Genomic DNA, 144,179 nt, shown 5'->3' with positions numbered 1-144,179 from the left:
GTTTTCATTACGCACTGCCACGGTAATCCGAAACGTCAGTCATAAAGATCCACAATTCACTGTCTCGGCAAGTTTTTGCATATCAAATCAACATTGTCCGTCTCGCCACATTGTCGCACGCAAACTCACTAACACTCAGTGTATATCGCCGCTTAACTGTCACTCTCGATATCGATCTGAATGCTTTCGTGCCTACGATTTACACAGCAGTTTTTCACCCCAAAATCAGTGTTACAAGTGCAGATAAATGAAACGAAAGAATTCAGAGGGCTTCCATATCCAGGTAACTACAGGAAAACAGACATATCTATTAGAGAAAAATAAATAAGTGGGAATTATGTTTTGACAATATCACCAAACACATAATGCTACACCATCAAAAATACGAATACTTAATCTAAGGAAGCGAAAGAAGTGACAGGGAAAAGAGAAAAACGTTTACCTATCACTAACGGCTATAACTTCACAACATTCATGATGGGGATGGAATATTCTGTTTGCCATGCAAGTTCCATAAAGCCTAATTCTCTCATGATAGGTGTAGAACACAAGGAAAACATTGGGATGCGTAGGTCAATAAATTATGGAAGATTTTCGTCACATTTTCATAACAAATCAATTGCATTTCTTTTGTGTGTACAAGCGATCTGCCACAATTTTCATACTACATCCATAACTAGTGTCTCACGTTTTGATTTTCGTAATGAATCCGTAAGATGCAGCTTACAATTTCAGCTACTGATACTGTTAACATCTTTTTTATATACAGGTGATGATATAATTATGACATGTAGGTTACGATTTTACTTCATATCTTTTATACATATGCCACACACAGATCGCAATTTCAGTACAAAACATTCAAAACCAATATTTTTCCGCTAAACCAATTTTAAAACCCGTGCTATTTTACACACAGCTGTTTACTAGCCATGTCATATAAGAAATAACTCCACGGTATAGTTCATGCCACTCCGCCCGGTGCCACTATCTCTAACAGTGACTTTGTTCGTCCCACAAATAGTGTGCGTTGACATCACAGGAACTCCCGTCAAGTCGCAAGTGATTTTGTACCAGTGTCAGTTCACGCTGCACGAGACAGTCGCTCTTGTCAGCAGGGCAATAAACTTTTTGTGGACTTGGACATTAACGGCAAAGTGATACCATTCCAGCTCAATACCGGGGCTGCAGTTTCATTGATCAATCAAGACACGTACATACTGCAGGGCACACCTCCATTGTGTGCTGCAACTGTTAACTACCTATTCAGGTCACAAGATCCCTGTGTTAGGACAGCGCAGCCTTCTTGCAACATACAAGGGACAAACAAAACTTGTGTCGTTTTACGTCCTTCGTTCTTCTTTTGCAGTGAACTTGTTTGGTTTCGATTTATTTTAGTTGTTTAACTTGTCTATAGTAAAGCAGGTGCTATCAGTGAACCAGACTGTGCTTTCAGACAGTGTTTCTCGTCTATGTGAAGAATTTGCAGACATTTTTGCACCGGGCCTCGGTTGCGCTAAGAACTATAAAGCACATTTGGAACTGAAAGTAAACGCGCAAGCGAAATTTTTCAGAGCACGCAATGTTCCCCAAGCATTGCGTGATGAGGTCGCAAAAACATTACACGATTTGGAATTGAATGTGTGCAGGCTTCTCTCTGGGCATCACCCTTAGTAATTTTGCCAAAACCTTCCGGAAAATTGAGACTTTGTGTGGACTTCAAGGCAACAGTGAATGCACAACTAGTGACTGCAACTTTTCCTTTACCCTGCCCGGAAGATCTTTTTGACAAACTGTGCCCGGGTAAATATTTTTCGAAGTTGGACCTAGCAGATGCGTACTTGCAAATACCGGTGGACGAAGAATCCCAGCGCGTTTTGGTGGTTGACACGCATCTTGGTTTGTATCGATTCAAACGACTGCCATTCGGGTGTGCATCCGCCCCTGCATTGTTTCAGCAATATCTACAAACTGTTTGTGCGTCGGTCCCTACTGCAGCAAACTATCTAGACGATATTGTGATCTCCGGAAAGACGGAAGAAGAACATTTAGCCAATCTCAGGACATTATTTCGGGTCTTGCAACAAAATGGTCTTCGCTTGCGGAAGGACAAATGGGTGTTCTTTTGCTCGTGACTTACCCTGCCTGGGACATGTACTCAATGCTCAAGGCATACATCACAGTCCCGAGCACCTCCGTGCTATACAAGCCTTCGCTGCAGAATTTGAAGCAGCTGCAGAGTGTGCTGGGAAAAATTCACTATTATCATCGCTATGTTCCACATGCCTCTTCCATTTCAGCTCCGCTTCATCGCTTACACCGTAAAGGTGTTCCGTTCGTCTGGACGACGGAATGCGAACGCGCCTTTCGCCAGTTGAAATCGGCGTTGCTTTCCAACACTTGCCTTACGCCATTCGATCCCCAGAAGCCCCTTTTGTTGATGGTGGATGCATCGGATTTCGGGATCGGTGCTGTGCTTGCGCACAAAGATGGTTCGCACAATCGCCCTATTGCCTTTGCGTCCAAATTGCTCTCGTCTGCGCAAAGAAATTATTCACAGATCGAGAAAGAAGCATTGGCTCTCGTATTTGGTGTTACAAAGTTTCATATACAAGACTTGCCTTCGCTGCAGAATTTGAAGCAGCTGCAGAGTGTGCTGGGAAAAATTCACTATTATCATCTCTATGTTCCCCATGCCTCCTCCATTTCAGCTCCGCTTCATCGCTTACACCGAAAAGGTGTTCCGTTCGTCTGGACGACGGAATGCGAACGTGCCTTTCGCCAGTTGAAATCGGCGTTGCTTTCCAACACTTGCCTTACGCCATTCGATCCCCAGAAGCCCCTTTTGTTGATGGTGGATGCATCGGATTTCGGGATCGGTGCTGTGCTTGCGCACAAAGATGGTTCGCACAATCGCCCTATTGCCTTTGCGTCCAAATTGCTCTCGTCTGCGCAAAGAAATTATTCACAGATCGAGAAAGAAGCATAGGCTCTCGAATTTGGTGTTACAAAAATTTAATGATTTCTTGTATGGTCGTCACTTTACCATCATCACAGACCACAAACCTTTGACATCGCTTTTTCATCCGACCAAGCCTGTACCTCCACGTACAGCGCAGAAATTCATTCGCTGGTCTATTTTCCTCTCGCAGTACCGCTATGATATCTTGTATCGGTCCACTGCTAAGCACGGAAACGCCGATGCGTTGTCCCATTTGCCTGTTGCTGAGGATTGAGCATTCGATTCCTCCGAACTTGCTTGCATGTTCATTGATTCGGAAACCGATGACGTGGTCGAATCGTTTCCGATTGATTTTCGTCGTGTAGCTACAGCCACAGCTGCCGACCCTGTCCTTGCTACCGTTCTGCGTTTCGTTGATACTCAATGGCCCTTGTCAAAGTCACGGATCAGGGATCCGTTGGTTCGGCGATTTTTTGCTCACAAGGAGAGACTTTTTGTACGACGTAGTGTTTTGCTGTTGCGCTCTGATAATGATCAGTCCAGGGTCGTGGTACCACGTTCGTTACAGTCTGTCTTACGGCTTCTCCACCAAGGACATTGGGGTATAGTGAGAACGAAACAACTTGCTCGTTTAAATGGTTCAAATGGCTCTGAGCACTATGGGACTCAACTGATGTGGTCATCAGTACCCTAGAACTTAGAACTACGTAAACCTAACTAACCTAAGGACATCACACACATCCATGCCCGAGGCAGGATTCGAACCTGCGACCGTAGCAGTCGCACGGTTCCGGACTGCGCGCCTAGAACCGCGAGACCACCACGGCCGGCAACTTGCTCGTCAGCACTGTACTTGGTTCGGAATCGATTCCGCGATTACGAATATGTGCTCTTCTTGCAGGGTGGGTGCCGAACAACAATCAGCACCACCGCGGAAATTCTTTGCATAGCCACAAGCCACTTCCCCTTGGCAACGCTTACACATCGATTTTGCTGGTCCATTCTGGAATGCTCGATGGTTGGTTGTGGTCGATTCATTCAGTAATTTTCCTTTTGTTGTCCGGATGTCATCCACGACATCATCTGCTACCGTCCAAGCGTTATCTGCTATCTTTTGCATTGAAGGTCTTCCACAGACTATTGTTTCCGACAGTGGCCCACAATTCATGTCCGCAGAATTTCAGTCATTCTGCAAGGCCAATGGTATTCAACATCTGACGTCCGCGCCGTTTTCTCCACAGTCAAACGGTGCCGCTGAACGATTGGTCAGGACTTTCAAGTCACAGATGTTGAAGTTGAAAGAGTTGCATTCTCGGGTGGACGCGTTATTGCTCTTTTTGTCCTCGTATCGCTCTCAGCCCCGAGATGATCGCTCGCCGGCTGAGTTACTTCACGGTCGCCCTCATCGAACCTTGATGTCTTTGCTACATCCGCTGCATCAGGTTCCTGTGCAGCGGCAGACACCTGCTTTTGCCCCAGGCGACGTTGTCTACTACTACCACTATCGAGGTTCACGGCGTTGGCTCGAAGGGCGCATTCTTCGCTGCCTCGGCCGCGCTATGTATCTGGTTTTGGGGGCCTCTGGTGAGGTGCGTCGGCATCTCAATCAGCTGCACCTCTGTCGTCGCACGGGTTCTGCCGCTCCCCGTCTGCTTTCAGCGACGGTGCCGTCCAGTCAGCGCCATGGGGACCCATCTACTGGCTCGCCTCAGACCCAGATGTTACCGACGCTGCCTTCCATTTTGCCCCATGGCGACGCGCCGCCGCCGCCGCCGCCGCCTACTCTCCCGCCGGCGACGCCCGCTGCAACCGCCGGGCACCTCCCTGGGTCAAGCGCCGCCGATCGCTTCCCGTGACCAGTTGTCCTCCGACATGGAACTCTTGCCCGCTCCGGGTCCTATGTCGTCTTCGCCCGTCGGGTGCCACGGCCCCATGGAGGTCGACCCTTCGACCCCTCCTGTCTCTCAGCGGGCGCATACACCGCATGTTGGCGTGCACCCTGGAGCAGGTTTTCAGGCGTTCCCTAGCTCACCGCGGTCCGAATGGCAGGTTGCGGGTGGCACAGCCTCGCCTGTTGTTAGGGTCCCCACCTCATCGCATACGTCAACATGGGGTCCTGCCCACGGCGGGCGGAAGCCTTATGCCACAACCGCACGCCGATTTGCGGGGGAGGAATGTGGTGTCACCGCCAGACACCACACTTGCTAGGTGGTAGCCCTTAAATCGGCCGCGGTCCGTTAGTATACGTCGGACCCGCGTGTCGCCACTATCAGTGATTGAAGACCGAGCGCCGCCACACGGCAGGTCTAGAGAGACTTCCTAGCACTCGCCCAGTTGTACAACCGACTTTGCGAGCGATGGTTCACTGACAAAATACGCTCTCATTTGCCGAGACGGTAGTTAGCATAGCCTTCAGCTACATCAATTGCTACGACCTAGCAAGGCGCCATTACCATACTGAATCATGTACAGCCAGAGCGACGTTCACCATTAATGGATTAAAGTTAAGTATTCCACCAGCTACGTCCGTTTTTCTAAATTCTAATTTCCTTGTCCTGTTCCAGACCTCACGCCAGCCTGCGTGAGCTAAGACGTGTGCCTTTCGGCTTCCTCTAATAACCCAGTGTTGGCTCTCCTGCCAACCCACAACACTTTCACTTCATCCACATGAATTATATTTACATATGGAGCACTATAAATGTTAATTTTGGGAAAACTTGAACCGTCAAACCACCTATACACACATTATGTCTATCAACATAATAAATATTTGGGGTTTATGCATAGTGCATTAAGCTATCCATGTCTATGTAACACATTTTAACATTTTTTGCCTCAGTTTTGTTCAACATGTATCCCTACTGGAAATCTACAAGAAATATCTGAAGTACCTATTCCTCCCTCAATGGCTTTGTGGTAAACACTGTTAAATCTACTTACTTCAAGAGCAAACAGTACCACACTTGCTTAAAATTATTTCTTGCAGTCAGAGCAGCAGTTCCATATCTGCCTTTGAAATGAGCCACTATTTCGCATCACAAATTTTCCGAATATTTTGGATAGTTTTTCCAAAAAAAGCATTATTCGTTAGTTTGAAAGAAAAAACTCTTTTCGAATTTTTTTTGTGTTTGTACGTTTCTTAGCATTGGTAATAACATACGTTTTCGCCTAGGGAGCTTGATGGGATGGTGATATCTGGTGAATTTTACCTAGAACAAGATTATTGTTCAGAGATCGCTATAAATTTCTTTAATGAATCATATAATTTTTTAAATATGATGTGGAATTCTGCTTCTTTAGAACTCCTTGATTGTTGATGCTAGGTGGTAGTACCATTTCCTCTAGACATAATGTCAGACAGGAGTGAAAATGGAATGGTGGTGTTCTATTACTATCCAGAATAATAGATCTTGGTTTGTTTGGCCACCTGAGCAAATGTCTCCATTTGACTCCACCTCATAAACTTGTGGATGAGATGAAAAGAATATAAAAAACACAAATTCTTAACCCCAAGTGAAGTAAGTCTCTGACCCAGTTAGGAATCGAATCTAGTGCACTATGATCTAGGGCAGTCACTCTAACCAGCAGACAATGTGGAATTGGGAATCAAGTTCATAAGTTTTTTCAGAATACTCAAAGTCTGCTTCCAAAATGTAACTTATCTAAGGATCATTTAGTATGCTCATTACATCAAAACATCCACAGACAGCTATGAAAAATCAGAGAGTGGTTGGTGTTGGTCGCATCATTGGTCAGCTGTAGAGACTGTTAACATGTGGTACACAATATAGATCCTTTTTTGTTTTCATTATTATCAGACATCCTCCTATTGTTTGCAGTAGAACATCTATGTGAGGTGTGATCACCCCATCTCTGGTGCACGAATAGCAAAACATCACCTTTTCGGATGAAACCAGGTTCTGTCTACAGCATCATGATGATCGCATCTGGGTTTGGCGACATCGCGGTGAACGCACATTGGAAGCGTGTATTCGTCATCGCCATACTGGCGTATCACCCGGCGTCTTAGCATGGGGTGCCACTAGTAATACGTCTCGGTCACCTCTTGTTCGCATTGGCGGTACTTTGAAGAGTGGACGTTACATTTCAGACGTGTTACGACCCGTGGCTCTACCCTTCATTTGATCCCTGCAAAACCCTATATTTCAGCAGGATAATGCACGACCGCATGTTGCAGTTCCTGTACAGGCCTTTCTGGATACAGAAAATGTTCGACTGCTGCCCTGGCCAGCACATTCTCCAGATCCCTCACTAACTGAAAACGTCTGGTCAATGGTGGCCGAGCAATTGGCCCGTCACAATACGCCAGTCACTACTCTTGATGAACTGTGGTATCGTGTTGAAGCCGCATGGGCAGCTGTACCTGCACACGCCATCCAAGCTCTGTTTGACTCAATACCCAGGCGTCTCATGGCCGCTATTACGGCCTGAGGTAGTTGTTCTGGGTACTGATTTCTCAGGATCTATGCACCCAAACTGCGTGAAAATGTAATCACATGTCAGTTCTAGTATAATATATTTGTCCAATGAATACCCTTTTATCATCTGCATTTCTTCTTGGTATAGCAATTTTAAAGGCCAGTAGTGTATAAAAATTGTTTCCCAGCTCACTTAAAATATATTGTTGTCAATTGATGCTGTGGATGTATATTTATGGCTACTTTGGGAGGCCCATTTTCTTGCCTTCAGTGGAATTTGTAAGTTATCTTTATTGTTGGAAAAAGAGTGCCCATGTTGATACATGTGAGAGGTGATTGCAGATTTTCTTAAATTATTTAGTCTATGGCATCCATGCGTTCACAATTGCTTAAAATATCTGCAAGTTTGGCCCAGATAAATGATGGGGCAGTTGTCACAGTTTGTGTAATCCTGATATTTCTAGACGTGTGGTGGTGGTTTTGGCGGTGTGTACTATATCTCTTACACAGTGTTGATTGTACAGAATGGATCTGCAACTTTGTATGAGATTGTGCTTGGGAAGGTAATGTGCGCTGACAATTTCTTTCCTGGTGATGATTGTGGACTGACAGAATGTAATTTTATTGTAAATGTGGTCAGTTTTTTAGGAATATGTCCACAATTTTAGCTACTGGTTGGATAATAATGATTTCTTGTTCATAGAAAAGGAGAGTTTTATGTATATGATTTTAATGTGGATCTGAAATGAACTTTTTTGTGCTGTGTATGTTGGCATGAAGAACTGGCTATGATTGTGTCTGTGGTAATGGGATTTTCATGAACTTCGAAATACGCTTTTGTTTAACTATTTTATACTAAGCTCAAGAAACCTGATGCCTTCATCCATCAGATGCCCAGTAATGAATTTGGTACTGAGGTGCATGTTACCCATAGCAACTGCAAATGATTGTGCGTTTAACCTACTTTACCACTGAACAGGATGATTCAATCATTAATATAACTTTTGTAATAAATTTTATTTTCTATTAAATGAGCATTAGCACTGAAAATTTATTTTCCAAATAATCAACGTAAATATCAGCTACCAGACTTGAAGAACTGCTTCCCATTACTAGATTATCTGACTGTACACAGTTTCTTCATGAGTGAGAAGTAGTTGTTTAAGTGCTACAATTAATTCTAACTTCTCTGTGAGTTTGCAGGTCTCTGTCTTTTAAAGTTGTTTGTTCTTTTATAAATTACACCTCATTACTTCAGTGTTATGATTGTAATGCCCATTTGTGTACGAATATGCTATGTCCATGGATGTAGATCTGCCACTGTCTAGTATATGCAGATCAGTAATGCAATTAATATGTTCATGGGTGTTCCTGATGGAAAAGCGTTTTTACATATATTATACACTCCTGGAAAAGGAAAAAAGAACACATTGACACCGGTGTGTCAGACCCACCATACTTGCTCCGGACACTGCGAGAGGGCTGTACAAGCAATGATCACACGCACGGCACAGCGGACACACCAGGAACCGCGGTGTTGGCCGTCGAATGGCGCTAGCTGCGCAGCATTTGTGCACCGCCGCCGTCAGTGTCAGCCAGTTTGCCGTGGCATACGGAGCTCCATCGCAGTCTTTAACACTGATAGCATGCCGCGACAGCGTGGACGTGAACCGTATGTGCAGTTGACGGACTTTGAGCGAGAGCGTATAGTGGGCATGCGGGAGGCCGGGTGGACGTACCGCCGAATTGCTCAACACGTGGGGCGTGAGGTCTCCACAGTACATCGATGTTGTCGCCAGTGGTCGGCGGAAGGTGCACGTGCCCGTCGACCTGGGACCGGACCGCAGCGACACACGGATGCACGCCAAGACCATAGGATCCTACGCAGTGCCGTAGGGGACCGCACCGCCACTTCCCAGCAAATTAGGGACACTGTTGCTCCTGGGGTATCGGCGAGGACCATTCGCAACCGTCTCCATGAAGCTGGGCTACGGTCCCGCACACCGTTAGGCCGTCTTCCGCTCACGCCCCAACATCGTGCAGCCCGCCTCCAGTGGTGTCGCGACAGGCGTGAATGGAGGGACGAATGGAGACGTGTCGTCTTCAGCGATGAGAGTCGCTTCTGCCTTGGTGCCAATGATGGTCGTATGCGTGTTTGGCCCCGTGCAGGTGAGCGCCACAATCAGGATTGCATACGACCGAGGCACACAGGGCCAACACCCGGCATCGTGGTGTGGGGAGCGATCTCCTACACTGGCCATACACCACTGGTGATCGTCGAGGGGACACTGAATAGTGCACGGTACATCCAAACCGTCATCGAACCCATCGTTCTACCATTCCTAGACCGGCAAGGGAACTTGCTGTTCCAACAGGACAATGCACGTCCGCATGTATCCCGTGCCACCCAACGTGCTCTAGAAAGTGTAAGTCAACTACCCTGGCCAGCAAGATCTCCGGATCTGTCCCCCATTGAGCATGTTTGGGACTGGATGAAGCGTCGTCTCACGCTGGTCCAACTGAGGCGCCAGGTGGAAATGGCATGGCAAGCCGTTCCACAGGACTACATCCAGCATCTCTACGATCGTCTCCATGGGAGAATAGCAGCCTGCATTGCTGCGAAAGGTGGTTATACACTGTACTAGTGCCGACATTGTGCATGCTCTGTTGCCTGTGTCTATGTGCCTGTGGTTCTGTCAGTGTGATCATGTGATGTATCTGACCCCAGGAATGTGTCAATAAAGTTTCCCCTTCCTTGGACAATGAATTCCAGGAGTGTATATTTCAAAGTTGTGCCAAATGTATAAGAGTCACTGACAATATCTTTGAGCTTCTGTGAAATGTAATGTACGAACCTGTTCTGTAAGTTAATAATGGGATATATGTTGACGTTTATGAAATTTTAGCTTAATAGTAATGAATTTACAAGCAAGCTATGTCATACATGATTATTTAATGAAAGATAGCATTCCTAATTAACCTCCCATGCTCAGCTTGTTATTTAAAAGAAAGGATACTAGGGTTTTGCTGATGTGTTTATACATGAATAGTGCAGTTCGGCCTTTATCCCCATTTACAAGAAAGTATTTATCCTTACTTAGTCCTTTTTTATTAATGCCTATGAGTAATTTTGAATCATTTTCCGATGAGTTCTATGTTGACTGTGAACTTTTTAACCCTTTGAATTTAGAATATCTTGTTCACTTCAGGATAGACTTGTTGTATCACATCCAGTTTTTGTGCTGACAACTAATTTTTCAATATTCTTGTCACTGCGTTTAGGTACAACATTATATTTTGCATCTTTAAGGAGTAAATCAAGTTCAGATTCATCAAATAAAATGCGGGAAAAATTTATTACTCCATCACAGGGTTCAAGCTTGGATGTGTTGGGAGCAACATTGTGGTAATATGTTTACTTTATTTTTATGCCATGAGGAGACGATTAGTTCTCTTTGCTTACCTGTCTGTTAATGTTATCTACAATGTGCAAGAAATATTTAGGATGTCTCTTAATGTTATCTACAATGTGCAAGAAATATTTAGGATGTATTGAATAACTGACTTAAGAGGCACTTTATATATCTGCTTCTTTAGAATGCCATCTATGCTTGTAGAGGGATTTGATTGAAGATTTCAACCATATTATTGCGCAGTTAGACTTGGTAATCAGGCAGACTTATTCATTCTCATGGTGTTGACATAGATATAGTTAGGGATTACGTTTAAAGCTAGCCAGTCTCGTTAAATTTTACAGTTTCAGTTATCTTCGTAATATTCAGTTTGCAGTTTTTGAATATATACACAATTCGGAATGCCTGGCTATGCAATTTCACCGTTATTATCCTGCATGAATTAAATACGATTGAAATTGCAAACTGAATTTCCCAGCTATGCGAAGCATGTAGGAGTATTTGAGAAAAACGGCGAAGAGGTATCTATAATATATATGGTATTCGGTATGCTGAGCGTCAGTGGATGGTTGTAATAACGAAGAAAAAATGCCAAAGAAAAGGTTTTAAGATGAGTCTATTGTATGCCTTGGAACATCATAAAAGTGAGAAATATGGGACCCTGTTTATGCTATAAGTTGAAAACATGGAAATTTATCATTTCTGTTATGTAAAAAACCTTTAGTGTTTGTCGCATATTGACTAGTGTTTCTATGTACACTGAGGATTTTGTGAATTTCTGCTATACTGAGTAGCAAAATGTGTGATTTGATTTAACAGTTATATCAGATTGCTGAGCTCATGACATATTGCTTACTGAAAAATAAGCAAGTAAGTATTATCACCGAAGAGAAAGTAGCTTTTTGAGCAGCAGGAAGTTGTCACGTCTGTAAGGAACACCTCAGGCAAACCGATTTTTAATCACAGAGGTCGTTGTCATTTTAGTATCAGATATCGTAGAGCTGCACATGAGAGCTGTAATTTAAATTGCAATCCTAATTTTCCACACACAGTCGAGTTTTGCAATATGTCGAACTACAATGCTTATTTTATAATAATGAACCTAATGCAAAACTGAGCATAATCAAGTAGTGAAAGTAGAATCACATCACGTTCCAGTAACACATAGGAAAAAATGTAACATTTACTAAATGTATCGCAGTCGAACACCATTGTGACATAAAATTTGGGTTTACACATTTTTTCAGCCTTTCGTGCTCTCTAGAAAGAATGTGTCATGCTTGAAACCTGATGGGGTTAAAATAATGATAAAGTATTTACTTGACAATGAAAAGTTCAGTTTGATTAATAGATACTGTGTGTCCCCATAGGTGTATGCAGCTGACGAATCCATTTTGTTGGATGAAATGTTTCCATAAATTGAAGAATTCACAACCATGCCCACCAGTGCAACAATTATCAAAAATGTGGATATCTAAATAGCATAGAAGGTGCGGTGTTTACCTCTCTGCAACACATCAGGAAATTACTCTGATCTTATTTAAAAACTGATGCTCTGCTCTAGGATGGTGTCTACAAGAACTTCCTAGCACACTGTCTCAAAGCATAGGATCCAGTCCATTATGACACTTTAGCTGTTTTTAATGTGGGACACTTTACTATAAGCTACTAATGTAACAAAATCTTCATTATGGATACAGAACACTTACTGTTTGTTGAGTGTGGCGTCAGAGGTGGTACCGTTCACTGTTTGCGTATAGATGACATTGCAAACAACCCGTTCAGATGACAGTAATGAAAAATTACGATCAATCTCATAATATATACGTCGATGTTAACAGTCTCTGCAGCAACTACACTACTGGCCATTAAAATTGCTACACCACGAAGATGACGTGCTACAGACGTGAAATTTAACCGACGGGAAGAAGATGCTGTGATATACAAATGATTAGCTTTTCAGAGCATTCACACAAAGTTGTCGCCGGTGGCGACACCTACATCGTGCTGACATGAGGAAAGTTCCAACCGATTTCTCATACACAAACAGCAGTTGACCGGCGTTGCCTGGTGAAACGTTGTTGTGATGCCTCGTACTATCACGTTTCCGACTTTGATAAAGGTCGGATTGTAGCCTATCGCGATTGCGGTTTATCGTATCGCGACATTGCTGCTCGCGTTGGTTGAGATCCAATGACTGTTAGCAGAATATGGAATCGGTGGGTTCAGGAGGGTAATTCGGAGCGCCGTGCTGGATCCCAACGGCCTCGTATCTCTAGCGGTCGAGATGACAGGCATCTTATCCGCATGGCTGTAACGGATCGTGCAGCCACGTCTCGATCCCTGAGTCAACAGATGGGGACGTTTGCAAGACAACAACCATCTGCACGAACAGTTCGACGACGTTTGCAGCAGCATGGACTATCAGCTCGGAGACCAAGGCTTCGGTTACCCTTGACGCTGCTTCACAGACAGGAGCGCCTGCGATGGTGTACTCAACGACGAACCTGGGTGCACGAATGGCAAAATGTCATTTTTTTGGATCAGTCCAGGTATTCTTTACAGCATCATGATGGTCGCATCCGTGTTTGGCGACATCTCCGTGAACGCACATTGGAAGCGTATATTCGTCATCGCCATACTGGCTTATCACCCGGCGTGATGGTATGGGGGGCGATTGGTTACACGTCTCGTTCACCTCTTGTTCGCACTGACGGCACTTTGAACAGTGAACGTTACATTTCAGATGTGTTATGACTCGTGGCTCTCTCCTTCATTCGATCCTGCGAAACCGTACATTCAACTGATTGTCATGAAATTTGGTGTTGAGATAGCAAGAACATAGACTACTTTAGAAAGTTTTTAGTACAACATATTTATTCCTTTGAAGAATATAACGAGAAATGTACAATAATAATTACTCTTTGAAAATGACTGTTTACTCTCTGGCTTTTGAGGTCTACCATATTCGTGAAAATGCTTTTAGTGTTTGATGTGGTCTACATAATACGATACAAAATAATGAAGAAAATGCTTATGTAGTTCTCTAAGTGTTTAATCCATACTTCTATACTAATATCAATCACAAGCCCGTCGCATTTTTGCTGCTGCGCATTGTGGATTCCTTGTAACTTCTAAGTCGCGCTGTAAGTTGCGGTAACATATCAGTGTTATGCTGTTAGCGTTACAAAGTCTCGGACTTGAGATCCAAGATGGTTCGGGGTTTTCCCGCTCGCAACTGGATGGGTGTTTTGTCCTCATCATCATCGACGCGCAAGCCGCCGAATTGGGGTCAAATAAAAAGACATCCATCAAATTCTCGAACATTCCGACTGGGGTCTTCCAGCCAATAAAACAATGCGCACACATCATTTCATGTTACTGATAGGTGTACGCAGCCGCGAGTAAGAGCTAGTTACAGTATAAAGCAACGTAAAGTGTCGGCAAAAGATAATAGTATGCTCCATACCTGATGATGAAGCGAGCACCGTAGTGTGGAGTTACTTTCGATATGACATGGCTAGTCAGCAGCTGTGCAGCTATGAAATACTGATTTTGAAGGTAATGTACTGAAATTGTAACCCAAATGTTTTAATCAAATAATACACTGAAGTTTGAACCCGTATACATAGTATGTTATATGAAGGATATAGTATCATTAACTTAAAGTGTAACCTAAATGTTATAGATGTGTTACAATACTTAGAACGTAACACATTGGTTACAAATGTAAAGGAGTTGTAACTGACGTGAAGTACTTCTACAATAGGCTGAAGCGCCAAAGGAACTGGCACAGGCATGCGTGTTCAAATACAACGATATGTAAACAGGAAAAAACGGAGCTGCTGTCGGCAACGACTATGTAAGACATCATCTTTCTGGCGTAGTTGTTAGATCGGTTACTGCTGCTACAACGGCGGGTTATCAAGATTTGAGTGAGTTTGAAAGTGGTGTTATAGTCGGCGCACGGGCGATGGGACACAGCAACTCCGAGGTAACGATGAAGTGCATACATTCCCTTACGGACATTTCACGAATGCACTGTGAATATCAGGAATCCTTCAAAACATCAAATTTCCAACATCGCTGCGCGTGAAAAAAATTCTGCAAGAACGGGACCAATGACGACTGCAGAGAATCGTTCAACGTGACAGAAGTGCAACCCATCCGCAAATTGTTGCGAATTTCAATGTTAGGCCGTCAAGAAGTGTCATCGCGCGAACCATTCAACGAAACATCGGCGATATGAGCTTTCGGAGGTGAAGGCCCACTCGTGTACCCTAGATGACTGCACGACCCAAGGCTTTACGCCTCACCTGGACCCGTCAACACAAACATTGGACTGTTGGTGACTGGAAACATGTAGCCTGGTCGGAAGAGTCAGTTTCAAATTGTATCAAGCGGATGGACGGGTACGGCTGTGGAGACAACCTCATGATTCCATAGACCCTGCATGTCAGCAGGTGAGTGTTCAAGGTGGTGGAGGCACTGTAATGGTGTGGGACGTGTCCTGTTCGAGTGATATGGGACCCCTGATACGTATAGATACAACTCTGACGGTTGATATGTACGTAAGCATCCTGTATGATTACCTGCATTCATTTACGGCCATTGTGCTTTCCGACGGACTTGGGCAATTCCAACAGGAAAACGCGACACCCCACACGTCTATAATTGTTGCAGAGTGCCTCCAGAAACGCCCTTTTGTGTTGAAACACTTTCGCTGCCACCAAACCCCCCAGACATGAACATTACTTAGCATATCTGGGATGCCTTGCAACGTGCTGTTCAGAAATCTCCACCCGCTCTCACTCTTACGGATTTACGGACAGCCCTGCAGGGTTAATGGTGTCAGTTCCCTCCAGCACTACTTCAGATATCAATCGGGTCCATGTCACGTCGTGTTGCCGCACTTTTGTGTGCTCGTGGGGACCCTACACGATATTAGGCAGGTGTACCAATTTCTTTGGCTGTTCAGTCTATGTTGACCTACAGGTCTCAGTATTTTCTTGCTCCCAACTTGGTATATGGGCAGTTCAATCACAGACACTACGCAATTGCCAGACATTGCGCACCGTGCCTTCTTGCTTGATGTACTTCCCGGCGCCGAAGGCACCTTCCAATGGGATAACAGTCAATAATTTATGGGAACTGTGTGATCTGTGCATTGAAAATTTATGATTTGCTGTGCTGGTAAACCCCTTACGTTATTTGATTTTCAAACAACTGAGCAAAACTGAATGTACTGAGACATTTCTCTCTTTACTTATTCTGATCATCTCTAAACTGACACACAATATTTTTAGCGCAACGCAGTCTGACTTTCAATAATCCGTACAAAAGAATGGCCATGACTAACAATAACCTATACCTTTCATGGATCACTTTTTACCTCACAAAAATCTCCGTTACTTGAACTACTGCAATACAGCGAGCGCCAATACTGCCAGCTAAATAAAGGATGCTAACTACTGAAGGAACTAACTACTGATAGGCATAGTTAGCATATGCAAGATTTGGAGAGAGAACAAACAATGTATTTACCTTAATAATATTCAAAAGTCTTCATATACATATCAGTTCATGATATACAGTAATACAAAGTTCTGCCATCTCTCTCCCCACATCCACCACTGCTGGCGGCTCACTTCCAACTGCGCAACGCTATGCGCTGTTCACATCCAACTGCCCAACATTACAAAAGCGAATATTCCAACAATGCCAACCAGCCACAGACTGCACACAGCACAGCCAGTGATTTTCATACAGAGCGCTACGTGACGTTACCAACATAAAAATCTAAACAGCCTACTTACATAGCCTCCATGCTCCTCACAAAAATTTTATAAATTGTTTTGGGCAGTGGACAATACCGAATTGAATTTTTTTTTATAATTACAATAACAAAGATATCAGATGCACACACTTATTGATGCAATGTTGGTCAAAATCAAAAACTATTCTCATAAAGACAGTCCTGATCATTCATCACAATAGTAATTACAGTTTTCCTTTTTTTTTCTCAAAGCCGGAGCAGTAAAAGAAAATGCACACGGAAGTCGTGTATTTCCATGCAGCCTTGAAGAAGTATTGTTGTCCTTCCAACGGTAAGACGATACTCTCTCTTGACATGCAGACAGGTAATGGGCCACAACAGAGCAAACCCACAACAGAGTCAGCCGAAGTTTTGAAGAATATTGGTAGATAGGTCATCGCAGAGCAGACCCACTGTAGTCCTGGTAGAGAGTATGGTATCGGTGGGCCATCAAAGGTGCAGACCCACTGTAGTCCTTGTAGAGACAGCCAGCAGCCATCTGTTGCGAATGTGCAGGTGCACAATCACCATCGAAGCGTCTTGCAGACAATATAGCAAGTCCATAAACCACCACTTCTGCACTCACAAAGTTTTTGGAATTGTCCTTAGAATCAGCAGTGCTGTTAACAAGTCACTTGCTGAATTATTGACACACGTGCAAACACTAACAGTCCCAACTTCTGACATATTGTGCATATACTATGACCAACAGAAACGTGTGCAGTGAAATGAAACTTAATTTGAAGAACTGGTGTCTATACAATTATAAATTTACAACATAAGAATACAATTACAAAGGTACAAAATGCATCAATAAAGAATGTAACAATACAGATAACATTTGTAGTAGTACAGGCTTTACAGAAGAATACAAATAAACATATACATCAGTGTTACAGGAATTATGACATAAGTAAATAATGAAAATAATGATAATAGTTTTCGAAACATTAATTTTACACATGAGCATTAAAACAGAACAGAATAAATAATGTCTAAACATCTTTAAAAAGAAAATAACACATTATTAGAAAAATTCTACAACATAACTCTTATCAGATAAACACATAAAGACAGGAAGAACACAAATACACAAGGGTACACAAACCCATAGCGGAATAACACAAAGGGAAAGGACAGGGTTTTTTTTTTTTTTTACTGCAGTATTTTGCAAACAAAACTTTCTTTTGCTTATTGGAGATCTCCCTTCGTTCATCATTATTCCCAAAAAGTCCTATCTATACCTACTTTCTGTATTCTATTCACATCCTCTATCAAAATAATGATTCTTCATTGTACAGTACAATTTTTTTACAAACTTTTTTCATATAACTTCTCAATGCATTTCTTCCAGTTCATCTCAACTCATTCTCTTATATAGCCTAAACCCTCTTAAGCTACCTTAAATCTACTGAGCTCAGATGCATAAACTAAGGGACGAGGCAATGCAGCAGCACAAAACAACTAACACAAACAGCAATGACAAAAAAATGCAAATTTGCAATGCTAGCAGCAATAAATATAAATTAGCAAAGCAAATGCAACGATACAACTAATATGAGGCAATGTGCAGCAAATAAAAAAATAAATCAGTAGTAAAACTGGCTTAACAGAGTAATACGAAGTGAAATTCAGTGGCACTATGCCTGGCAAACAGCAGCAGCAAATGCAATAACTTATATCTAAATATGACAAACCCACAAGCAGAAAAAATAGTACACTAAAGACAACAATGCAGATAAGGGAAACGTCTATTCACATCTTAATGTCTATGTCATTAAAGTGGTGCACTGCAACAACTTATTCTACAAAAAAATTACCAAGTACTTGAAAAGAAAATTATGTATGCAGTTACAGTTATTAGTCCCTTCTTATTGTTCTTTCCTTTCGAAGTGCTCCTTTTTCGAAGAATGTGGATCATAAAATTATTATTTAATACATCTGTTGATGCAAAGTGCTAACATTAGCAAATGCAATTTATTTTATTTTATAAAACCAATGCTGCAACACAGGTGGAAACCAGATATCAAATGAAATAAGCAACTATGTACAAAGCAAAGCATAAAAACATCATTCAATAGCCATGTGGCATTTCATAAGTCAGCAGAAATTCTCTCAACTCTCATGGAAAGACACTTGTCATAATCAGGTGTGCACATGTAAGAATATTTCCCATCAATTAATAAGCATTTCAGTAAGTAGCACAAAATATGATCTCCAAAGGGTAATCATATGTTGCCAAGTAATGAGCGTATTTGCGATGCTTTCTACAAAGGAATGTCAATAGCGAAGTTAATGGCCTCTTTTTTCTCCACCTAATGGCTTTTTCTCTAGGCGACTGGCGCAGCTGGGCGCCCACAACGCATTACATCAAGGTCACTTAGCTTTCTTACCAAAATATTTACGCAGCAGTTTGCGCTAGTTATCGTCCTCCGTAAGCGAAGTTCTACAGAAGTCAATGTACTTACCTCATCATAAACAAAAGTGAAATGCTTTGCTCTAGATATCATAGTTATTACGCTTATTGCCGTGATGAAGTAAGTACTTTACTGTAATGTATTGTTGTGCTATGGAAAAGGCTATCTCATTGTAGCTACACCACAAAGTTACTACTAAAACATGTTTTACTTTCCAGAATAACACAGAAAAACTGTGCAGATATAAAACAGATACACCACAAAAGCAACAACGTAAATTGTGTCACACATTAGTAGCGTCATGATATTATCGTGTAGCTGTCAAAGAAACTAAATGTTAAGTGATCTTTAATCTCACAGAAAGTACTTCAAATAAAGAATGTCTTTTCAAGTAAACCAAAACGTTGCATTAAAATCTCATTAGCAGTATATGTTCTATGTATGAAAGCCATATATTAGTTACATAATTGCGTTACTAACAAGCAAGAATGTACAAATAACAACACTGAGTTGTCTGTTCATTATAACAATGCATTCGTCATTACTGTTTAAATAAGTTCTCTTGGTTTTTGACTGGATAGTTAACTTCAAATATTGTTGAATGTTAACAGTTTAAAAGTCTGACAAAGCATACTAGTAATGTGAAGTGAAAAGTTTTATGGCAAAGACTAAGTTAAAAGGCATATTATCTTTCAATAAACCGTTTTACATGTGAAATGTGGTGTAAACCTTTATTCTTCCTAGTACGCAGAGTTTCAACTTCAACGCAATTATCATGTGGTATACGTCGGATTCTGTAAGTTCCATTGTAAACCAGAAAGAATTTGTGACTCAGGTGTTTCTTCTTCTGTGACAATGAATGACATTTAACGAGAACTTTCTGACCAATATATAGTTTCTTTGCATTTGCTTTACGGTGTAGTTTTCTCCTTTTGTCTGCTGCAGAATTTATATTTTTAGTAGCCAACTCAATTATTTCTTTGTGTCAAAGTTTACGTGTATTCGGAAAAGGTACAAGCTCTCTGATTCTGTTTGGTGGTTCTTCATTCTTCAGTACAAGAATACGTGGTAAAGCAGTGGAGTCATGGAGCATTTCATTCAGCACATTTTGAAATAAATGTAAATATCTGCCCCAATGCTGATGCTTTCTGTGATAATAAAGTCTGCAAAACTTATTGATTTCTTTCATAATCCATTCATAAGGGTTACAATGTGGTGAGTCCAATGAAATAAAAGCAGGTGTGATTTTATGATTCTGAAGCGTGCTTGACCAAACAGCAGATCTGAATTGTGGTCCGTTATCTGAAATGACTTTACTAACGTGTCCAACTTCATGTAAGAAATTTTTAACAAAGGCGTTGGATACATAATGGTGTGAAAGAAACAAATTTTGTAGTAAGTTCAATAGCTACTAGAACGTACGAAAATCCATTCGATGTTCTGATAAGGGGTCCCAAGGATCAACAGCAGCAAATTGTTGTAATTTAGAAGGAATGATAGGAAGCAGCAGAGCACTATGTGAGATGGTAGATGTTCAGCTTTTTTGACAAAGTTTGCAAATAGACAAGACTCTTCGAATTCTCTTTTCCATAGTGTTAAAATAACAAGTCGTCCGAAGAATTTGATAACATTTTCTTGGACCAAAATGTCTGTAGCTGAAATGTATGTACCAAATGAGCTTATTAACAAAATCGTCTGGAATGCAAAGTAACCATAGCTTGTGCGGCGTTTGAAGGGTATGTTGTTTCTAACCAGATAATAATGCCGAATCTAGGTGTGTGTCTTTTCATGCCATTTACTTTTCATGTCTTTCCAAACCAGATCTTTATCTTCTTCATGAGCAATGACCTTTAAAGATGTGATGATGAAGTTTTCTAAGGCGACTTTCTTAATGTAAGGAATACTGGAATTTTTCTCGAGGTTGCCTTCTGCGTTACTTTTCTTAAGCCCAGCCAGTGCGCGTCACAGTGCGTCCGCAACAATGTTCTCTTTGCCGGGAATGTAGACTATTGTGAAGTGGAATTCTTGCAGAAACAATGCCCAATGTTTTAACCTGTCATGATTTAATTTTGAAGACATAAGAAATTGTAATGCATGATGATTACTGTATACTTTTACGTGCTTACTAGAAAGAAAGAAACGGAACTTGTTAAATGCCCAAACGATAGCTAAAGCTTCTAATTCAGTAACGGAATAATTTTTTTCACATTTTGTTAGCACTCGGCTAGCAAAAGCAATGTTTTTCTGGACAGTAGTGTCATTTTCTATGGCCTCTTGAAATAAATAGGCACCAAGACCGACTTTAGAAGAATCCGTGCTAAGGCAGAAATCTTGTGACAGATCTGGGTTAGCTATAACTGCCGTGTTAAGTAGCGCTTCTTTCAAAGAATTGAATTCCAACTGTGCCTGTTCGTTCGAGTTCGAAATAGTATTTTTTCCAGTAAGAGAACAAACTTTTGGTGTAACTAGAATTTGCATATTCAGAAAACGACGGTAAAAATTTACGAGACGTAGAAAATTGAGGACTTGTTTTTTTGTGGATGGAACTGAAATGGCTCTGATGGCTTCTAACTTTTCAGGATCCGGGTGAATGCCTTCAGAAGAGATAATGTGTCCCAAAAACTTCACCTTTGTCCTACCGAATTCAGACTTTTCCAAGTTAACTGTAATTACAGATTCTGCAAAAATACTTAACAAACTGTTGAGGATGCGATTATGTTGTTCCCATGAGGCTTTTGCTATTAGAATATCATCAACATATAAGGTGATGTGACGTTTTAAGAACTCAGGTAATATGGAATTTAGCCCACGAATGAATGCTGCCAAAGAAATGTTTAAACCAAAAGGAAGTTTCCGAAATTGATAACAAACGCCGAAACAAAGAAAAGCTGTGTATTTTCTACATTCTGGATGAAGTTCGATCTGATAAAAGCTGGATATGAGATCAATAGAAGACAACACTTTTACACCATTAAAATTTTGAAGAAGTTCTTCCAATGTTTGCTGCCTGTCTGTTTCAGGAATGATGATAGTGTTTATTTGTCTCGAATCTAAGACAAGCCTGATCGATTCTTTTTTCTTCTCAACAACATGTAATGGATTGTTGTATGAGCTTACTGCAGGCTCAATAATTCCCTCGTCAAGCATAGATTGTATTTCTGTTCTAACAAGGTCCCTATAATGTGACGGAATTATGTATGGTCTAATACAAAATTTAGTATGCTCACGAACACGAAATTGATATTAAAATCCCTTGATTGTTCCTATTTTGTGAGTAAAAACTGTGAAATGTGCTTGTAAAATCTCAATAGGGTCCTGCCTATCAGTGTCATTTCAATTCTCAATTGTTTGAATTATATTCTGAATTAACTCATTAGTACCAAATACGCCGTCGATATCATCGCTGTCAATACTTGCAGAGTGATTGTTAGTGTCAAGTTCCGTCGAAAGTTCCGAACTGTTATCTAACAGGAGGTAAAGTCGATTAATTTCCTCGTCATGGTTTGAGAGCCAATCTTCAAATTTCAGAGCTATTGACTTACCTTCTTTCTCTAAACTTATTTCAGCATCGTGAAAGTTTAACATTGCCTTGTATTCATTCAAAAAGTCTACTCCCAATATAATTTCCGTTGACAGTAATGGAACGATAAGGAAGTTCATAGAGAAACTGTGGCTTTGACAAAAGAATTCTAACTTTGTTGGAGTACATCTATAATTTTTCCAAAGATTGCACCTTGTAATGTAATCATACGTAACCGAAGTGTGGGGAAATCGTTCGATTTGTTGCATTTGCTAAAGGCTGTTTCACTAATTACTGAAATGGGACTGCCAGAATCAAGTACTGCCGTAAATATTACGTCATTTACTGTAATGTGAATTACGTGATATGCAATGTTGTTATGTTTTACGTCGTGTTCCTGGAGTAAGATGTCCCTAACGTCTTTCATTTTTACGTAATTACTAGCCACGGCAGCTACGTCGTCAGCTTCGTAAGTTCATTTTGTGGCTGCCACCAATGTGAGTCATTGCCTATTGTCTCTTTGATGGCGCGCGTCGTTATTGGGATTAGGAGACCTAACTTCTATAAATTGACCTTTTCTAGACAGCCCTGCCCTGTTTGAAACCCGTCAGTTCTGATTAAATTCTGGTCTGTTGTTAAGATTATATCGTCTGTCATCATGTCGGTAGTTTTTGTAATTTTCTTCTTGTCAGTCACGTGGTGGAGAATTTCTCCATGAGTCGTAACTGCGCGGTGGACCGTTGCGTCTGAAGTTATTCTGTCTTCCTTGATAGTAATTATTTTGGTTCCCATATTGTCTGTTTCTCTTATTGTCTCTGTCATAGTCATTACCGCTGAGAGGTGATCTTTCCCTGTAATTATTACTACTCTGTCAACGGTTGTCATACGGGAGGTATCCGTTTTGGTGACGATTTGCGTTGTAAGAATAGCCTTGTCGTGTCTAGTTGTTATTTCATTCATCACGGAATTGTGACAGATGTGACCTGTAATTTTTGTGGTCCTGTTTTCGCGTCCCGCAATTGTCAGTGTAAATTTCCAATTCTTGTAACAGTCCCTGAAAGGATTCAATGTCGCCTTTGCAACGTCCTGCCAAAATAATATGTCGTAAATGTTCAGGCAATTTGATTAAGCAAATGCGGATGAGTTCTGAGGGGCTGTATGGGTTTCACAGATACTGATTCTTATGCAACATGTCTTCAAAATATTTCACAAGACTGGAAAATTCAGATTGTTCGAAATGTTTCATCGTTATGATGCTATGTTTTACTCGGTCTTGTGTAGCTTGAGACCAGTATGCTGAGAGGAAGGTATGATAAAATTCTCCTTCACTGTGACAATCGTTAATGACCGATCGCATTCTGACAGCTAGTTCATTTTCTAAATAGCCACACATAAATTCTAATCTGTGCCCTAATGACCAGTTGGGAGGAAAACAATGAGAGAATTGCTTGTGGATGAATGTCGTTGCCAGAATTCTTAAATTTTTTGAATTTACGTGTAATAATGAACAGCTTATAGTCAAAGTCATGGTGTCGGCGAGTCGCATATCGGTCATTGTTACGTCGTGTCGGCGGTTCCAACTCAAAATTCGGTGCACCTTGCCAATTTCTTTCACAATTTCCGAAGTGCCCTGTATTATTATTTTGTGGCTTTTCCGTATTTCTAAGTCCCTCTTCCCGTGTTGGAGCGCGAGTCTACTCTGAAATATGTAATTCTTGTATTACTTGTGCCAACTGATCTTGTACTTCCTGGATTTATCTTTTGTGTTGCGTATTAATTTGATTCTGGTTTTGTTTGAATTTCCTAATTTGTCTGTACTCTTCTGTGTCATTAAATTCTACCGGTCTTGTGTCATTCAGATTATCATATACCTTCGTAGATAAATTATTTAATTGATCCGAAAGTTCGAATACTTTCTCTGATAATGAACTAATTTCCTCCATGTGTCTTTCTGAACCAGTTCTAAGAATATCTACTGTGTCCTTTAAGCTTTCCTGAGGTTTTGCAAGTTGCGTAACCGAATCGGTAGATGCGTAGATGCAACTGAGTCAAATTTAGCCCGCAAGGTCTCGTGATTTTCATGAACAATAGTTTGCAGTTCTTTTATGGCTGCTTCGTGATTCTGGAATGCATTTTCATGCCGCGAAAAAATAGGTTGAAAATGCTCACAAATTTGTGTTTTTACGTCATTACAGATTTCTGACATTTCGATTCAATGTTATGTAACTCAGTAGTTAAATATTCACTTGTTTGTTGAAGTGTTTCTTTAATTTGTTTATGATTTTGTTCAGTTTGTTGCTGTGACTGTTTTTGATTTTGTTCCATTGAGTCTAACTGTTGCTGTGTTTGTCTCTGATTTTGTTTCATTTGTTGCATTAATTGCAATAATAATGTATTAGTGTCTGGAATCTGTTCCTTTATGCTTTTCGGCAGTGTATTTGCACCGGCAACATTCGCATTTTGAAAGTCAGAAAATGTGTCTTTACTTAAATGAGAAAAAGGTGAGGATGTAAAATCTGAATCTACAGTATTTGCAAAATTCTGTCCTGTCATTTCGAGTTCCTGGGGCGAGCTGTTGCCGACCGATCGATCGACAGTACTACCCTGTTCACTAGCTGTTTCACTGTCTACACGCCTATTTATTTCGTGGTCCATTTCCCTGTGGACAATTACCAAATTACTATGTTGAACATTCGTTAATTCATTACACAGTGGCGCTAACACAATACTCTCGTCTTCACTGTCATTTCTCCGTTTGCTTCAGAGCCTAGTATTACGTTTTTCACACGACATAATTGTCACAGTATTACACACGATAACACAGGAAAGCACAATTTGAAGAGCAAAAAGAGAAAACACATTATAATAGCACTGAAAATAATATCCAATTAATTGGAAGCGAGGCTGCGAAATACTTGGTGCAAATTTACATGTATGCCACAGCTGTTTTACACTACAACAATGAAAAACTACAACTACAAAAGACAATTCTCTCAACAATTACGCGCTAGCAATAAACAATAACTACAGTAATTACTCAAACTACAAGAAAATATCAGAAGATTCCAGTGATGTATCCTCGGCTAAGGGTCGACATATGAAACGTCCCCTTTGGAAAATTTATGAATTGCTGTGCTGGTAAACCCCTTACGTTATTTGATTTTCAAACAGCTGAGCAAAACTGAACATACTCAGACATTTATCTCTTTAGTTATTCTGATCATAACTAAACTGACACACAATATTTTTAGCGCAACGCAATCTGACTTTCAATAATCCGTACAAACGAATGGCCGTGACTAACAATAACCTATACCTTTCATGGATCACTTACCTCACAAAAGTCTCCGTTACTTGAACTACTGCATTACAGCGAGCGCCAATACTGCCAGCTAAATAAAGGATGCTAACTACTGAAGGCACTAACTACTGATAGGCATAGTTACCAAATGAAAGATTTGGATAGAGAACAAACAATGTATTTACCTTAATAATATTCAAAAGTCTTCATATATATATATATATATATATATATATATATATATATATATATATATATATACAGGGCCCTAGCCGAGACTCAGGTACAGGGCGGGTCGCAGGTGGCGGATAGCGAACGATCCATCAGATATGGTGGACAGCTGCGAATAAGGGGAAACCCAAATAAGAAGTCCCGGACCGAGGCGGCAGTATCACGAGGGTGTGGGAGGGTGACTTTTGGCAAGGGTCACACTCATTCAAAAACCACAGAACCCGAAGACGTTGCTGTGTCATGGTGAGTAAGTGCCACCATTACAATAAGCACTGTCAACACCCAAATCCAGGACGCGTCTGAAGTGGGAACCATCGGCATCCTGGTCAGCGTCTGTTCACGCAATGTGCGGCTGGTCATAATGTGCCAGGAACTAACAATCCCTGGTTCTAAACACCCAGTGGAAACACTGGACCAACTTGATTACAAGCAAGTATGACTCGTGCAAGTAATAACAACATTACCCCAGGTGGTAACCAATCCACCCATCAACATATGGCAACCAGGAATTCGGATTCTGGGGAACCTGGACTTACACGATTACATCAGAGAAAGTCGGAGCTCTCTGGCAAACTTCCACTTAAAACACCTACATACACTGGAACCTTTAACATAAATACATTAATCCAACCAGGAAAACTTCTAAACCTTACAACAGAACTTGAAAAGCAAAAGATAGTAATACTAGCTTTACAGGAGACACGTTTTACAGATGACGAAACATCAGATTATGGCAACTATCGCATCTTTAAGAGCAAGACGGATAAACGAATCGGAAGAGGAGCCCCCCATCTCGGGATGGCGTTTATCATACACAAGAGCGTGCTCAGCTCCATCAAGGAAGTTACTCCCGTAAATAATAGGATAATGACGATGCGCTTACAATGTGCCAACAAAACATACACAATGGTTAATGTTCATGCTCCCACAAACGGAGACAACGAGAAAAACCCCATAGAAACAGAAAAGTTCTGGGAAAATTTGGAGAATATAATGGCCAAGATTCCAAAAGATGATACAAAAGTTCTACTCGGCGGTTTTAATGCCCAAATTGGTAGAGAGAAAATCCACCAAAAAATCGTAGGCAACTATCCTGCACATAAATTTACCAATAAAAATGGTACAAGGCTCGTCGAACTATGTCAGCAGAATAACCTGAAGATAATGTCAACATCTCTAAGAAAAAGTCCAAGAAAACAAAAGACATGGAGATCTCCTATACAACAAATTGGCGAGTTTCAAATAGATCATGTGGCGATTTCATACCCAGTACAAAAAGAAATTTACGACGTCCAAGTACGCAGAGGAGCAAACATTGATTCAGACCATTACCTAACTAGAATTAAAATCAAGTTTACAGCACGAAGAAGTCATCAGAAGAAAGCAGAAATACAGAAATATGACACCAAGAAGATTAAAGAATCTAAAGTAAAAGAAGAATGGGAAAAGGAAAAGGCAAACACATGGGAAGAATTTCATTCTAAAATCACGCGAATAGCTAAGGAAACTATTCCCTTGAAAAAGATATTCAAACACCCTTGGTGGGATTCAGACTGTGAAAATGCATTGGAAAGGAGAAAAAAGGCATTTCAAGAATATAACAGTAAAAAATCACAAGAAAGTCTACATTTATTTAACGAGGTTAGAAAACAGGTTTCAAAATCTATTAGGCAAGCAAAAAGGAAGTACACAAAGGCACAACTGGATGCCATAGAAGAAAATTTCCAAAACTATAATACAAGAGACTTCTACAGAACTTTCGCAGATAAAATACAAGGATATATCCCTCAAAATTTATGTTTCAGAAAACCAGATGGTAAATTAGCCCTAACAAACCAGGAAAACTGTCAAGTATTGGCTCAATATTTTTCTAACCTACTAAATTGCCCAGAACCCAGTTTAAGGTTTCCCAAAGAAATCAGTGCCAACGCTCAACCGGATTCATTACCACCAACACAGGAAGAAATCAAATGTCACATTAAAAACTTAAAAAATAATAGAACATCTGGCGAAGATGGCATTGTTGCAGAGCTATTAAAAAACCTAGGACCAAAGACGTTGCAAGAGCTCACAAAAATAATAACAAAAATATGGGAAACAGAAAAATTACCAGAGGATTGGAAATGTGCCCTTATTCACCCGTTACATAAAAAAGGAGACAGAACAAATGTCAATAACTACAGGGGAATCTCACTTTTACAAATCACCTACAAAATTCTCTCAACATGCCTGCTGAAAAGAACACAAGAGCAGCTGGAACGTCAAATTGGTGATTATCAAGCAGGCTTCCGCCCCGGTCGCTCATGCATAGAACAAATATTTAATTTAAAGACAATATTAAAACACAAAGCAATTAGAAATGCCCCCATAATTTGTACATTTGTAGATTTTAAGAAAGCCTATGACTCAATTGACCGGCAATCTTTGTTTAACATTTTAGAGGAACTTGGACTTGACTCCAAAACACTAAGGCTTATCAAAGAATCACTGACAGACACTGTATCTAAAGTTAAATTCAGAGGAGAAATCTCTGAACCTTTTCTCATAAAAACTGGAGTACGTCAAGGTGACGGGCTATCTCCACTTCTGTTTAATATAGTCCTGGATAAAGTCATTAAGGAATGGGAAAAAGAATTAAAAAATCAATCCTACTGGAAACCAATCCATCTTGGTAGAACCAAAGACAACGTGGAGATATCTTGTTTAGCATTCGCGGACGACTTGGCCATACTTGCAGATGATGAAGAAATCGCCACCAAACAAATAGAGATCCTTAAGGAATGCGCGGATAAAGTAGGTTTACAAATTTCGTTTCAAAAGACAGAATTTTTCTGTACGAAATTCCATATACACAGTTTGAACACAAAATATGGAAAAATAAATAGAGTAAAACATTTTAAATACCTAGGTGAAATTTTGGAGCCAACCGGAGGAGAGAAAGTTGCACAGAAGATCAGACAACAGAAAATGAAGAGAGCATATGGTATGACACATGAAATATACAATAAAAAATGCATCTCCTCGAACACAAAAATCAGACACTACTGCGCAGTAATTAAAGCCAGCAGCACTAGATGCTAGTGAAACGCTCACACTCCACATAAAATGTGATTTAGAAAAAATACTAAAAGAAGAACGCAAAATTATGAGAAAGATTTTAGGTCCAAAAGAAGAAGGATACCGGATACAGTCAAGAAGAACCACAGATACTATATCAAACCTGGCAGCAGACATAAGAAGGCGAAGATTAAAATTTTATGAACATGTCACTAGACTTCCCCCCACACGACTCACCAGCAGAATTCTCACTTACATAGAAAAAGTCAAATCAACAACACCATGGATTAGCCAAGTAAAATTAGATTTACAAAAAGCAAATATTGAACTTAAAGATGTCAAAGATAGAAAAACTTTTAGAAATAAGGTGGAAAAGTGGATTGTATTGTCGGAGAAGGAAGCACTAAAGAGACCAGGAACAAAATGGACAGAAGAAAGAAAAAGAAAACATGGAGAACGAATGAAAGAAGTATGGAAGAAACGACGTCAGAAAGCTTTGCGTGATCCTTCTGGGTCCATTCGCGATAAATAAGTAAGTAAGTATATATACAGGGTGAGTCACCTAACATTACCGTTGGATATATTTCGTAAACCACATCAAATACTGACGAATGATTCCACAGACCGAACGTGAGGAGAGGGGCTAGTGTAATTGGTTAATACAAACTATAAAACCATACCAAACCATAAAAAAACATAGAAAAATTAACACAAACCTAGGTTTTTTTAAATGGAACTCCGTTAGTTTTGTTAGCACATCTGAACATATAAACAAATACGTAATCAGTGCCGTTTGTTGCATTGTAAAATGTTAATTACATCCGGCGATATTGTAACCTAAAGTTGACGCTTGAGTGCCACTCCTCCACTGTTCGATCGTGTGTATCGGAGAGCACCGAATTACGTAGGGATCCAAAGGGAACGGTGATGGACCTTAGGTACAGAAGAGACTGGAACAGCACATTACGTCCACATGCTAACACCTTTTTATTGGTCTTTTTCACTGACACACATGTACATTACCATGAGGGGTGAGGTACACGTACACCCGTGGTTTCCGTTTTCAATTACGGAGTGGAATAGAGTGTGTCCCGACATGTCAGGCCAATAGATGTTCAATGTGGTGGCCATCATTTGCTGTACACAATTGCAATCTCTGGCGAAATGAAGGTCCAGCACGCCGCAGTACATCTGGTGTAATGTCGCCGCAGGCTGTTACAATACGTTGTTTCATATCCTCTGGGGTTGTATGCAAATCACGGTACACATTCTCCTTTAACGTACCCCACAGAAAGAAGTCCAGAGGTGTAAGATCAGGAGAACGGACTGGCCAATTTATGCGTCCTCCACGTCCTATGAAACGCCCGTCGAACATCCTGTCCAGGGTCAGCCTAGTGTTAATTGCGGAATGTGCAGGTGCATCATCATGCTGATACCACATACGTCGACGCGTTTCCAGTGGGACATGTTGGAGCAACGTTGGCAGATCATACTGTAGAAACGCGATGTATGTTGCAGCTTTTTAGGCCCCACAGAAAGAAGTCCAGAGGTGTAAGATCAGGAGAACGGGCTGGCCAATTTATGCGTCCTCCACGTCCTATGAAACGCCCATCGAACATCCTGTCCAGGGTCAGCCTAGTGTTAATTGCGGAATGTGCAGGTGCACCATCATGCTGATACCACATACGTCGACGCGTTTCCAGTGGGACATTTTCGAGCAACGTTGGCAGATCATTCTGTAGAAACGCGATGTATGTTGCAGCTGTTTAGGCCCCTGCAATGAAGTGAGGACCAATGAGGTGGTCGCCAATGATTCCGCACCATACATTTATAGTCCACGGTCGCTGTCGCTATACCCGTCTGAGCTAGCGAGGATTGTCCACGGACCAGTAATGCATGTTCCGTAGATTCACTGCCCCGTGGTTTGTGAAACCCGCTGCATCGGTAGACAGGTAGAACTGCAACGCATTCTCTGTTAATGCCCATTGACAGAATTGCACTCGATGATTAAAGTCATCACCATGTAATTGCTGATGTAACGACACATGAAACGGGTGAAAGCGGTGACGATGCAGTATGCACATGACACTACTTTGACTTAGTCCACAAGCTCTCGCAATGTCCCGTGTACTAATGTATGGGTTCATGGCAACAGCAGCTAACACACCAGCTGCACCCGCTTCTCCTGTGACGGGCCTGTTACGGACCCGTTTGCGTGCTACGACCATACCTGTTGCATACAGTTGGCGGTAGATGTTTTGCAATGTGCGGCACGTTGGATGCTCTCTGTCCGGGTACCGTTCTGCATACACCCTGCAGGCTTCAGCTGCATTTCGTCGACACTCGCCATAGATGAGTATCATCTCCGCCTTTTCAGAGTTCGAATACACCATGGTCACAGTTCCTACAATACTACGCTATCACAGACGTCTGGTAACACGGTGTACTACAGTTGGTCTGCGGAGACGAATGCAGAATAACAATAGCAGCAAGCGCTATATGCGGACACTGCGACAGCTAGACCAAACCAGAACAGTGCACTACAGCCACACTCGTAAGCACGGTCGTCATCGTAAACATGTCCCTGCAGATGCTGCTCGCCGACCGTGGCCCGTGTTTGTTACAACACGCAACTGAACGTCGGAGGTTTCAAGCGTCAACTTTAGGTTACAATATCTCCGGATGTAGTTAACATTTTACAATGCAACAAACGGCACTGATTACGTAGTTGCTTATATGTTCAGATGTGCTAACAAAACTAACGTGGTTCCATTTAAACAAAACGTAGGTTTGTGTTAAAAAACATACCTCCGTGCATTTTTGTATGGTTTGTATTAAACAATTACACTAGCCCCTCTCCTCACGTTCGGTCTGTGGAATCGGGTCGTCAGTATTTGATGTGGTTTACGAAATATATCCAGCGGTAACGTTAGGTGACTCACACTGTATATGTAAGTTCATGATATACAGTATTACATATTTACTCTTTCTGATGGACACACATCCAGATCGTCCGCCCTCAAAATTCCGCCATCTCTCTCCCCACATCCACCATTGCCGGCGGCTCACCTCCAACTGCACAACGCTACACGCTGTTCACATCCAACTGCCCAACACTACAATAGCGAATATTCCAACAATGCCAACCGGCCACAGACTGCACACAGCACCACCAGCGATTTTCATACAGAGTGCTACGTGACGTTGCCAACATAAAAACCTAAACAGCCTACTTACAGCATAGACACCCAGAAACCTGTCAGTGGGATTAAGAACTCCCGGCACGCTGAATTGCTTTTGTCTGTGTGCCAAATACGCAAGATTTTGCCCTGTAAGTCTATTTAGTGCTGTTACCATTATTTCCTGCATTTACCCTATTTGTCGATTGATTTCCTCTGGGCTATAATGTCTCTTTTGAAGTATTTGTCTGTTTTGCTCGCTTCTGCAATTTCAATTATCGTAATATTGTTGATTTCCTGCAGCATTCTTGATAAGAAGCAATTGATCCGCTCTTCCAGATTTTAAAACATGATTTTCTTTTTATGTGCGTATTAAATCGAAGCAAAATGTAGCACATGTGTTTTTACCTGTGTTGCTACGTCTAACCTGTAGCAATCATGTCAACTCTGTGGCACAAAGTGTTCAACTACATTTGCAACCGCGGACACAGTTGTCACTTTACAGCACTCTTATGAATAATAAATTCCACGCTCTCCATTGCAACTGTAGATGGGTGCGTTACATGCGTCACAAAGGAATATTACTGTTCGTGGCCGGCGGCGTGTGCAGGGTAAAAAGAGGTCAGTGTCGCCCGCTCTTTATTACCTGCTGTCTGCCGCGTAGAGAGAGCCACTTTGAAGGCTTGTCTGTTATTGTTCTTTTCCCGAGCGTCCGTAGCGTTAACGCCGGTCTCACACATCGCGCAGAGTAGAATTTGCACATATGCTGGATTCCGTTGATTATCTCACTTCACTATTGTCAAATAAAAGCCTGGAAAATGTAAGCACGATGTACTGTCACACAGATGTCTGAAAAACCTGTAAACTGCAAAACGCTAAATCCAACTGACTGATACTGATACACAGTACAGTTATATAATTGTTGAACACGGACATCCAGGGGAACTGTTACATGCAAAAGCCAGCTTTTGCTGCGACTGACTGTCTTCACAGAGGTGTGGAGCTATGGTCCAACTATTGCACAGTCCATAGTGCCTAGTGCAATATCCATACAGGATACTGTAACACTTTCAGTGCTACATTATTTTTAAAAATAAAAAAATATTCTTGCTTTTTTTTTGTAGCTGTATGAATCTATTTATTGCAATTTAAATAAAAATAAAATTTGACACACTTGGTTTAAAAGATTAAAAAAATTGTGCAATAAATCCAGACATTTTGTCTGGAAGGTAGTCGAGGATGCGAAGTTCGAAGTCAACAGTTAAACATTTGAAAGGGTACAGTACCGCCCGACATTGAAAATGCGTACAACATTCTTCGTGATTCTTGTCAGAACAACATATTTTTTGTAATAATAACTCAATTTCACTTAATACACTGAAGCTGGATACCAGTGTAGGAAAGAATGACAATTTATTTATTTAATTGATCACATGTGCACTCCGTCAAAATGAATCCCTACATCCAATTTGGTGAGATCTGTGAAATGAATGAATGTATGGTCGTCTGCTAACCGCAGATAGTGAATGTGCAATATATGATCATCTTTGAGACGGTCCTTTGGTCACATTTGGTGGAACCAAAGAAATGAAATTTACCTGAGCTTTGAGCGCCTGAAATGTGGCTGACCAATACAGTAGCATGGTGTTCCCCCACCTCGGCCGAGGTGCGAGATGACCTGAAGAACGGCCATGTTTCATAACTCTGGAGCTGGATCTTGTGTTGGTAAGACCTGTATTAGGTGTGCTCCGTAAAGACAAAAGAGTGGAGACAATGGTATGCATGTGAAATACTTAAGAGTAGTTTGGAATAATTATTTCTCTATTTCAGGAAATTTTATGGGGAGAATTAATTGACAGGCAGGTAATATTAAGGAGACAGTAGTAATCTATGGAAGTGACCAACGGTCACAATGAAACCACGTGTAGCACTAAGTTGAAATACTTCCGAGTGCTAGAGTTAAGCTGAATTACTGGCGTGTGTGTTATAAGATGGTAATATTTAAGAAATGGCGTGTGCAGGACTTGAAATTCCACGTGGTGAGTACTGTGTGAGTTTCAATCTGTGTATGAGACAAAGGATAAAGAGAAGTGCTCGTCCATGGTATCAGTTGAGGACTCGCGTGTGTGACGAATATGTTCATAATATTACTTTGCGTGTTAAGTTTCCGTGTGACGCTAGAATCAAACTCTAATACTCTGAGAGACAAGCAAGGTGAGTCAGCCGTCTATCCAGCAACGCCACTTGGCTTGCATTGCACAGGAAGACGTGCATATATCCTCCAGAGTTCGTAGTAGGAAAGAAAAGTTACGAAGTGGGGCAGCGTCGTATGAAACTGGGATGAATACTAATTGAAGTGGGAAAGCTGAAAGTGATGTGATTCTAACGTTGTGACTATTGTTTGTGTTGTGTTGTATGTTGCCAGTGTCATGTATTTCATGTAATTTAAGTATGTGTGGTTTGCATGGGAGAGTAGCAAGATAGGTTCATGTTCCTTTTTGCACCGCTCGGTCTGGAGGAAATTTTCGTGATGATGGGTGTGAGAGTCGAAGTGTGAGACATAGCAAAAGATCCACCATCCTATCCAGAAAGTGCACTGTAGCGTTAGATAATTACGAGACCATAAGATAGAGAACCACCAATGTAAAGCCATGCCCACTGGGCGGAGTTTGTCATGTGTAATTGTAGTATAAAATATAATGGTGTATTTAGGTTATCTATGAATCATAATACAATTTATCTGAACAAAAAAGACAGTGAAAAGAAAAAGATTGGTGGCCTTGTTCTTCGAACAGTGTGAAGTCATGATATCCAGGATTTATAATGTGTGCGCCATTCATATTCAGTGCGAGGGCCACGTGTTGATCAAAGCCGTTGGGTGAGAAAGAAAATGTGGTACTGCCAGAGCGTAGTGAACAATCAGAGCTGTGTAAATTTCTAATAGTCAGATGTGCGTTTTCCGTTTCCGTTGCGTAATATTCAAACAGGAGGATAATTTGTAGCTTAATTGTGGGTACTAAAGCTCATAATCAGTCATTGATGTTAATGAATCCACCCACTTGGCAGACCACTCATCTTGCAAGCCTGACTGCTTGATGCCACAGTATGAGCAAGGCATGTGGATACCTCTCACATTTTACAGCGTTATTTATTGTGGAAAATCTATCCCTAAGTGAAATTTTCGCAAAGTGCAAAAATCAATAGATAATATTAAGTAGTAATTTCAACTCCTGTTTTATCATAAGTGAGTTGAGCATGTACAAAGAAAGTTTTTTATATTCGTTCTGTATGAAAAGGCACAAAGCAATTTGCATCGTTTTTAGGCAAAGGTGAACGTCACATTTTTAACATATTTTTGATTTTCGATGAGAGGGGATGTTTTTACATCTACCTCCATCTTTGCATTGATCTACCATTAGGAGATGGTTTGTACCATCACAAATTATATTTGATGTAAGTTGCTCTGTTCAACGATTTTTTCAGCTTATTCACTGCTAGGCCTACTCCAGTTTGTCTTTGTACTAGTGCCTGTTCTCACAAGACTTTCAGCTACACTCATTAAAAAACGCAGTACGTCGAGTGCTTTGTTGTCTTGAATTTTATATATTAAACAGTATTCTCGATAATGCAACCAGCTGTTAACTAAAGAAAAATCAATAGCAGGCGTCAGTATTCTTAGAGTAAATTTTCTGTATCTAATAGAGATTTTATATAGCCCAATAAGCTCATCAAACAAATTTACTCGACCCATTGCCGGGGTGTATAGCTTAACGACTACTGTTCCATAAGGTCACGATGATTTATTCCATCGCTGAACAGGGTCTTCTTCACCTGACCAAACAAGATTTGAGCCCAATACTACATTTATCAAGCTGCTTTATGAGCACTACATTATTATCTCTAGAGACAACCTGATCATAAAATCGTCTATCCTTCGTTGTGATATCAGTATCATTTATAAAAGTATCAGAAAAAAACCTGTTTACACGAACTGTGCCAACAACAAAATTTTTTCTGTATTTTAGTACTTGTAGAAGATGGTAAGAGGAGGAATAGCTGTCACAATATAGCTTGTGTCCTTCACTTTTTATTCTGTCACACAAATGGAGTACAACAGGAGCACCTGAATCAAATAACCCCTTGTTCGGTTCATCAGGCTCTGTGGTACTACCATTGTAAAACAGGAAATCATAAGCAGTACCGCTTCTACTAGCCAGGACAAATACTTTTATTCCCCAAGGACAAGGCTTGCCTTTCACATACTTCTTGATTGAAAACTGAACTTCGAATGGAATCACATATTTGTCAGTATGTAGTGATCCTTCAAGAGAGAGTTCTGTACATCTTCTTCTGATGGGATTGCACACTGGATGAACTTTATATAATTTGTCACTTGAGCCTGCTGGGCGTTTTAAATTGTTGACTATAGACATAGTATTGTGCAGCTTGGGCAACCTGTCTCATTGTATATGAGAACAAACTCATTCCAAAGTAGTTGTCCCAGTACATTCTAACTCGAGGAAATTTTAAGGTGCTTATCGCTATATGCAGACCAAAGAGTGTTTCAACTTCATCTCTATTGTTGTTTTGAAATTCGCATTACCTGACTGCAATGCATATTTGTTCGTGTATCTCGGAAACAGTCCCATTCTTGTTCAGTTATGTACTACATAAAGTAACTGATAGGGTCGTCTAGAAGTCCATGACGATCACAGCTCTGTCTCTCGAAATGAATAGGAGGAAGAGACCAAAGACGATCTTTAAACTTTATTTCTTCTTTCCTAGTGAGATAGTCATATTGTGGTTCATTATTGTCTACAGTCCCTGTAGGTATGGGTAGCTCATTTGACTTTTGTTGTGGATTGGCAAGACAGCCAACCCACTATGAGAGGAAGCCGAAAGGCACGCGTTTTAGCTCACGCAGGCTGGCGTGAGGTCTGGAACAGGTCAAGGAAATAAGACTAACAAAAACGTACGTAGCTGCTGGAATACTTAACTTTAATCCATAATTGGTGAACATCGCTCTTGACGGTACATGTTTTACAGCATCAATAGTAACTGGTAATGGCGCCTTTCTAGGTCGTAGCAGATGACGTAGCTGAAGGCTATGTTAACTATCGTCTCGGCAAATGAGAGCGTATTTTGTCAGTGAACCATCGCTAGCAAAGTCGGCTGTACATCTGGGGCGAGTGCTAGGAAGTGTCTCTAGACCTGCCGTGTGGCGGCGCTCGTACTTCTGTGCCACCAGCACATGCCCTTTCGCTGTTATTTTTCACATCCTATCTTTGTACCTTGGCAAACAGCGGCTGGAATGTATTCGATATTGTCTTCATCATCTAACATATCAGTGTCAGAAATATCTAGTTCTATCAAGTCCAGGATCTCCTTGACGTGTTCTGGATTTGTTGCGTCGTACAGCTTTCTGTGATGTGTAAATAAAACTTTATTTTAGAAAACTTGCACATGTGTTTCTGATGAAAACGTAAAATACAACATAAATTACAGGACACTGTATCTAGAATAATTTATAAACTCATACTGTATATTACATTGCAAAATAGAATTGAGACATTTCTTGAATTAATGTAATAAGAGAATTATAAGTTGAAAACACTCTTCTCTCATAGCCTTTATTACACCTTACTAGATAAAAGATACTGCCACCTAGTCCTGACGTCCAGAATTTTCGATGGCGACATTTATTATCGCTACAGCTGAAACATATTAGTAGTCTCATGTCTCTTACCATGATGTTGGTGATAAGTGACAGACTCTAGACAAGCAACTGAGAGACATAATTTGCAGGATAACTGCGACAACCGCCATCGCTCGTGAATCGGACTATAAAAGCGACAGATGTCCAATGAACATGCCACTGGCTCTCTTAGGTGAACGAAATCATTCACTGTTGCAAAATGTATAAAACGTTTGGGCGCTAAGTCTGAAAGAGTTAACACTTAAGTAACTGAACTCTTGGTGTTTTTATTAAAGCTTAGAAGCCAAGACCCAGAGAAGCATTTGAATATCTTTGTGCGATTTATTAACTTCTCCCATCTTGCTCTTTGTCATAGTACTGAACGTATTGCTGTGGTCATCGTGGTCATCAGAGTGAAATTGGAGGATTTTTATCTGTACCTGAATGACTAATTTCAAGTCTGCCAAATCAGCATTAAAAATGATTGGGCTTAAAAGTGCGCTAAAGTAGTAAATACTGCCTCTGAGAGATCCAGAGACGTTTGGACACGAATTCCTCGCAACAAGAACAAGGTATCATTGTGCACCTCAGAAATGTCGTTCATTGGATCCTACAGGAGCTGAAGATTATCCTGTAGCGAGGTGCAAAGAACTGTAGTTCCTAGTGGTATTAAACAGAATTTTTCATAATTAGCACTGCATCAGATATTACGTCGCAAGTATTACTTACACAGTGTGCAAGCTTATAGAATACAAAAACGTCTAAAGCAGAAGGATCCGCTGTTCACAACATGCATTTCATTTACAAATAAGAGTCATATGAAGTGGAACAACACAGCAATGCAATAACGTGTATGGCGAATCATGTCTGTTTCATAACGACATGCTGATAGAAATTTAGGGTACATTTAAAGGAATGGGTATGAAGTCTTTCACGATACAGTCCTGGGATAAAATGATCTCAGGAAATTTGCTGTTTCAAATAGGATAAAATCCCATGCTTACGATGATTGCCTCAATTATCGTCAGACTTAGAACCTGAAACTACAAGGGCGTGATGAAATGTAATGATTCCGAATATTTTGTGTGAAAACTTTTAAAGCTTTTTAAGTAAAACAAACATCACAAGCTTTCTACACTATTGGCCATTAAAATTGCTACACCACAAGGTGACGTGCTACAAACGCGAAAATTAACCGACAGGAAGAAGATGCTGTGATATGCAAGTGATTAGCTTTTCAGAGCATTCACACAAGGTTGGCGCCGGTGGCGACACCTACAACGTGCTGACATGAGGAAAGTTTCCAACCGATTTCCCATACAAAAACAGCAGTTGACCGGTGTTGCCTGGTGAAACGTTGTTGTGATGCTCTTGTAAGGAGGAGAAATGCGTACCATCACGTTTCCGACTTTGATAAAGGTCGGATTGTCGCCTGTTGCGGTTTACCGTGTCGCGGCATTGCTGTTCGCGTTGGTAGAGATCCAATGACTGTTAGCAGAATATGGAATCGGTGGGTTCAGGAGGGTAATACGGAACGCCGTGCTGGATCCCAACGACCTCGTATCACTAGCAGTCGAGATGACAGGCATCTTATTCGCATGGCTGTAACGGATTGTGCAGCCACGTCTCGATCCCTGAGTCAGCAAATGGGGACGTTAGCTAGACAACAACCATCTGCACGAACAGTTCGACGACGTTTGCAGCAGTATGGATTATCAGCTCGGTGACCATGGATGCGGTTACCCTTGACGCTGCATGACAGACAGGAGTGCCTGCGATGGTGTACTCAACGACGAACCTGGGTGCACGAATGGCAAAACATCATTTTTTCGGATGAATGCGGGTTCTGTTTACAGCACCATGGTGGCCGCATCCGTGTTTGGCGACATCGCGGTGAATGCACATGGGAAGCGTGTATTCATCATCGCCATACTGGCGTATCACCCGGCGTCTTGGCATGGGGTGCCACTGGTTACACGTCTCGGTCACCTCATGTTCGCATTGACGGCACTTTGAACAGCTGACGTTACATTTCAAATGTGTTGCGACCCGTGACTCTACCCTTCATTCGATCCCTGCAAAACCCTACATTTCAGCAGCATAATGTACGACCGTATGTTGCAGGTCCTGTACGGGCCTTTCTGGATACAGATAATGTGCGACTGCTGCCCTGGTCAGCACATTCTCCAGATCTCTCACCAATTGAAAATGTCTGGTCAATGGTGGCCGAGCAACTGGCTCGTCACAATTCGCCAGTCACTACTCTCGTTGAAATGTGGTATCATGTTGAAGCTGCATGGGCAGCTGTACCCGTACACGCCATCCAAGCTCTGTTTGACTCAATGCCCAGGCCTATCAAGGCCGTTATTACGGCGAGAGGTGGTTATTCTGGGTACTGATTTCTCAGAATCTATGCACCCAAATTGCGTGAAAATGTAATCACATGTCAGTTCTAGTATAATATATTTTTCCAATGAATACTCGTTTATCATCTGCATTTCTGCTCGGTGCAGCAATTTTAATGGCCAGTAGTGTAGCTAGTGTATTCCATCTTAGATTATTACTCAGGGGTGCGTGAGCTGTTCTAGATAGGACTAACATGAGATATCGAACATGTACCTACAAGGATAACACAAATGGTTACAGGTTTGTTTGAGTCGCGAAACAGCACACAGAAGCATGAAACATCCGGCCTGGCAGAATCTTGATGGTAGACGCCAACTGCCTCAAGAAAGCCTACTTACGAAGTGGGAATGGGCGAAACCGACCGGCTAAAACTGACACAGTTCAGGCGAACGGTCTACCCGACGGGAGGCCCTAGCCACACGGCATTTTAAATATGAATAACCGGTATTTTTCGGCATTTGTTTGGTATTGGTTTTAATAAGTGTTTTTTTAAATATTTTTTTAAAAATAACCGTTTAGAAACCGTAATATCAATTTACCATATCAGCAATAATTGTATTCGTAAAATTTGCATTAGTTTGAAATATTGCGTTATTATAGATAATGGGAAAAGAGATCAGTGCTATGTAAATAACAATGCTAACAGAAACAAGCAACAAACACTTGGGATAAGAATTGTTACGGCATTGCTGAGACAATAAAGTCCGAGTTGCCATGTGTCGTGGCTTAAGGTGCCCGGGAACGTCCAGCATCCAAGACTTGACCCCCCTCCCCCCCTGGTCAGCAAGGTTGTTCCTCCCTGTCGTCGCCAAACATCCGTTGTCTCGCAGAGTGGTACCAACTGTAGTCTGGAAATATTTTTACGACGTGAAGCCGTCATGAAGTACAATTCCTCATTTGCTTTAAAAGACTAAAGATTTGTCTTCCATTTCTGTGAAATAATAAATCAGGTAGGAAATTAATGTAACAGTAATAAATTGAAAACTTAATAAAATTTCATTGATAGTATACTCGTGCAATAAAAATAAAAAGTAGCTGTGCTGCTGCCCATGTTTCCACAATATGCCTTTATCTGCTCGTAGTACTTAAAAACGGGTAAACTGAGAAGAAAAACCGGGTTCTTCAACCTCAATTTCCAACGGTTAGCACCAATTATTCGTAATGCCCAGATAGTTGTATGATCCCCTGATTATAATACAATTCTTGAGCAGAGTTTCAAAAGACTAAAATCACTAAAATCACTAGGGGAATAGTGGTGATTTCTTGTAGTATTGCTCTTATCAATTTTCGAGAAAAGCAGCGAACGGTGGACGGACTAAGTTTTCTTTTATTTGTCTATTTAATATAATAGTTCGTTCTATTTATCTTAAAAAGGAGTGAGTCGAAATTTTTAGATCGTTGTTCAATTTCCGCTTTTATTACAGGAAACAGTACGAGTAAAACACCGGAATTCAGTTAGTTCAGAAACGAGTTACACTACTGGCCATTAAAATTGCTACGCCAAGAACAAATGCAGATGATAAACGGGTATTCATTGGACAAAAATATTATACTAGAACTAACATGTGATTACATTTTCACGCAATTTGGGTACCACTTCTAGCCGTAATAACGGCCTTCATACGCCTGAGCATTGAGTCAAACAGGCTTGGATGGCGTGTACAGGTACAACTGCCCATGCAGCTTCAACACGATACCACAGTTCATCAAGAGTAGTAACTGGCGTATTGTGACGAGCCAGTTGCTCGGCCACCATTGACCAGACGTTTTCAATTGGTGAGAGATCTGGAGCATGTGCTGGCCAGGCCAGCAGTCGAACATTTTCTGCATCCAGAAAGGCTTATACAGGACCTGCAACATGCTGTCGTGCATTATCCCACTGAAATGTACGGTTTAGTAGGATCGAATGAAGGATAGAGCCACGGGTCATAACACATCTGAAATGTAATGTTGACTTTTCAAAGTGCCGTCAATGCGAACAAGAGGTGAACGAGACGTGTGACCAATGGGACCCCATACCATCACGCCGGGTGATAAGCCAGTATGGCGGTGACGAATACATGCTTCCAATGTGCATGCACCGCGATGTCGCCAAACACGGATGCGACCATCATGATTCTGTAAAGAATACCTAGATTCAACCGAAAAAATGACATTTTGCCATTCGTGCACCCAGGTTCGTCGTTGAGTACACCATCGCAGGCGCTCCTGTCTGTGATGCAGCGTCAAAGGTAACCGCAGCCGTGGTCTCCGAGCTGATAGTCCATCCTGCTGCAAACGTCGTCGAAGTGTTCGTGCAGATGGTTGTTGTCTTGCAAACGTCCCCATCTGTTGACTGAGGGATAGAGACGTGGCTGCACGATCCGTTACAGCCATGAGGATAAGATGCCTGACATCTCGACTGCTAGTGATACGAGGACACTGGGATCCAGCACGGCGCTCCGTATTACCCTCCTGAACCCACCGATTCCATATTCTGCTAACAGTCATTGGATCTCTACGAACGCGAGCAGCAATGTCGCGATACGATAAACCGCAATTGCGATAGGCTGCAATCCGACCTTTATCAAAGTCGTAACTGTGATGGTACGTATTTCTCCTCCTTACAAGGGCATCACAACAACGTTTCACCAGGCAATGCCGGTCAACTGCTGTTTGTGTATGAGAAATCGGTTGGAAACATCCTTCATGTCAGCACGTTGTAGGTGTCGTCACCGGCGCCAACCTTGTGTGAATGCTCTGAAAAGCTAATCATTTGCATATCACAGCATCTTCTTTCTGTCGGTTAAATTTCGTCTCTGTTGCACGTCATCTTCGTGGTGTAGCACTTTTAAAGGCCAGTAGTGTATTTTGACAGGTTTTAAAAATCATATTAAACTAGTGTGAAAAAAAACCGATATAACCGAAAACCGACTATTTCAGCGATAACCGCCATCCCTATTACAAATATTCAAGAACCGGTATTAACGGAAGAAGTTAGTGATATTCTTCTGTCCTTTAGGTATCACTCCCATAGGGATCACCAACACAAGGCTACATCCTAACATGTGGTACAGTGCTAACCAGCCTCTCCCACATAACTGGTAGCAATTCACATGATATATAATCAAAAGTATCTGAACTCCTATTAATGAACGTTTTTATGGGTTGTGTCTACCCTTTATGGCAGCTTGCTCTCTGCTGGGGCCACCTTCATGCAGGTGTCTGTGTCGGAATGGTAGCCCATTCTTGCCTAAGAGCCGAAGGTTGGTCACGTTGGGCGATGGGCTCTGGAGAAGTCTCTCGACAGGCCAGCCCATTTCAGGACAGTTATTGACCTCAAACCGTGGCGTCACGGACTGTGCTCTAGGACAATGTTTGACCACTATCGTCTCCAAACTCTTCCTTTAATGCAGGCAGTATGCAACCAGTAAATCTTTTAATACTTCCGCATTTAGCATTTCCTTAAGTGCAACAATAGAACCAACCGGCTTCCACGAAAAACACTCATATGTTGTAACACCGCCTCTTCCACAGTTGCTTGTTGGCACTGCCCACGATGGCAGGTGCCGTTCTGTAGGTAAACTCGGACCTCTCCATCTGATAGCTACAGGGTACAGCGCCATTCATCACACGAAATCACTCGTTCCCAGTCACCCACTGTCCAGTGACGTCACTTAGCACTGAGTACAGAAACGTGTGGCTTATGGAGAGCTGTTCTACCGTTGTACCCCATCCTTATGAAGTCCCTATGCTCTGTTATTGTGCAGTCTGGAACTCAGCAGAGATTATTTCCACTAATTTCGTGCGATTTCTTACTACCACCTCCTGTAATGCTGGACGGTCCATCAGTTCATTAAGTCTACCTTGCTTCGATGTAGCGGTTTCCATGGAATCACCAACAGTCAACTTGAAGAGCTTTAGAAAAAGCTGATGGATTTGTTACTGACGTGACGTACCATGAGCAGGCCACGTCCGAAGTCACTGAAGTATTCTGACCGACACATTCATCAGTTCCCGCCTCTCTATTGACAAAGCAATGCTCCTCGACTTCTTTTGCACTGGCGGGTCTGCCTCTCGTAATATCTGGTGGTCACTCGCACATAATACAGCGGTCTCTGGATACGTTTGATCAGTTATTGTGCTTACATATGTAGGTGTACATCTTTTGCGTTTGTCGTCTTTTGTTTGTAGTTGGTAAACTATTTGTTGTTGTTGTGTTCTTCAGTCCACAGACTGGTTTAATGTAGCTACTCAATCCTGTGCAAGCTTCATCTCCGAGTAACTACTGCAAACCTACATCCTTCTGAACCTCCTTAGTGTATTCATCTCTTGGTCTCCCTCTAAACTTTTTACCCTCCACGCTTCCCTACACTACTAAATTGGTGATCTATTGATGCCTCAGAACCTATCAAACGATCCCTCCTTCTGGTTAGCTTGTGCCACAAATTCCTCTTCTCCCCAATTCTGTTTGTAGTTGGTAAACTATTTGTTGTTGTTGTGTTCTTCAGTCCACAGACTGGTTTAATGTAGCTACTCAATCCTGTGCAAGCTTCATCTCCGAGTAACTACTGCAAACCTACATCCTTCTGAACCTCCTTAGTGTATTCATCTCTTGGTCTCCCTCTAAACTTTTTACCCTCCACGCTTCCCTCCACTACTAAATTGGTGATCTATTGATGCCTCAGAACCTATCAAACGATCCCTCCTTCTGGTTAGCTTGTGCCACAAATTCCTCTTCTCCCCAATTCTGTTGAGTACCTCCTCATTAGTTACGTTGTCTACCCATCTAATCTTCAGCATTCTTCTATAGCATCACATTTCTAAAGCTTCTATTCTCTGTTTGTATAAACTATTTATCGTCAATGTTTCACTTGCATACATGGTTACAATCCATTCAAATACTTTCAGAAAGGACTTTCTGGCACTTAAATCTACACTCGAAGTTAACAAATTTCTCTTATTCAAAAACACTTTCGTTGCCATAGCCAATTTTATAACCTCTCTACTTCGACCATCATCAGTTATTTTGCTCCCCAAATAGCAATACTCATCTACTACATTAAGTGTCTCTCTTTCTAATGTAATTCCCTCATCATCACCTGATTTAATTCGACTGCATTACACTATCCTCTTTTTACTCTTGTTGGTGTTCATCTTATATCCTCCTTTCAAGACACTGTCGATTCCATTGAACTACTGTTCCAAGTCCTTTGCTGTCTCAGATAGAATTACAATGTCATCGGCAAACTTCAAAGTTTTTATTTCTTCTCCATGAGTTTTAATTACTACTACAAATTTTTCTTTGTTTCCTATACTGCTTGCTCAATATAAAGATTGAATAACATCGCGAATAGACTACAATACTGTCTCACTCCCTTCTCAACCGCTTTCATGCCCCTCGGCTCTTGTACTGCTATCTGGTTTCTGTACAAATTGTAAATAGCCTTTATCTTCCTTTATTTTACCCGTGCCACCTTCAGAATTTGAAAGAGAGTATTCCAGTCAACATTGTCAAAAGCTTTCTCTATGTCTACAAATGCTAGAAACGTAGGTTTTCCTTTCCTTAATGTATCTTTTGAGGTAGTTCGGAGGGTCAGTATTGCCTCGTGAGTTTCAACAATTCTATGGAATTCGAACTGATCTTCCCCGAGGTCGGCTTCTACCACTTTTTCCATTCGTGTGTAAAGAATTCGTGTTAGTATTTTGCAGCCGTGACTTATTAAACTGATAGTTCGATATACCTGCCAACACTCGGTTTCTTTGTATAATAAAAAGTATAATAAAAAGTGTAGAAGAGCACAAATATAAATAGTCAAATGTTTCATGTTTCGTGCAGAATGCACCAATCCATTCGGATTGTCCTGTGAAGCGAGTAAATTACACGGATAGCTGCGGATAGAGAGTACCCCGGCTATCCACCAGCGCTGTAACGAAGTTTCATCCGAATTCAGTTAGCGACTTTCCCCCGGCGCCGCTACGCCTCTTCAGACTTGTTCGCGCAATCTTCTCAGTTCCGTTTTAAGTCACAATACAACTTTCAAATGGCGCGCCGCCGCTCCGGGCTATACAGGAAATTTCACGAACGAGATTTGTGGAAGAAAAGATATTGAGTTGGCTCGCGTTGAAGTTGGCGCCCCCTTCGGATCGCAATTTCCTTATAACTGTCTAGGGGCGGAGCGATTTGCATAATTGTCAATGTAACCAGTGGCGCAAGAAATATCAGGCGCTCTACGGGGCGTGCCAGGGAAAGCATTAAGATTCGCCTTGGTGTCAAACGAATGCCTCTGTTCCACTGGGAAATTAAGTGAAATAAGGAATACTTATTTCGTCAGTTGCGGTAAGATACCTCTGATACGTTCTTAAATAGTGTGAAGTACGACACTGGCAGGACGGAGGATGTGATATCTCGTGGGGCACTAGTGAGCAACAACTCTACGTTCAAAGCAGTTGTTACGTCGCAATAATTCTTCAGAAATGGCGAAGGAAGCAGAAATTATCGTTCTCTATTTCAAGCAATGTTTCTGTTCCCCATCGAATATGTCAGTAGTTACATAGCAGTCCTGACATTAACTAGGACGCCATGACAATGTAGCTTGTTTGTTGTCAAATCGAGGACAAAACTGAAATAGCTTCGTTTTGGTTGTAGTAAGATAAAGATAAGAGTTTTACGTTTCACTGACGGACGGCACACTAATTAACTTGGAAAGGTTTGGTTCAAGGGCTGTTTAAATGATAAAAACTATGAAAAACTAAATTCTGATGATCGGGTGCCGGCCGGGGTAGCCGAGAGGTTCTAGGCGCTACAGTCTGGAACCGCGAGACCGCTACGGTCCCAGGTTCGAATCCACCTCGGGCATGGATGTGTCTGATGTCCCTAGGTTAGTTAGGTTTAAGTAGTTCTAAGTTCTAGGGGACTGATGACTTTAGAAGTTAAGTTACATAGTGCTCAGAGCCATTTGAACCTTTCTTATTTTTTTTTTTTTTTTTTGTTGATTATCAGGTGAGTATTTGGACTTTGGTCCTACCGAATCAGACCAGAAAGTCCAGTGCATAATCCAGTGCCAATTTTTATTTATAACAAAGACAACTCTTTGCCTTTTTAGAAGCAGATTTCGACCCACATTCATTTTTAAAACCATCGAAGGAAGTACGTTAACATACAACATTAAAATTTTAATTTTTAAGTGGCTCCAGTCAAATGCTAGAATAGTTACTCAAGAGATTTCACACAGAACACCATCACTATAATAATGAACCTTTGGATATCTATTAGCAGTGTCATAATGGCGCAAATCGCGACTGTTTAGTTAAGTCATGAAACAGTTGGACAACTCAACTAGCCATGGGGTAATACTGGTTCAAATGGTTCAAATGGCTCTGAGCACTATGGGACTTAACTTCTAAGGTCATCAGTCCCCTAGAACTTAGAACTACTTAAACCTAACTAACCTATGGACATCACACACATCCATGCCCGAGGCAGGATTGGAACCTGCGACCGTAGCGGTCACGCGGTTCCAAAGGTAACACTGCAATGTTGAGTTATCAGAATATCTTTATTACCCGGTTTCATTAATCCTGATAAAATACGAGGACTAAAAGGGAATAAACGTAAAATTTTCTAACAAATTTTCTGTTTTCATTTCTTCACTTACCTTTATTGCTCAGTTGGTGAGGCAAGGAACCACAATAAATTCCTGGTGTTGCTCACAATTTTAATCGGTCAGGTAGGTTCTTCTGCATTATACTTGCATAAAAGCACACCCGTATATCGAATGAAACTACAAGTTAATTGTTTCCATCCGTTACGGCGCAATAATAGTGTGTAGTGATGTATATATCTTCTACTCTCGTTAATTTAGGATGCAGTTGCATTCTCTATTGTGTGTGCTGTGCTCTTGTAGGAAAATTGATGTTGGAATCTTGTCAAACGAATTCTCAAATCAGTTGAGGACTGGACAGCGCTATGAAACAGTACAACAGCTATACACGAAGAATGCCCCCAGACGACTTTTTTAAGTTCCTAATGAAAGATTTGATGGCCTTGATACAGGGGAAAAATTCATGCACTGAATAGCTCAATAGAAAGTTTCAGTGAGGATACTTTGACCAGTTTGACAATTGGAGTAATGAGTTTAACACATGATATTGAAAAAAAATCATTATCCATGTCAGCTATAACAGAACGCTAACATTTTTACAAGATTGCAAGAAATGCAACGTATTCTGAGGGAACGAAACCTACGGCGACTTTCAGATGATGTATTTTAACTTAAAACATAAACGGCAGAAGAAACTTTTCCCCTCAACATATCCGTAGATACGTCTGTGTATATGTATGTTCCTTCTGCGCAAGTGTCCGATATGTTTGACACGCCATGGTTGTTTCAATACTTTTAATTTTTCATTTAAAGTGATAGTCCTTTCATTACCATTATATCTTTGTCAGTACCGTTGCTTACATACGACTAGCATTTCGAAAATGAAAAGGTGACAATTCATTTGGAATTTTGCATTTGTGGCCATTTCTTCGAACGAGTGTGTATCCTCTCGAAACTTGCAACTGATATACAATAACGATTTAAAACACTGTAGTTTTTGCTCCTTAATTAATGTAACAGGAGTTGAAAAGCACCGAAAGATTCCCTTTTTTAGTTAATAGCATTAATCCAACGGATTCTCTGAAGCTGTTACCGATAAGGAAAGCCCAAAATAAGTGGCTGCTTGAGGACCATCTTCGCTGAATGCTAGGAAACAATTTTTTCGACTAGAAAGTGGCCGTGTGGAACAGAAGCCAACAGCTGTTATTCAGCTGACGCTGTCGGCTACCGACCTGCGACAGTGCATGGAACGGAGATAGATTTTGATGTATTTCTAATATTAAAATTTGAACAATGATAACAATAGGTGGCCGTTGCGAGGTTAAGTTGTTATCGCTCATCACGGGGAAAAAATGCAGATATTTTAGATAATACTTCTTTCAAAATCGAGTGAGAAACCTGAAGGTGCTAAAATTCACGCAAAGTCAAATGTAGAAGGTTTCTGTTTTTCATATCAAATGTAAAACGTTTTTTAATAATCACCCTCACCGGATTTGGTATGCGTTTATTTACATAAAAATATTTCTACTGCAACGAAAATGGAAAAACCGATTTCTAGCTGCTGGATGGAGCTCTTAGCTACAACTTGTGATTAGTCAACAGTCGATACAGCATTGAGCGGTTCACTGTACAGCGAAACTCGTAGTGTGTAGAACAGCCCTATCGAGCGAGGGGGAGCAGTGGTTATAGTACAACTGGTGTAGCGTTTGGAGAATGGCGTTTCATATTCACGTCCGACCACCCTGGTTTATATCTCCCTTGAGTTCCATAAATCGCTCCAGGCAGTTGCCAGGATAGTTCCTTTGAAAGGGCACTGCCGATTTCCTTCCCCATCCTTGATAAATCCCGACGTTTTACTCCGTCTCTAATGACCTCGATGTCGTCCGGACGTTAATCCCTAATCTTCCTTCAGACATCTTCGGAACGTCCCTGCACATTCTCAATGCGAGTGAGTGAATGTCACACATTGTTAAATGATTGTAACAACAATACACGTTAACAGAAATCATTGCGATAGAATTATGCTCCCACTGCATGAAAATTTCAGAGTGAATAATACCCTTCTCCTCACAACTGTTTTATGTCAATCAGTGTATGTCGTGGTGAATTCTGAACAAAAGAAATTAATTAACTGCTATAGCATCAGTACAGTGGAAATACGTTCAAACTGTACTACACAACGCCACGCACATTTCTAAATAGAATATTTTTGCAGCTAATTGTACCTGACGTAATAATTTATTGCTTATTCCACCACCAAGATTATAAAGGACACCCAGTGTCAGACAGCAATACCATTCAAAGCAGAATTTCATACTTATCGTGGTTTAAGGTGTTATAAAGATGAACATCAGTTCCGTAAAATACTCCTTATGAAGGGGCTGAAACCGCAACTGTGCCGTGATTATCAAGGCATAAGAAAGACACTAAAAATTGGATGGACTGACACGATGAGATACGAGGTTCTCTGCAGAATCGTCCACAGCTCGTGGTCTAGTGGCTAGCGTTGGTGCCTCTGGATCACCGGTTCGATTCCCGGCCGGTTTGGGGACTTTCTCTGCCCGTGGACTGGGTGTTTGTGTTGTCATCATTTCATCATCATCATCATCATTCGTGACAGTGGCTAAATTGGACAGAGTAAAGAAATTGGACTGTGTGAAAAATTGGGACTTTGTATAAGCACTGAAGACCGCGCAGTTGAGCGCCCAACAAAACCAAACATCATCATCATCATCTGCAGAATCGACGAGGAAAGGAACATTTAAGAAACTTCGACAAGAAGAAGCGACAGGGAGATGGGACCTGTTTTTATCCACCAAGAAATAACTTCCACGGTGTTTGAGGAGGGTGTTGAAGGTAGAACTGTGTGGGAAGGCAGAGACTGGACTACATCCAACCAATAAGAGACGATGAAAGGTGCAAGTACTGTTCTGAGAAGAAAAGGTTGGTACAGTAGAGGAATTGGGGCCCAGCCACACTAAATCAGACAGAAGACTAGTGACTCAACAGAAGAATGGTTCAAATGGCTCTGAGCACTATAGGACGTAACATCTGAGGTCATCAGTACTCTAGAACTACTTATACCTAACTAACCTAAGGACGTCACACACATCCATACCCGAGGAAGGATTCGAACCTGCAACCGTAGCGGTCGTGCGGTGCCAGACTGAAGCACCTAGAATCGCTCGGCCACTCCGGCCGGCCAACAAAAGACGGCAGCACTTTTTCATATGAGATTCCAGCAAATCTTTGGACAGGAGGGTAGCTGTACGAATTTCTTTCGACATTTCCGTCTTTATGTAGTTCTTCATGCCGATATAAAAGTCTAAAAGTGTTCCAATAATGATAGGGATAGTAACTGTAAATTACACATGGAATAATCCATTCTTTTTATTTTAACAATCAGGTTAGTTGCAGATGACAAGGAAAAAATTGTCGGTGGAAGAGATTTTTAGGATACATTACTGTCAAGATGAAAGTGATGCTGAACAGAGGGACGAATATGGAAATAAACGAAGATAGATGTGATGTAATTATATCGTTGGAGGGGAAACTGACATGAAGGTACACCTCTAAAAACCATCCCAAAAGAGAGTACTGCTAGATTGAGAAGCTGTTGTTTTTATTGTAGCTAGAACAATACAAAGACAATGGTTAAGAGTAAAAAAATGTAACAGATTTGTGAGCTAAGCTTGCCTCCTTGTATGTAACTTATTCTGTGAAGATAGGTTTTACTATTCATTGGATCGGTAATAATAATCTCATAGCGATCAAACATGAATTTCAGTCATTGTAAAAGTGCTTTTATTTATTTTTATGGTTGGGGCACACAGTTCCACCCCAGTGTAGTACTCGCAGGTAATGTGCATAGCTATACACTGAAGAGCCAACGAAACGAAACCCTGGGAGCACGCAGAAGTGCCACAGCGCGACGTGGCATGGACTCGACTAATATCTAAATTAGTGCTGGAGGGAACAGGGCTGTCCTAAATCTATAAGAGTACGAGGGGTTGCAGAGCTCTTCTAAACAGCACGTTGCAAGGCACCTCAGATATGCCCAATAATGTTCTTGTCTGGTGAGTTTGGTGGCCAGTGGATGTGTTTAAACTCAGATGAGTGTTCCTGGAGCCATTCTGTAGCAATTCTGGATGTGTGGTGTTTCGCATTATCCTGCTGAAACTGCCCAAATCCATGGAATGCACAATGCACATGAAAGGATGCAGGTGATGAGACAGGATGCTCACGTATGTGTCACTTGTCACAGTTGTATCTAGACATATCAAGGGTCCCATATCCTACTGCACACGCCGCACGCCATTACAGAGGCTCCACTAGCTTGAATAGTCCCCTGCTGACATGCAGGGTCCATGGAGTCATGAGGTTGTCTCCATACCACTACACGACCATCCGCTCGATACAATTTGAAGCGAGACTCGTCCGACCAGGCAACATGTTTCCAGTCATCAACAGTCCAATGTCGGTGTTGACGAAACCAGGCGAGGCGTAAAGCTGTGTCCCGTGCAATCATCAAGGGTACACGAGTGGGCCTACGGCTCCGAAAGCCCCTATCGATGACGTTTCGTTGTATGGTTCGTACGCTCACACTTCTTGGTTGGCCAACACTGAAATCTGCAACAATTTACATAAGGGCTACATTCCTATCACGTTGAAAGATTCTCTTCAGCCGTCGTTGTTCCGTTCTTACAGGATCTTTCTACGGCCACAGCGTTGTCCAAGATTTGATGTTTTTCCAGATTCCTGATATTCACGCTACACTCGAGAAATTGTCGTACGGAAAAATTCCCACTTCATCGCTTCCTCGGAGATGTTGTGTCCCATCGCTCGTGCGCCGACTATAACACCATGTTGAAACTGACTTAAATCTTGATAAGCTGCCATTGTAGCAGCAGTAGCCGATCTAACAAGTGCGCCAAACACTTGTTGTCTTATATAGGAGTTGCCGACAGCAGTGCCGTATTCCTCCTGTTTGCATACCTCTGTATTTGAATACGCATGTCTATACCAGTTTCTTTGGCTCTTCAGTGTAGTATTGCATGGTCAGAGGCTATACATTTCCTTCCTCCAACCTCTGAGTTGACTTAGTCAGTTACAGGGGGACTAGGAGGATCTACAATCTGAGGTGCACTTCATACCACCTTATGCAGTTTTAAACTGTTCTGTTTACGATGCTTTCATATTGGTTATTAAGCTGAAAGAAATAATTGGTTACAAATCAAAATTATGGAGTAGGCCATAGACACACGAGTTTATGACTAACCAACAATGCGTTGCATTTCAAGTATATTTATGTACTATTGTGTATATGACAGGGCCAGGCACTGTGAAAGGAAGAGTAGACGGTAAGTACACAGGTTTACAGTTGTGTTTTGTGTTGTATATACATCATTTTTATGTACTGAACCGAATATAAAAAGGGGGTGGGGAACCAAGAGGGATAAAGTGCGTTCCTAGTAGGGATGGTGTGCGTTAAGAACACGTGTCTACAACTGGTCGAAGTGTTTCTTGTAGAGGATGTGATCAGCTGTAACTGCAAGGAATGGGATCAGGTGGAAGGGGCGGAGAGATGTTGAAGTTGGCGCTAAGTACATGAGTTTACAATTGATCAATGTGTCTTAAGTAAAAAATATTTACTTAGGTACATCACAAAGGAGAAGTGTCAGCTGGTAAGAAATGTATGGTAGCTACATGAGTTTGCGATTAGTTAATATGTTGCGTGTAAAAAATATTTATTTTATAAGCTGTGTAGGAAAGCAAAATAAGCCGTGTGCGGCTCGCGGTCGTCCCATTTATTGCTCGTCATCTTGTATTGTGGTTCTGTGGCCTCGTTTTTTCTTTTAATTCGCTGGTTTGCTTGCCCGTGAGTGGCAGCAGCAGCGCTTATCGATAAGTGCACTGTTGTACCATCTCTGGAGCGACCGATAGTGTTTCCGGGTTATCGTCTGTCGGGAGTTCAGTCGGGACGCAGTTCAGTCGGGGACGGAGCGCCAGTAAAGTGCGGACAGCCAGTGCTCGGCGACCGCTGGTGACACACATGAACTGTCCGACGGAAGGAGACTGGAGAAGGACGACCGCTGGTTGGTCGTTTGGTTGGTCGTCTCATCGGGCGACGTGTATTGGGTCTTTTGACCGTTTCTGGGCTTCGTCAGTTGGTCATCTTGCCGGACGTGGGTCTGTTCCTTCCTTGTGCAGAGGTGTCGTGGCCAATGGGCAGGAGTTACCTCTGCATGGTTGGGTCCGAGCCAGTGTGCTCGGGGTCGCTGTGTCTCCGAATTCCGAACGGACATCGAGTTGATCCGGGTTGGAACTGCAGTCAGCCTCGGACAGCCTAGACTCGCCCAACCGTTGCCGACACACGTAACTTCAGTGGGAACGACCTGGGTTGGTCTTTCGGTCGGTCGTCTCATCGGACGACATGTATTTGGTCGCCGACTTCTTGTGGAAACTCTCTGTGTGCCGAATTGATTCGTCCTTGTTGTTCCACAGTGATTGCTTTTACGATTGTTCGAGTTCTTGTGCAAGTGTGTTTACGTGGAAACTTGTGTAGCTTCTGTGATTTCCCCTGAGCACATGAATGCTGTCTGCGTACTGGAATAGTCTGTTGGTTGAAATAGAGCAGCGAGTGTGTCGGGTGGAAAGGAATTGATTAGGCTGTTGGTTGCTTCTTCAACCGTCCCTATGTCGTGATGCTACCCGATTGTTTAGTTTTACGCTTGGCTGCCTGTCTCACTATGGGACTTAACATCTGAGGTCATCAGTCGCATAGAACTTAGAACTACTTAAACCTAACCAAAGGACGTCACACACAGCCATGCCCGAGGTAGGATTCGAACCTGCGACCATAGCGGTCGCGCGGTTCCAGACTGAAGCGCCTAGAACAGTTCGGCCACCACGGCCGGCTTGGCCTTCAGCCGTGTGTTAATATTGTCTGTTTTATATTTAGTATATGGCCTTCAGCCGAACTTCATAACAACTTTAAGATTAGGCCTTCAGACGTGTTTAATTGGAAATTCTTGTTGCTCTTTATATAGGCATTCTGCTCGTTTGTTTCAGAATTAATGGCTTTAATATGTAACTCCTTATCTGTAAGGTTTCTCTTTAATTACCTTGAATTCTTGAAACGGCCTTCATCCGTGGTCTGTAAATGTTTATCTTAAGGTTATCCTTTAATTATTCTTGAGTAATTGTTTGTGCCTTCAGCCGACAAGATACTTCATATTTTCTTAAGATGTTTTTCTGTTGTACTGTGTAAAACCTTATCTTTAAAGCAGTTCTTATTTGTTAAAAAAAAGGGGGGGCGGGGCTTTCAGCCGAAGAATTAATTTGAATTTTCCTTAATATAGCCTTTAGCCGAAATTCCTTAGCTGATCTGAAAATATTATTTCGGCCAGTCGAGAAGATATTGTAATTTCACTTACCGAAGTAAAGCCTTCAGCCGTTACTCTAAATCCTGGTGTTTTGAAAGCACTCATTTAAACTTATTCTGGAGAAATTACTTGGGCCTTCAACCGTGAATTGATCTTTGTTGTTTTAAAGAGAAAACTGTGCATTGGTTCGAGGAATAAAGTTGTGTGTTTTTGTATAACTAACAGTGTTTGACCTTGGCCCCTTTCCACAACCTGATCCGCCCTGTCCTGCGAAACCAGATTTTACAAAAGAATCCAGAAATTGTAACGGCGACATCACACAAACTGATCAAGGTATGGGATCGACTAGCACGCGGACGTGATTTGTGTCAAATGATGGAAAATGGTGCTCATAGCTAACTCTGATAGGACAGACCGCATCACTCACTTTTCCATTTCATGTAGGAGTTATCTGTGTGTCTCGAAGTTAATAATTACAACATTGGTTTGAAGCTCAAACCATTCTAGAGCACCTAAGGCAAAGTTAAGAATAACTGAAAGGTTAGATGTCTACGGGCTACAGCTGAAAATGGAGGACAGATTAGAGCTTAACATCTCGTGGACTAAGAGAATATCTGGGCACTACCATCTTGGTCTCACCGAGTGAGCTACTTAGTCAATCACTTTGGAGAAACGTAGGAAAACCGAGAATGACATTTACTTCCCTTTTCTCCAGAATGATGTATCAGTATCATAGTTACTGTACCTTCGTTCTCAGTACCAGTTTACTGCTGTTACGTCCTTGCACAACTGTTAAGGCGGAGCGATTTAGATGTCGAAGGAATGCAATGGAATTCCACTACTAACAGAATTATAGTCAGTACTCAGATGCTGAAATCTGCCCTGACACTGATGATGTTCTGCTTATTTTAAACGGAACTTTTGTTTGTTTGATAGCCTCTCGTTGGGACCCGTATTTGCTGCCGGTCAGTGGTTCTTTAACATTGCAATTGTCACAAGATGGCTTAGTATTTCGTTGCACTGCTGTATCGTTATTTTTTTTATACATGTGGACAACGTTGGTGGTGCGAGATGGCCTCGTGTTCTGCAGTAATCTGGGCAGCTGCAGATAGCCGGTCCGCTCCTGCAAATTTACAGAGAACAAATATGAAATTTTATATCGAACATTGTTCAGTCGCCTGTGGTCGCGAGATAATATTGGAATGCTCCAAGCAAACAACAGACGGGCGCAGGCTATATGAATCTATGCGAATAAATATGAAATATTTCTTTAACATGCAACTAATTTTTGGATTTCCTTTTATATGACTCGGGAAGATGGGATATTACTGGAATGAGTAAAACTACAGTACAATGTAACCTTATGAACATATTCGAAGTATTGTATTTTCTCGTTGTTACTTCGTCAATGTAGCGCACTTTACTGGCATTCATGCGTTTCATGAAATGAAGTATTTAAATGGGATCGCCAAATGATAACATATTTGTGATATTAAGCGCTGTAATATGGAGAGGCAGTCCTTGCTATAGTGCCATTGGCGCAAGTGCAGATTACAGGGTACATGTGTTTTAAATCTTTCTAGTGTAGCGCATTATTGACTGGTGACGCTGAAAACTCTCATCATATTTCAATGGATTTTGAATGTCTACTACGGACAGCTGCGAAATTAAGCTTAGAAAATAACTACATAGGTAAAGGATTTCACCAATTATCACGAAGTGTGCGACAACATATCAGTTCTTTTATCTGGCTTTGTTAGCGTCGTCAGTCTCACGTTTTTTTAATAATTAGTAGGAAATTGATCACGTCCACATTTGCATATACAAGGTGAATACCTAAAACTAGCAACCCAAATATTGCGGAAATGGAAACTTCTATTGATGTACGGTTTTCAGAGAATGGATTTTAGTCAGTGGCTCGTATTGTTAGCCAGTGAACAGACTGTAATACTTAGAAAATGTGTTTTTGTGCAAATATGCACTTTTAATAACAGAACAATGCCTAAAGACATTTACAAATTAAAAGTAGGGTCAACTAGAATGTCAGTGGTGTCTGTTCCAGGACTCCAATGCGAGTCGCTCACGACATTTTGTATTTTCAAAAGTTTCCACACCGACACTGCTTTGCGGCATTCAACTTGCGTTGTTGCTAAGTACGATGATGTTATGTTTGCTTACAGTGTTCCTATGTGTTCCTTAAATGCATTGTGACTTGCTAGTCAGTTAGTGTGTGACAGTCCAAGCAGTGGGTCGTGAGTGGACGACAGGATTTACCAGTGCACAAAACGCCGACTTGCTCATGGTGTATGGAGAGTGTAGGAAGAATGCAATTCATTCTTATACAGTGTATGCGGTGAGATATCCAAATAGAGGTCACTTCGGCAATTATTTATCACCAATTCAATCAGTTTTGTGAAGAGGCTAGTCCAACACTGGAGACACTTGTTTCCTTGGAAGTATTGTGGGTGATCAAACACTTCCCAATGAAAACGCTGCACAAACAACTTCATTGCCCCTGCAGAGTGCGTCCAGGACTTGTCGGGAAGAAGTAAACGTATGACAGTTAAGTTATGTGTGTTGCATGATATCAGGCGAAATTTGCTAGGAGATCGACGGGCATACTAGAGACACTCCCCAACAAGTCCGTGCAATTTTCATCGGATTTTCACCGTAGTTTCCTTTTCGCGACCTGTTGGTCCTTACTTTCCAAACAGCCCTCGTAATTTAGTGCGCTAATACGAAGGAGTCCACAACTACCAGTATTAGACCCATTACTCTTCTCATTATGTGTTAATCATTCGTCAACTATTCTCTCTCACTACAGATATCACCTATACGCTCACAACATTTAGTCATACATAAGAGCAAGAACAACAAGCCTGTGTATAGCCGTCCAACATGTAAATGACGATTTATCTCCCCTGTCAGTGTAAGTAGTTTCAAACTTAACTCATCTAAACCGCAAGCAACCTTACTCGCTCGCAAAAGACTTGTTACACTTCATTTCAGAGAATCAGTTCTACCGTATATCCTAAACTACACAGAAATAACTTTTTCTACTTCTAAAAAAAACTTCGGAAAATTCTGGGCCATCATTTAGGCTGCAGTGTACACACCACTGCAGACTGTAAGAAAGTGACAGCATCGCCTCATTCACTACAGAAATATAAGAAAGTACTCCCTTTAGAGTTTAAAAAGGAGCTCATAGAGACATTAATTCTCCCCATACTTGACTATGGTGATATCATTCTCCAAGGAATCTTTCGAACGAACTGGAACTGGCGATGAATGCTTGTGTATGATTTGTTCGCATCGAAAGTTTTTCCTACCATAACAAACCAGCCTATGAACAATTACAAGGGCTATTCGAATAGTAAGGGAGATTGGTCGTGAAATGGAAACCACAGTAAATGTCCGATGAATCTTTGTACAGATGTGTTGGCAGTGTATCTAGTAAGCCATAGATAACGTCACGTCGCTCTTGTCAGTTCTAAGCGCATAACGAGCGCGTAAAGATGCCCGGAAAATAGTGTCTCCGCCCAAGTATGGACACCTGCCATGGTATTTCGCCTGATTTCATGCAACCCCACATAACGTATCTGTCATGAATTTCCTTCAACGTAACAGTCCCCTCTGATTTACATCTCAGCTCAGACTGACCGCCCGCTATGAAGACAGCATTCTGGCACAGACAACGAGCTGCAGTCGAGAGTAGAAAATTGTGGGAAAGTACTGAAGGCTTCCTTCTATGACGAACGTTTTGTAAACTTGGTACAAAGCTACGGCAGCGGCGACTATGTGGAGAAGTTGCGGAAAGGTGTAGCTAAGTGTTGCAAGTAAACAGTTTTCTTTCTGACTGTGGTCTCCATTTCGCGACCAATCGTTCCTTGCTTTCCAAATAGCCGTCGTCATGGCTACGCGTCGAGAAGCGTAGAGACTATCATACTCTATAGTTGTATTTGCTCTATCCTCTTCTCAATCAATGCACTCCCTCTTGTTAATCTTCAACTATTACTCTACTATCTGGACAGCATATCAGAAATACTCGTTCTCAACAAGGTAAAATTTTCTCTGTACCATTATTTGCCACTTTCATGTTTTCTAAGTCTTTTCTGTATCAGGAACCCAACTTTGGAACAAACTTCCTCAAAATACCAAATAAATTAAATACTTTCCGAACTTCGAAAGACAGCTAATAAGCCACCTTCTATCACAATAACCATATCTCTGATGCTCTGTGCAGCTGATTCTCGTTAGTTCTCCTCCTACAGAACTCTCCCCTTTCCCTTGTCGGCAGAGTTCCCTATTTATTTCTTTACTAACAATCACTGTCGCTGCCATTTCAATCTTTTCCTCTTCCTTTCTCAGTTCCACTTCTCATAATAAAAAATGTTGTGATCAGACGAAACTAAATACGTGTTTTTTGATTGCTCACTGAACCGTGGTACTACTCACTTCTTTAGAAAATCAAAAATTACAGTCTCACCTCTGTTATTTCAAGGAAGTAGGAAGCCCGGGATCACTAGTCATGGACATGCTTGTGATTGTTTTACAATTCTGATTTGACTCAAAACAGACTTTATTATAAACTTCAATTCGGTCATTTGCCCTCTTACTGATGCAGTATACAAATCTTCACTTTAATTGAATTACATAAACACGAATAAGAACCATATTTTGCGTCCGCATCCAAAATCATAGATAGTACGCACGGTGAAATAATCAATCACAAAGAATCGCTCTTGTTTAACCATATCTCAAAAGACTAGTAACACTATACACTTCAAACCAAAAGTTACACAGCCACATAGTACCACAACTTTTTAAAAAAACAACGATCTTAATGCTTAATATAACTAAGCTGCCCACGTAAAGGTTCACAGTGAAACATGCTTATACTAAAAATGCAAAGTGGGCCAACCAAGGTCGCAAAACTGGCACACAGGAAAAATGACAATTTGCACATTCATTAAAGATACAGAAATGATTAACGTAAGTGTTAAATAAGAATGGCTAGTAATAAGCAGTAAAATGACTTACAGAAACACTAATGCTAACCAAGTGATCTGACTTAACTAACGGACAAAATGACTCAGAATGATTCCCAAATTGCAGTTAACTTTACAGAAAAGCGTTAAGGCCCACAGCAGTATTTGGAAGCAATGACGCTACGGCCGCCAGGCAGTACGAGCGTTCACTCCCCACGGCTTGCGCACAGGCTCACAAGCAGGCGGTATATATTTATGTATAGTCCGACCGGCCTCACAATGAGCGGTCCTGACAAGAATCAATAACCGCACCGACGTGAGGAAACGAGCAGACTTAACAAATGGCCTGCAGCACAATTAGATTGCAGTGAAAACAATGTCAAATCACAGCCACACTGGAATATATAATAAGCGTGCCCCCAAATTCTTATGGAGCAATGTTCTAGCTTTACACGTCTTCCAGCAAATTAGCAGGAAACTTAGAGATGACTTCCAGTTGCCTTAAGGCACTTTCAACATTAAATAAACATACCAAATCCTGCCGTGACAAATGATTAAACCATTAACTCTACGGCTGTCGTGTGCGTACACAACCGCAACCAGTCCCAAAGGATCAATAGGTCCAAAAACAAGTTAAAATTTGCATGAAAACTACTTAAAACACACTCTCCACAGATGATGAGAAACTAAATGAGGAACATCAACCTCCTTAAAATAGCCTCTGCGTAACCAATTCAGAACCATCTCTGGCAGCTACCCATGCCACAATAAGTTTCAACAATCTTCTTAGTTAAACACAGAATATAACTCATACGTAGCTTGGAGCTTGCAAATTACGAGCTGGGAAGCTGTTCAGCGTGAGACGACGAACCCCCACCACAGTTTTGCACGTCAAGGAGCCCAGTGATTGGCACCGTACATCCGGCGCGCCAAAAGACAAGGGCGGCGAGCACGGCGAGGCCCATGCACCACGCTAAGTGACGTGGGCTTGTTTTCAACACAAGCTGGCTCGTTGAACGCCGACCAGAGACTCCCCCGTCACACGTTCACCCGGAAAACCCGCCGGGGGGAGCAGTCAAAGGTAGCAGGACAGGCGAATATCGTTATCAGCGATGCAAGTAGAACACCCCATCGACAGTCGCCACGGCTTACTCACTTTATTGCATAAATGAAGTGCTCTCTGGCTCTGAGCACTATGGGACTTAACATCTATGGTCATCAGTCCCCTAGAACTTAGAACTACTTAAACCTAACTAACCTAAGGACATCACACAACACCCAGTCATCACGAGGCAGAGAAAATCCCTGACCCAAATGAAGTGCAATTGCGCAATCATTCTGAGTCATTATATCCGTTAGTTAAGTGAGGTCACTTTGCAGCATTACCGTTTCTGTAAGTCATTTTACCGGTTATTACTAGCCATTCTTATTTAACACTTACGTTGAACATTTCTGTATCTTTAATGAATATGCAACTTGTCATTTTCCTGTGTGCCAGGTTTGCGAGCTTGGTTGGCCCACTTAGCATTTTTAGTATAAGCATGTTTCACTGTGGACCTTTATGTGGGCAGCTGAGTTATATTAAAGCTTTAAGATCGTTGTTTTTTAATGAAGTTGTGGTATTATGTGGCTGGATTCGAACCTCCGACCGTAGTGGTCGCGCGGTTCCAGACTGTAGCGCCTATAACCGCTCGGCCACTCCGGCCGATGGTAAAGATGCCTACATAAATAATGTCTTCCGCCAATTATGAGGGCCTGCTAGCAGATTTTGAATGATCTCATGCAGCACACATAACGTAACATGATTCTACATCCCTCCATGCTGACCTTTTCTTTCCGTCATTACACGTTACTGGCGAGACATAAGGCATGAGTGTGAATCAATGCCGACAGCGTCTAAAGTTTTGCCGAAATTCAGAAAGGCACAAAACAGTAGGCTGTCGTTTATTCATAGCTCATTTCACTTCGTGAGTCACTTTTATAAGAGCAGTCACCGTGCTTCTATTTTGCCGGAAACTGACCTCGAAAATATTTCATGCACCGAGCGCTGTTGGCAATTCCAGTGTACTCAGCCCTTCTGAGACAAATTGAGGAACTACTTGATTGAGAAGCGGCAGCTCCAGTCTCGTAAACTGACATACGGCCGGGAGAGTGGGGTGCTGACCACATGCCCCTCTATGAACATCCAGTGACGCCTGTGGGCTGAGGATTACACGGCGGCCGATCGGTACCATTGAGACTTCATGGCCTGTTAGGTCAAAGTTTAGTTTTATGCAACCACGTTTACATTATCCACACCCCAGTGGCAGATGATGTAAGTTGGGTTGCCTATATTAAGATGCACAAAATGTTTTCTGGGTCAGTTCTATTACACCTCTCTGTACATCTCAGAACAACTGATGTGGGCTGATACCGTTACTTTCTGTGGAAGTTTGGTGTGACTTTTCCTGTGAGTACGTTATTAGAAACTTATCAGTGACAAACTGCTCACCATTAGACATACATGACATTTCCACAATACGGTGTCCTGTAAATTACCATATGAAATTTTTCTTAAGATGTGTATGATGCATAACTCACAAGTGTTGTGGCGTCTGGAAAACATTTAATTACCTTCACTATCATCCTGCTTGTAACACTATGAAATGGGTGCACGGTTATCCATGACTATCATTTTGGATTTAGAAGACAAGTGTGCAAAACCACAGGATTTAGAGAGAACTGACTCATATCAGTGGATATAGCAGCTGTCCACGTTTCGATTCATATTACGCCACTCGGCGTAGTTACAGAGGACACTACTACGAGGATGCATGTCAAGACATGTAGATAAATCATCCATTTCGTATTAGCACACTAAATTACGAGGTCCGTTCGGAAAGTAAGGGCCGACCGGTCGCAAAAAGAAAACCACGGTGAAAATCTAATGAAACTTTGCAAGGATATGTTGGGCTGTGTCTGTAGTATGCCTGTCGATCGCATCATGTCGCTCTTTTCAGTCCTGGGCGCACAGTGAATGTCTGAGGACCTGGTAGCAAATTTCGCCTGATGTTATGCAACACACATAACGTAACTATCATGCATTTACTTCTTCATGACAAGTCCCGGCTGCACTTTGCAGGTGCAATGAAGATGTTTGCGCAGCGTTTTCATTGGGAAGTGTCTGATTACCCACAGAATACAGCCAGCAGTCGCCTCCCCCTGAATTTCATCTCTGCTCACACAAACCGCTGGGTATGAAGACAACATTTTGGCACAGACAACGAGGTGTAGACCAGCGTAGAGAATTGGCAGAAAGTACAGACGGCTGTCTTCTGTGACAACGGTATTGAAAAGTTGGTACAACACTACGACAACTATCCAAGTCAGAGAGGTGACTATGCAGAGAAGTAGCTGGAAGGTGTAGGTGACTCTTGCAAATAAAATATTATTGACATTCACAGTGGTTTCCCTTTCGTGACCAGTGGGACCTTACTTTCCGAATAGCCCTCATATTTCGTTGCCACAGGTAGGCAAACCAATGATCAGGTTTCCAAACATGTCTTCCGGGCAGTGACCTTAGAGAAATGCCCACTCGTACTGACATCTGCAGTATCAGAAATTGTAGCCATATGAGCATCTATGATGTGAGTTAGAAATTGGAGAGATGGTCCGTACACTGAAACTTATCAATTTTCTCTATGTCTTGTAGTTTTCGTGCAGTCACCTTCTGAAACCCTGGATGTACTTACAAGTAACCCAGTATATCTCCAGCAAAGTGAGTGCGTACAGGACTTATAGAGGAGACCTGACGGTACTAACAATTTTCTGCATTTGCTGGGAATTTCTCCCACCCCATCTGTACCGTGCCCCACGGTGAACTCGGTACACAGCCGCCTTTGCAAAGACTGGGCGGTTGCTCGAGGAACAGACCGCAGCCGTTGTGCATCCATCCACTCACATGCGACTGAGGGCAGAACTGACCCGTGGCCATATAGCCATTTTTATAAAACAAAATATATTCGTGTCGGTTGCATGCGAGCCGCGGCAATGATTTATTCATAAGGTGGCGCTCTGCGGCATGGCACGGCACGTGAGGCTGGTATTTCCATTTGCAGCAGTAGCCGAGCATCCCACTGCGGCGGAGCCAGTCAGGCCAGGCCTGGGAAGGGAAAAGAGCGGGCTAGGGGGTGAAGGGGTGGGGGTGGGGGACGGGGGGGGAGGGACGCGTTGGCACCTTGGGCGCCGCGCCAGGCCAACTGAACCGTTCCAGTCCCCCCATCCTCTCCTCAGGCAGGACTGCGGATTTACATTGCGCAGACAGCTGCGGCGGAACGCTCGTGACAAAGAGGTCGAAGCGTTTCCCTGGAAACGTAAAGGCGGATTACTCTTGGCAGCTACTGAAGAAATAGAGATGAAAACTACTTTTTAATGACACGCCTGCGGCCATCCCATTATAGACAGGGCACCAAATGAAGGGTGGAAGAACGAGCAGTCCTGAAGTGTTTGCTGGATCACCACTGTCACCCACTCCTCCACATTCCATGGTAGACACTGTGAGGTACCCTACGTTCACAAATCGTCATTGGTATTTCACTACCAACTATTGTGCAGTTATGAATCATTTATGTGGGTAGTTAGTAGCTCCTCCAGGTCCTCTGCCTTCACGTACTACCTCGTAGGTAGTATCTGCTAAAGAAGTAGATATGAAAACTACTTTTTAATGATTCATTGATGAACTTTCTGTTGCAGACAAGTCACTAACTGAACTGTAGAAGAATGAAAGAGCACAGGCACGTTTAAGCACCAACCCTGAAGTTCTTCTGCAATGATATGGCTGATTTAGTCTTACCCACCCCTCCAGATCTCATGGAAGCCACTGTGAAGTACAGTATGTTCAGCAGTCACGATCAAGATTTCAGTGCCTACTGATGCGCGCTTATGAAGACTTTACGAGAGTTCTTTGTTGTGGGTTCCCTGACGCTCACCAAGAAGCGTTACTATTTAATCCAGGTGCTTTTTTTCCATGATTTTGTTCATGTTTCATTCGTAAATATTGTGTAGATCCGCCAGTTTGTTTCTTCCACTTAACGCAAAAGAGTGAGCCTTAAGCAGTTTTCTGAAACAGAAACATGTTAACTCTCGGTAAAATCTAAATAGTCGCCACCAGACTCGGTCTGTACATAAAATGATCTGGTGATTTTCTTTTTGGTAGCCATATAGCAACATTATGCGTGATTTTGTTGACTAAGATTAGAGTATAGGAAATACCAAATTCAGACGTGCACAAACACTAGAAACGAGTGCTTAAGTGCTAGTTTTCTACTAGTCATATGGTATGCGAGTACTATTCTTTTTTGTGGTAGCAGATTGGCTGATCTTTCTGTTCCGTCAGATTACTGAAATTTGTGTTACTCGGTAGTTTCTATTTTCCTTCGTGGCATTCTCTGTTTCAATTGCGAATGTAAATTGATAAACCGTTGATAGAATAATCACCTGTTCGTTGAACTGAAACGGAGGAGTCAGCATAATGGCCATGGGTTGTTGCTACATTATTAAAAGATTTTTGATTAGTTCATGATGATTCTGTCAAATGATGTTTGTTGTACTTTTATTTGATTCTTATGAAGAAATTCGTTGGTCCATTACAGCAGTGTACAGTGGTGTTTCACTTTCTCCGTGTTTGTTTCTGAGTTTTAATTTGTTTACGAGCGTATTTGTGCTGGATTTTATTTTCTTCAGTGAAAAATAAGGTTAACGTTATGCCTGGGTAAGCTAAGCTCAAACGTTTTCTCCATCTAGTTTTACAGATATTAGTTCGGTCACACCTTGAGTAGTTCGGAGTAAGGAGTGCAAACCTTGCGCTGCCAAGGCCCCTTTCTCAAGACTAGAGGGAGGCGCCGGCTGCTGCACCCACGGACTCAACTCCTTTGTTTGCCTATGTGACTCGACGATGGAATCTTAAACTTTATAATTACAGATAGGTCGTGACAAACTGGAGGTATGAAGGCTATCAAACATCTCTCCCTCTCTCTTTTCTGTCATGGGAACTTTGAACGGGACATTTTCAAAAATTTCTTAGGAGTCGGTTTCCAAGAGCCAGTCTCCTCTCGTCTCATTTGCTGATCAGTAGTTACGCATTTTGACTGGCTGAGGACGTTCAGGTCGTACTTTTGTTGCTGAAAGCGCAGGGGAGGAGTGAAGCCAAAGTTATTCGAATTCTGCATTCAGATTTCGACTGGGACAGACGCCACCTTCAGACTCCGATGCTGGCTTTTGGGTTGGCCAGATTTCGGAGGCATTCCTACTCCTGAAGAAATTTTATACAGAAACATTATTTATTCAGTTCCTTGGCAGTAATTCCATAAGCTCCTTCCCCGACTTGCTAGTTGACGTCACCTTAGTGAACCGTGTCCACAATGTTCCAAAAGATTGCTCATGCACTGCCAAGTGCGCCCCGTTGACTTTTTGCATGTCTAATTGACACGGCATTTATGTAAGATCCTCAGAGCCGATAACTTTCATTCCTTCATTTTTGTCGTATCACTTCCCTGACGCTCACCAACAAGCGTTAGTATGTAACCCATGTGCTTTTTTCCCATGATTTTGTTCCTGTTTCATTCGTAAATATCGTGTAGATTCCTTTCCTCATTTGTGTGGTCATGAGAGATATTAAACTGGGCAAATTTGAACTTACTGAATCTAATCTATAGCTAGATGCTTTCTGACGCTTTCTGTGGTGGTGACCTCCAACGATGGCACATAACACAAGAGCCAATAGACAACAGAGGTTACGTTCTCCCTCTACCGCAATAACCTATTAAAATGAAGTTCCTTCTCCTTCTTCCTTAAGTAACCAATGAAACTAATTACCTTTTTAAAATTGTGACGTAATGGCATGCACAGTGAACAGTAACAACAAAATATAAAGGACACTGCATAGCTAGAAGGCACCATTAGACCCAGAAGAAGACCGCTGCAACCGTGGGCGAAACGTTGGTTTTTCTCCAGCAGCAGTAATTTTATACATTATGACACGGTACAATAGCCAGAAAACTTTTATGTCGAATCACCATGGACTTAATAACCACCCACATAACGAAGGGGTAAGGATGGGAGTCAAAAAGCAGTGTAACCCACGACGCGACGATACGCATACTTTAGTCATCCAGTATTTGAGAATTATAGCACTTAGAGACTTGCAATAAACTCTACGCGTAAATTTAAACCTTTAAGAAACTTTTTATCGCTGACGACCCGCACTTACTGATGAAAGGAAAATAAAGTTTTTGCAGTTCATGCAGTAAAAGCACCATAAGGCGCATGACGAATTAGTTTATTACTTCCTTACTACTGACTGTATGCGTGACACACTTTGCAGGCAGAATTCACACATGTCTCTGAGTGTACCAAAAAAATAATATCACTGTAGGACACTTACTTGAGGAGATACGACGTCATAAATACTGAATGAGTGAAAAACTACAACGTCATACAATAACTTTAAATTTATTACTTGGTTGCAACCAATTCTGGTTGCAACACTTTTTGCAGATGGTATCCTCATTTGCCACCGAATATACGTAAAAAAAAGCATCATACGGCACATAGTTAAGGGGATATGGAGTCATGTATTGAGATACGAGAAATAAATTGCCGCATCATGCATGACATTTTAATTAACTACTTCTTTCCCACTAACCCTATTCACAACACATCTTGCAGACAGTGTGCACGTATGCTGCTGTACTGCTGAATGTACCTACAAAAGTATAACATTGTACGACAAATAGTACACGAGATTTGACATCAAATACTGAAATGCATGAAAAACGTCAGCATAATGTATGCCATTTTAGTCTATTGCATGCCATTTTAGTCTATTGGTTCGTTACCAACAACAAGTAAGTCTACTCACGACAAATTTCGCAGACAATAGCCATACACACCACTGGATGTACCTGCAAAATTATGGCGTTCTCCCTACAGCACATAGTTCAGGAGATTTGACGTCACAAGCACTGAGGTGCGACAAAATGAAACAGCAGGACGGAATTCGCCAGGGATACAGGTAATACATGTGCACAAATACATGAATGATATGTTAAATATATGTGAAATGTATTTGGCATGTGCGAAGTCACGTGTAAAATGCTCAACCTAAGCTCCTGGATCAATTTCAACCAAATTTGGTAGAAGCATTAGTTACGATCTGGAAAAAAATCCGAGGGGCCGGGGGGGGGGGGGGGTAGAACCATCAGTCTCTTACAGCGATGAGCGTGATAAAGTGGGGAGAGAGTGGACACAGATAGTGGGACATAGGAGGTGGATACATTGATGGGGAGAGGGAATGGACAGAGAGGGAAGTTGGGGAGAGAAATGAAAGTGTAGGAGATGTAGAGAGAGAGAGATGTAGGAAGAGATAGTCATAGAAAGGGGGGACGAGAGCATGGAGAGGGAAGGAGTAAATGGACACAGAAGGGGAATAGGGGGAGATGGGCAGAGAGAGAGGCGAAGAGGATATGGATAGAGAAGTGAAAGAGGAGAAGATAGACAGGGAGAGTGGGGAGGGAGAGGCAGATAGAGAGAGGGAGTGTCACAGATGGACAGAGAGTGGGAAGAGAAGTGCATGGAAAAAGAGACAGGGGGCAGAGGGGATGGATTTAGAGGGGCAAGAAAGAGATGGACAGAAGGAAAGAGCGGATGAATGAAATGGGAAGAGCAAATGGATAGAGACAGTGTGAGAAGCTGATGGACAGAAGGAAGCTGCGGAGATGGACAGAGCGGGTTGAAGGAGGAGATGGAAAGAGAGAAGGAGAATGAGAAGATGGACTAATAGAAGACTGGAATGGGCACAAACCTGGACAATACCAGCTACTCGGCTAGTTAGGAAATAGAGAATGACCCAGGAAAGTAAAGGTTTTTGATTCCACTCTCGCCACGATACTGGAGGACCCATCCCACAGCTTTCTGCGTATGCAACTCTGCAGCCAGAATCGGCTAGCCAGTAGCACAGCAAAGGCACGGTCGATTGTCTTCTGCCATTCTTTTCCAACTGAGCTAGCGCTCCATTTATTTGGTCACTCATGCTTCCAAGATTAACTTCCCTTCTTCCTATACCTACATGAAATAGGGTACGATTTCCCTTACAATCTAAAAGCATGACACTTTCAAACGGTAAGCTACACTTTAAGTAATGTCACTGGATTGCTCACAGCTGCTAAAAAGATCTGTACTAAACTAAACTACAGAATCGTAGACTACACGCTGTACATAGGTAAGATATACGATGTTCACAGTGTCTGCCATAACGAGTGTAAAATTATCAACTGATTTGAAAGAGTAAGAGGTTAATTATGTAACACTCTCTTGCTGTTGACAACACTCCATTCTCTGCCATAGAAGCTAATTATTGTGTATGGTGTTGTATTGAACATAGCTACTACGATAGAAAACACAGGTATCAATGACACAAAACCCAACTCTGTAGCCGAGGATACATCCATCTAATTCTAGACCAGGTTGTGTAATATACTTTCACCACCTGTGTAGGAATGGCAAGGATAACTGGCTGCACTTTCATAAATGAATTCCCCTTTAGAATTGTGATACATTTTCTTACGTTCGATCGTTTGGGCGGGGGCGTTCGTAATCGTCCAGTGATATTTTGGACACAGTGTGTAACGTTGACAAGTTTCACGCACCAGACCTCCCTTAATGACATTATGCAGCTTTACCATCTTTCTGGCAAGAAAATTCCATTAAAATGGATGTGGGCCACTTGGGCTATTTAAAGTAATAATAATGTACATGAGCCTTTCGTTCTACATAAGATTCCAAGATGGCATGTATAAGACCCTGGCACTATTAGTGCTGTACAAATATTTTTCTCCTACAGAACTACTTCAGATACTTTACCTCATTTCATTTATATTAATGATACATTTAGACTCTCACCTCCCATGGGGTGACATGATTACATTATGAAAATTATTGCTGTGTAGATTAATATCGTTTTCAAAATTATAGCAAGACAGTTACATAGAACATGGGAACGAAGAAGCATACTACATTTTGATGCCTGGGTTGCTCGCAACACTACGAGAGGAAAAGAGATGGTGCTCTTGTGAAGGATCGTATTGCCAACACTAAATAGGACACAGCTTTAAGTAGTAAACAGTCTAAGTTTAGAAAGTTGGTAATTTAGTATATACGAGGGTTGGAACTTTAATAGTGGCAACAATTTTTTTACAGCTCGTACAAAATAGATGCGTGTTTCAAAATTTTACTGACCTTCAAAGTAGTCACCAGCATTGTGTATAGCCCGTTGCCAGCGATGTGGAAGTCGTAGGATAATCCTAGCAGCGCCAGTTGTGTTGATAGTTCGAGAGGCGCGGTCTATTGTCCGACGCATTTATAGCAGTTCTGAAGCGAATGTCGTAAAGTGTTTCCTTCAGTTTAGAAATCGCGTTGAACTAATGAGGGCTTAAGTCAGGGGAGTGCAGTAGGTGGTATAGCACTTAGCAGCCCCATCAGTCGAACAAATCTGTAACAGCTTGCACTATACATGCTTGAGCACTGTTCTGCAAAATGATGGTCAGGTCCTGCAGAAAGTGTCATCACTTCTGTCTCTATGCTGTTCATTTTTGGAACACAACCTACGACCAGCTTAATGTTATGGATGATGCGGCAGTTTATCATGCATCTCACTACTTCACATCGTATCTCCAGAACTGTGTAGTGTCCTTGAAATGTGTTGCGAACAGACAAAGTAACAAAGAAGTAATAAATTTAAAAGTGTCATGATGCAGAAGTTTATCATGCTGTCAGTGTTTATGGTGTCATATCTCCTGAACTAAGTGTCATACAACCATACCGTCTGAAAAATGTTTCACAAATATAGTTAGTAATAACAAAGTAATAAATTAAAACGTCATGCTTCAAATGACAGTTCTACTGCATGAATAGCAAAAAAAAATAACAAAACATAACCTTTTTTCCTTTCAAACAGTGGAAAATCCAAGATGGAATGTATCAATATTTTGAAAACGAAAGTTGCCACTCACCATATGCCGGAGATACTGAGTTGCAGATACGCGCAACAAAAAAGACTGTCACAAATAAGCTTTCAGCCAGCAAGACCTTGGTCAAAAATAGACGGCAGATGCACACAAGCTAACGCAGCTCTCACACACACATGTCTCCAGTCTCTGGCAACTGAAGCCATACTGTGAGCAGCAGCTCCAGTGCATGATGGGAGTGGCACCTTGATGGGGGTAAGGAGGAGGCTGGGGCAGGGAGGGTGAGGGGTACTAGGGTACAGGTGGGGGACGGTGAAGTGTTGCTGGGGAGCATGCAGCGATGGGTGGAGGATAGGGTAGCTGTGTGCAGTCAGGAGGTTAGGTGGAGGGCAGGTCGGAGGTGGGCTTGTGGGTAGTGGAAAAGGAGAGAGGTAAAAAGACTAGGTGCGATGGTGGAATGAGGGCTGTGTAGTGCTGGAATGGGAACAGGGGACAGGCTGGATGGGTGAGGACAATGATTAATGGAGGGTGAGCCCAGGAGGGTTACAGGAATGTAGGGTATACTGCATGGAAAGTTTTCACCTACACGAGTGATGCGTTCTTTAATTGTACTCATCTCTAGCTAGTCCGCACCTCATGGTCTAATGGCTAGCGTTGCTGCCTCTGGATCACTGGGCCCTGAGTTCGATTGCCAGCTGCGTTGGGGATTATCTCTGCCCGGGGCTGGGTTGTTGTATTGTCCTCATCATTTCATCAACATCATCATTCATGATAGTGTCAATATTGGACTGAGTAAAGATTGGGAATTCGTACAGGCGCTGATAACCACGCAATTGGGCGCCCAACAAACCAAACATCATCATCATTATCGCTAGCTGCACCATTTACCCATCTAATCCTCATCACGCTTCTGTAGCATCACATTTGGCAAGCTTCTATTCTCTTCTTGTCTGAACTGCGAATCGTCAACAGTACACTTTTACACAAGGTTATATTCCATAAAAATATGCCCAGAGGAGACTTACAAACATTCAAATTTATATCCGTTTTTAACAAATTTCTATTTTACAGAAATGCTTTCCTTGCTATAGCTATCTGTGTTTTATGCCCCCCCCCCCCGCCCTAATTCAGCAATCATGAAATATTCTTCTGTCGAAATAACAAAACTCCTTCCATAATTTTAGTGTTTTGTATCCTGATATACACTACTGGCCATTAAAATTGCTACACCACGAAGATGACGTGCTACTGACGCGAAATTTAACCGACAGGAAGAAAATGCTGTGATTTGCAAAAGGTTAGCTTTTCAGAGCATTCACACAAGGTTGGCGCCGGTGGCGACACCTACAACGTGCTGACATGAGGGAAGTTTCCAACCGATTTCTCATACACAAACAGCAGTTGACCAGCGCTGCCTGGTGAAACGTTGTTGGGATGCCTCGCACAAGGAGGAGAAATGTGTACCATCACGTTTCCGACTTTGATAAAGGTCAGATTGTAGCCTATAGCGATTGCGGTTTATCGTATCGCGACATTGCTGCTCGCGTTGGTCGAGTTCCAATGACTGTTAGCAGAATATGGAATCGGTGGGTTCAGGAGGGTAATACGGAACGCCGTGCTGGATCCCAACGGCCTCGTATCACTAGCAGTCGAGAGGACACTCATCTTATCCGCATGACTGTAACGGATCGTGCAGCCACGTCTCGATCCCTGAGTCAACAGATGGGGACGTTTGCAAGACAACAACCATCTGCACGAACAGTTCGACGACGTTTGTAACAGCATGGACTATCACCTCGGAGACCATGGCTGCGGTTACCCTTGACGCCGCATCACAGACAGGAGCACCTGCGATGGTGAACTCAACGACGAAGCTGGGTGCACGAGTGGCAAAACGTCATTTTTTCGAATGAATCCAGATTCTGTTTACAGCATCATGATGGTCGCATCCGTGTTTGGCGACATTGCGGTCAACGCACATTGGAACCGTGTATTCGACATCGCCATACTGGCTTATCACCCAGCGTGATGGTATATGGTGCCATTGGATACACGTCTCGGTCACCTCTTGTTCGCATTAACGGCACTTTGAACAGTGGATGTTACATTTCAGATGTGTTACGATCCCTGGCTCTACGCTTCATTCAATCCCTGCGAAACCCTACATTTCAGCAGGATAATGCACGAGCGCATTTAGCAGGTCCTGTACGGGCCTTTCTAGTTACAGAAAATGTTCGACTGCTGCCCTGGCCAGCACATTCTCCAGATCTCTCAGCAACTGAAAACGTCTGGTGAATGGTGGCCAAGTAACTGGCTCGTCTCAATACGCCAGTCACTACTCTGTGTTATCTTGTTGAAGCTGCATGGACAGCTGTACCTGTACACGCCATCCAAGCTGTGTTTGACTCAATGCCCAGGCGTATCAAGACCGTTATTACGGCCAAAGGTGGTTGTTCTGGGCAGTGATTTCTCAGGATCTAGGCACCCAAATTACGTGAAAATGTGATCTCATGTCAGTTCTAGTATAATATATTTGGCCAATGAATACCCGCTTATCACCTGCACTTCATCTTGGTGTAGCAATTTTAATGGCCAGTAGTGTAATTCACTAAGCTTCGCCATATTAAACTTGTTTAATTTTCTTGATGTTTAACTTATAACCTCTTTTCAAGCATCTTACATTACATTCAACTGGTCACCCAAGTCCTTTGATACCTCTGATAGATTTACGGTGTCGTTAGCTAACTGGACAATTCTTATTTCTTCTCAGTGAACTTTCATTTCCTTCGCTAATTTCTCTTTTTTTCATTTAATGCTTGTTCAGTGGACTGACTGAATAACACCAGGTAAGGACTATAGCTGGGTAGCACTCACTTATCAACAATGAACTGCTTTTCAAATTCTTCAACTGTTATATATGCAGTCTTGTTTCTGTTCGAGTTGTAAATGACCTTACATTCCCTGTATTTTATCCCTTTCAACTTCAAAAGTTGACACAGTGTAGTTCAATTATAGGTCAAAAGCTTTTTCTAATTCTATAAAACTATAAATGTAGTTCTTCGGTCTATATTCTAAGAAAAGTCGTAGGGTCAATGTAGCCACACACGCACTTTAGTGTATATTCTAAGAAAAGTCGTAGGGTCAGTATAACCTCGCACTTCCCTATATTTCTGCCAATCCCTAATTGAAACACAATGATGTTGGCTTCTACTAGGTTTTCCATTATTCTTTAAATAATTTGTAGCAGTATTTGGATTATTGAAGTTAACGGTTCGGTAGTATTCAAGTCACTCCTATTGCAGTTTGAGGATATCTCTCTTATCTAATACATCTTGCAAACCGGGAGGATTAGTTTTGTCTAGGCTGCCTCTCCGAAAGCTCTCAATATTTCTGAGGGAATCTAATTCAACCTAGAAGCCTTGTTTGCACTTTGTTTCTTCTGGATCATTCAGGATCATGTTTCAAATCTTATGTATATCTACTTCCTGTACACTTTCTGTGTGTTGTCTTCATTTCCTTTTTAAAGCCTCTCTATATAGCCCTCCCACCTTTCGCCTTTACCTTTTCTGCTTAGTTTTGGCTTGCCATTTGATCTCTTGATGTCTTTTCTTGTCTGCACAGACATTTTAACCTGTCTGTAAGCCATATCTATCTTTCCCCTAGTTATTCATGCTTCTATAGCAAGACATTTGTCTTCTTGCGATGTTTTTTAGGCATGCTGCACTTTCTTAGAAATTAAGTTTTAGACGTCTGCATTCCCTTTCTCCTACTTCATTTTCTGCAGTTCTGTATATTCTCCATTCGTCAGTGCCCTTAGCCAACCACGGATTCCTACTAGGCCTTTTGTTTTTACATGTTTGATCTTATGCTGTGGTGGTCATTATTTCATTGTTTGAAGCTACCCAATCGTTTTCTACTGCATTTTCTTCCTGCTCTTCCTGCTGTCAGTAATCTGGTTGCTTCAGCTTACCTACGTGCCATATCCTTAGTTTCCTACCTTTCTGCAACTTCGTAAGTTTTAATCTACAGTTCGCAACCAATATATTATGGTCAGAATCAAGATCTGTTCCTGGATTTTTTTGCAGTATAAGATTTTGTTTCTAAGTCCCTGTCATACCATTATGTAATCTATCTGAAAGCTTCCAGTGTTAAATATCTTTCCATGCATGCAGCTTTCTGTTACGGATTTTAAAGCAAGTTCTAGCCATGGTTAAATTATGCTCTGCGTAAAATTTTACTGGGCGCCTTCCTCTTTCATTCCTTTCCTCCATTCCATGTTCTCCTGTAGTTTTTTCTTCTCATCCTTTTCCTAAGTCCGAATTCCATCTCCCTGCCACTACAATTTTTGTATCTCCTAACTGCCTGATTAATTTATTTCATCTCCTCGCGTTCCGTACTCACCTTCCTATTAGTCCTGTAGTTCATGCCACCACATTCCACAGACTCCCACTATATTTTAATTCAACCTATCTTCATAAAATTCTCTGACACGCCCATCCGATTAATGGATTTAAGATTCAGTTCACCGACCAAAGAGTGACAGTTTTGTTCCTCCTGATGAAGCTATTCTCCTGAGTAGCCCCCGCCTGACGGTACAAGTGGACAACAATTTTTCATACGGATTATTTCCCTAAGGGAATGCCACCATCATATGATGATGCGGAGAGGTTGAAAGCCCACGGGGAAAACCACAGCTCTGGCCCTGTGGTTCGTTGGAGCGGAGTTCGGTTTGAAGGTTAAGGATCTCTGTGTCTTACCACAAAAGATTCCATCATCATCAGCATCATAATCATCATCGCCATCATTATCATCATCATCTTCTTCTTCTTCGTCGTCAAAACCCCCGCCACCACTGCTGCACCTTTATCGATACCAATCTATTGAGCATTTTCCGATTTCCTTGATAGATTGCATTACATCGTTTTAATAAAGTACTTGGTTAAGTAAGTTAAACATGCTAAGTTACCGTGCTGCATGTCATTTGTTTAATTTAAGGATCAAGTGATATTCAACAAGTTATAGTAAAGGCATTCTTGCTAATAACAGAGAGTTCACATTATCAGATTAGATTAGATTCGATTGTTCCATAGATCATGAATATGACACTTCGTAATGATGTGGAATGTGACAGGTTAATAAAAGGTGTCTATACAAGATATTACATTAGACAAAATATTACATGACACTCAATAATTCTTTTTTTTGTGGAGGTTGGTAAATTACCCACTTACTATATCCAAAAATTCATCTAATGAGTAGCGCAGTGGTCAGCACACTGGACTCGCATTCGGGAGGACGACGGTTCAATCCCGTCTCCGGCCATCCTGATTTGGGTTTTCCGTGATTTCCCTAAAATCGCTTCAGGCAAATGCCGGGATGGTCACGGCCGATTTCCTTCCCCATCCTTCCCTCACCCGAGCTTGCGCTCCGTCTCTAATGACCTCGTTGTCGACGGGACGTTAAACACTAATCTCCTCCTCCTCATCTAATGAGTAGGAGTTGCCATTAAGAAATTCTTTCAATTTCCTTTTAAATGCTATATGGCTATCTGTCAGACTTTTGAAGCTATTAGGTAAGTGACCAAACACCTTTGTGGCAGCATAATGTACCCCCGTCTCAGCCAAAGTTAGATTTAACCTTGAGTAGTGAAGATCAACCTTTCTCCTAGTGATGTAGTCGTGTACACTGCAATTACTTTTGAATTCGTTCGGATTGTTAATAGCAAATTTCAGAACTGAATATATATATTGTGAGGCTAGAGTGAAGATTTCTAGCTCTTTAAATAAGTGTCTGCAGGATGATCTTGGATGAGCTCCAGCAATTATTCTGATTACACGCTTTTGTGCAAGGAACACTATCTTACTCAATGATGAGTTACCCCAGAATATGATGCCATACGAAAGCAGAGAATGAAAATAGGCGTGGTAAGCTAATTTACTCACATGTATACCGCCAAAATTTGCAATGACCCTAATAGCATAAGTAGCTGAACTCAAACGTTTCAGCAGATCCTCAGTGTGTTTTTTCCAGTTCAACCCCTCATCAATGCATAAACCTAGAAATTTTGAATATTATACCTTAGCTACCAATTTCTGATCCAAATTTATATTCATTAATGGGGTCATTCCATTTACTGTGTGAAACTGTGTATACCGTTTCCAGAATGAGATTTTCACTCTGCAGCGGAGTGTGCGCTGATACGAAACTTCCTGGCAGATTAAAACTGTGTGCCCGACCGAGACTCGAACTCGGGACCTTTGCCTTTCGCAGGCAAGTGCTCTACCAACTGAGCTACCGAAGCACGACTCGCGCACGGTTCTCACAGCTTTGTTTCTGCCAGTATCTCGTCTCCTACCTTCCAAACTTTACAGAAGCTCTCCTGCGAAACTTGCAGAACTAGCACTCCAGAAAGAAAGGATACTATGGAGACATGGCTTAGCCACTTGCCCGCGAAGGACAAAGGTCCCGAGTTCGAGTCTCGGTAGGGCACACAGTTTTAATTTGTATATACTGTGTTTGCAGAGAACAATGATTTTCTGAAAAGCATCGTTTACAATTTCACCAGTTAATTCTTGTCTGTTGGGTGTGATAGCTATACTTGTATCATCGGCAAAAACTACCAGCTTTGCATCTTCGTGAATATAGAATGGCAAATCATTAATATATATTAAGAACAGCAGAGGACCCAAGACCAAACCTTGCAGCACCCCATTCTTGATTGTTCCCCAGGTTAGAAATCATCAGTTTTTTGCATATTATGTGAACTGTTTATTTCATCTTTCTGCACTCTTCCAGTTAGGTATGATTTAAACCATTTGAGCACTGTCCCATTCATACCACAGTACTTGAGCTTATCTAGAAGTATTCCGTGATTTACACCATCAAAAGCCTTTGATAGATCACAAAAAATCCCAACGGGTGACTTCCAGTTACTCAGAGCATTTAATACTTCATTAGTGAAAGCCTATATAGCATTTTCCGTTGAAAAACACTTCTGGAAACCAAACTGACATTTTGTTAAAACTTTATTTTTACAAAGGTGTGAAGCTACTCTACAATACATAACTTTTTCAAGAATTTTGGATAAGGCAGTCAGAAGAGAGACTGGGCGGTAGTTGTTGACATCAGATGTATCCCCTTTTTTATGAAGTGGCATAACAATGGCATACTTCAGTCTATCTGGGAAAATACTCTGCTTCAGAGAGCTATTACATATGTGGCTACGAATCCCACTTATTTCTTGGGAACATGCTTTTATTATCCTGCTAGAAATGCCATCAATCCCATGTAAGCTTTTATTCTTGAGAGAGTTTATTATCTTCCTAATTTCAAATGGAGAGGTGGGTGGAATTTCAATTGTATCAAATGGTGTGGGTAAGGCCTCTTCCATTAACTGCCTTGCTTCTTCTGATGAAAATTTCGATCCTATTTTCTCTACAACATTTAAAAAATGATTATTCAAAATGTTTTCGACTTCCAGCTTGTTGTTTATCAAGTTTCCATTCACTTTGATGGTGATGCCGTCATCCTGTATTCTTGGTTGTCCTGTCTCCCTTGTAATAATATTCCAAATTCTTTTGATTTTGTTATTAGAGGTATTAATCTCAGACCTGATGCGCATGCTTCTGGACTTATTAATAACCTTTCTTAATGAAGCACAGTAGTTTTTATAATATTTGGCTGTTTCTGGGCCATTACTCTTTCTTGTTGTTAGATACAGTTCCCTTTTGTGGTTACAAGATATTTTTATTCCTTTGGCAAGCCAAGGTTTTTTGGATAGTTTCTTATAATTAGATTTAACTACTTTCTTGGGGAGACAGTTTTCAAATTCTCTTACAAGTGAATCATGAAATAAGTTATATTTTAAATTAGCATCGGGTTCCTTGTACACCGCATCCCAGTCTAACTGCTGATGATTTTCTCTGAAATTTCTAATTGTTGAGTCATTAACTGAACGCACAACTTTGGAGGGTAGTTATGAATTACTGAATGGAGCTATGTCAGTGATTGTAAGGTTAGTCCAAGGTATTTATTTGTGTTAATTTGTACTGTGACTCGGACACAGGGTTGTAAATGGCACTTCGAGTGTGCTACAATTACTGAGGTAGGTTTGAAACCTAATTTCTGCAGGGTTAGAAAGGGTACTGTAATACACCGTATTTCTATTTGCATGAAGTATCAGATATCGATGGCAAAAGATTGCTAAATAACAGTACTGCAGAATCAGTGAATAATCATAGTAAGGTGAAAAGCGGTTTAGAGGGACTAGTATGTGAATATGTGTCAAAAAATTAATTTTTTAAAATTTTTGTCTTAAAATATTGTCTGTAATTTTCTGAGTGACAAAAAGTTATTTCGAAGAAATCGTCCCAAATAAAGGTCCAAAATTAAAGGAACTGAAAAATATCTGCACACATACAACGATCCAGCGTCACGCAGACAGCTCTGTTAAAAACAAAATTTTACTGTCACTTTTTTGTTTCTTATGACTTTTTAGTCTCTAATGTATTATTGACTCAAGATTACTAGAAAATTAATTACGTGGTAGGTCTCAGAAGCCAAATGAGAATTTTAACTGCTATACATGGGAACAGCTATAATCAACTGCCCTGGTAGGGTTAAATACTTTGAAAATAGGCATGGTGTATGCTGTTCTATGTTCCAATGATTGTGAAGTGTTGAGTTTCAATTTCATTGAGGGTAGTGCATGGTGAACTGAATGTGCAAGGAACTTCAATGCCATTGTCCGCACGAGACTCTTCGAACTAGAGAAGTCAGTGTTGGAATTCACAAAAAATGCAAGAGTAAGAAGTCTGAAAAAGAAAAAGGAGGAAGAACAACACCAGAAACATGACGAATATGGACCAGGGATGCATTAGTGTAAGGCAGTACAGGTAGAGAAACAGGTTTTAATGTAGACTTGAATTCCCAGAAGTAGACTTTTTTGAAGTTCTGTTACACGTTGGTTCAAAAATATTAAAAACAAGACTTATCTAAAACGTATACTATTTTTATGACTTGAATTTGAAAATTAAAAAATTTTTTCAAAGACAAACTATAAGTTAATTACTGAAATATCTGATAATCATTACTAAAAGTTTTTTGAACCACAATCAACGACCGCAATAATTTTTTAGAATTTACTTGAAAGATAAATGCAAAGAACTTTCAGAAACAGATTTATGCTTCTACTTTGTTTTCATTTCGAGATACGTGCACGTATGCTGTACATAAATAATTAACATCCTTTATTTCACTTGTAATGCAAAAGTACATTCAGAAAAATGTGTAAGACAAAAAGCTACGGTTCAGACATAAAAATGTTCCTAGAAGTCGCCGGCCGGAGTGGCCGTGCGGTTCTAGGCGCTACAGTCTGGAGCCGAGTGACCACTACGGTCGCAGGTTCGAATCCTGCCTCGGGCATGGATGTGTGTGATGTCCTTAGGTTGGTTAGGTTTAATTAGTTTTAAGTTCTAGGCGACTGATGACCTCAGAAGTTAAATCGCATAGTGTTCAGAGCCATTTTTTTCCTAAAAGTTTTGTTAAAAGATGATAACTGTAACGTATGCTTACAACTGTTGCAGTTCGAGCTACACTATTTAGAAAACTGACAAATTTTTCTAGGGTTTCCCTGGTCATCTAATAATGAGAATACAGTAACGCTTTAAGAGGTCTCACGCCGTTGTCGGAGGCCGTTAATGCCGCACCGCCCTAGTTGGCCACAAAAGTTCCGCTGGTTGCCTACGAGGGGCAGTCCAAACAGCCGGCAATAGGTCTCCTAGGTTTTGCAGGCGGGCTTAAAGCAGTTGCGAGCTGTTGCCGGAGTTTAAAATGGGAGACTTGTGTCCGCGCGGTAACCTACCCCTCCTCAACCCCGTCCTCTTCCCCTCTGCCCTCCCCTCCCTCTCCCCCTCCTTCCGCGCACTCCACGGAGTCGACTTGCGGGCTGTGCCTTCCGCATGCACACAGCGGGGCACAGCAGTTCTCGCGCCACGGCCGTTACCAACTTTAAACAAATATGCTAATGGCGAGGCGCCGTCTGCTCGCAGTGCTGCCAACACAACAGCCAGTCGTCTGGCACTCGGTCGATGCAGCAGACGCCGGCCAGCTTCCCATGCCGCTTCTGCTCTCCCGTTCGACGCAAACTCCGCTTACCTCGATTACTGTACTTGTACTGTACTACAGTCTGTTGTACCCACTACACGGTCGGTAGTCAGGAACACAGTGCCTGAAACTATTAAGAACAAATTCTGCAGGAAATGGCGAGGTAGAGATGCAGACAAGCCGTTCTATTCGCGTTCCGTGCCAGTGCTGGCAACACAATGTAACGATAGGTATACGGAAGTAAGCTTTGTTGTAACAAGAGCTCTTGGTGTTCATTGTGGGCTGAAGTACGAGGTCCTACCCACAATTCCCGGAATGCGAATATTGCACCCAAACCGTCCACAGTATAAACTTCCGCCGCTATCTGCATCTTTTCGTGTCTTTTAACTGCCAGATTACCGCGCGGCATCATTTTGGGATCATCAGTGGGTAGGCGGCTGCTGATATCCTTACACCGCGTCTGCGACTTTCGAAATTATGGAACAAAGGATCTGCGTTAACTCAAAACTAGCACCGTGAAGCTTTCATCGCATTACTGGTATAGTGGGGTCATCAAAACAACAGACGTTTCTTTAAAACTTAGTGGAATGAAAACAAAACAAATTCTTATGTTCAGTTTATTCTTTGACTCTGAGCACTATAGGACTTAACTGCTGTGGTCATCAGTCCCCTAGAACCTAGACCTACTTAAACCTAACTAACCTAAGGGCATCACACACATCCATGCCGGAGACAGGATTCGAACCTGCGTCCGTAGCGGTAGCGCGGTTCCGGACTGTAGCGCCTAGAACGGCTCGGCCACTCCGGCCGGGAATTTATTCTTTGAATTAGGTCTACATCTTCCGCCGTTTTCCAATCGGTGGCAATAGTGCCAAGTGGTGGTTCTCGAATGAATACGTCAGCTTATGAGACCAATTCTCGTCATTTGCGAGAAGTTTTGATTTTCTGATTTAACACGAAAAAATCTGCGACTGAAGCTCATTAAAGGCCGTGTAAAATCTACGTTGAGGCACCTATTAGTGGAGGATCGTGTAGAGAATGTTTCCAACGCTTCAAGTATGGTGTTTCTGACGTAGATGATCGGCATGGCGATGGGAGAGAGAAGGGTTTTTGGAGCTACTGAAATCGACGGAAATAGTCGCAGGAGATCGTTATCGAAAGCAGCTGATGCGTTTCAGCCGAGCACTGAAAGACAAATGGCCGCAATACGGCGCCAGACATGAAAAAGTGACCTCACTGGATGACAATGTTCGACCCCCTGTCGGAAAAGCGGTGAGAACATACTTGGAAACGTTGACATTAGAAGCGCTATCTCACCCTCTATATTCTCCAGACATTAATCCCTTTGTCTACCACTTTTTTCGATCAACGGCACACGGCCTAGCTGACAAGCACTTCCGATCTTATATTGCAGTGTTGGACTGATTCATGGATCCCCTCAGGATTCGTATGCTGCCCAAAAGATGGGAGAAAGTCGTGGCCAGAGATGGCCAGTACTTTGAGTCGTAAATTTTTTGTAAACTTTCCACATTAAAGCTTCGAATTTCGAGCAAAAAACGGTGGAAGGAAAGTTGTAGACCTTACGTGATCCTTGTGTATGTGTTTGTGCGAGTGTGTGTGCGTGTGTGTGTGTGTGTGTGTGTGAGAGAGAGAGAGAGAGAGAGAGAGAGAGAGAGAGAGAGAGACCTGTTATTTTTTTTTATAGCAGTACCACGAGTCCCATGTCAGGCTATGACGCGTTTCTCAGCCATGAGCTCCCAAGGATGGACTCGAATTATGTATGGTCGAATACGTAAGTAGTACACCTAGTCGTCTGATCTAGCTTTTTGAGACTCCTGCCTCCTCCTGAAAATGAAACTGAAATTGAGGAAATCTGATTTTTTTTGTTTTAAATTTTGTCCGGCTCAGTTGCATGAATACAAATTTCTACTGCAATGGTTTCAGATTTCTGACTGACATTCCAAACCACACACTAACTGTAACCATTGAGGTGTAACATTAGGCACATAGGCTATCAATGAGAGTACTAGTTGCCCAGAGCTCGACTTTCTGTGCAGATGTTACTCGGTCCTTTTGGTGTCATATTGTATGATTAGAACAAAAATGTGTGAGGTTTGACAATGGGCTTGTTAGCCCGAAATCGGTAACCACTGCAGCAAAAATTGTATAGTCTAGTCGTGCAACTGAGACGGACAAAATTATATATATATGGCACTGCGTTCGGCAACGCCTATGTAAGACAACAAGTGTCTGGCGCAGTTGTTAGGTCAGTTACTGCTGCCACAATGGCACGATGTCAAGATTTAAGTGAGTTTGAACGTGGTGTTGTATCGCCCACGAGGGATGGGACACAGCATCTCTGACGTAACGATGAAATGGGGATTTTCCCATACGACCATTTCACGAGTGCACCGTCAATATCAGGAATGCGGTAAAACATCAGATCACCGACATCGCTGGGCCAGAAAACGATCCTGCAAGAACGGGACCAACGACGACCGAACAGAATAGTTCAGCGTGACCAAAGTATAACCCTTCCACAAATTGCTGCAGATTTCAATGCTGGGCCATTAACGAGTGTCAGCGTGCGAACTGTTGAACGAAACATCATCAATGCGGGCTTTCGGAGCCGAAGTCCCACTCGTGTGCTCTTGATTACTGAACCCCAGAAAGCTTTACACCTCGTCTGGGCCCGTCAGCATCGACACTGGACTGTTGGTGACTGGAAACATGTTGCCTGGGTGGACGAGTCTCGTTTAAAATTGTATCGAGTGGATGGACGTGTACGGGTATGGAAATAATCTCATGAATCCATGGACCCTACGTCAGCAGGGGACTGTTTGTGCCGGTGGAGGCTCTGTAGTGCTGTGGAGCGTGTACAGGTGGAGTGATATGGGACCCCTGCTATATCTGTGACAGGTGATACGTACGTAAGCTTTCTGTCTGATCAACTGCCTCCACTCATGTCCATTGTGTATTGCGAATGACGTGGGCAATTCCAACAGGACAATGCGACACCCCACACGTTCAGAATTACTACAGAGTGGCTCCAGCGCTATTTCAGACAATATTCGAGTCGAGGCCACCTCGTGTTGAGCCACTTCTGATTTCTGCGTGCTCTTGGGGCCCTACGCGATATTAGACAGGTGTACTAGTTTCTTTGGCTCTTCAGTGTATATATATATTAAGAAATTTCTTTGGTACTGAACAATTGCGGATCCACCATTCCGAGGCAGCATGCCTCGAATCATAAACTGAAGTGGAAAGTTCGGCATTTTAACTCTACAGAAGAGATTAAAGCGGGATCGCAAATTAATTTTGAACACTATTCAACCAGCAGAGTCGGCAGCACTGCTTACATCAACGGAAAAATCGTTGGAAATTTGCACCCAAATGTAAACGCCTACTTTGAGGGTGACGGTGGAAATTGAAATGTAAGGTAATTTTGCTAATTCTTACAGGGATATTCTCACAAATTATGGGTAGGGCCTGGTAGTTTAACTTGCCAGAGATCAGACTTCGTCGGCCATGTCTTACACATAGGGATTAGGCTTACGCCTCTTCGCTCTTCACAAAGGTAAGTCAGCGCAGACGGTGACAAAACTGCTTGCGTATATTGGTTACAGCCGACCGGTGTTCAGTCGTAACACCAGCGTTAGCAGAACATTTTAAGGAAACAGTGCTCGCTAAGGAACGCACGTAATACACACGGACTGCTTACGGTAAGAAGACATGTTGCAAATCGTCTCTCTCTGCCAAAATGTCGCATGGTGAAGCTGACAAATTGAGGCATCGGTTAATGGATGACAGACCTGGATGAAAATATGCACAGATATTTATTCCTGGAAACATTATAAACATCCACCACTGCTTCTAGCATGAGACAGTGCAGTTTTCCACAAAATGAAGTTGAAACTTTTCTTTGTCGTTCAAGTCATGATGAATATAAATAGTTGGAGAGCCGTTCAGAAGGTAGTGGTGAAGGCAACATATTAAATTTCTCCACAATACGCTTTATTCCAGGTATTATAGGCCAGGACTCTGTGGACGGGTAATTTTGCTACGTTTTTTGAACGTTTAGGAGAAGTAATGGGAGATTTGAAGCTTGAGGGTAGACCGATAGATAAGACTAGATTGCTCGACGCCCCAAGGCCAACAAGACCAGATAGTAATTAGGAAGCCCAAAACAAGAAAAACAGCTAAGCTTAAAAAACTAAGACAATGAATACAACTCTCTGAGTAACGCAGACGAGTACAATGGAAGCGTCACACGTGTGACGAATACATTTTCTTTATTCAGAGCTTCTTTACATACAAGTCTGTTATTTAGATACTGATGAATACAGTAACTTTTTACTGAGTGTAGTCTTTTGAGTCCCGAATATAAAAATAGCATAACTTAAAAATTTCCACAAAATTAACCTTTATTCTCATCGTATGCAGTCCGAAAACAAAGGAAGTAGGTTACAGTACACTTGTTCGCCCACTGCTTGAATACTGCTCACCGGTATGGAATCCGTACCAGGTAGGGTTGATAGAAGAGATAGAGAAGATCCAACGGAGAGCAACGCGCTTCGTTACAGGATCGTTTAGTAATCGCGAAAGCGTTACGGAGATGATAGATAAACTCCAGTGGAAGACTCTGCAAGAGAGACGCTCAGTAGCTCGGTAAGGGCTTTTGTTGAAGTTTCGAGAACATACCTTCACCGAGTAGTCAGGCAGTATATTGCTCCCTCCTACGTATATCTCGCGAAGATACCATGAGGATAAAATCAGGGAGATTAGAGCCCACACAGAGGCATACCGACAATCTTTCTTTCCACGAACAATACGAGACTGGAATAGAAGGGAGAACCGATAGAGGTACTCAAGGTATCCTCCGCCAAACACCGTCAGGTGGCTTGCGGAGTATGGATGTAGATGTAGATGTGGAATACAAAAATCAAGGCTCAAAAAGTAAACAACCGAGAGTTTCATGAGGGTCATTCACTTTGGAACTACTTGCACATAGATTTAGCAACCTTCCATGATTTCCTGTGGAAAAAAGCTCAGAAACACTTACATAGCAGATTCACAGCTTACATCAACATTTGGTCCGATCTCTTCAGACAACTCATCCACGGTTGCTGCTACGCTGTACGATGTGAAGCATCTTATCTATGAGTTTATCGTGGCAGGCTCATCTTCACTATCGTCATCAATATCGCCATGAACTGTATTTTCAATAAATAGTTCCGGACATGACAAAAGAATTGAAGTTCCTGATGCACTTTCCTGATGGAGGAAATTCACAGAAGCATCCGCAGGGTCACTTTCAGCCACTCGGAATTTCTTCTTCTAAAAGAAGGACGTTTAGATTATGGGTGACGTTCCGCAACATACATGAACACATAATGCCTGAAACAAATTCGTAAGTAACAAGCAAAAAAGGGCCTAAAATTTAATAAATTTGGATCCAATTACAAAATTAATTATGAAACAATCAACCTCAGTAGTTTCTTGTAACCGTTCGCAAAATCCGTAATACAAACTCAGATTTACGTTGCAATAACATTCCATCAGAACTACTGACGGCCTTGGGAGAGCCAGTCCTAACAAAACTCTACCATCTGGTTCAAATATGGCTCTGCGCACTATGGGACTTAACATCTGAGGTCATCAGTCCCCTAGAACTTAGAACTACTTAAACCTAACTAACCTAAGGACATCACACACATCCATGCCCGAGGCAGGATTCGAACCTGCGAAAGTAGCGATCGCGCGGTTCCAGATTGAAGCGCCTAGAACCGCTCGGCCACACCGGCCGGCTTACCATCTGGTGAGCAACATGTAAGAGACAGGCGAAAAACCCTCAGACTTCAAGAAGAATATAATAATTCCAATCCCAAAGAAAGGAGGTGCTGACAGATGTGAAATTACAGAACAATCAGTTTAATAAGTCATGTATGCAAAATACTAACGCGAATTTTTTACAGACGAATGGAAAAACTTGTAGAAGACGACCTTGGAGAAGATCAGATTGGATTCCGCAGAAATATTGGAAAATGTGAGGCAATACTGACCCTACGACTTATCTTAGAAGCCAGATTAAGAAAAGGCAAACCTACGTTTCTAGCATTTGTAGACATAGATAAAACTTTTGACAATGTTGACTGGAATACTCTCTTTCAAATTCTGAAGGTGGCAGGGGTAAAATACAGGGAGCGAAAGGCTATTTACAATTTGTACAGAAACCAGATAGCAGTTGCAAGAGTCGAGGGACTTGAAAGGGAAGAAGTGGTTGGAAAGGGAGTGAGACAGGGTTGTAGCCTCTCCCCGATGTTATTCAATCTGTATATTGAGCAAGCAGTGAAGGAAACAACAGAAAAATTCGGAGTAGGTATTAAAATCCATGGAGAAGAAATAAAAGCTTTGAGGTTCGCCGATGACATTGTAACTCTGTCAGAGACAGCAAAGGACTTAGAAGAGCAATTGAACGGAATGGACAGTGTCTTGAAAGGAGGATATAAGATGAACATCAACAAAAGCAAAACGAGGATAATGGAATGTAGTCGAACTAAGTCGGGTGATGCTGAAGGAATTAGATTAGGAAATGAGACACTTAAAGTAGTAAAGGAGTTTTGCTATTTGGGGAGCAAAATAACTGATGATGGTCGAATTAGAGAGGATATAAAATGTAGACTGGCAATGGCAAGGAAAGCGTTTCTGAAGAAGAGAAATTTGTTAACATCGAGTATTGATTTAAGTGTCAGGAAGTCGTTTCTGAAAGTTTATGTATGGAGTGTAGCCATGTATGGAAGTGAAACATGGATGGTAACTAGTTTGGACAAGAAGAGAATAGAAGCTTTTGAAATGTGGTGCTACAGAAGAATATGAAGATTAGATGGGTAGATCATATAGCTAATGAGGAGGTATTGAATGGGATTGGGGAGAAGAGAAGTTTGTGGCACAACTTGACTAGAAGAAGGGATCGGTTGGTAGTGACGTGTTCTGAGGCATCAAGGGATCACCAAGTTGGTATTGGAGGGCAGCGTGGAGGGTAAAAATCGTAGAGGGAAACCAAGAGATGAATACACTAAGCAGATACAGAAGGATGTAGGTTGCGGTAGGTACTGGGAGATGAAGAAGCTTACACAGGATAGAGTAGCATGGAGAGCTGCATCAAACCAGTCTCAGGACTGAAGGCCACAACAACAACAACTTAAGATTCTTGCAGCTTCTCAACCACGTCAAGAAAATTATGTAACAAATATTTACAGACACAAATCTCCTAAATCACATAGCAAACGCTCCAGGCCTGCTGTTGTTTTGAACGCTGTAAGCGACGACTACATTGCACTAAAATGATAGCAGAAAAAAACACTTCCTTTATACCACTTACTCCTGAAGTAGATACTCGTTCTCAGGCTCTGCAGTTGCCTCAGTAACTCCAATAAGCAGATGCGCTGCAAATAACGGCGATTTTCCAGCCTTGTGGTTTCGTTGGTTCTGTAAGTAGGCTGTTTAGATTTTTATGTTGGTAACGTCACGTAGCGCTCTGTACGAAAATTACTGGCTGTGCTGTGTGCAGTCTGTGGCTGGTTAACAGCATTGTTGGTTCTAAGGACATACCAAAAGGGTTGTGAGCGCACAGGTGGTGGTTTATGGACTTGCTATATTGTCTGCAAGACTCTTTAATGGTGATTGTGCATCCTCACAGTCGCAACAGATGGCTGCTGGCCATCTCTACAACGACTACCGTGCGTCTACACTTCCGATGACTCACCAATACCATTATTTCTACAAGGACTGCAGTGGGTCTGCACCTCTGGTGGCCCACCAATACCTTAATCTCTACCAGGACTATAGTGGGTCTGCTCTGTGATTACCTACCTACCAATATTCTTCGAAACTTCGACTGACTCTGCGGTGGGTATGCTCTGTTGTGGCCCATTACCTGTTGGCATGTTGTAATGGTACTTGAATTACGTAACCATTACGGCAGTTCACCTGAACCTCTCGATACCAGCAATATTCTACCTTATTTCTGTAAAGTAGTTAACATATTTCTGAGACAACATTCAAATATAATTTCATTAATGTAGAGATACTTTGATACATCGATATGTTTATGTTGCAATGATATTATTCTTATGTGTATTCTTTCTTTTGTCACTATGATATTTGACGTATTTGTAACTCTGAATTTTGGGCGCGTAAGCGATTAGTAGTTAGTTAGAGAGTCGGACCTGGAGAAGGTCAAGTCTTGGACGTCATGTTGGAAAGACGCATATTGTAGTCAGCTTATAAAATGTGAACTTTAACAGTAAGGAAGATGTTTTCAAGTATGTTTTGTATTGTGAAGTGATGTTCTGTGTATTACGTAATATTGCAGCAAAAGTAATAAAAAAGAAGTGTAACTTAAATTCGGAGGGCTGATTACTTTTTTACATCACCATTGTCCTGCGAAAGTGTAATCTTCTAGAATGGTTTGTGAAGCGCATCTACAAAACTTTTGAATATATCAGAATAAAACCTAGGCCTCTTTGCATCCGAGCTTGGAATCATCACCACCTAGATTTTCGACGATTGAGCCATGATTTTACAACGAGACCAGCGTGGGAAACACGAAAAGATGAGTGCCTAGTTTATTCATTATTACATGAAATTACTTTATTAGCTGTGCTCTAAAGACACCTGCCACATAATAACTTAGATGTTGCCCGAAAATGCAGTATTTAGCAGCGTGAGCAACACCACAATCATTATTAAATTTTGACCTTTGTTGTGGTAGGGTTGTTAGAATGTCAAGAGTCAGCACTGTCTTTCCGTTGAAAGGACAACACTACTTCTTCAAGACTGCATGGGAAACCACTACTTCCGTGTGCACTTTCTTTTACTGCTCAGAGTTTGAGAAGAAAACTGCTATTACTACTGTGATGAATGATCAGGACTGTCTTTATGGACTGTGAGAAAATCTTTGCTTTTGACAAACAGTGTGTCAATAAGTGTGTGCATTTGATATCTTTGTTATTGTAATTATGAAAAAGTTTTTCAAATCTGTATTGGCCAGTGCCCAAAACAATTTGTAAAATTTTTTGTGGGAGCATGGGGGCTATGTAAGTATGCTGTTTATGTTTTTATGTTGGTAACGTCAGGTAGCACTCTGTATGAAAATCACTGGCTGTGCTGTGTGCAGTCTGTGGCTGGTTGGCATTGTTGGAATATTCGCTATTGTTGTGTTGGGCAGTTGGATGTGAACAGCGCGTAGAGTTCGCAGTTGGAGGTGAGCCGCCAGCAGTGGTGGATGTGGGGAGAGAAATGGCGGAGCTTTGAAAGCGGATGATCTGGAAATGTGTCCATCAGAAATAGTAAATTTGTAATACTAGATATCATGAACTTTTGAACATTATTAAGGTAAATACATTGTTAGTTCTCTATCAAAATCTTTCATTTGCTAACTATGCCTATCAGTAATTAGTACCTTCAGTAGTTAGAATCTTTTATTTAACTGGCAGTATTGGCGCTCGCTGTATTGCAGTAGTTCGAGTAACGAAGATTTTCCTGAGATAAGTGATTGATGAAAGGTATAGGTTATTGTTAGTCATGGCCAATCTTTTGTAGGGATTATTGAAAGTCAAATTGGGTTGCGCTAAAAATATTGTGTGTCAGTTTAATGTTGATCAGGATACGTAAATAGAGAAGTGTGTAAGTGCGTTCAGTTCTGCTCAGCTGTTTGAAAATCAAATAAAGTAAGAGGTTTATCAGAACAGTAATTTATAAATTTTTCTAAGGGGACGTTTCAGTTCTTGTACTGCAACACGCCGTAGGCGGCTGCTTCGTGGCTCACAGAAGTTCCTCCTGACACTCCCCAACGCCTGCACCCCACCACAAGTAGCTCAACCAGCGCCTATATCCCGATCCCCACTTACATTTATTTCCTTAAGACGAATCAGCTTCATTCCTCTTGTCGTTAAGTTAAATCAGCTGTCTCATGAATCGGTAGTACCTCGGCAATTTTGTTTAGCTTTTACGGTTTGATTCATCCTGTATGATGTCGTATACTGTTTCTCCCCTATATTGTTCTTTCGTATTGGGCGATGACTCTCAAATATGTTTGATAAGTAAAACGAGACAAGCTAGTTCTGAAAACCCGTTTCTGAACAGAAACAACGCAGCTGACGAATGAGAAAATATAAAAATGACACCGATAGCGAGAAGGAGAGCCAGTACCAGGAATGGCAAATATCATGCCAGGAAAAAGAACAGAATTTAGGGCTTTCCCTGTTTTGATTACCTAATAAATCATATATGTTGATAATTCTCTTACCAGAATGAAAAATGGAGTAGGAATTAATCGATTCGTACAATTTTCCTGGGTGCCTGCTCAGGTTCGTCCTTCAAAGCTTGCTTAATGTGCTGGAAAATAGCTACACTAAGACAGATGTTTGAATGGCTATACAAATGGCCGCTGGTCCCTGCTAAATCAAAATCTCTTTGCCTCATGTTCCTAGCTCAAATACACGTATTTGTTAGAGCGCTTCGTTGCTGTAATAGTTCAGACATATGTGTTACAGCGCTTCTTCGCCCCCCATCCCTTCTTCTAGGTAGGTCCAGGGCTGCTGCAGTTACCTTCTTTCACCCCCTCCCCCGCCCCTACAGGCAATCCTCACAGTGTAATTCCTATAAGAAAGCTACTCTACATTCGACGCCTCCATCCGGTTTTAATTTCATCTTTTCATCATTATACTGTATGACATCTATAAGCTCTGAATGTGTTACGATTTTACACCTCGCACGATAGATGATAGTGTTCCGTCAGGGGATTAGCCACACTCTGCAATAACAAAAAACGGAGTGATTTTCTCGACGATGGAGTTCCGCAGAAGTCTCGCGTCATTCGTGCAGACGTGATGAAGACAAAAGGATGAAGACACAGTACCAAATGAAAAGATAAGTGAATGGTTAGCGTGTGCAATTGGCATGTGGCGGAGCCACGTTCGATTCTGGTTACTAGCGGCGATTTTTCATTGGTGTAACGGAGTGCACTCAGCTGCGATCTTCCAGAAAGTGGAGCTTGCCTTTCCTGCGTTGCTGAGTTTCGATTGATTCAGTAGTTCCGTTCCGAGCGGGTTTTACAGAAATATTGTCGGTTGAGAAATAGTGTCACTTATGTCTATCACTTTGAAGTATAGTGCAGCATTCAATAAAAGTTACTTGGCCTTCCGTAATAATGCGCAAATTTCTTTTTGAAGTTCCCTCGTAAATTTGGTTTCAATAGATTGTACTACGTGCCTGGAGGCATTAATGTGAGAAGTTTATATTATTTAATTTTTTGCATGAAGGCCTTCTTTTCGTCTGTCACCTTTCTGCTGATGTCGTAACAACTAACCATTTCACGCCAGAACAGGCCCAATCGCTATCAGGAAAAACACGCTGACATCGAAATTACCCTGCAGAGTCACTTGACTAATGAGACAAAGACCTCCCAGATTTGAGGCCAAAAAACTCTCTCTCTTCCGCTCTGAACAGATGGCTCAGCAGATTCTAAATGGCTTTGACCCCTCCTCCCCCTACTCCTTCTAGATAGGTCTGGAGTTGCCTTCTTTCGCTTCCTCCCCCACGCCTGCAAGCAATCCTGTACAATTCCCATAGGCGATGTGGTATCTTCCCTTCCAAAAAAAAAAAAAAAAAAAAAAAAAAAAAAAAAAAAAAAAAAAAAAAAAAAAAAAAATGATGGTGCAATACCAGTTGCCAGTCACAACGTGGACCCAAATTTTTATAGTCTATCTGGCTAACATTTTACATGTAGTACCCTGTCGTTGCAGCCAGCTATATACTTGCTAAATCGACAGACCGAAGTCCGAGGGAAGTACAGAACCCGCACTAAGACGCAGCATAGCTCAGCATTGTTACAACAATCAGGAGAACTGGAAGCGAGACCACGTGACTGCATACACGTATTTATGCAGAGAGACACATTACGTCCTCCTGTGTCTTAATGCTGCTCCAGGACAGACGGCCTCATGTCGTCTCTCCCTTCCTCTCTCGTATTTTTCATCTGCCTTTGTCTCTTTAGGAACATGCAACTGCACCTCTTTCTATTATTCAGCACCAGCTGAGAACTCGGCGTTGCCCTGCTATGCATTTATTCCAATCCTCCTTTAGCCCGTCTCTTCCTGCTCTTCTCTGTCCACCTCCACCGACCGCTCTCTCTGTCGATCCACTCGTACACCATCTCTCTTTCCATCTCCGCCTCTTCCCTTTCTCTATCCCATCCCCGGTCTGTCTCGCTAATACTGTTAGTAACAAGGAAGTAATAAATTAAAACGTTATACTTCATGTGATAGTTTTACTACACGAACAGCGAAAATGTACAAAGTGATAAGCTTTTTGCGGTGGTTGAGAGCGAGAAAAAGTTTTATAAGGGTTTGAAATTATGCGTAAAGTTTGTTGGAATTCACTAAAGTGCTGTCATTCTGCAATACTGGATATTTAAAATATGGATTCTCGCACTATATAAGAAAAAGAGTCTTTTCACCCCCATCTCTTTGACAGATAGGTGGTTCTTACCTTCACAGCGATTCTTTCCAGGCGATAAGTGATATAAGTACCAAGTTTGGTTGACAACTGTTGAGAGGTTTAGGAGATGTGAAACAACATATGCACAAATACACCGGTGTACACACAAATATAGATACTTTATTATAATATATATGGATTCATCCATGTAGTATACTATGGTAAACGCAGACATTTTCTTTCCATGTACGACTCTTTCGCACCTTAGAAACACATCTTGTCGACTGCAGTCACATACCACTTGCGCCATCCTGTACAAGATGTTTGCTCTAGTACAAGGAGTATGTCTTTCAATCTACATCTACATCTACATCTACATGGATACTCTGAAAATCACATTTAAGTGCCTGGCAGAGGTTCATCCAACCACCTTCACAATTCTCTATTGTTCCAACCTCGTACAGCGCGCGGAGAGAACGAACACCTATATCTTTCCGTACGACCTCTGATTTCCCTTATTTTATCGTGGTGATCGTTTCTCCCTATGTAGGTCGGTGACAACAAAATATTTCCGCATTCGGAGGAGAAAGTTGGTGACTAGAATTTCGTGAGAAGACTCCATCGCAGCCCAAATCCTGTATCATTTCAGTGACACTCTCTCCCATATTTTGCGATAATACAAAACGCGGTGCAAGGATTCCACACCGCGCAGCAGTATTCTAAAAGAGGACGGACAAGCGTAGTGTAGGTATTCACCTTAGTAGATCTGTTACATTTTCTAAGTATCCTGCCAATAATGTGTTCCTCCCAATTTATGTTGTTCGTTATTGTAATTCTTAGGTATTTAGTTGAATTTACGGCCTTTAAATTTGACTGATTTATCTTGTAACCGAATTTATTTTACCACTCATGTGGATGACCTCACACTTTTCGTTATTTAGGGTCAACTGCCAATTTTCGCACCATTCAGATATCTTTTCTAAATCGTTTTGCTATTTGTTTTGATCTTCTGATGACTTTATTAGTCGATAAACGACAGTGTCATCTCCAAACAACCTAAGAGGGCTGCTCAGATTGTCTACCAAATCGTTTATATAAATGAGGATCAGCAAAGGGCCTATAACCTTACCTTGGAAAACGCCAGAAATTACTTCTGTTTTACTCCATGACTTTCTGTCAGTTACTACGAACTGTAACCTCTCTGACAGGAAATCACAAATCCCGTCACATATCTGAGACGATATTCCATAAGCACACAATTTCACTACAAGCTGCTTGTGTGGTACAGTGCCTAAAGCCTTCCGGAAATCCAAATACGGGCTCAGTCTGAAATCCCTTGTCAATAGCACTCAAGACTTCATGCGAGTAAAGAGCTAGTTGTGTTCCATAAGAACGATATATTCTAAATTCATGTTGACTGTGTGTTAATAGACCGTTTTCTTCAAGGTAATTCATAATGTTCCAACACTATATATGTTCCAAAATCCTGCTGCATATCGACGTTATTGGTATGGGCCTCTAATTAAGTGGGTTACTCCTACTACCTTCCTTGAATATTGCTGTGACCTTTGCAACTTTCCAGTCTTCGGGCACGGATCTTTCGTCGAGCGAACGGTTGTATATGATTGTTAAGTACGGAGGTAATGCTTCAGCATACTCCGAAAGGAACCTAATTGGTATACAGTCTGGACCAGAAGACTTGCTTTCGTTAAGTGATTTAAGTTGCTGCACTACTCCGAGGATATTTACTTCTATGTTACTCATGTTGGCAGCTGTTCTTGATTCGAATTCTGGAATATTTACTTCATCCTCTCTCGTGAAGGCATTTCGGGAGGCTGTGTTCAATTACTCTGCTGTGACAGCACTGTCTTCGATAGTATCTCCATTGCTATCGCGGCAGAGAAGGCATTGATTGTTTCTTGCCGCTAACATACTTCACATACGATCAGAATCTCTTTGGATTTTCTACCAGGTTTCGAGACAAAGTTTTTTGTGGAAACTGTTATAAGCATCTCTCATTGAAGTGAACGCTAAATTTCGAGCTTCTGTAAAAGATCGCCAACCTGGGGGATTTTTCGTCTCTTTAAATTTGGCATGTTTGTTTCGTAGTTTCTGCAACGGTGTTCTGACCCGTTTTGTGTACCAAGGAGGATCAGTTCCGCCGTTTGCTAATTTATTTGGTATAAATCTCTCAATTGCTGTAGATACTATTTCTTTGAATTCAAACCACATCTGGTCTACACTTATATTATTAATTTGGAAGGAGTGGAGATTGTCTCTCAGGAATGCAGCAAGTTAATTTTTACCTGATTTTTTGAATAGGTTAATTTTTGTTCATTTTTGAAGGATTTTGGCGTTAGAATATTCAATCTCGCTCTGACAATCCTGTGCTCACTAATTCCTGGATCCGTTTTGATGCTCATTATTAATTCAGGATTATTTGTTGCTAAGAGGTCAAGTGTGTTTTTACTACTGTTTACTATTCGCATGGGCTCATGAACTAACTGCTGTAAATAATTTTCAGAGAATGCGTTTAGCACAATTTCGGATGAAGTTTTATGCGTACCTCCGGAATTAAACACGTATTTTCGCCAACATGTCGAGGGTAATTTAAAGGCGCCACCAACTATAATCGTATGAGTCGGGTACGTGGATGAAATCAAATTCGTTTTCTTTGAACCTTTCAGCAATTGTATCATCTGAATTGGGAGGCTGGTAAAACGGCCCAATTATTTTATTATTCCGGTTGCCAACAATGACCTCAGCCCATACTAACTCACAGGAACTATCTACTTCAATTTCACAACAAGATAAACTACTTCTAACAGCAACAAACACGTCACCGCCAATCGTGTTTAGCTCATCCTTTCGGAACACCGTTAGGATCTTCGCAAAAATTTCGGCTGAGTTTATCTGCGGCTTTAGCCAGCTTTCATTGCCTATAACGATTTGAGCATCAGTGCTTTCTATTAGCGCTTGGAGTTCTGGTACTTTCCCAACACAGCTATGACAATTTACAACTGTTATACCGGTGGTTCTGTATTTACGTTATTCCTGTGTTTGGCCTGCACTCTTTTAGACTGAAGCCCTTCTTGTGTTTTCCTGAGACCTTCTAACCTAAAAAAACTCCCAGTCCACGACAGACAGCCACTGCTACCCGTGCAGCCGCTTCCTGCGTATAGTGGACATCTAAAACTAGTGATGAGCTATGAAACCATACATAACAACAGAAACAATTCAGCACAAGATTTGGCATGTAGGATATCCGCAACTGAGAGGCATGATAATTAATTAAGAGAGATCTGCTTCAGTTTAGCTGAAGCGGATCTCTCTAAATTAATTATCAAATACAAACATTTCGATTGAGGATTCGCATGTAAAATGGGAGATACGTGAGTGATCAATATTTATGCTCCATCAGGTGATCAAAACAGGTGAACAAGTATTGTTCATGTAAACGGAATTTATGATATAAAAGGTTCCCATTTTCGGCAGTTAATCCTGGTAGGTGACTCTAATTGCATCATTTCACCGACAGACCAAATACATAACTGCAACTATTGCTTGGAACTGGTATATCTGTTCGAAAATTTAGGGTTAGACGAACCTGGAAACTGGTGAAATATAGCAGTCCTGGATTCAGCTTTGTAACAGGAAAATCAGCTAGTTAACTATACCGTATATACATATCGAGTGCCATGACGTGTCGGCACGTCGGAATAAGGGTCGGCCTGTGCTTTTTTCAGACCAAGGTGGATACCACTGAGAAATGAACTTATGAGATGACTTAGCTTGCACACTCATCAAATTTACAAACTACAAGGGCTACAGATGAAGTAAAAGGCGCGTAAGATCGTTCCAAAACAACAATGGCACAAGTATGCTACGTCTATGAATGGTGGCTACGATATACTAAACAAAAGCTGTTCACAGAGAGGCCGAGTTCCTCTAAACAGGCTACATACTGGGATAACAAAACTAAAGAATCCTTATTTTAGTAAATGAGAGATTTACAAAAGAAAAAGTGAAATATAAAAATACTTTCCAGTCATCCACCAGATGAACCTGAAATAAAAAGTACTACGCGAGTCGAAGCCTTGGTGATATCAAATAAAAGCTGAAACGAACACTCCAATACAGGAGGAACAGACATTAAGGTATGGCTTAATGAAAGAAGTGCATAATTCAAAATTTAATATCGTAACAGTAACTTTGAAAAGCGGCGGAATTCTTGCGAGAAATGAAACTGAAATAACTTAAATAGTGCTAAACCGTTTATCGATTATGCATGCAGGAGGAAACACAAATGAGAAATCAGATAAGATAATAATGTACGTAGGTACCAACATAAATAAAACCAAACACGAATCAGAGATGCAGGTAATAAATCAAGAGCTAAAAGCCGACCCTACAGAAAATGGCCCACATAGGAAACCATAAAGTCTCGACAGACTAGTTGTTGAATTTTATGAAGCATGTGTATATGTAGCATATACCCCACATCGCCACATATAATGAAATGGACACCTCACGCACTGTTTCCAACGAAATGACAGAATGTTTGGCAATAATAATACCATAACAGCGAAGAACAGAAGCTTCAAGGGATATGGGCCTCCAACGTTGCCTAATTCCGTTTTTAAATTATACAGCAAAATACTGTGCACATCCAACAGCATCATAATATTGTGCAAGTTTAGCTTTTGCGTTGATCAGCTTTAATATATGCGATTTTCTATTTGCCATTGTTGGTTCACCTTCTGTGATATGGGACGCAGAAACCATTATAAAGATAGAAAATACAGATGGTCACTTAATCACTGTAATCCAGACTGATGACGAGTTCTGGAATCCTGTCTGAAAATTTGGGCAACCTGCCAGAAGGCATGGACGTAGATGACAGCCGCTAGGCAGCGCCCTGTAACTTGCGAGCGCTGCTGTCGCCTCCACAGCACCAGCCTACTGGCGCTCACAGGTGCACTATAAAGCTGGTAGCACAGGGGCTTAGACGTCCCAATTGGATGAAGAGCGGTGGACTGTGCCGCTGCTAGCCCTCCCCTGCCCATATGGTCTTGTGTTGTTCGTTGTAAGCATCCTTGTAGCTTCCTGATCTCGCTACTTCTAGGCTCTCGACATGGTTTGCTCGTTTGACTTTTATATTGCTGTATCTGTTCATGGCTGTTGTTGTTGTCTTTGTTGTTCATAACTGTCTTTCTGTGGGCTTTGGCAACTAACCATCGACGCCCTCGGCCAGTCGGCCTGTGACTCCAGATTGCGTCAGTCTCCGCTTACTAGAATTGGCGATGAGGTAAAAGGTTAAAGGTGCACAGCTCGTGGAACAGCAACAGCTGCTCCTGCAGCAGCAACTGCAGTAGCAGTTCCATCAGCAGTTCCAGCAGAAAACGGACTTTTTGCGCCAGGAGATTCAGCTGCGGTCAAATCGATTACAGGTACTAGGTACCAATCCTGACTTACGGTCACCTCACAGACAGTCCCGTCCACCCGAATTTCCGCCGTTTAACGACACCAAGGACGAATGGGAGACGTATTTGCAGTGTCTGAAACAGCACTTCGCCACTTTTCGGGTTTCTGATGACGCTCTCCAATGGTCGCTCTTCTTTTCTTGGGCTTCTCCAAATACATTTTTCTTACTTAAAGTTGGCTCCCCTCTCAAACTGTTGACCTGTTACTCACAATGGTTCCACATGCTCGCATCATGCCTCCAGTTCCCTCGGTACCACAGGCAAGTGAGGCACTGTTATCGATCGTGGCTGATGGACTTTCAAGAACCGTCGTTGCAATTTTACCTGTGACTATCCATCTTGTAAAACCTCATAAGCCGTTCCCCTGGTCTGTGACGCAGTGGTCCAGTTGGTTCCCAATCCAGAAGTTCACACTGCAGCCCTCAAGCTCGACAATCCTTGCTTGGAAGACAAACTGAAAATGGCGCACTCTTTCGAGAGCGCGAAGGCAGCAAATGAACCTCTCATAGCCCGCCCCCAGGTCGCTGTGGTTCTGCCACCACCATGTATGGAATTCTCGCCAGCCTTCTTCCCGATGGTGGCGTCGTGATTCGTCACTTTCAGATGTGTTAATGACCTTTGAGCAGCCAGTCCAGTCGCGTCGGCGCAACCAGCAGATACTGCCCTGATCGTTGGGCGAACTGCACCTGATGGGGGAAGGATGGACGTCTCTGAACTGTCTGCTATCGGCCATCAGGTCAGTCTAACCTTACTCCTAACTTGCATCACGGGATGGTGCATGAGCGTCAAGTAATCGTTCCCCAGGGCAATTCTTGCATCCCCACCTTGTTTACTGATGTCACAATTGCACACCAGAACGTTTGTTTCCAAGTCGACATGGGAACGGCAATTTCCCTGGTCAGTCTCCTGAAATACGCTCAACTGGGCTATCCAGCATTGGCCCCATCCTCTCGTAAGTTGTTTCCACAGGTGACAGCTGTTCCCCTCAGAGGTCAGTTCACCTGTATGCCCACTTACAAGATGGTTACACGGCCGCTAACACCTTATGAGGTCAACAGTCATAACACCTTAAGAGGTCAACAGTCATTCCCAAGACAACATTTTCGGCCTGAATGCTTTCACACTGTCTGGGTGGTGATCTAGAGCATGGATGAAGGTCAGGTCGTCTCAGAAACCGTCCCCTTCCAGGAACTTCGTGACCATGGTGCCTCTTATGTGTCTCTGTTGCCTGATTGGGGTGCGACACCGATTTTGAGGCACATATTTCTTTACATCCTGGTGCTGTACCCTAGTTCTGTCATGCACGTCCTCTTCCAGTTTACAGACCACCATCAAGCTCGAACTCACCTTCACGACGCTGGGGTAAGAGGACCAGTCAAAACCAGTGCTTTGGCGACACTGCTGGTCGTAATCCAGAAGCCAAATGATTTCTTCCTGCTTTGTGAAGATTTTAAGTCGGCGATCAATGCCCAAGATCTGGTGTAAACCTTCCCCTATACCACGTCAAGAGGATCTCCTCTCTAAGCTTGTTGGAGATGAATGTATTTCTAAAATATACATTACGGAGGCTTACTTACAGATTCCACTAGATAAGAAGTCATAGCACATTGTTGTCTTCAATACGCCCTTTGGCTTATAAAAATCCAAGCGTTTGCTTTTTGGGATCTCTTCTGCTCCAGCGATCTTCCAGAAATACCTGGAACTGTCAACCATGTCCATCCCAGCTTGTACCAATTACCTGGATGACTTAATTATACGGGTACTACAATGCAAGACCATCTGTGTAACTTGTGCACTATCTTCACTATGTTGCGTGATGCAGTGCTCAAATGCGATCTGTCATCAAAGACAGGATTCAGCCCATTGACCATAATGTTACTGCTATTGACTCTCTCCCGTGCCACCAAAGCCTCGACGAGTTGCAGGCTTTCTTGGGGTAAGTGAATTATTATAAGTTGCTTCAGCAGGCAGCACACATTATGCATGCCCTCAGCCAGCTGAGGAAGGAAGGCGTTCCGTTTCAGTGTTCGTCGGCCTGTGAGACGCCCTTCACACAGCTGAAATACATGTTACTCGTATGTTCTGCACTCTGCTCTACCCCCTTCTCCCCTTCAGGGACCTTGTTTTGGCTGCGGACACTTCTCCCTATGCCATTGTTGCAGTGCTGGCATGCAATAATGATGATGGTATGGAAAACCCATGGTCTATGTATCCCAAACACTGACGCCGGCCCAATGCAACTACTCCCAGATCGAGAAAGAGGCGTTAGTGATCATCTTTGTCATGAAGAAGTTCCATGTGTTCTATTTGGATCCAGGTTTACGCTCGTTATTGACCATAAACTGCTCGTAGCACTTCTTGGGCCACACTCTAGGCTTCCAGAGAGAATGGCTCAGAGGCTCCAGCGTTGGACTTTTTTCCTTAGTTCCTACATCATCAAGTACAAGCCTACAGCACAACATGCAAATGCGGATGCCCCTTCACGTTTACTCTCAGGACCAGACCCAGAATGTGACACCTGGACCTCTCCTCTCTCCGCATCAGTGTAGAACAACAACACACATCGGATGATTTGGTGTTCTGCTCTCTCATCTATTATAGGATGCCTAAGGGACGCTACTTTCTCGGATAGCTATACAACAATTAAGCAAATCACATTAATGGTCTTTATTACAAGAAAGTAGATTGACAATAAGTAACTTTGGGTCGCAAACAAATGGTGACATGTAAGTAATCGATGTCATTCGCTATAGACAATGTCCTCTCTTCTCCTGCAGGGTTTCTAGTCCGGGTCTGATAGTGCTCTCTGCCAGTGCGAGTCTTCTATTGTCTGGCCAGGGCTGGGAGGAGTGGCGCTTACGTTCTCTTCGGGTAGAGACCGCTCCTGTCGTGGTGCGGTCCTAGTCAGCGTACTATTGGCTGACGTCATCTTACAGACTTCTCTGCTCTTGCGTTCTTCATCTTCATGCCGGCGCTTATCGTTACACCAGAACAGATGGGTTTTCCATTATCGCTACTCACGCGGCGGCCAGCATGCGTCGCGACCCTGTCTTGCGGTGTGTTGCACACTATGTCCTCCATGGGCGGCCCACTTATTTTTCCAAGCCATTTGCTCCAGAGCTTGGGGCCTGAGATCGCCTCCAATGTGCTTCTGCTGGATGCAGAAGTGGGTACTTGCTGTGTTGTCATCCCAACTACCTTATGCACTTGTAACTCCTCCATGTCAGGCACTGGGGTCTGTCTCGGATGGAAGTCCTTGCCAGGTGACATGCCTACTGGCCAGGACTGAACAAGGACATGGAGGCTATGGTGCGCCACTGTTCTGCCTGTGCTCAACATCAGGCTGCTCCACCCCAATCTTCCGCCCTCTGGCATACTCCCTGTCGCCCTTGTGACGGCATTCATCTAGATTTTTCCGGCTCCTTCCCCAGGTTGATGTGGCTTATTGTTGTGAACCTTATTCAAGCTACCCCTACGTTGCCAGAATGGCGTCCATCACCACAGCGGCCACGCTTAATGCCCTTCCGCAGATTCTCGCCATTGAAGGACATCCCCACACTATCACTGACAATGGACCCAGTTCTGTACCGCTAATTGCATCAAACATTTGTGTAGCCCTGTGTTCCACCCCTCGTCCATTGTCGACGAGGGTGCATTTATCATGACAGTGGCACTCACGCTGTTCCTAAGCTTCTACATATCCACCACCCCTGTCCATGACTACAGCCCAGCAGAGCCCATGCATGGTCAACAGTAGTGTACCCTCCTCCATCTCCTGCCACCCAAACCCAAGGAATCCCATACCGACATGCTGGACGATACCCTCCTGGTTCACCTGATTGGGCACGTTCCTATAGGGGAAATTATTCATGGGTGCTAGCTACCGTGATGGCCTCTCATGGGCAGTGCCTTACAGCAGTAGATACCCTGAGAGGTATGGAGCATCGACAAACGAACCAACTCCATCCCCACTTCCATCTTATCCCTCCAGTAGTGTGGATCACTCTATGTTGGAGTTCCTACCCTCACATGTCCCTCCACTTCATGAGTACAATTTATGCTCCAGGGCACCATCGGCAGGTCCTGTAGGCACGGGTATGGAGGTAGGGACATCACCACAGCCACTGGCTGCTCCACAGTCTTCCCCCACACTGCAGTTCCCGAGTGCAGTACTCTACATCCTGTGCTCCTTCTCCCAGCTGGCGACCTCCATGGACGGGACACCAGCTGTTCGCCTCCCAAACCATTGGCCAGGGTGCTTCAGGCACTATGCACCCATTTCAGGGGGGAGGGATCTGGTAACCTGGTCTGGTGATTTGGACAGCCCGCCAGAAGTCATGGACGCAGATGACAGCAGCTGGGTGGCGCTCCTATAACCGGCGAGAGCTGCTGTCGCCGCCATAGCCCTGTGGGCGAGCCCCGCCCAGAGCACCAGCCTACCGGCGGCACTCATGGGGCATAATGCAGGCAACGGAGGGGCTCAGAAGTCAGTCATGTTCCGACTGCACTCTTGTGCTGTTCATCGTAAATATCATTGTCGGTTTAGGAAGTCGCTACGTCTATGCTCTCGATCTGGTTTACTCGTCTGACTTGTATACTGCCATATCCGTTCGCAGCTGTCGTTGTCTTCGTTGTTGCCCATAGCTGTTTTTCTGTTGGTTTTGGCCACTCACCGTCGACTCCGTCTGCCGGTCGGCCTGCATCTCCAGACCGTGTCGGATCCCGGTTACTAGACAAGTAATCACAGCTGCGCATTGTGAAATAAACTAATAGGTTCCTGCAGGAAACGCTACATATGTACTGATTACTGACTAATCCTAGTTCTGTAACAGTTATCTAAATTTCATTTTTGTACCCAAGATTTACTTCATTCTTCGAAAACCTGTGACCCTAATGGTACCCACAATTTAAGTTTATCATTATGTTGTAAGCAAAATCTGTACTAACACTTGATTCAGAAACAAAGTACTGATTCAAACTGTGTTAGTATACTGAAGAATTAATACAGTGATATAGCCTTCGTTAGACGTCACTAGATATTGAGAAAATAAAGGTTCAAAAGATAAGTCAACAAGGACTGTATACATTTCTCAGCAATCTTTGAAGTTGTCTGTAGTAACTGAGAAGCGAGAAAGATATCCGAGTTAATGGAAGTATCCCCACCGTCTTTGTTTTACTGAATTTATTGTTGGTGTGAGAAGACCGTCCAAGCGATAACCACAGTATTATTACAGCTGTGTGTGATGACACTTTGGTCAGCGTATCGTAAGTTTTTATTGTATTATTTCACAGGGATACGATGAACCACTTGACAGAATAGGGTGAGGCAAATGAAAGTGACCCTCAGAACAGAGAGTTCTAGTATACAAGGGAGCACAGCAGAGGAAAGGAAGTACAGCACTAACCTGACTATACCACCTGTTGAAAGTGACCACCATTCATCTCTTGGCACTAATGGGCCTGTTGTGTACATAGTTCCGCGTAGTCAGCGCGTACACAGCTTTCCCACTAGAGTGCGCCCCGCTAAGCACAACAGCGCAGGCGCAGCACTCGTCCATCTCCGCACTACGAGATGGCGCTGCCTTAGAGACGGACCAAATTCTGCTTCCGCCGATCCGCGTATTAATATGTAACGCAGCCAATGAGATTGCTGCTAACGTAGAACCTTTTCTCCTCGCGGATAACACTCGCGCAGTGATACATGAACACACAAGGTATTATAACGAGTGTACAGACCTCCAGTTACTCAGTTTGCATTAGTCTGCACCTGTCTGTACCAGTCTACATTAGTCTGTACCAGTCTATAGTCAAGTTTCAGTCTGCGCCTAATAAGATTATCACTTTCCTGTACATAGCCATGAAGATAAATGTATAGACACTTTGTCAAGTATCAGAGACACGTGAGAATAAGATTAACGTACCAAGACCAAAGGAACTTCAGATTGTCAATTGTAAACAGCATCCAGATCAAGTTATGTAATGTCTATGCTTTTTTATTATTTTAATAAATGTGTGCAAAAATTAATCAAGTTCTGTTTAAAGTTGGTCACCATCAATCTGCTACTCTAAGCGTGCAAGTAGCATTTCCATCGTCTGACCTAATGGCAGAAGATAAACACGCCACGATAAGACCACGAGACATATTGCTGACACTTGCCTACTTCGTTAGAGCGACAAGTCAAATAATCTGATGGTGTGTGTACCGAAGGTCTTACAGTGCGCACACCACAGGGCCCTGGTCAGCAAGTTGCCGAAGGTGGATGGAAGTTGGACTGCTGGAATTGCTGCAGTCTCACTAGAAATGTTCTGCTGCAGTTCTTCAAGATTATGACAGTTGTAGTGATACAACTTAGACCTGAGCCCTCCCCACACAAAGTAGCTGCACACTGACAGATCAGGTTACCTGAGTGGCCAGCTAGGGAGCGACCAGGTTGACCTGTGCTATCAACTCCATCAGCCATGAAGACTGTAAATGTGTTCCAAGGTTTTTCCTGCTGTATTGGCAGTTGCTCCATTCTATTAGGTGTAACTGTAGTTATTTTCGCCTTCCGTTAATGCTGCCACAAGTGATTTCAAAATGTTGGCAACACAACGCGCCGAAAGAAGTGTCTGATGAAAGAGGATAAGAGCAATGATGCAGCGTGCAGACACTGCACACCAAACCTCGACCTTCTGATCGTACAGTGGTGTTTCGTGGAAGTTATGATGATTATCCTCTGCCCTGAACCTGTGATTCCTGGTTTCATCAGACATAAAAGAACAGATGCGTGTCCAAGCCATTCATTGTTATCTCAGTGAATAACCGCTCAGAAAACTGTAAGCACTGAGTAGCATCTGCTGGTTTTAATGCAGGAAAAACAAAGACTTGGTAGGGATGCATGTATAGGTCCAGGTGGAGTATTCGTCCACATGACTGACGTGATATGCCTGTCTCTTGCGACAGGCGTCGGCTTGATTTGTTAGGATTCTGAAGCATTTTCTGGTGTTTGGGTACGTTTCGGAATGTTTTTTGACTTGTTAAAACCAGAACCTGTCTGACGCCATTTTCGGACCAATTTGCTGGTACCTTGACACGATTAAACTTCTCACAGCTTTTCCATCACTTTGTTGTCACTTAAGTTTCCACAAGAGAACAGCCGCTGCTCCACTGTGAGTACCATCGTCCCATTTTCACTGCTCCATTCACACTGACATAGCTTGCCCTACTCTCTGGACTGGTGTGGATCACGTGGCGTGCGTACACGTGGTGAGCACGTGACGAGATGTGGTTATATGCATGCATTCACCTCGAATCGTATCCACTCACCTGGGCCACTTCTATTGGTCCTACCCTGTCTGTACAGAACTGTCCCAAAGGCAACCACTACGTGGTACGTTTTCCTTAGTCAACACTGTACTTGGCTGCGCGGGATTAGCCGAGCGGCCTCAGGCGCTGCAGTCATGGACTGTACGGCTGGTCCCAGCGGAGGTTCGAGTCCTCCCTCGGGCATGGGTATGTGTGTTTGTCTTTAGGATAATTTAGGTTAAGTAATGTGTAAGCTTAGGGACTAATGACCTTAGCAGTTAAGTCCCATAAGATTTCACACACATTTGGACAACACTGTACTTGTTTCTGGTAACGTCATCGCATGTTTCCAAAGACAGCAATGAGAGTACAAGAGCAATAATACCGTGGTCAGGTAATATTTTATGAAGGGTATCACTTCAGATCGTATTAAGAGCAGAACTCATAATCTTACAAGAAGCGAAAAAGACGTAAACGCCAGAGTCTCTTTGCTCTCGTGCGAAATGCTTTTAAGTTCTCCTTGATTTTGGAGATCTAAATCTCCTTACATAACCGTACTTGCTATATTGTTTCCCGGAACGCTCTAGACATAAATTTTTGCTTTGGTCAGGTAGAAAACTGGGATGCATCTACACTTCAATCTTCCTTCTTTACGATTACAAGGTGGCTCAAAATTACTTAATTGTAGATCTCGGTTGAAGTGCCGCAAAGGAAATGCGTCTCCTCACGTCATAACTGCAAATAGTAGAGCTCAACAAAGTATAAAAAACATGCGTTTTTGCAATCTCTTCCACACGAAAAATACATCAATGCACCAATTTCACTGAAAACGGTCATTCGTAAAATAGGTCATTTGTTATTACTTACTGAGCGCCTTTTCACTCTGTCTTCTAATTTTCGCAGCTCTAATTCTCAGTCTACTTCCTTTCTATGCTCTCCCGCGGATAGACAGCCGTGGTGGTCGCAGGTGCACGATGATTCGATCGACACCACACTATGAGCTCCAAGATGAAAATAGTGGGAGCAGCCAACAAAAGAGCGGGCTAATAACGAAGACTGGGAATCACGTCCTGAACATAATACGTTTTGACTCCTCGGCTACGGTGTACATAATACTATTTGATCCGAGTCATGTTTTTCAGCACTAAATTACTATGGGAAAGAATACGAAATGGCTCGATATGACTCAACAGCGTCAAAGAGCATACTACAATTGGGACTAAAATCATCAAACTGTATTTTGACCTCGGCTGCATTTGATACGTTTTGAAACGATGCTCCTCATATGTAGCGATCATCGGAAGTTATGATGGCGTAATATTGTATTTTCGTTTTGATCGCGGGAGAAATATTAAGTACACTCCTGGAAATTGAAATAAGAACACCGTGAATTCATTGTCCCAGGAAGGGGAAACTTTATTGACACATTCCTGTGGTCAGATACATCACATGATCACACTGACAGAACCACAGGCACATAGACACAGGCAACAGAGCATGCACAATGTCGGCACTAGTACAGTGTATATCCACCTTTCGCAGCAATGCAGGCTGCTATTCTCCCATGGAGACGATCGTAGAGATGCTGGATGTAGTCCTGTGGAACGGCTTGCCATGCCATTTCCACCTGGCGCCTCAGTTGGACCAGCGTTCGTGCTGGACGTGCAGACCGCGTGAGACGATGCTTCATCCAGTCGCAAACATGCTCAATGGGGGACAGATCCGGAGATCTTGCTGGCCAGGGTAGTTCACTTACACCTTCTAGAGCACGTTGGGTGGCACGGGATACATGCGGACGTGCATTGTCCTGTTGGAACAGCAAGTTCCCTTGCCGGTCTAGGAATGGTAGAACGATGGGTTCGATGACGGTTTGGATGTACCGTGCACTATTCAGTGTCCCCTCGACGATCACCAGTGGTGTACGGCCAGTGTAGGAGATCGCTCCCCACACCATGATGCCGGGTGTTGGCCCTGTGTGCCTCGGTCGTATGCAGTCCTGATTGTGGCGCTCACCTGCACGGCGCCAAACACGCATACGACCATCATTGGCACCAAGGCAGAAGCGACTCTCATTGCTGAAGACGACACGTCTCCATTCGTCCCTCCATTCACGCCTGTCGCGACACCACTGGAGGCGGGCTGCACGATGTTGGGGCGTGAGCGGAAGACGGCCTAACGGTGTGCGGGACCGTAGCCCAGCTTCATGGAGACGGTTGCGAATGGTCCTCGCCGATACCCCAGGAGCAACAGTGTCCCTAATTTGCTGGGAAGTGGCGGTGCGGTCCCCTACGGCACTGCGTAGGATCCTACGGTCTTGGCATGCATCCGTGCGTCGCTGCGGTCCGGTCCCAGGTCGACGGGCACGTGCACCTTCCGCCGACCACTGGCGACAACATCGATGTACTGTGGAGACCTCACGCCCCACGTGTTGAGCAATTCGGCGGTACGTCTACCCGGCCTCCCGCATGCCCACTATACGCCCTCGCTCAAAGTCCGTCAACTGCACATACGGTTCACGTCCACGCTGTCGCGGCATGCTACCAGTGTTAAAGACTGCGATGGAGCTCCGTATGCCACGGCAAACTGGCTGACACTGACGGCGGCGGTGCACAAATGCTGCGCAGCTAGCGCCATTCGACGGCCAACACCGCGGTTCCTGGTGTGTCCGCTGTGCCATGCGTGTGATCATTGCTTGTACAGCCCTCTCGCAGTGTCCGGAGCAAGTATGGTGGGTCTGACACACCGGCGTCAATGTGTTCTTTTTTCCATTTCCAGGAGTGTATTTTGATATACGTTAAAGTGCGATAAAACTGAATTTTCTGAGAACAATATTTCGTTTCAAAAGGCAAACAGACAGAAACAGGTAATAAGTAATATAACACTGAATTTTCATTTTCTGTTTTTCCCACGTATTGGCATGTCTACTATTGACATATCTACTTATACGTCTACACCTATACTCTGCAAACCACTGTGAAGCGCACGGCAGAAGGTACGTCAAACTGTACCAAATGGCTCTAAGCACTATGGAACTTAACATCTGAGGCTATCAGTTCCCTAGACTTAGAACTACTTAAACCTAACTAACCTAAGACATCACACACATCCATGTCCGAGGCAGGAATCGAACCTGAGACCGTAGCAGCAGCGCGGTTCCGGACTCTTGCGCCTAGAACAGCTCGGCCACAACGAGCGGCCCACTGTACTAGTTATTAGCTTTTTTCCGGTCACATACGTATATGGAGCGCGGGAAGGATGATCGTTTAAACGTCCCTGTGCCTACTATACGAGGCTTGTTTTTTAAGTAAGTAACGTTTTGAAATTAAAAAAAGGACATGATAAGATATCTCAATAATTTTATTTTTACATGAAAGCCTGTACCTTAATCTACTTTTCTACATTATTTCCGTCAATATTGAGGCATTTGTCATTACATTACGTTGTACTAGTTTTTGAATACCCTCCTCATAGATGTGTGCCGCGTAACTTGTTAACCACTGCATCACCACTGTTTTGACTTCATCATCGTCTTGAAGACGCTGACCGCCCAGGTGTTTCCTCAAGTGCAGGAACAGATGATAGTCATTGGGAGCAAGATTGGGGCTGTACGGAGAATGATCTAGAGTTTCCCATCGAAAAGATGTGATGAGATCTTTGGTCTAATTCGCCACATGCGGACGGGCATTGTCTTGCTCAACTTCCATGGACTGTTGCTTTAACTCTGGTATGACGTAGGCCACCCATGCTTCAATGCCCGTAACAATTTGGCTTACGAAATCATCACCGTCGTTGTGGTACTGCTCAAGGAAAGTCAATGCACTGTCTAAACGTTTGGGTTTATGCACATCCGTAATTTTCGGTAATTCAAGTGCTCGGCCAAAAAAAAAAAAAAAAAAAAAAAAAAAAAAAAAAAAAAAAAAAAAAAAAAAAAAAAAAAAAAACTACGAGAAACATTAGGAATCCCGCAAGGAGTAAATCGTAAAGCGTCTGTTTTCTCTCACTTTATTGTCCACTTCCTGCACCAAACTTTCATTAACGACCGAAGGACGCCCACTCCGATGTTCATCACGCACTTTGTGCGGCCATCTTTAAATGGTGTCACCCACTTTCTTACCATTCCATCACTCATAATGTTTTCTCCGTAAACTGCACAGATCTCACATTGAATATCGATCGCTTTTAGGCCTTTAGCACGAAGAAATCTTATAACAGCCCGTACTTCACAGTCGGCGGGACTCACGATTATGAGGCATCTTAAACACTCAGTACACAACGTAAACAAGGAACAATCAGACTGTAATGGCGTCAGTGCGCAGATTAAGGTACAGGCTTTCATGTAAAAGTAAAATTATTGAGTTATCTTGGCACGTCTTTTTTTAATTTCAGAACGGTACTTACTTAAAAAACACGCCTCGTAAATCATCTAATCGTGTCCTCACTGCGTGCGACAATCAGGTTGGTACCGCACCGTTGCCCGCTACGTCTTCAGACACGATGCCGCTGGCACCCAGCTCAGTTCGAAGCAGGACTCATCACTGAAGACAATTATACACCAGTCAATGAGATTACAAGCCGAACATTTGTCTAGAGATGTCCTGGACAGTGTGGGATACCAACTTGTCAATCACACGCCATATTGGCCAACAACCAGGAATGATGGTCTGGGGCGACATTTCATTTCACAGCAGCAACATCATCCGCGGCGCTCTTACATTACACACTGTATTCTACGGCCAACTTTATTGCCCTTAATGGCAAGCTATCCTAGGCTTACATTTCAGCAGGATAATGCCCGTCCACACACGGCCATAGTTTCTATCGCTTGTGTTCGTGCTTGCCAAGGCCTTGTCATATGTGTGTCCGATTGAGAAAGTTTGGAGAATTATGGGCAGGGTATTCCGACCAGCTCGGGACTTTGACGATCTGACGTGTCAGTTTGGCAGAATTTGACACGATATCCCTCAGGAGGACATCCAGCAACTCTATCAATAAATGCCAAGCCGAATAACTGCTTGGATAAGGGCCGGATGTGGACCAAAGCATTATTGACTTTCTCAATTTGTGAAGATCTGTCTTACAGTAAATCATCCAACACTTTTCTGAAAGTTTATTCATTTATTTCTCTGTGCATGCACATCACATCTACCGATTTCAGTCCCGTTTGGAAAATTTATTGTGTGTGTGAATAATAGAAACGTTAATATGCAGCAAAAACAGACTGTGAAGGAAAGTTCATCCACTAAATCCAGTTAAGTTATATGTCAGTGGCGTACGGACAAATCAAGTCAACAGCTGTTCACTGACTGCCACACACTGTCTTCGCATAGACTGCCTCAAGCTTGACACGAAAACGCGTTACCAACATCTCCATATCGCGAAGATCAGCACCTTCGTCGGCCTGTGCAGAGCCAGCTTATACTGTTTATTTCGAGTGCAGATAAACGTCAATGTAACCTTTTTGCCTTAGCAATGGAGACACGCAAGCAGTTGATCGGATTTGGTGTTAGGAAAATTGAAGATATCGACAATAAGGAAAAAGTAAACAGTAAAAATGTATAGAAGAAATTCCGATTAACCGAACGGAGTTTTCGAAGGAATCTTTCCGAAAAGGGCTCTTTTCAGTCTGAATGTATTTCCAGTTTTAAACTATAGCAATGAAACGTGTACTTTTGGAACCCTCGAGACCTGAGGATTTCTCAGCGATCAACTGAGAGACGCCTGTTAAGAATTGCGTACTATGGGAAACAGGAAAAGAATTTATGGGTAAACAGTTGTGAGTGGAAGACTTAATTACGATCTTTTCGAAACGAAGTGGTTGCGGGCAAGAGGTACTAATAATAATGCGACAATGGACAGTAGATGGGTTAGTGAAACTTTTTGTTTTCAAGAAATAAGAAAACTCCTGAAACGTTGGAAGATGACATAAAAAACAAAACTACAACGTTTTCTGCCAATTCTTTGTTGTGTCAGCGTCAGCGACAGTATTCAGTAATGGTAACACTACACGGTTCCAGAGATAATGCTCGTATCATCATGCAAAACTGAAACAAGCATCTTAGAAAGTAACACAAGATGAACAAAAATTAAGACACCAAGTATTGTCCCATCGTAAATCATCAGACTAATTTTCTTCGTCTTATTAGTTTAAACAGACAAATTGTATGCTATCTTCAGGTCTGACACCATCGTAACAGTTTCATCGCTGCAGCGCAGCGTCTTTCACTGGTGTTGCGGCGTGCTGTGCAAGGGAAGTATTGGAGCCAAGAAACTTGTTTCTGTCAACGTGGCCCGTCAAGCATCCGACCCGTTCTTCACTCTATTAAGACTGTTTACCGGTTTCGGCTTTGCAGCCTTCAACACATACAGTGATTACAGAACGACACGTAAGCACCTAGTGGACACATTACAGTACAATAGTTCTTAGTTATTCACTCACTAGATCACAACTCAGCCGTACACACAGTTTTTTCACTGTGAAACGAAAGAGCTAGAAATAAGATCACCAAGATAAGCTAAAGAGTGTTGTCAAGTGACGTTCGATATCAATACTTAAATGGGGTGGTCATGGAAGTTTTAACACCTCCAGAAAATAAACTGATGTGATTTTTTTCTTGTCTACAGGTGCACGACTGCAGTCAGGAAATGCATTGAAATCCACCAAGCTTAGTACCACAGCACATCCGAACGCATCAGATCGGTAAGGGTTTACAGAAACATGACATCAGACCGCTCTTTAAGCCAACAAAGAAAATAAGTGAAGTACTGCGATTTGCGAAGGATAATCGCCCTCCTCTGTCGACATGTGGTGTACACATAATAGGTGTACATTTGTTAAACTTTACATGGGAACTACCAAGAGGAGCGTAAATACACGACTAAAAGATCACAAAAGTCTTTGCCGACTAGAAAAAATAGAGAAATCAGCTGTAGCAGAGTATGCTCTTCAGTCAGGAAACCGCGAAGTGAAGTTTTCTGTAACAGAAATTTGATCTACAACATCAAATTATTATCTACGACTACGTAGTGAGGCCATTGAAATGTACAAGCATCAGGATAATTTGAATAGGAAAGAGCAGGCAATGAAACTTAGCGACATTTGGACAGCAGCTCTGCAGAATCGCTAGACAGTTTTATCTCTGACAAGATGACAACCGACAGTTTAAGTTTTAGCGCTGACAAGGATTATCTCTGCACATCACGAGATACTTTGAACACGCCCGCTTTCCTAAAGTATTCATGTCGCTCTCGGACGTCTGACAGGTCAGTCGGCAAGACTCAGCGGAGGAGCGCCTCTGAAGATGTCCATCGCAGTCCTGGACGAAACGTCAAGAACAGAGGAGTTTATTGGACCACGACCTGACATCCTGAAAGATTTACCAGCACCTATATAACTGTTTATTACGCACTGTAAGTGACAGCATGCAGATTCTAACGAAGAGTTTGTAATTTTATTTCCGAGTTAACACGAACACATCACAAAAGTTACAAAATCAGAATGAGAACACGAGCTTGGAAGTTGTTGCTCTGTTCCAATGGATCCTCTGTAGGCAGGTGTGCTACATGTAACACCACAAGGAACACATTTATCTAGTAATATGCATACATTTGATGAACCAGACTATGATACAATCCCCACTGACGCAATATACTGTTGACGTAAGCTTGAAATTATTTTACGTTCATAAAAAGCAATGTCTGTCGACTGCGTCAGTTAAACTATTTCATTTGCTCGTTACGTCAAAGCATATATTACAGTGAAAGGAGATGACAACTTCAAAAGATAGACGGCGTTGTTATACCGTTGGTCTGAGCACCAGTAATAAATGTAGCAACTAAAGAAAACGTGGATCTGTTCTTTTCTGAAACGAAAATGACAAATTGGCATGAGCAAGACTCCACATACGACGTGACGAACACGTACTCCTAGCTAGTTTAATAATTTTTCTCTCGGTAAATATGAACTGGAATGATAATGTGTTCAAAGATATACACGAGACGTCTGCAAGTTTATAATAAATGGTCCTGCAAGTGCAAATGAAGTCCTTCTCGCAGTACATTATAAAAGAGAAACGTATGTGACTGTGGAACTTCGTAGCGAGACAAAATTGTGCAGTAATGAAAACGGGACTTCTCTGTAAATCATTAGCGAAAATTCTCACATCCTAGATTCGTGTTTTAGTTATTAACCGCTTTATCTGTTACAAAGCTTTCTGTGTGAGGAATGAACAAGGCGGAGGATAAAACTTTCTGATTAAGGCAGATGTATGTCCACATCTGCATGAATTTATCTAGGCATAAATCGCAGCTAAAGCTAAGCAGTCACGGGGACCACAGATTTCCACCTGACTTGAAATTTCAGCAGTGCACTTCAGCCTTGTAAAAGTCTCAAATACCCAGCTACCACTTCCAACACAGTGTACACAATTTCCTGCCCTGACACAATGTTATCGACAATGAACAGAAACAAGATCATTCTTTATCAAAAAACTTTCTCCTCGTGTAGCGTGTCCTTAAGATATTGACTGTTGGTTGGCCCTGTATTACGCTTCTGAAAAGTGTCGTGAAACAAAACTCTAAAATTAGTGAAATACTAAATTTGAAATAATGAAAATAAATCCAATTAAATTTCAACAGAAGGTAATTGTGTACGCAGTAAAAACTACGATAACGGGAAAGAAGTCGCAGCACCAAAAGGTAATTAATGAAGAGTAATGAAATCTCGGGGATAGATTTGTCTAGGTAACTTATTTATTTAAGTGATTAACACTGCAAGAGCGCAGGTTAATGAGAACATGAAATAAGCCATTGTAAATGTGAACTGTTGGTACATTAAGAACCGGTGTAACCGCCAGAATGTTGAACACAAGCATGCAAACGTGCACGCACTATACTGCACAGGTGCCACGTGTCAGTATGTGGGATGGAGTTACATACCTGTTGCACTTCGTCAGTTACCACGGGAATTGTTAATACTCCTTGAGGGTGACGCTGGAGTCATCTTCCAATAATGTCCCATATGTGCTCGATTGGAGACAGATCTGGTGATCAAGCAGACCAGGGCAAAATGTTGACACTCTGCAGTGCGTATTGGGTTACAACAGAGGTGTGTGGACGAGCATTATCCGGTTGGAAAACATCTCTTGGAATGCTGTTCCTAAAGGACAGTACAACAGGTCTAATCACCAAACGGACGAAAAAATTTGCTGTCAGTGTGTGTCGAATGACCATGGTAGCGCTCCTGCTGTCATGCAAAATCGTACGCGAGACCGTAGCTCCGGGTGTAGGTCAAGTGCGTCCAGCACGCAGACAGGTAGACTACAGACCTTCAACTGGCTTCCTTGTGACCAACACGCGGCCATCACTGGCACCGAGTCAGCACCAGCTTTCATCAAAAAACATCCTGCCCTGCAATGAGCTCTCGGTTAAGAGAACGGACGTCGCAAATGGCGGTGGTTTGGGGTCAGTGGAATGCACGTTACAAAGGTGTGGCTTGGAGGTGTCCTTGAAATAACGGATTCTCAACAGTCCGACGTGTCAGTAGTGCCAACTGCTCATCTAATTGCCCCTGCAGATGCAGTTCGATGCTCCAGAGCCATTTGCCAAACACGATGCTCTTCCCTCTCGGTAAGGCCAAGTGACAGTCTGGAGCCCGGTCTCCTGGCGACCATATATTCTAGTGACAACCGCTGCCAGCCATCACGCACAGTGGCTACATTCCTGCCAAGTCTTTCTGCAGTATCGCAGAAGGACTATCCAGTGCCTCGTTGCCCTATGACACGACCTCGTTCAAACTTACTGAGTAGCTGACAACAGAATCTTTGTCACCTTGAAGGCATTCTTACTAACGTCAGTTGACCACGTACAGTCTCGAAGGTAACTACTGTTCACAACCGTTACAGCGTGTAATTAATGCAAACATGATTTGCCAAAGTTGAATAGACATCCATCTTTCTGACGTAGAAACTCCCCTATTAATTTTATTTATATTTCATAGCTCCTTGTTGGTATTGTGATTTTTTTTCCTTCAGTATATGTAACTGAAACTCAGTACTAAAATACGTTATGAAAGTTACGTACCTGAAGTGCAATGTCTGGCTTGAAATAACCACAAAATAAAATACTAGTGAATTCGGAAGAAAGTAACGGTTTAAGATTACCAACACTGTTCACTGTAAACTAATCTGCTTACTTAGCACAACATCTGAAAATTCTAAGTACTGTTTGCTCACAAAAATACAAAGTGAGATCTGCCATGAAAGAAAAGTAAATTATCTCTTGCTCAGCATGATGTTTTGTGTTTGATGTACTGCCGTTCTCGAAATGAAATCTAAATCAGCATATGCAGCGGCTAAAGGAAAATAGTCTACTCACTACTAATTATATCTTTGCTTCGTCAGAAACAATCTGCGCAATACACACTCGATAAAATATTTAAAACTTTACTAAGAATAATAGGGGAAGATTTTACTTTAAAGAAAAGTATTCTTGAAAAATTACACTTTAATTATTGTCAAAAAAGACTGTACAACATAAGAAGACTCTAATAGTTACGAAATTCACTCAGTACAAAAATTACACCCACTTAAACTAGTTGCTTTATTTATGACAAAACAAAAACAACAACATTAAATTATAACACTAATCAAAAATATTATTATCTAAGGATCCTTCAATTAATAGTTCTGACAAACATTTCATTGTTGCTCGTGCGTCGGTTACCCTGAAATATTACTCAGAAAATATTCTCCATCCATACACTCAAGAAAACATCTTTGCAAACAAATTTTCATCTCCGTAATAAAGTATTCTGGATAATTTATCTCAGTTTCACAAATATCAGATCTCCTTCTCTAAAACTCAAGTGCCCGCAACTATGCCTTTAATAGGAATGCAGAACTGAGTGGCGACCAAGCCAACCACAGATTACATGCAGCGCGCTCATTCATCTTTGTCAAAGTACAGTAAAGATGAAATATCTACTGTGGCAGAAAATACATGAAAAACTTACATTATCCCCTGACGCCTAGAAAAAAATTTCATTCGGAATGTCTTAGCTGCGGCATGGCAAGGAGAAAAAAAATTACGAACATGTGAGTACAATAAGCTAGAATCATGAATAACATTACAAATGTTAAGATATTAGGTTACAAAATGTACAGTATAATGTCTGGTTTGTGTTTTACACAGGAAGTCTTTGCACAGAAAGCGGGCACACATACATTTTTCCAAATTCTGTACAATATAGGTACATACTATACAGTGTGTATAAAAAAGAATAATCATAACTACTATATTATTTGAGATATGTGAGTGAACAACGTACTGTCGGAAAGAGCTCTCGAGTTTTACATGGTTCCCGTTAGGTAGCAGCGGTAGTGTGCCCCACTTCAGTTATAAAAAAATAGCTCTGAGCACTATGCGACTTAACTTCTGAGGCCATCAGTCGCCTAGAACTTAGAACTAATTAAACCTAACTAACCTGAGGACATCACACACAGCCATGCCCGAGGCAGGATTCGAACCTGCGACCGTAGCGGTCCAGACTGTAGCGCCTAGAACCGCACGGCCACTCCGGCCGGCACTTCAGTTATAGTAAAAATGGTGTCAGAACAAGCACAGAGCATTAGACGATGGCATGAACAATTCCGAGAAGCAGGTTGTTTGTGTAAAGGCAAATCGCCGGTCCGTCCCCGAGTGTCTGACACAGACGTCGAACGCAGCCCCCATAGTTTCACAAGGAGTCCGCAGAAATCCGTTCGCTGTGCAGTTCGACAGTTCATCGTGCCCACGATGTACGTCTGGCGTGTGTTGTGTCGACGTTTACACATGAAACCATACAAAATTCAGCTACTGCAAGCTCTTCGTCAAGGTGACAAACAAAAACGTGTGGAGTATTGTAATTTTGTTCTTGGCAACATGGAGGATGACAGTTTTCTTCCACACTAAGTGCTTAGTGACGAGCCCAAATTCAATTTAAATGGAAAGGTGAACCATCATAATGTGAGAATATGGGGTACGGAATAACCACATGACGTTGTACAACATGAGAAGGACTCTCCAAAATTTAATGTTTTTGTGCAGTTTTACGGGTAAAGATGTATGGTCCATTTTTCTTAGCCGAGAGCATTGTTACAGGAAACACATATCTCGATATGCTTGAGAACTTTCTTTTCCGACAGTGGAGACTGTTTCTAACGACTTCACTTACCAGCAGGGTGGGGCTCCACCATACTGGCATGTGGAAGTGCGGGAATTTTTAAACCAAAGGATTACTGAACGCTGGCTGGAGTCGCCGAGCGGTTCTAGGCGCTATAGTCTGGAGCCGCGCGGCCGCTACGGTCGCAGGTTCGAATCCTGCCTCGGCAATGGATGTGTGTGATGTCCTTAAGTTAGTCAGGTTTAAGTTGTTCTAAGTTCTAGGGGACTGATGATCTCAGAAGTTAAGTCCCATAGTGCTCAGAGCCATTTGAACCATTAGTGAACGATGTATTGGTCGCAGTGGACCAAATGATTCAGCCTTACATTACTGGCCTCCAAGGTCAGCAGACCTGATTTTATGTGATTATTTATTGTGGAATTTTATAAAAGACTCTGTGTATGTGCCTGTCTTACCAAAAAAGATGAATGATCTGAGACATCGCTTAACAGCAGATGTAGAATCTGTATCTCGAGACATGCTCGCTGCTGCGTGGCAACAATTTGCATACCGCATGAACATATGCTGTGCATCTCAATGAAAAGGTACGAAAAAAAAATGTTTTTTGAGTTCCTGTTGATCAAAAAACAAAATTCATTTTATTTGTTTAGTAGTTTCAGTTTTATATATATATATATATATATATATATATATATATATATATATATATATATATATATATATGGGTCAAATCGGATGATTTTTTTTTGTCACACCGTATATAATCATGGAAGATTCTCTTTAATGTTTCGTGTCATGAATACTGTGGCTAATATGGGAATACAGTGTTTCACCACTTGGCACCAACAAAGGTTTTGTTTAATGGCTCTTGTCATTAATCCTGCGGTTTACCAAGTGACTGCACTTAGCGGAATAACGGCACGTCACTTGAAGCATGTGAAGGTACAAACCCCCCTTACTACATGAATAGGTCTAGCATGCAAGGCTTGCTTTGTGGACAGCGAGCGCACGACATGGCGCGCCATTCGCGGAAGCGCGTCGCGCGCCCGCGCAAGATCTGCAAGTCGGTGGGATGCTTCCGCCGCTGGACGGCCACGTGGCCCGCAGCTTGGGGCATTGTTTGGTTTTGCGCGCATTACGCGAAAACTACGTAACTTACGCTGAAGAGCAATGCGGCAGTGGATTTTGGTCAGCAATATGCACCTTCTGAAAGGTCGATCTTTATTTTAAGTCACGAGACGCAAAGCTTATTGTAACTTGAAAATTGTTTAGTATCACGAATACTGAAAGATTAGTAAAAATACTAAATAACAACTTACAGACATGAGCGAGCGGTCACTAAAAACGTCTCGTCAAAGCGGATCGAGTGCCATATGTTCCGATTCATAAATAATTAAGCTCGTAAAAAGCAATAAACAAATTGATTGGAAATCGTGTATAAAATTCAATAAAAAATTCATGACGTGAAGAACGGCATTACATAATATTTTGGGCGGCATCACACGTAATTTAAACTATTGAAGTTATACTACACACTTAACTTGCAATAGTTTTCATCATTCGCAAATTATTATTAACATTTATCGCCCTTAATTAATTAATTATTATAGACATAAAGATTTTGAGCAGCACAATGTGTAGATCGCTATAGATTACGTCTAAAAACAGTGCTATATGCAGTTCTATGTTAAAACTTTGCAGCACAGATGTACACAAACAAATCTGAGCTAAGTGGCGAAATTTTGCAAAAAACTAAAACTTGATTTACGGGCTATAGAATAATCCTAGAAATTAATGTAGCATAGTAGATAAGATGTACTTTTTGGCGTGGTTCCGATGGTGTAATTATTTCTGTTGAGGGACGTATGTGTTAAAATTTGTAACCTCAACAGGTGAGATTGGTACTTGCATAGACATCCGAGCCTATATAAGCGAGCGGCCATCTTGGCCGGGGGTCAGTCGTTCGGCAGTCGGGGAGCGTGTGGGCGGCGGAGTTGGCCGGTGGGTGGCGAACGAGCCCCACTTGTGGTTGGCCCATCTGGTCGTTTCAGTAAGAATTTTTTTACGCCGATTTATTTCGACAAAGAGTATTGTTTAATAGTGCAAGTGTGCAAGCATATATTTGGTGAACTGTAAGTCCTACGATTATTTGTGTGAGTATGATTTATGAGGTATACATCGGCGTAAGTGAACACGTGGCGATCTGTGATTTCGCGCCAAAACTGCAAGAACAAAGAGGACAGTGGAACTTGTGGTTTTGTTCGTGTTGATTGAGTAACTTTCGATTATAGCATCCTACATTACTGCTATTGGGGGCTCGGAGTCAAATTATTATTAAAGTAAAACTGGAAACCGTCTCACCAGTGCTAATTTCATTGTGTGAAAGAAAATGACGACGCCAATAAATAATGATGATAAAAACTTAATTGAACTGTGTCGTGAAATATGATTTCGCTATGATAATCGCCTAATTTTTGTTCCCTAGCATAAACTGTACTCATCTCCGAGTGAATATTAATTCAAAAACTATAACTAATGTCCGGGTGTGGAAAAGTGTACTAATGCGCCAAGTGTGGAAATCATCCCCTGAGACTTACGGGAGAGCCAAAATTTGGACTAATATTTTTTAACGAACACTTGTATATTCACATTCGTGTGAACTCTTCAACCGCACTTATTTTCCGCCCCGTCGCGTCGCAAGCACTGATGAAGTCATATCGGAGGTCGGTTCTGTAAGGCGATGGATTGCCTGTCACTCACAACACTCTGCAGATTAGTAGTGAATATAGAAACAAGTACGAGCGGACTCTGGGAAATGGTTTTCCGCTCACAACTCACGTGTCCATATGAAGTCTCGTAGATACCTTCAGTATGCGATGTGACATTATGACAAATGTTTAACTGTCTACTCTGCATTCTACTCAGTAGCGCTGTAAATTGACGATCGATATTTCCCTTAAATGCGTGCAACAATTAGTTAAATCCCTGGAAATTTCATTGAATTTTGGCTTCACAGTATTTTGAAAATAAATTATGAAACTAAAAATATAAAAGTGTGTAACATTACAGAAATCTGGACTACGCAAGCAGTACTGTCTCTCTACGAAATGACCTATGAAAATGTGTGTGAGATGACCAAAACATGTGAAGATTTCATGTGTAGTAGAAATATCAGTTTCTAACCTTAAGAATAAATACGTTCTGATGAAAAACTGCGGCACGTTACTTTTTGAACGAACCTCGTACGTAAGTACAGTATGAAGTGACGTACTGGTCATGCCTCTGCTGCCACAAACGCCACAATGCATTGCCCGCGAATCACATGAGAGGGCGTGTCCAGTGACAACCGTCTCCCACTCCTCCTATCCCCATCAAGCACCGTCGCCGGTTGCAGCCAGCATCCATGTCCTATGTCACGTGACCTGGTTAAGTGGTGGCACTTGATCTGATTAAGTAACGACGCCGATGAGTCAGTCTTGTTCGCGTCATATTTCTAGTCACCGATCAAACCAATCCCGGCGATTTCTTCACTAACTACACTCTCTCTAAGGTTCCGGAAATACATCGGTAAAAACGAAATCCTTGTAGGATCATTTTGTCCGTCTATCTGCTTGTCTGTCTGGCCGACTGTTAAAAAGACTTTTTCTCAGGAACGGATAAACGCATCAAATTGAACTTTATGCCACGTAGTAACGTCATGGCGATGTAAAAAGGTAAAGTTTCTTAGTCAATACAATCAAGAGATACGGCATTTATGTCACTTGTTTTGGTAGTCGCAAACTCACTCATCAGGACATACAGGTTACTTTCCCGTTGACCTACAATCGTGAAATTTGTCAAGAAGCAAGATTTCACACGGAAACCAAAGGAAAAATCCGAAAACTGTTGATTTGTAATTATATTACACGAAAAATATTGTCACTTGTTATACTTATTGATAGACCGAGCGAGGTGGCGCAGTGGTTACCAGATGGACTCGCATTCGGGAGGAGGACGGTTCAAACCCCCGTCCGGTCATAGTGATTTAGGTTTCCCATGATTTCTCGAAATCGTTTAAGGCAAATGGTTCCTTTGAAAGGGAACTGCCGGTTTTCTTCCCCATCCTTCCCAAATCCGATGGGACCGATGACCTCGCTGTTTGCTCCCCTCCCCCAAACCAACTTGTTATCAGACAGTCTGTCCGTGCGTCTGTTACAACCCCTCTTTCTCAGGAGTGGGTTGACGTATCAACTTGATATTTATGCCACTTACTAAGGCCTATGGCCCCTTGGCGGTAAAATAAACTGTAACTTCTGAGCCAGTGCAATCAAAAGATACGATCATTTATGTCATATTCTTCGATACTTCCAAACTCACTCATCATAACTTCCCGTTGACCTATAAGCGTGAAATTTGGCAAAGCAAGGTTTTTCAGTACAAGTAAAGGAAAGAGTCCGAATACCATTAGTTTCTAACTGCATCACACGAAACGTCTGTAATTTCCGGGTCAGATATCTTGCCGGTATGCATGTCGGTGACAGGATAAACTAGTCGAGATCATCGAAAAATGGATGCAATGAATACGTACGGAATTAAGTTTGCACGAAACACTCAGTGTGCGACTCCTACTCGCATTTAGCCAATTTCTTTTTTTTTTTTTAATTTATTTTCCGACGTAGTCACAATTACATTCTTACCTTACAGGTTTCAGTACAATGAAACAATGAGATTCAGACCTGAGGATCACCGTTTGTTGTGACTGACGCCGGTGATCAATGACATACACTGACGAGCAAAACATGTTGTCCAAAGCCTAACGCGAGCGCCAATGATACCTGGGCACGTGGTTGTCACGTGACACGGTAGGTAAAGTATACTCGTACAAGCGGAGGAGAGACGAATGGGGGATCATTCTAGCGACGGTATAGGCCACAAGTGGGGAAATCCACTGACTGAAGCAACTTTGACAAAGTGCACAGTGTTATTTCCCGGCAACAGGGAACAAGCATTTAGGAAACGCCGAGGCTCGTCGGCTGTTTCTGAACATCCGTAGTAAGTGGTGGAAGAACAACGAGTGGGCGACAAAACGTTCGAAATCCACGAGTAACACTACAACACATTCATACTATTTTTCCAATGTTTTTCTTATGCATTATCTAATTTTGTACAGTCAAAATATTTGTTTTTCTATAACTTGGGAATTTAGACTGTGAGTAGAACAAAACATGTTTTTCGATTTTAATATGTAATTTTGTAAAACGATTTTGACAACGGAGTAACATTTTGTTTGAGATATATGTATCTCAACTTTATCCTCGATAATGATAGAAGCTGAAGAAATAAATTGAAATTTATACCTTAAATGTGTATCTTATTTTCGCTTCTGACGTATTTGATTACTGATAATGCGATGTGTCACCATCAATTCGGTGTATTGAGCATATACACACCCTCTAACGATGGTTTAGTTGCGAAACTATTGTTTTCTATGCCTGTTACTTATCTGCCGAAGGCTATATATACCCGATTGCCGCAACCAGTCTCCTCTACTTTGTGTTTTCTGCTCCACACCTTGATAATTTTGATACTTTATAACCTCTACTATCTTGCACTACCGTATTTTCGTTTTAAGCATGAGCAGGAGCGAGGATGCCGCAGCAAGCAGAATCGGTCTCCTTGTGAATCAATCTGTGATGAGAAGGTCTCATGCCTATTCAAGTAACACACTCCACCCTATGTTAGTTCGAACACAATCATACAAAAGTGTTCACAATTTTGAATATCTGGGGGTAATATACACAGAGAACGCTCGTGTAAGGTAGAAATCAAATCGCGGCTCCAAGCCACAAACTGATCATACTTCATTATGAGTTAGGTTTACAAATCGGACAGTCTGTCAAGAAGTTTCAAGTTCCAGCTGTACGAAAACACTGATCCAACCCATACGCCTGTATTTTTGCGAAAATTGGAGTATCCGGAAAAAAGACTTAAACAATCTTCTAGTTTTCGAGTGAAAAGTCTTAAGGAAGATTTACGGTGTTGTACAAAATGAGGTCACTGGAGAATGGAGGATCCGACATAACTGTGAGCTCTATGAAATATACAGTAGACGATATATTGTAGACCTGACGAAAACATGGGCAGGACATGCTGCTCGGATGGATAAACACATACGGCCTTCGAAACCCATAGATTTTAGCCTACTCCTGCGGACGAAGACCACTAGGAAGACCAAACAAAAGATGGACAGGTGGAATCCACAAGGATTTAGTAAGGGTCAGCAAAGAAGAAGACTGGCGAGAGAAGAAAGAAAACAGATTCCGTTGGAAGAGGGGCCGCCTAGCTGTGTCTGGTGCCCTCAGCCTGATCACGAAAAGTAAGTAAGTAGGTGTCTACTTGGATCCCTACCCCAAAATTATTCCTTCCAGTATATTAGTTAGAAATTTATTGTCTCTAAGCAAATGTCCAAAAATATTTCGTTTTTCATTTTGAGTAGTTGCTATTAGACATCTCTGCTCATTGATCTGTTTCAAAACATATCCATTGGAGTCTCATTCTGACCAGCGGGTTTTCATAAGCCTTCCGGAAAGCAACATTTCCACCACTTGCAAGAATTTTCTATTTGTCTTCAATAATGTCTAGCATTCATAGCCATTATAACTGAACCCGTCATTTCATTGACCCGCGACCCGATGTAAAGGACCTTTAGAAACTGTTCACGTAAAAAATGAACCAATGTTCTGCACTATGTAAACCTAACTTCTACATTTATAACAATTAACTTTTAACCACTTCTGAATAAAATTTTGAAATAACTTTCAACACGTGGATCCTAACGGAATTTATATTTAATTAAAATTACTTATTTCAACTTCTGTTCCAAAGTACGAAAACGAGTGGAGAATCCGATTTATAATCTCAGCTGACATATAAAATACTCGTCAGTGTCTTATTAATGCCTACCTTACTCATAGTTTTTATATATGATTACAATTAGCGCCGTAGCGGTGTTGTTGACTCGAAAAGAATTGGTTTTAAATCGCCTTAAGAGTGTCCCTCTGAAAATGAATTATAAGTTACAAAGATTCACTTGCCAACTCTGAAGGAGCAAATGAATTTAAATGTTTGTGAAGGAAATTTGAATTTATTTTCAAGTGAATAATACTTGTGTTCATTCTGAAGGCCTTACATCTATAGACAAGATGGGTCACTGCTGCTAAACAGATTACGCACCGCTTTGACTACCATTTTTTATTTGAAGTTATGAGTAAAATTTTCAGTTGTTTCGAAGTTACTGATTCTGCTTTTCAAATTAAATCAGCCGTGAAAAAATCAATAATGTGACGGCGACTTTTGTTTGCAACTGAAACAAAGTCAGCTCTGCCGACCGGTGTGGCTGAGCGGTTCTAGGCGCTACAGTCTGGAACCGCGCGACCGCTATGGTCGCCGGTTCGAATCCTGCCTCGGGTATGGATGTGTGTGATGTCCTTAGTTAGGTTTAAGTAGTTCTAAGTTCTATGGGACTGATGACCTCAGCAGTTAAGTCCCATAGTGCTCAGAGCCATTTGAACCAAAGTCAGCTCTGAAGAAACAAATGTTTTATGATTAAGCATTTAATATACGTAACAATTATCCGTCTGAAAACTTTTACAAGATCATTTATGTAATATTATGAATAAACTGCATCTGTTCTGAAAACGATTGCAGAATAATTAGTCTCTGAAATTACTGACTATAAATACCAAAGATTTTGTCTGGCGTATATGATAACTGTTGTCGTCTTGTGTGCTGTGGAGTTGCAGTGCTGTATATGTAATTTGGTGGCCGGTGGTTGGTTCTTCACGTCTCAGCGTGGATAGAAAAGAATGCAACGACGCCATTACACTTTCAGTTACCGTGTCCGATATTTTCATCTAGAGAAATTACCAGAAATCTTGGAAAACTTAGCTTATACTTTCAAGAGATGACTTTCCCTTCCAGAATAAATAGTCGCACCACATACTAACGTCCGAGGCACAAGATTAGCACACACTTTTTCTACAACTCAGATTACGCAGATCATTAGATGTGCACATCCGCACCCTTGGCAAGCCCGTCTGCAGATGATGTTACTTTTTCATTTACCTTGCTCGCCACACAGCGGTGCAACGTCATTTTGACAATGCGGGGTTCAAAACCAGATTGGATCCTCACGCTGTCTTCATTTCTACAAATTTGTTATTCTTATATCGTACCAGCTGGGGCACTTCGGTCAGGGAGTTGATAAGTAATTGTGTGGTAGTTGGAATAAAATGGATAAACTATAAAATATGAGAGGTAAAAAAAGTATTCAAAACTTACTTTAACTATTTACAATACTCCTTAAAGTACAAGAGGTAAAAATATTTTTGCTAACGTATTCTAACTATTTAATATACTTGTTTATAAATAACGTTTTTCATTTTGTTCAAAAATGGTTCAAATGGCTCTGAGCACTATGGGACTTAACATCTGTGGTCATCAGTCCCCTAGAACTTAAAACTACTTAAACCTAACTAACCTAAGGACATCACACACATCCACGCCCCAGGCAGGATTCGAATCTGCGACCGTAGCAGTCGCGCGGTTCTTCATTTTGTTATCCGGGGTATGTATGCACAAACGTTTGGAATTTTCTAACCAAGTGCAAGCTACATTTAGTTGACCACGAGGTTGATGCCGCAATATTTTTAAGATTGTTCTCTCGCGTTGTCAATTGTAAAACTGTAGGCTAATCTGATTGGAAACTGCATTCTTTTAAATTTGAATGGCAGTTCAGTAGAGATCAGAGGTATTCTGTGGGTAAATAGTGTTTGTACTTTCCAGTCTTAAGTTCATCTTCGATGATGTTATTCGATGGTTGTTTGACGATCATCCTTGTTTCATTACATACATTTGGTGAACTGAGATTTCTGAGTAGTATGATCAGAGATCCAATTTTAAGTCGAAGGCCGTGTAATGGCATTCCTGGTACTTCCAAAGAGTTTAGAAATTCTGTAGGGAAGTCACATTTTCTTAAAGGTTTACCTTCCTGTCGATCGATTTGTGTATTCTCTCTACGCCGGGAATTTCCTTTTGACTATTAAAGTTGATATCGTAGACAATATTATTTTTAGTTGCCAAAATTGCCCTTTCAAAAAGCCAGTCCGGATTGGTATGATAGTGAACAATTGTTGGATAAATTTGGTCATAAGTTGATTTTCAGCAGGGGCTATGTTGTAGAAATCACTGTTAAGTTTAATGAGGCCGGTCGTCTGGTCACTAGGATATGTGCCTTCGCCTATTTGTGAAAAGTTTTTGAGTAAAATATGCTGTTCTTTCCTCTTTCGATAGTACAACTCTGATATTTTTTGTTAGTCGTAGTATTTGTATCTGTGACCAGAGATGTTATTTTTTTAAGTATGCATTGATCTCGTCTGCTGGTGTTGACTGGGGGATAACTGGGCGTGTTTGTCGAAAATCTCCTGAGACTATGCTAGAGATCCTCCCATCACTTCAGAGCTCCCTCGCAAGTATTGCAACGTTTTGTCCATGGGTACGAATGATTTCTTATGTGAGATTGGCATTCGTCTCAGAAGATAATTTTAGCTTTAGTTCACACAGTCCAGATGCTCTTGGGATTTTACATGCCGGGAATTGTTCTTCAGCTACATTCAACGGTAGTTGCAGGGCGGAAATGGCAGTTCGTCCTCCTTCCGTAAGTGTGGCTGCAGTGCCGTATGATACCACTGCAAGTGTGATGTGTTGTTTCGCACGTATTTCCGCCATCAATAGATTTATTGGAAACGTTTTCCCGGTGCCGCGTGGTGCTTCCAAGTTGTACACCCACGGCGGGTGTCCCTTTATACACCCCTACTAGTGAGTAGCCTCACCGGTGGCGAATTCCAGAACATATCAAAAAGTCTCCGAATGGACCATTATGTTCCAGAACATTCCAGAACACTCGAGAGAGTTCTGGTTTGTTCCACAGTGATGTGGGGTGTTCGGGGATGTTCCCGAATATTCCCGAATGTTCCAGACTATTCACGAACATTCCAGAACATCCTGGATCATTGTGAAACATTCCAGAACATCCTGGAATGTTGTGGAATACTCTCGAATACTCACAAATGTTCTAGAATGTTCTCGAATACTCTCGAATCCTACGGAATGGTCTAGAAATTTCCATAAGGCGAAACTACCCTGATCGTACCACGGCTCGTTTCTGAGGTTTAGCGGCACGTACATTGTACACTTGCTTTTATAATATATATTTATTAGCTCTGACATATTTACAGTATTAAAGCGTTACTCCTAGCGACATGGTGTGGACAACAATCCGGTATGACTTTAGGTCACGGCTGGTAGCTATTGAGGTGATCACATTTCTTCGTCACGGAAATCCTGCGTCCTCATGTCACCTCTGATGCGACATTTTTTTTTTTGTGGTGCCCCCTTTTTATCACTGCAGTGGTTGTCCATACGTGGCTCGTGCCTGCGAGAACCGTCTGCGTGATGTTGAGTTACTCCAGTGGCCAGTAAGCCCCAGATCTGTCTCCGACACAAAATGTGTGGGACCATCTCGGACTGTCCCATTGTCAGTAGCTATGATATCAAATCCCAGTTACAACTGTCATGCCCCAGGTTGCCTCACATAGACAGTGGCTAAATGTTACTCTTCCCTACCGAACCAACACGTGGGTCCAGGCCAGAAATAGTGCAATGTCCTGCTGATAACCTTGTTCGTACTACATGATTCTTTGTACATTTGTCTCGATTTTGTATTCGCTGGAGTACTGTAATATACCCTCTCAGCCCCCATGTTTCACGTAGCTGCATCCTCCACTTTTGTGAACTTCACCTTTCCCATGTCGCACTGCATAAATATGATAGCTAGCTCAGCCTCATTGGTAGACACAAACGTTTGTTTGTGTGGTGTCACCGCCAGACACCACACTTGCTAGGTGGTAGCCTTTTGAATCGGCCGCGGTCCACTAGTATACGTCGGACCCGCGTGTCGCCACTATCAGTGATAGCAGACCGAGCGCCGCCACACGGCAGGTCTAGAGAGACGTCCTGGCACTCGCCCCAGTTGTACAGCCGACGTTCATAGCAACAGACACTGACGAAGACTCTCTCATTTGCCGAGAAGATAGTTAGCATAGCCTTCAGCTAAGTCAATTGCTACGACCTAGCAATGCGCCATCACCAAGTTATATTGAAATGATAATACTGTATCAACAAGACCAATGTTCTCCAATTGTGGATTAAAGTTAAGTATCCCAGCGACTACGTACTTTTCTTTATAGCATTCATTACGTATCCTGTTTCAGACCTCACGCTAGCTTGCGTGAGCTTATAGCGTGCATTTCGGCTTCCTCAAACAACACGGTGTTGGCACTTCTGCCGACACTTCAGTTTGTCTGAATGAAATTTCCACCATTTGATGATAAAACTTTTTCATTTTATATTATTATCATGATTTCGTTCTTAAGCTATTATCAAGTAGACAATGTTGGTTGCAACATTAACCGAAGTCATCGTCAAGATCTAGTGAATTTGGTGTCCCAGCGTTTGGACAAGAACAAAATCAACGAAATGTATGGCAGACAAGTAGCAAACATCTTTTCCGCTCATAAAACTACTTAGCCACAGAATGGACACCAATATGGGAGTTACGTGTGCGGTGAACATGGTCTTAAGGTAATCCCGACTAACGTCCAATCTAATAGGTAACTAACGCAAACTTGATTTCTAGCGCCACTCTAATGCGACTGGCCCTAAATTTGAACACACATCATTTTTTGGATCTAGAAACATGTCTACAGACTTCCGTTTATGTCTCAGAACTCATTCTTAGCCTTCAGATTTCTCTTCCTATAGTGTATGAAAAGATAATTAACATGGTGTCATTATATCTGTGATTAACTGGAGGCACCGTAGGGCAAGTGAAAGACAGAGCCGCGCTGGATTAGCCGAGCGATCTCAGGCGCTGCAGTCTTGGTCTGTGAAGCTGATCCTGGCGGAGGTTCGAGTTCTCCCTCGGCATGGTTGTGTGTGTTTGTTCTTAGGATAATTTAGGTTAAGTAGTGTGTAAGCTTAGGGACTGATGACCTTAGCAGTTAAGTCTCATAAGATTTCACACACATTTGAACATTTTTTGAAAGACGGAGGGAGAGATATAAACTGTGAGAGATTTATAGGTGTATGATAAATCCCTTCCCTCGGAAATTTCCTTCCTTCATATTCATCCTCTGTGTTACCGCAGATAATGTGTCACTGATCTCATCTGTAATAAGACTGCTGCACACGCATTGTGTCTGGTTTGCTCCCACCGCTCTCGGTGGAATGAATGTTGTTGTTCTTGTTGTGGTCTTCATTCCTGAGACTGGTTTGATGCAGCTCTCCATGCTGCTCTATCCTGTGCAAGCTTCTTCATCTCCCACTAACTACTGCAACATACATCCTTCTGAATCTGCTTAGTGGATTCATCTCTTGGTCTCCCTCTACGATTTTTACCCTCCACGCTGCCCTCCAATGCTAAATTGGTGATCTCTTGATGCCTCAGAACATGTCCTACAAACCGATCCCTTCTTCTAGTCAAGTTGTGCCACAAACTTCTCTTCTCCCCAATCCTATTCAATACTTTCTCATTAGTTATGTGATCTACCCATATAATCTTCAGCATTCTTCTGTAGCACCACATTTGAAAAGCTTCTATTCTCTTCTTGTTCAAACTATTTATCGTCCATGTTTCACTTCCATACGTGGCTACACTCCATACAAATACTTTCAGAAACGACTTCCTGACACTTAAATCTATACTCGATGTTAACAAATTTCTCTTCTTCAGAAACGCTTTCCTTGCCATTGCCAGTCTACATTTTATGTCCTCTCTACTTCGACCATCATCAGTTATTTTGCTCCCCAAATAGTAAAACTCCTTTCCTACTTTAAGTGTCTCATTTCCTAATCTAATACCCTCAGCATCGCCTGATTTAATTTGACTACATTCCATTATCCTCGTTTTTCTTTTGTTGATGTTCATCTTATATCCTCCTTTCAAGACACTGTCCATTCCATTCACCTGCTCTTTCAAGACCGTTCCTGTCTCTGACAGAATTACAATTTCATCGGCGAACCTCAAAGTTTTTATTGCTTCTCCATGGATTTTAACACCTACTCCGAATTTTTCTTTTGTTTCCTTCACTGCTTGCTCAATATACAGATTGAATAACATCGGGGAGAGGCTACAACCCTTGTCTCACTCCCTTCTCAACCACTGCTTCCCTTTCATGTCCCTCGAGTCTTATAATTGCCGTCTGGTTTCTGTACAAATTGTAAATAGTCTTTCGCTCCCTATATTTTACCCCTGCCACCTTCGGAATTTGAAAGAGATTATTCCAGTAAACATTGTCAAAAGCTTCCTCTAAGTCTACAAAGGCTAGAAACGTAGGTTTGCCTTTCATTAATCTATTTCTAAGATAAGTTGTAGGGTCAGTATTACCTCACGTGTTCCAACATTTCTACGGAATCCAAATTGATCTTACCGGAGGTCGGCTTCTTCCAGTTTTTCCATTCGTCTGTAAAGAATTCGTGTTAATATTTTGCAGCTGTGGCTTATTAAACTGATAGTTCGGTAATTTTCACATTTGTCAACACCTGCTATATTTGGGATTGGAATTATTATATTCTTCTTGAAGTCCGAGGCTATTTCGCCTGTCTCATACATCTTGCACACTAGATGGTAGAGTTTTGTCAGGACTGGCTCTCCCAAGGCTGTCAGTAGTTCTAATGCAATGTGGTCTATTCCCGATGCCTTGTTTCGACTTAGGTCTTTCAGTTGTAAGTAGGCTGTTTAGGTTTTTTTATTGGTAACGCCACCTCTGTATAAAAATCACTGGCTGTGCTGTGTGCAGTCTGTGTCTAGTTTGCATTGTTGTCTGCCATTGTAGTGTTGGGCAGCGGCAGCTGGATGTGAACAGCGCGTAGCGTTGCGCAGTTGGAGGTGAGCTGCCAGCAGTGGTGGATGTGGGGAGAGAGATGGCGGAGTTTTGTAATTTGTCATGAACTGCTATATATATTATGACTATTAAGGTAAATACATTGTTTGTTCTCTATTAAAATCTTTCATTTGCTAACTATGCCTATCAGTAGTTAGTGCCTTCCGTAGTTTGAATCTTTTATTTAGCTGGCAGTAGTGGCGCTCGCTGTATTGCAGTAGTTCGAGTAATGAAGATTTTTGTGAGGTAAGTGATTTCTGAAAGGTATAGTTTAATGTTACTCAGGGCCATTCTTTTGCAGGGATCTTTGACAGTCAGATTGCGTTGCGCTAAAAAATATTGTGTTTCAGTTTAAGCACAGTCTTGTATAAATTTTTCTAAGGGGCGTTTCATATGTCGACCCTTAGCCGAGGATACCTCACTGGAATCTTCTGATTTTTTCTTGTAGTTTGTGTAATTAGTGTAGCTATTGTTTATTGCTAGTGCGTAATTGTAGAGAGAATCTCCTTTGTAGTTGCAGTCTTTCATTGTTGTACAGTAAAACAGTTGTGGCATGCATGTAGATTTGCACCAAGTATTTCGCAGCTGCAATTAACTAGATATTATTTTCAGTGCTATGTTAATGTGTTCTCTTATTGTTGCTCTTCAAATTGTGTTTCTCTGTGTTGTCGTGTGAAATATTGTGACAATAATGGCGTGTGAAAAACGTAATACTAGGCTCCAAAGTAAACTGAGAAATGACAGTGAAGACGAAAGCAGTGTGTTAGCGCCGCCATGTAACGAATTAACTAATGTTCAAAGTAGTAATTTGGTAATTGTGCATAGGGAAATGGGGCGGGCTGCAAATAATGGTGTAGGCAGTGAAACAATTAGTGAACAGGGAAGCATTATAGATCGATCGGTCGGCAACAGCTCGCCTCAGGAATCCGAAATGACAGGACACAATTTCGCAAATAGTGTAGATTCAGGTTTTGGGTCCTCACCGTTTTCTCAAATAAGTCAAGAGACTTTTCTGCTTTTCAAACTGCGAATATTGCCGGTTCAAATGCATTGCCGAATAGCACTGAGGAACATGTTTCAGACACCAGTGCATTGTTATTACAATTAATGCAACAAATGGGACAAAAGCTTCAAAAGTTAGACACAATGGAACAAAATCAGAGACAAACACAGCAAAAGCTTCAAAAGTTAGACACAATGGAACAAAATCAGAGACAAACACAGCAACAGTTAGACACGATGGAACAAAATCGGAGACAAACACAGCAACAGCTTCAAAAGTTAGACTCCTTGGAACAAACTCTTGAACAAACACGTGAAGATTTAACTACTGAGTTACATAAAATCGAATCGAAATGTCAAAAAGTCTGTAATGACGTAAAAACACAAATTTGTGAGCATTTCCAACCTATTTTTTCGCGTCATGAAAATGGATTACAGAATCACGAAGCAGCCATAAAAGAACTGCGAACTATTGTTCATGAAAATCACGACACCTTGCAAGCTAAAATTGACTCAGTTGCATCTACCGATTCGGTTACGCAACTTGCAAAAACTCAGGAAAACTTAAAGGACACAGTAGATTCGATTTCAACACAAATGGACACTCTGAAACTTGGTTCAGGAAAACACACTGAGGAAATGTGTTCACTATCGGAGAAAGTAGCCGAACTTTCGGATCAGTTCACTAACTTATCTACGAAGGTAGATGATAATCTGAATGACACAAAACCGGTAGTCTTTAATGACACAGAAGAATGCGAACAAATTAGGAAATTCAAACAAAATCAGAATCAAATTAATACGCAACACCAAAGAGAAATCCGGGAAGTACAAGATCAGCTGACACAGGTAATACAAGAATTACGTATTTCAGAGGCCACTTGCGTTCCAATACGGGAAGAGGGACATAGAAGTACGGAACAGCCACAAAATAATAACTCAGGGCACTTCGGAAATTATGAAAGAAATTGGCAAGGTACACCGAATTTTGAGATGGAACCGCCGAAACTACGTAACAATGACCGACATGCGACTAGCCGACATGATGATTTTGACTATAAGCTGTTTATTACTACACGTAAATTCAAAACATTTAAGAATTCTGGCAACGACATTCATCCACAAGCGTGGCTCCATCAATTCTCTCATTGTTTTCCTCCCAACTGGTCATTGCAGCACAGATTAGAATTTATGTGTGGCTATTTAGAGAATGAACCAGCTGTAAGAATGCGATCGGTCATTAACGATTGCCACAGCGAAGGAGAATTTTATCATGCCTTCCTCTCAGCATATTGGTCTCAAGCTACACAAGACCGAGTAAAACATAGCATCATAATGATGAAACATTTCGAACAATCTGAATTTTCCAGTCTTGTGAAATATTTTGAAAACATGTTGCATAAGAATCAGTACCTGTCAAACCCATACAGCCCCTCAGAACTCATCCGCATTTGCTTAATCAAATTACCTGAACATTTACGACATATTATTTTGGCAGGACGTTGCAAAGACGACATTGAAGCTTTTCAGGGGCTCTTACAAGAACTGGAAATTGACACTGACATTCGCGGGATGCGAAAACAGGAGCACAACAATTACAGGTCACATCCGTCACAATTCCGTGATGACAGAAATAATAACTGGACACGACAAGGCTATTCTCACAACACATATCGTGACCAAAACAGACACCACCCGTATGACAACCGTTGGCAGAGTAGTAATAATTACAGGGAAAGATCACCTCTCCGTGGTAGTGACTATCACAGAGACAGTCAGAGAAACAGACAATTTGGGAACCAAAATAATTATTATCAAGGGAGACAGAATAACTTTAGACGCAACAGTCCAGCGCGCAGTTACGATTCAGGGAGAAATTCTCCACCACGTGACCGACAAGAAAGAAACTATGTCATCTACCGACATGACGACAGACGATATGATCGTAACGACAGACCTGAATTGCATCAGAACTGGCGGGATTCAAACAGAGCAGGGTCCTCTCAAGGAGGTGAATTTGTAGAAGTTAGGTCCCCAAATCCCAATAACGACGCGCGCCAACAAAGAGACAATAGGCAATGACTCATACGGCTGACGACACAGCTGCCGTAGCTAGTAATTACGTAAAAATGGAAGACATTAGGGACATCTTACTCCAGGAACACGACATAAAACATAACAACATTGCATATCCTGTGATTCACATTACAGTAAATGATGTAAAATTTATGGCAGTACTTGACTCTGGCAGTCTCATTTCAGTAAGTAGTGAAACAGCCTTTAGCAAATGCAACAAATCGAACGATTGTCACACACTTCCGTTACGTAAGATTAAATTACAAGGTGCAATCTTTGGAAAAAGTGTAGATGTACGCCAACAAACCAACTTAGAATTCTTTTGTCAAAGCCACAGCTTCTCTATGAGCTTTCTTATTGTTCCATTATTGTCGACGGAAATTATATTGGGAGTAGACTTTTTGAATGAATACAAAGCAATCTTAAACTTTCACGATGCTGAAATAAGTTTAGAAAAAGAAGGTAAGTCATTAGCTTTGAAATTTGACGATTGGCTCTCAAACCAAGACGAAGAAATTAATCGGCTTTACCTTCTGTTAGACAACAGTTCGGAATTTTCTACGGAACTAGACCCTAATAATCACTCTGCAAGTACCGACAGGGATGATATCGACGGCATATTTGAAACTAATGACTTAATTCAGAATAAAATTCAAACAATTGAGAATTGTAATGACACTGATAGGCAGGACCTCTTTGAGATTTTACAAGCACATTCCACAGTTTTTACTCACAAAACAGGAACAATCAAGGGATTTCAATACCAATTTCGTGTTCGTGAGCATACTAAATTTTGTGTTAGACCATACGTAATTCCAGCACATTATAGGGACCGTGTTAGAACAGAAATACAATCTATGCTTAATGAGGGCATTATTGAGCCTGCAGTAAGCTCATACAACAATCCATTACATGTTGTTGAGATGAAAAATGAATCGATCAGACTTGTCTTAGATTCGAGACAAATCAATACTATCGTCATTCCTGAAACAGACAGGCCGCAGACGATGGAAGAACTTCTTCAAAATTTTAATGGCTTAAAAGTGTTGTCTTCTATTGATCTCAGATCCAGCTTTTATCAGATCGAACTTCATCCAGAATGTAGAAAATACACAGCTTTCCTTTGTTTCGGCGTTTGTTATCAGTTTCGGAAACTTCCTTTTGGTTTGAACATTCATTCGCGGGCTAAATTCCATATTACCTGAGTTCTTAAAACGTCACATCACCTTATATGTAGACGATATTCTGATAGCAGAAGCCTCATGGGAACAACACAATCGCATCCTCAACAGCGTGTTACATATTTTTGCAGAATCTGGAATTACTGTTAACTTGGAAAAGTCTGAATTCGGTAGGTCAAAGATGAGGTTTTTGGGACATATTATTTCTTCTGAAGGCATTCAGCCGGATCCTGAAAAGTTAGAAGCAATCAGAGCCATTCCAGTTCCATCCACAAAAAAACAAGTCCGCAGTTTTCTAGGTCTCGTAAATTTTTACCGTCGTTTTCTGAATATGCAAATTCTTGTTCCACCAAAACTTTGTTCTCTCACTGGAAAAAATACTATTTGGAACTGGGACGAACAATCACAGTTAGAATTCAATTCTTTGAAAGAAGCGTTACTTAACGCGCCAATACTAGCTCATCCAGATCTGTCACAAGATTTCTGCCTTAGCACGGATTCTTCTAAAGTCGGTCTTGGTGCCCATTTATTTCAAGAAGCCATAGAAAATGACACTACTGTTCAGAAAACCATTGCTTTTGCTAGCCGAGTGCTAACAAAATCTGAAAAAAATTATTCCGTTTTGAATTAGAAGCTTTAGCTATCGTTTGGGCATTTAACAAATTCCGTTTCTTTCTTTCTGGTAAGCACGTAAAAGTATACAGTGATCATCGTGCATTACAATTTCTTATGTCTTCAAAATTAAATCATGACAGGTTAAAACGTTGGGCATTGTTTCTGCTAGAATTCCGCTTCACAATAGTCTACATTCCCGGCAAGGAGACCATTGTTGCGGACGCACTGTCACGCGCACCGGCTGGGCTTGAGAAAAGTAACACAGAAGGCAACCTCGAGAAAAATTTCAGTATTCTTTACATTCAGAAAGTCGCCTTTGAAAACTTCATCACCACATCTTTAAAGGACATTGCTCATGAACAAGATAAAGATCCGATTTGGAAAGACGTCAAGAGCAAATGGCATGAAAAGACACACACACAGATTCGGCATTATTACCTGGTTAGAAACAACATACTCTTCAAACGCTGCACTGTTGATGACAAGCTATGGGTACTTTGCATTCCAGACGATTTTGTTAATAAGCTCATTTTGTACATTCATTTCAGCTACGCACATTTTGGCCCACGAAAATGTTATCATATTCTTCGAACGACTTGTTATTTTAACAATATGGAAAAGCGAATTCGAAGAGTCTCGTCTATTTGTAAACTTTGCCAAAAGGTGAAACCATCTACTATCTCACATCGTGCTCCGCTGTTTCCTATAATTCCTTCTAAATGAAAAGAATTTGCTGCTGTTGATCTCTTGGGACCGCTTGTCAGAACATCTAATGGATTTTCGTACGTTCTAGTCGCTGTTGAACTTACTTCAAAATTTGTTTCTTTCACTCCGTTACGTAAAGCCACTGGACGGTCTGTATCCAACGCCTTTGTTAAAAATTTCTTACGTGAAGTTGGACACGTTAGTAAAGTCATTCCAGATAACGGACCGCAATTCAGATCTGCTGTTTGGTCACGCATGCTTCACAACCATAAAATCAAACCTATTTTTATTTCATTGTACTCACCACATTGTAACCCCTCCGAACGGATTATGAAAGAAATCAATAAGCTTTGCAGACTTTATTGTCACAGAAAGCATCAGCATTGGGACAGATATTTACACTTATTTCAAAACGTGCTGAATGAAATGCCTCATGATTCCACTGCTTTACCACCTACTCTTGTACTGAAGAATGAAGAACCACCGAACAGAATCAGAGAGCTCGTACCTTTCCCGTATACACGTAAATTTCGACACAAAGACATAATTGATTTGGCTCTTAAAAATATAAACTCTGCAGCAGACAAAAGGAGAAAACTACACGGTAAAGCAAATGCAAAGAAATTGTATATTGGCCAGAAAGTTCTCATTAAAGCTCATTCATTGTCACATAAGAAGAAACACTTAAGTCACAAATTCTTTCTAGTTTACAATGGACCAGACAGAATCCGACGTATACTACATGATAATTGCGTTGAAGTTGAAACTCTGCGTACTAGGAAGAGTAAAGGTTTACACCACATTTCACATGTAAAACCATTTATTGAGAGATAATCTGCTTTTTAACTTAGTATTTGGTATAAAACTTTTCACTTCACATTTCTAGTATGCTTTGTCAGACTTAAGGAACTGTTAACATGCAACAATGTTTGAAGTTAAATATCCAGTCTAGAACCTAGGGAACATTTTTAAACAGAAATTACGAATGCATTGTTATAGAGAACAGACGTCACAGTGTTATTGTATTTGTACATTCTTGCTTGTTAGTTGCATGATTACGTAACGACTATCAGGCTTACATACTTAGGACACATACTAGTACTGCTAATGAGTTTTTAATGCAACATTTTGGTTTACTTGAAAATACATTCTGGATTTAAAGTACTTTCTGTGAGATACCAGACGACACAGTGGTTAGTTTATGTGACAACTACACAGTTTTTCACGACGCTACTAATGCGTGACAATTTACAATGTTGCTTTTGGGGTGTTCCTGTTTTATATCTGCACGTTTTTCTGCATTATTCTGGAAAGTAAAACATGTTTTAGTAGTAACTTTTGTGGTATAGCAACAATGAGACAGCCTTTTTCATGGCACAACAATACATTACTGTACAGTACTCTCTTCATCACACCAATAAGCGTAATAACTACGATATCTATACGCAAAGCATTTCACTTTTGTTTATCATGAGGTAAGTACATTGGCTTCTGCAGAACTTAGCTTTCGGAGGACAATAACTACGACACTTCCACAGAGATTATCTTACAGCAAGACGCACATTTAGCGCTACAGGACACGTATTTGTGTGATTAATTTTGTACTTAAATCATTTATATTTAAAGATATTTGTAGTACAATAATACAAAGGTTTTCTGTAATACATTTCATTCCATTGTTGTAATCTATAACACCCAAGGGTATAATTACATTAATCCTCAGGGGGGTACACGCTTACTTTGTGTACCACGTGTTTGGCAAGCACAAGGAACCCTAGCTAATATGGTATTTGCTTATACAACTTTACACATCGGTACCATATTTCGCTAACACACGAATTACACAGCTATCTGACCATGTAACTGAGAGATAAACATTTTTTTTACTACATCAGTGACAGATGTTTATGTAATTACACAGTTGGATAACTTCACACTTACGAAATTGTATTTTTGTCTGTACTTCGTGAATTGTTCATATTTTTTCGGAAGCATTGTGATACTATGAGAGCTTCGAATGATGTATTTGGTAAGAGAGCATGATTTTAAAGTACGTTTGAGGCAGATGACACTTTTGACATGAGCAGAGAATTTTTTTAGGTTTTGAAATTATTGGAGGAAGCTACGACGATTTTGAGAGTTGACTGAGGTGTTATGATGTTATTATTACGATGACTATGGGTATTATACTGTTTCGGTATGTTTATGATCAGTAAGCTGATGCTATATGAGTTATTTGATTATGCTACATATCTGTAATGATGAAATATTGAAGAAGTGTCGACGAATAAGGTAAGGAATATTGAGTAGTGGTTAGGGACTCTGGTTTGTGAAAAAGGTTGTTGGAAACCAAGAATCGTACTTTAAGAGTTATGAAATGTGTGTATATGCGTGAATGTATCACAATGCTGGCGAAAACTTTTTGGACGCTGTTATATTTATAGGATTTTGTTTCTACAGATTTGTAACCCAAATACTTGACCTGTGAAATATTTTTATATGAGACTGTCACTGTAGCGGAAACTGGTGACGTAAATATTTCGGTAAGAAAGTTAAGTGACCACCTGCACCTAATGTGTCATGGGCACCCAGCTGGGCGACAGTCGCCTTGAAAAAAGCCATTATCATGTGCCTTCCAGAGGCACAGGTGAAAAAAAAAAAGGGAGGCCATTATCCTCACTATTGACGTTCCTTTGTAGAAAGCATCGGAAAAGCTCACGGTCGAACTTGATAACATATGATTACACTGTGGAGCTCTTAATTTATGATTTACTGAAATGCCTAATGAAATGACGAGAAATATTTTTATGTTTATACACCTGATTATGACTACTGTCTCTCTAGTTGAGAGATTTTTCTACTAGCTTATGAAATGCCTAATGACTACTGAATGATATTCTTATGCTTTACTTTGTACAGGGTGTTTCAAAAATGACCAGTATATTTGAAACTGTAATAAAAACTAAACGAGCAGCGATAGAAATACACCGTTTGTTGCAATATGCTTGGGACAACAGTACATTTTCAGGCAGACAAACTTTCGAAATTACAGTAGTTACAATTGTCAACAACAGATGGCGCTGCAGTTTGGGAAACTCTATAGTACGATATTTTCCACATATCCACCATGCGTAGCAATAATATGGCGTAGTCTCTGAATGAAATTACCCGAAACCTTTGACAATGTGTCTGGCGGAATGGCTTCACATGCAGATGAGATGTACTGCTTCAGCTGTTCAATTGTTTCTGGATTCTGGCGGTACACCTGGTCTTTCAAGTGTCCCCACAGAAAGAAGTCACAGGGGTTCATGTCTGGCGAATAGGGAGGCCAATCCACGCCGCCTCCTGTATGTTTCGGATAGCCCAAAGGAATCACACGATCATCGAAATATTAATTCAGGAAATTAAAGACGTCGGCCGTGCGATGTGGCCGGGCACCATCTTGCATATACCACGAGGTGTTTGCAGTGTCATCTAAGGCAGTTTGTACCGGCACAAATTCACGAAGAATGTCCAGATAGCGTGATGCAGTAATCGTTTCGGATCTGAAAAATGGGCCAATGATTCCTTTGGAAGAAATCGCGGCCCAGACCAGCACTTTTTGAGGATGCAGGGATGATGGGACCGCAACATGGGGCTTTTCGGTTCCCCATATGCGCCAGTTCTGTTTATTGACGAAGCCGTCCAGGTAAAAATAAGCTTTGTCAGTAAACCAAATGCTGCCCACATGCATATCGCCGTCATCAATCCTGTGCACTATATCGTTAGCGAATGTCTCTCGTGCAGCAATGGTAGCGGCGCTGAGGGGTTGCCGCATTTGAATTTTGTATGGATAGAGGTGTAAACTCTGGCGCATGAGATGATACGTGGACGTTGGCATCATTTGGACCGCAGCTGCAACATGGCGAACGGAAACCCGAGGCCGCTGTTGGATCACCTGCTGCACTAGCTGTGCGTTGCCCTCTGTGGTTGCCGTACGCGGTCGCCCTACCTTTCCAGCATGTTCATCCGTCACGTTCCCAGTCCGTTGAAATTTTTCAAACAGATCCTTTATTGTATCGCTTTTCGGTCCTTTGGTTACATTAAACCTCCGTTGAAAACTTCGTCTTGTTGCAACAACACTGTGTTCTAAGCGGTGGAATTCCAATACCAGAAAAATCCTCTGTTCTAAGGAATACACCATGTTGTCTACAGCACACTTGCACGTTGTGAAGAGCACACGCTTACAGCAGAAAGACGACGTACAGAATTAGCTCACCCACAGACTGCGTTGTCTTCTATATCTTTCACATCACTTGCAGCGCCATCTGTTGTTGAAAATTATAACTACTGTAATTTCGAAAGTTTGTCCGCCTGAAAATGTACTGTTGTCCCAAGCATATTGCAACAAACGGTGTATTTCTATCGCTGCTCGTTTAGTTTTTATTGCCGTTTCAAATATACCGGTCATTTTTGAAACACCCTGTACATAGTTGCTTATTTCATTTGATATCTAGTTTCTAGCTGCACTGCTGCCTTGGTTAAAATAAAATTTTATAGATGTACTAATATAAATATTTTCTGTCTACAGATCGAGTAAATAATAATTTTTTTCAACAAAAATGAGGGAGCACAAAACGACATTTACCTTCACAGGAACTGCATTCATAATTTCTTTTCAAGTACTTGGTAATTTCTTTTGTAGAATAAATTGTGATGCATCACTCTAGTGTTAAGATGTGACATAGGTATTAAATATGGCCATTTTTACTGTAATATTTTTTCTGCTTGAGCTTTGTCATGTTTAGATATAAGCTGCTGTTTGCCAGGCATAATGTTACTGAATTTGACTTTGCATTACGCTGTTAAGCCAGTTTTACTACGCATTTATTTTTCTTGTTTGCTGCACAGTGCCTTATATTAGTTGTAATATTGCAATTGCTTTGCCAGTTTGAATTTTTTGTCATTGATGTTTGTGTTACTTGTTTTGTGCTGCTGCATTGCCTCGTCCCTTAGTTTAGCATCTGAGCTCAGTAGATTTAAGTTAGCTTAAGAGGGGGTAGCCTATAAGAGAATTAGTTGCGATGAATTTGAAGAAATGCACTGAGAGGTTATACGAGAAAAGTACAGACAGCAGGTATAGATAGGACTTTGGGAAATAATGAAGAACGAAGGGAGATCTCCGAGAAGTAAAGAAAGTTTTGTTTGCAAAATACTGCAGTAAAACAAACCCTGTCCTTTCCTTGTATTATTCCGCTATATATTTGTGTACCCTTGTGTATTTATGTTCTTCCTGTATTTATATGTGTATCTGATAAGATTTATGTTGTAGAATTTTTCTCGTACTAAGCTACATTCACTAATGACGAGGAATACTGTTATCCTCAAATATAATTTGCATTTATAATATGTAATTTTCTTTGTAAAGATGGTTACACATTATTAATTCTGTTCTGTTTCAATTCTCATGTGTGAAATTAATGTTTCGAAAACTATTCTCATTATTTTATGTATTTACTTATGTCATAATTCCTGTAACACTGAGGTATATATTATTTCGATTCTTTTGTAAAGCCTGTACGACAAATGTTATCTGTATTGTTATGTTCTTTAATGATGTATTTTGTACCTTTGTTATTGTATTCTTATGTTATAAAATTGTAATTGACACCAGTTCATCAAATTAAGTAACTTGTAAGTTATATTTCACTGCACACGTTT

The sequence above is a fragment of the Schistocerca piceifrons genome, chromosome 7 (assembly GCF_021461385.2).
Source record: "Schistocerca piceifrons isolate TAMUIC-IGC-003096 chromosome 7, iqSchPice1.1, whole genome shotgun sequence".
Classification (NCBI taxonomy): domain Eukaryota; kingdom Metazoa; phylum Arthropoda; class Insecta; order Orthoptera; family Acrididae; genus Schistocerca; species Schistocerca piceifrons.
Note: the sequence above shows the minus strand (reverse complement) of the source record.